At 45.7% G+C, this 144,179-nt stretch overlaps 1 protein-coding gene across 1 annotated transcript; it reads left to right on the top strand.

Annotated features, from left to right (window-relative positions):
* Positions 1 to 32,619: 32,619 nt before the first annotated feature.
* On the top strand, positions 32,620 to 97,069 carry LOC146833459 (extracellular serine/threonine protein kinase FAM20C-like). The gene is made up of 10 exons (XM_085601281.1): positions 32,620 to 33,347; positions 37,275 to 37,447; positions 41,269 to 41,347; positions 43,036 to 43,128; positions 43,917 to 44,032; positions 44,879 to 45,059; positions 55,484 to 55,593; positions 92,064 to 92,145; positions 94,325 to 94,384; positions 96,172 to 97,069. The coding sequence occupies exons 1-10, from the start codon at positions 32,908 to 32,910 to the stop codon at positions 96,413 to 96,415; spliced, it is 1,578 nt and encodes a 525-aa protein (XP_085457407.1). The 5' UTR covers positions 32,620 to 32,907; the 3' UTR covers positions 96,416 to 97,069.
* Positions 97,070 to 144,179: the final 47,110 nt, after the last annotated feature.

Below are 144,179 nucleotides of genomic sequence, written 5' to 3' on the forward strand. Positions count from 1 at the left end.
GGAAAAACAAGCCTATGAAGCCAGAGGTTGTCCTAAAACACATGCTGAGATTTGAAGTAGGTGGTGGAACTATCTGGGATTGGGCCCGCTGTAATGTGTGTCACAATGATTCTTCTGTGGACTGGTGATGGAATCACGATAAGTTTGGAATGATGTTGCCTTTTCTTTCAGTATCAACCATCAACAGGTGGATGAGGTGGGTGCTGCATTGCAATGGAAAAAAATGGTTATAAAAAAGAAAAGGAAGTCAAATACCAACATTCTGTTGGGACTTATTTGGATCCCCACTTTGACAACTACTCCCAGCCAGGACATGAGTAACAAAAGAAGAGGTTACTGATGGTCCATTACAGAGTGGTTCACTGCAACTCTGTACTCTTTCACTAAATACAATGAAAGATTTACAAACAAGGCTGAGGTTCAGCAAGTAGGACACCACACCTGCCACTATCACCAACCACTATTGCTTCAATTTTTATTAGGTGCACGGAGTCTAAGGAAGACAGCAATTACACCTCCTTCTTAGATGAGATTAATCTAAAAATGTGAAGCAATGTGACCCAGCACCCTATTTTGATTTATCGCAGGTTATTATCCTAGCACTCTAATACATACAGTCTAATATTAATAGGTGAAGAATTTGATCACATCCAAGAGTAAACTCAAGTCTCTAGAGGTGCCACAATGGTCCACAGTTTGGGTTAATGTATAATCCTTTACTGGAGGGTACGTTTTTCAAGCATAATTTCACTTGTAGCCAAAGGCAATGCTTTTGTTCACCAGAAACTTCTTCAAGGCTTAAGTTTCGTGATATCACATGAAGTACATTGTCTTTATAAGCCATATCCGCATTACATCAAACTTTGGATATCATCATCTCAAGTCCGTTTTCGAGTCCCAACAAGTTTCCACATTCGAGAGCACGCATCTACACACCTTGAAGATATATATATTGTCTAGGTACATATATGTGAAGTTAAGTGTAAAACTTTGCTTCCCCATAAAAACTTACCTTAACGATATTTTTATCCTTGATATTCTTGACATGATATTTTGTCCACACAATGTTTTTAAATTAGTATTTTGTCTAAACACCATAGGTGAGCTTCTTATGATGGAGAGCAGAATCCAAACAAATCTAACCTATTTGGTCAGGACAAATAGAAAAAAATAAATCGGGGAGGAACAGGAGCAGTCACCTAGGAACTACGCAGTAAACTTTCCTTGAGGCAGGTTTGACAACAGGGGTTTCCCCTCCCCTCCTCCCATGGGCCAAGTAGCTTTGGTACTTAGGGCTTAAACTTAGAAGCCATCTAATTGTGGAGAGTGACACTGATCACGCCCACACAGTGGTATTCTCTTGCCACCAGTTGGTAAGAACAGAGCCCCCTCTATATATTTAGGTCCTGATGAATGCCCTGGACCCACCTGGGCCAACACGGCAGAAACATGTCGACCTCCCACATAACGGTTAGGGGCATTAACTCCCCCACATACCGTCATCTGATTTTAATATCATATAGTTACCTTTCACATTAAAAAACACAACTAGGATAACTATAATGATTTTTAACCACACTCACTTGCACATGGGCCCCCACTTAGTTTGGAAGTGCATCCCTGTCGTCAGGTGTATGCCCGCCCTCTATCAAACCAAGGTTTTAGAGTGCGAGGACTGGTCAATGATGAAGCATGACACCAGGTGGTGTGTGAGACCAGTCCGTTACATTTTGTGAGATGTCTCCCCTCACAATATAACCCAAACCTCAAAGTGGTCACTACTTTAAGAGCAGCTTTTTGTGGTTAACAGGACAAATAGGAAACACATCGGAAAAGGCAGTAAAAACAGTAATGGCAGGGCACGATATGCTTCAGATATACAAGTGTGGTGTTCTACTGTTTAAGGACATTGGCAGATATATGTTGGTAGCAAAATGAAGGGAAGGGGGCTGTTGAGCGATGGGATTACTATATCCCTGAGACCACTTCATTACAGCTGAGGACGCACGAGAAAGCTTTGATGTTAGATATGGGAAATGTGTGCAATTTACTACATTTGCACCAGTGGCAAAGGGAATTTGGAACATCTTCTCTGACGAGAAACTCCTAAACCCACAAGAAGAATGGTCACAATGCCGAAAGTGGGGCCAGAAACAAAGTTAATATCGAATATATATACATCACCGATAAATAGAGTGGGTTTTTACAAACCAGACAGAGGAGGGAAGTGGACAATCTGGAACCTCTGACAGATAAATAATGCAAAAAGGAATTGTTACATGTAAAGGCTGCCTTGAGCAATGTCAAGATCAAACTGGTACAATTTATATACCGAATGGTACATATTGGACCTCTCTAAAGCTAGGTAGGATCTATTTGGACGAACAAAGCAACTACCCAAGGAGCAGGGCGAATGGTGCTAATTTCATCCTTATGAATTGGACATGTAGAATTATAGTTGATTACTTGGGAGAGGTCATGACTTGATTACACCGTGTAACAGAGAACATTTTGCAGCTGACTGTTAAAAAGTGTGTACCAGGGATAGTCCCTAAATACATGGACAGTAAAATGAGATGCAGGTTTCAGCCTTGAGAATACTTCTAGCTAGGTGCCTCATACCGACACACTGGCTTCATCCTCAACACCCAAGGAGTAAAACTTGGGAAAAAGGCCTTGCGGAATGGGAGTTAGCGGAGGAAGATCCCATTAGAGCCACAACATTGGACGAAAAGGTAGAGAAGGACCTGGGGAAACTGATAGTAGTGATTACAGAGCTTACAAGTCACCTGCATGGGAGGCCCCTGTGACAATCATTTTACTCTGCTACCTATGCTTGTGTGTATAAGTTAGGAGAGCGGGCACCACGGAAGAGTTAGGGGTCACTGAAATGGAAGCGGAAGCACATACCACAAATGAAAGGGGCTGCATTTCACATACCTCTGCCCAAAATGGCTGGTAGAGAACAAAGGTGCTAGTGGGCATGCAATAGCAGTGATTTAAAGTGCACAGCTAGGGAAACTGATGGGCAGGAGAGGTTTGTGGGAGCGAGAAATTGCAAAGATAAGATATGTAAAGACACTTCCGAGTACCGAGTCTGTATGTGATATTTCTGAGATCAATGTTTTGATTCAAGATGTATTACTGTGAATTTAACAATAGATTATCCAAAAACTGCCTGTCATGCCACAGAACAATACATAACATAACGTGTATTTGTAAAGCGCACGTTCACCTGTAGGCCTCTTGATGCTGAATAACAAATGTTTTTTGTTACCCAATTCAATGCTATTGATTTTATCAACCCATAAAGATGAAAGGCTGAGTAGACATGCCGGGATTTGAACTTGTACCATGAGGACAAATACAGACCCCTACAGAGGACGCATTAGCCCTCCAAGCCCCCAGACCCAGGACAGTAGTGTGAGGGATATTCTAGATGCTTTTATTCAGCCAGTTACTAATAGAGGTTCTCATGGGGCAACACTTCCAGGATACCACTTGAACAGGACACAAGATATAAACATAGGGGCTTCTTATCCATTTCCAGGAGGCATGAGCAGGTGCAGAACACCAACCATTGTTTGGATTTAGCCTGGTCTTGCTGAAGGTTTCCAGTGTTTGCCCTGATGGTCTGCTCAATCTGGAGGGAAGAAGTAAAGGTGTACAGATGTGCTGACTCTCCAGGACACAACTATGACAAAGGGCACTAGTGATTACCCTACAAGTGATGCAATCATAGAGGATGGTGATTGATTTAAGAATGCATAAAGCGCACATCCATACACATGCATCCTGGTGCTGGGAACAAGGTAAAAAGAAAAAGAAGCAGAAGTTGATACTAGCAAATAAAAAAGAGGTTTAAGGCTTTCCTAAATGAAACAGAGAAGACAGGGGCTTCATATGTAATGGTAAATTATTTCATAACAGTGGACCAAGACAGTGTAACGACCGTTCCCTCAAGTAAGAGGGTCGAGAATGCATTGTGATCGCAGAGTTTTTACTGGAAGATAATGAGTGAAACATGGAATATGGGGAGATTGCTCAAAGTGACTTAAAATCATGCATGAGACAGAGTTTTAGAAACAACTCCTTTCTTTATTAAGTGCCAGTAAAATTTCATTCCAGTTTGAGAAACAGTCAATTATCTGCAGTTTGCAAGGTACAGAATTTTGAATACTCTAAAGTTTAGCCAGGGAGGAATCATGAAGACCCAGGCAAAGGATGGTACAGTAATCTAGCCTGGAAATACATTTTTTTTAAATATCTTCCTTAAAGAAAGACTCTGGTCAGAAGGAAATCACTTTTTTGTGTACTCATATGTTCTACTGTTCTGATAGTTAACTATTTCGTGTGATAATCCACCAGTACTACCATGAATGTATCATTTGTTCCCGGTAACTCCCCAGGCCTTGTGAAATCAGCTGCTGATCTTTGCCAGAGCTCTTCTGGTACCCTCATACTATGTATTGAAGAGTGTCTTGTCTTCTTGGTCTTATCGCTCTTGGCATATGCATGCCAAATTATTCATCCTCCACGCTCTCATCCAAGTTTGACCCGCAGAATATCTGTATCAATCTCCTCTTCGTCCTAGGTCTACCTGGATTACTTTAATGCAAAGTCGTTATGATCCGCGTGTATAAAGGTAATGGAGGTACAATCTGGTTTTGCCACATTAATTTACCACCACGTATACTCAACTCCTCTTCTATGTGGTGATATTTTTTCAATTCAGCCTCCAATCCATTCCAATCAGTCCACTCCCTCTCAACTTGTTCTTTCTCCTTCTCCTGCAGTTGAACCTCCCTCTCAGCTGTATTCCACTCTTCCTGTAAGACCAGGTCTTTCATCTATCAATACCACTGCTTCCTCTTATTATTATTCTTATTCTCCTTCCTCATTACCTAGTGGTAGTCTTGATAGACAATCTGCAGCTATACCCTGTGACCTTTAACATGTTCCCTTTCAAAGTTATAATCCATAAACTGTCAACAGCCATCTTGAAATGCACGGTGTGACATTTTCTTCTAATCTTCTTCTGCGTTTATGACCGGTCCTGATACCAAAAAGTAAACCCTGAATTAAATGTTTCACAGTCCAAGAGCACACTAGTGCCTCCCTCCCTCCGACTGAATATGGGGAATCTGCTTCTCTTCATCGCCTCGATGCAAACCCTACAATTCTATCCTGCCTGTTGGTCTTTAACACCGCATCGAATCGGATTGTGCTTGCATATCTCCTTATATAGGTTTATTTCATATCAAATTGTCTTAGTGTGGTATATTCAATTTCACCTCAGCAAATACTTCTTCACATTCAACTCTGCACTCACATAGATTTTTCTTCATTAAGTTTCTCATCAGTTCTACTATTTCTGAAAACCTGTGTACCAATTTTGAACAATATTCTGCTAACCCTTAAAATGACATTAATGGCTCTTTATTTGCGCTTTAGGCGCTACTATCATTGCTTTCCCTGTACTTATGTTTGGTCTTATCCCTTCTTCTACAATCTTATTCCCCAACTATATAACTTTTTCCCTACTCTCAATTATCACTCCTCTTTCTTTATAGTGTAGTTTATAGGATCCTCCTGCCATGTCTGGTTACCAGGAGTCATCTGTACGTACAGATTGCCTCGCTTACGGTGGTGGGGCATGTGGTAATAGCGAGCTGAAGCGCACAGTAAATTGCAGGTTTAACAGTTGATTCCAATAACGGTTAATTAATTCTGTATTGTACTCACAATTTCGTTTTAGTTTTCTGCTCTCACTATTTTCTTTAATTTCTATTTTTCACCAGCTGATGTCTTTCATTTGAACCCTTCCTTTTTCTCCAGGGGTGGAGTTCATTGTTTCTCCCTGTCCTCTGCGTAGGTTATACTCATTGCTAATTAAGTATCGATGCAAAACATAAGCTTTGCTGATGAAGTATAAGAAAACGTGTTAATTGGAAATACATACAACCTCCAGCTAACAGCTGTCTCTGTCACCTGTCCTTCTCAGTACTTCCCCCCCTTGGTAGTATCCATGATGTAGAACCCTGGTACCAAGGTTCCACACACTCTCGACTATGACCCCACACACACCAGTCAAACGTATAATGTGAGTCCACCGCTATCCTTGGCATGGTGCCACATGTCTGGAAGGGTTTCCCTCATTCTAGGAGTTAACTAGCCATTGAATGCAAATTCTGGCTTAGAACCAGCTCACCATTGCTATGGGAAGGCTCTCCAGGAGGGCTTTCCATGCTGGGAGCCTGAGTTTACTATAATAACATATCAATTACTCCTCCGAATCACTCTTCTAATGATGGAGCACTCAACCATGTTGCGAGGTGCAAGTGGGTATATGATGTACATCCCTGCTCCATATCGGCCTAATTTTGGTGAGTGGCATGACCCATGGGAGGTCTCCATCTCATTAGTGAGTCATGAGCAGACATAAGGTTGACATCTGGTGACACTAGGCAGATGCCAGTTAGAAAAAAAACTAGATTTTTATTGGAAGAGCAGCAGAATGAGTAAGAAGCTGTGCCTTGCAAAAACACTTTTTAAAATCCTGTCAACTCATAAAAGAATACTGAAGGTTGGTGGGCAGCTAGGACAACTATAGAGATGGAGCAGAATATTCAGCTAGAGATAGTGAAAGGTGTACATGGTGCGACTTGTGGTTTTGTTGATGTTTCCACTGTACCTTTCTCTGTTTCTATGTAAAATCTAATTTTCATTAACTATTGTCATTTTTTTGATCCTTAGGAGTAAAAATATCATATGATCGGGCATGAAAAGCCACTCTTGATAAAACTGGATATCAATCCCTCAAATCTCAGCTGCTACAGACCCATCACTAACATAAAACTGAGTATCAATCTCTCAAACCTCAGCTGCTACAGGCCCATCACCAACATAAAACTGATTGATAGTCCTTCAAATCTCAGCTGGCACAGGCCCATCACCAACATAAACCTGATAGTCCTTCAAGTCTCAGCTGGTACAGGCCCATCACCAACATAAACCTGATAGTCCTTCAAGTCTCAGCTGGTACAGGTCCATCACCAACATAAAACTGTGTATCAATCTCTCAAATCTCAGCTACTAAAAACTGGTTATCAGTCCCTCAAATCTCAGCTGCTACAGACCCATCACCAATCAGTTTGCATCCAAACCACTTGAAAAAAACAACCTGTCTTTAAATAACCTGTTGGGTGACTTCCAATCAGATTTCAGATGATGTTGCACCCTAGAAACTTATATCCTTCACGTCGCAGATGCAGCCGTGGCCCGTGCAGGTAAGAGTGGTGGGGCTGGGTGGGGCCGGGGGATTTTGACAGACAACGACGACGAGGGAAGATTATTTTTTATTTAATTTTCCCTAGTGGTTGTCTGTCGAATCACCCCCCCCCCCCTCCTCCAACAACCTGGACCCACTGCCTCACCGCTCTTACCTGAACGGGCTGCGGATGCGCAGATGACAGCCTAAGCTTCTAATACCATGGTGATTTCTGTCTCCTTGTTCTACTACATCTTTCTTCTGCTTTCGCCACTGATGACCTTAACATGCTCCTTGACGTACTACAGAAGAGATCTGGTATTGAACAAACAGGGTAAAACTGATTTCCGTCATATCGCTCCAGCAAGAAAACACAAAGCAATGTGGACAGTCACCGCTCCCCTTCCGAACTACGCCATGCATCATGACCAAGGGATGATCCTCGCTGACAAGCATATACATGGAATCTCCGATTGATCACCTGAGTAAAATTAGTATTACTTGCCTCCAATATACCAACGAAACCCAGCTCTACCTCAGAATACACTCTTGAAATTGTGCCTTTTCTTCCAAATTGTCTAACACCAAATAAAATCGTAGTTGACACAAACAGTCTCAACACCAACAACGCTAAGTTTCTGCTGCCCTCCTTGACACAAAGCAAGGTTATGACTCTGATTCATCCTAGGAATCTCACAGTGTGGTTAAAAGTGATTCATTGCTTGTCGACCAAACCCGGGTACATTCATCGATCCAAACCCTAATTATAAGAGGGAAACTACGCAGGTGGAATTTCTGCAAAGAATCCAAATAAAAACTATGGCAAGAGAGCCAAGAAATATGTAGGAAGTGCAGACCTGAAACCGAAAGTATTCCACTTTAAGAGTGTTCTATACACTGGAGAAGTGTGGCTCAATGATTAGAGCGGCAGACCCTGATGCAGAGGTCTAGCCCGGGACCAGGGTTCAATTCCCCGCCTCGGTGGGTCTTGGGCTCAAAAATTCCATGGACCTGATAATTCTCACCTCAGTGCCTATTCCAATCATGGAGTGCAACTCTGGGCAATAGCTTGCTTAATCTCCACAACGGCCCCCACAATGCTAAGGATGCCTGGCCTCCACCTTGGGGGTGCCCAGGAGTGGACGCCTCACAGGGAAAGCCAGGATGGGTTCCACAGTGGTATTCGTACAAGCGCCTTGAGACCCTTGCGGGTGAGTAGTGCGCTATACAAGTATCAATTTACATTACATTACATTACATTTACATACACCGTATATGTTTTTTTATAATTAAATTGGACTACAACAGTGACATTCTATAAATAAGAAAAGAAAGAAAAAAGCCCAAAGGAATGAAAGATTAACCATAGGGCCATTCAGACCTTTAATAGGAGTCTCTCCTTTAGAAAATCGAAAGCTATTGGCCTAATGTATGGATGGTAGCTTGCCTAGATAAGAAGAGGTCCTGGTCATTTTGCAAGTCCCCCGTTTTTTAATAATAATAAGAGAGTCAAGAGTTGGATCTTGAAAAAGATGGAGATATAATTTACCCATCGAAACACGTTGACGCCTATCTAACTACACAATCTGCTAACACGGGCGATAGTTAACGAGTACAAAACACGAAAGTCCCGGGTTCTACGTCCTATGTACTGTTTTCACATATGTGTAATTTTCCTAATGACTTATTGTATTTGTCTGTATTAGTGACTCTCATTTGTTATGGTTTTTATTGATTGGTAATTTTTTTTAATTATGAATTTAGGTCTTTGGTTTTTATTTAAGATTATGGGGTACTAATGTTGAATAATTATGTTTATCAAATAACTCTTTTTTCTTGATTATATGTTGAATAACTAATAAATTAATCTGTGAAGCCAGATTTTTATAACTTTGTATTGTGTATTTTCTGACTATATGTATTTCAATCTTCCTCGGTATGGACGAATGAATGTGACAATAAGGACTGATTGAGGCTAGTTGTGGAAGAACTATTGTTTACATTTAACCTACTCTGTCCAAAGGATACCCTTCTCATTCACTTTACAGTGCCCTACTCCTTTGGCTTAGAAGGGGCCCCTCTTTTTCTTGATAAGTTAAAAGTGAGCTCCATGTTGACAACTGTACCAAAAACAAAGCGAGATAGACCAAATATCAGTTGATGATGATGAGATCAATGATACCATTTATTGTCTGGAACCACCTAAATCCAGTCACTAGTGCACTGATCCTCACCCAGATTGATTAAGGGAACCTACTTTTGACTCTTCACCCAAATCCAGATTGGCGCCTTCTTTCATATAGCTTCTCGTATTGCGGCCTTCACCACTCACAAGGATCACATCATTCCGGTGCAAAACATCCTCCAATGGCTACCACTATTAACAAGATGCCAGTTTAAAGGTTCTAACACAATAGCCAAGGCAGTGCTTTAAATGAGCAGGTACTATCAGGTACTGACTACCTGTACTTCTTTCCATTTGCTCTGGTGCAATACCTTTAGTGGAAGAGTACCAGCACTTCTCAGTAGCAAAGAAGTACTTTGGGATAGTGTGCACCTACACTTCTATAATTACTTTAAAGCACTGATGCATGGCACACCGCAAATTCATGCGCCAAGGCTTAAATAAAAGACCAATATGTCTGGTGACGTTCATACTTCCAGAAGCAAAAAGACCCGCACAAAACTCTATAATGAAGGACCCCATAGCACGTTTCCTCAGGAGCTGTCACAAAACTATGGAAATCACTGGCACTCTCTTTTAGTAAAACTCTTTTTAAGGCTGAGTTCAAAACCTTCTTTATTAACATGGCCCTACTCAGTATAAGCAGAAATGTGACTGCTGATTCGAAAATGCCTGTATGACATCCTCCATGCCAATCATTAGAGGCTGAGCCTCTCGTTGTTATTATCATATCATCATCCTCCCTACGTAGAAATTGTTTGATCATAGTAAAATCCAGAATGTCCTAATACTATCACTTACTCTGTTTTCTGTTGTACATCCTACATCATGTCGGGCATTGCAAAATGACTCCTGACCATCTGTATTGGAACCTTGGATGAACTGGCGTGTAAGATTAGACAAGATATATAGAAGCGAGAAATCGCCAAAACAACATCAGAATCCTGGGAATACCCGAAAGTACCAATACGGGCAAGATGGAGCTGTATGTTGAAAAAATGCTGTTGGTGGCGGTAGGGGCAGAATCCTTCTCTCCTCAATTTGTAGTGGAGAGAGCGCACCGCTCACTGGGCCCCAGACCTCCAGTGGGAGGCACTCCACGTCCTATCATAGCCCGTCTCCCTAACTATAGAGATCGAGACGTGGCCCTTCGGGTGGCGCGGGAAAAAAAACAGCTCCACTATGAAGGGGTACATTTCACTATCTACCCGGACTTCACTTCTGCGGTGCAGGAGGACAGGCGGAAATTCCTCCCAGTGAAACAGAAGCTGAGACAGGCCCAAATCTATTATGCCTTGCTCTACCCGGCCCGTCTTCGCATCACCTATCAAGGGAAATGTATCTGTACTAAGCCCCAGCAAGCCGAAGACTTTCTGAAGCACCTGAGAAGACGCAACAAAACGGCACAATCTATTGACGGCTCCCAGACGCCAACCACTTCGAATATAGACTGACCAAGAAGTTTTGGAGAGAAAAGATATTGGTGCAGCAAAGGAATGTGAGAGCCGAATCTTATTTCTAAACTGTGTATGATATTCCTAACGGAACAATTCATAGTTATGCGTACTATGTTTCACCTGGCATAGGAGAATATAAGTAATGCACACCAGACACCCTTGCTACCTCTACGGGGTACGGAATGAAATCTCGAGCCCCTGGGGAAGTAAGTGTTACTTGTGAGCCGCCTGGCGACAGTCCCCGCCCAGGAGAACCCTCTCTTCTTCTTGTTTACTTATACTAGAAAGGGCTTAGCAGCTCTGTTAGGTTGGGATAATTGGGGTAGGGATGGGGGAGGGACATTATTTTCTGGCATGTTTGGGATGCTTCAGTGGGGGGGGACGGTTGGTTGGAATATAGCAGTTAGGATTATGTTGCTTACAGACAGACAGCCAAGTAAACGTACAACTGATGATAGTGGGATAAGTGCAGGCTTACGAAAAGCTCATGCCATTGCCAATGGGGAGTGTGGGGAGTGTGGGTGAAGTGACACCTGATAATCGTATGGGGATTTTGTCCTGGAATGTTAGGGGGATGGGGGACCCTAGGAAGCGGAGACAGATAATCACATACTTGGATCGTCATAAAATCAGCATAGCGTTCTTACAGGAAACGCACTTTAATCCACAGCGGCATATCTCATTTGCAGGGAAATGGGCACCTAACAGGCTGTTCTCCGCATACTCTTCCTATGCGCGAGGCGTAGCCATCATTGTCAAAAGGCACGCGCCATTTATACTACAGGGTGAGATCGTAGATCCGCAGGGAAGGTATGCAATTGTATGGGGACGGATGGGGGCTGACACTGTTACGTTAGTAAGCTGCTATGGTCCGAATGTAGATGCGCCCGACTTCTTCACAATTCTGTGGGGTAAAATACTGGCACTGAGCACCACGCATATAATTTGGGGAGGGGACTGTAACGTGGCCTTCAACCCTAGCACTGACAGGTCTGCGGCGGCGCCACATCATTACACTAGATCGCAGGCAACGATGCGGGATATCCTGGAAGAGGGAGGGCTAATTGATACCTGGCGTCACATTCACCCAAAGTCCAAAGAAGGCAGCACTTTACGCCGAGCGCGGCATCCTGGGCCCGGATAGATTGCTGCTTAACACCGAGAGGATTGGGACCGTCTATCAGTGGGGTGACCCATTTGCCCCGTACATATTTTGATCACTCACCTGTGCAACTGCTGCTTGAATTGCTGGGGGGTAGAATGCCAAGATGCACATGGCGACTACAGGCCGCGGCCCTGCTGGACGCGGCGTTTCATGCTGAGCTGGGGGAGAAGATTCAGGGGTTCTTTCAGAGGAATAGGGGGTTAGTGAGTTCGGTGGAAGTCATATGGGAGGCCTTCAAGGTCACGATCAGGGGACTGTGTATATCTAAAAGTATTGTAGTGCTCCGAGATATCCGTGGAAGGCTTCAGAGGTTGGAAAGGGAATTGAAGGCACTAGAGGCGCGGATGACTGGGGGAGACAGGGGGCAGGCACCACTAGAATTTTGGGACAAATTATCGGAGGACATAGACACGGCGAATCGTGAATCCAAGTTTATGGGGAAATACTGGAAGGCCCGAAGATATGAGGAGGGGGAGCGTCCGGGGAGGGCGTTGGCGGAGGCCATACAGAAACCCAAATTCTCCAATTACATACTGGAAGTTATGGACCAGAGTGGGGAAATGTGTAGGGGTAACGCGGATAGACAGGCTGTATTCGTAGAACATTACTCCAAGCTGTATAAAACACAGCGCGGGGACCCTTTCGAGCTTGACACTTTCTTGGGCGATGTCACACTAGGGTGACTAGAAGATCACCATCATGAGTTCCTTTGTGCCCCGTTCGAACTGGACGAGGTGCGCGAAGCAATAATGCAGCAGAAGTCGGGTAGGACGCCGGGCCTAGACGGCATCCCTGCTGAACTTTATAAAACCTACATAGATATCCTGGCCCCTATACTAAAGGAACTATACGAGGAGTCCTTTGAATGTGGTTTGCTCCCTCCATCCATGAGAGAAGCCCTGATTACATCTATTCTGAAGCCCGGCAAGGAGCCTCAGTCCTGCGCCTCCAATAGGCCGCTGTCACTCCTTAACAGTGACACCAAAATATTGGCAAAGCTCATAGCGAATCGAATTCTCCTCCTGATAGAGAAATTGGTGCTGCCGGACCAGGCATGCTTCATTCCTGGGAGGGCAACCTCACATAATCTCCATACGCTATTTTCAATTGTGCAGAACGTGTCGCCTGATCTCCCTTTGGCTGCGATATTCTTAGACGCCACTAAAGCGTTTGACTCAGTCGAACGGGACTACCTTTTTTGAATTCTGCTCCGTATGGGCTTTCCCCCGCGGTTGGTGTCTTGGGTGCAGCTGCTGTATCAACGACCCACTGCTAGGGTGCTTGTCAATGGCCGGATCTCGCCCGCTTTCCCCATCACAAGGGGGACTAGACCGGGCTGCCCGCTGTCCCCTCTCTTGTTCGTCCTTGCGATCGAGCCACTGGCGTGCAGGCTGCGTCAGCATCATAGAGATAGAGCGCTCCGGTGTCCCTTGCGGCAAATACTGATCTCGTTATATGCAGATGATATGACACTGTATGTCCGAGATCCCCAAAATAACTTGAACCCCGTACTGCGTGAATTTATAGTCTTTGGGAAGCTTTCTGGAGTTCACATTAACTGGGAAAAATCGCAACTCTTCCCCCTTACAACGGCGGTGGTTAAATTCTCTCTGGATTACCCGCTTGCATGGTGTGACACAGATTTGCGGTATTTAGGGGTCCAGATTTCCGGGGACAGAGACGAAATGATTCGCCTTAACTATGGAACTGCCATAAGTCGTCTTACTGCTAATGTCACACGATGGATATCTCTACCTCTGTCAATGGCAGGCAGAGCTTCATTGATTAAGATGGTGATACTACCACAGTTCTTATATCTCTTCCTGAACCTTCCTTATCACCCGGGGCGTTTTTTCTTTAAAACGCTTCGGTCCGAGCTTAAGCGCTTATTCTGGGGCGGTAGGCAGCCACGGGTACAGTGGGCGGTGCTTACGAGGCCTGCAGCACAGGGGGGATTTGATATTCCGGACTGTGAACTATACCACGCCTGCGCCCAAGCCCACTATGCCTACTTTTGGATACACCCACCAGCATGCATGCCGCAAGTTGCGGCGGAACACTGGCTAGCGGACCCGATTCCACTAGATGGAATGATACAAGCACCTTCTCGTTCTCGAGACACTGAGCCAACCACAATCACGGGCACAGTGGACGCATGGCAGTATATCATGAAGGCCCTGGGGGTATCGGCTCCTTACTCCTCGGCCTTACCCTTGACCTACCACCCACGACTTTCACTGCTGCAGGAGGAGGGCTTCTGACAATTATGCACTCGAGTGCGCAGACAAACATGGGGGGATTTATTTTGCAACGGAATTTTTTGTACGCCCGATCAATTTATTGGCGATGTACGCCCCACCCCCTTGGAAACGTTCCTATACGTGTGCTTGCGACAGGGCATTCGGGCCATTCTCCCGAGTTTTCCGCAGGAGCCAGCAAAACTTAAGCCACTGCACCAGATGTTACAGAATGCGAGCCCTAGACACCTGGTGTCCAACCTGTACCGAGCGATCAGGGCAGAGCGCGAGCATCCTCACAGTGCTCCATGGGCGCACTGGACGGCTGACCTGGGCAGTGAAATCACGAATGAACAGTGGCACTACTGCTGTTTACAAACTGCGGAAATATCAGCTAGCGCCAGGTTACGTATAATCCATTATACGTTTTTGCAGCGCATGTATTATACCCCGGCTAAACTGTGCCGCTTTGGGCTGCGAGACACAGACCACTGCGACAGATGTGGTGGCCCGGGAGCTGGGTTTCTGCACCTGGCCTGGGAGTGCCCGAGGGTGATGGAATATTGGGGTCAGATATTTGAAGCATTCTCTGAAATGACGACCCTAACGATGGAATGCGACCCCTTGATTGCACTCCTAGGATACACGAAGCAGATTCCCAAAACATACCGACGCTACGTCACACTTTCACTATTATTAGCGAAGCGCAGAGTGGCATGCAGATGGGGTAGAGGGGGGGCCAAACCTACATTTTTTTAGGTTTGGCTGGGGGACATGGTGTACTGTCAGGACCAGCTTGCAAGTTATGCAGAGACGCTACCCCGCACCTCGAGACCAAAAGATATCTGGGGTCCTCTTACGCAATACTTGCTGGCCCGAACTGCGTACTCTCCTCCGGGCAGTCCTGTAGGAGCAGGAAACGATAGCAGACCCCCCTGCAGTGCCGTCCCAGGAGATAGGGGAGAGATGACGACCTACCATCTTGCTGAGGTGGGAGGGATGTGAGTGCGTTAGTAGATCGATCCAAGCAACATGAGTTGAGTTGAATACCTCCTGGCAACATTATTGCACATCTGGAACCTCTGTGCAGCTTTGGACTACACTGTGATATGTATTGCAGTTGATATATGAGACCAGTTGGGACTGATGATGAGACCCCCTCTGGATGTGCCCATCAATACCATTGGACAATTGTGAAAGGAACCCACCACTACAGGCAAGACCTACTTCATATATGTTTCTGTAAGTCTGTAAACGCTATTCTGTCTATTAACTGAACATGTTGTTTCTATGTGGAAAATAATAAATAAAGAACTTTAAAAAAAAAAAAGAAAAAAAGATTAGACAAGATACTTTAATATAGCCTTAGAGCCCACCGTAGAGGCTACTATCGACCATTAAAGGCCTGCTTCAGCTTTAAAGGCCCGAGTCGAAGGCGAGGACCTTTAACAAGGGAGCAGGCCTTTAATGGCCGGTAGAGCCCGCAACGGAAGTCTCTAAGGCTATTAGAACAATCCGCCCCAGAGGGCAGAATGTTCTAATTTGTATAACAAAGGCCTCAAGGAGACCGAGGGGGTTGAAATCTCTGCGGGCTGCGTGGTGCCTTTGTTCACAGCAACTGCTGTGAACAAACATTGGAATGTTGATACTCCGGGCTTCTTTGACCATCAGAAGCCTGGAGCACTCCATTGTTGTCAATGGAGGTCCCAACATTCCAATGTTCTAATATTGAGTATGCCCTCCTTTGTCCTAGACTTGTGACTGTTATGTGTTTTGAGGTTTGATGGCAGTTGGACCTCAGGGAGAGTGCACTATCCGTAAAGAATAAGATATAGACCTGCGCGGTGTAGTAGGGCCACAACTGCTTTTGAATCTGATTAATATGATGGGTGGTTATTATTCTCCCATTGTGGTCATTTTCAGTGTTCATGCTGTTCTGTGGATTTGGTACAAAAGACAATGCTCCAAGACCTTTTCTTTTAAACGATATGTATCAAATCTGCACTTATTGTTAGAAAACAATTTCTTGAGCATGCACAATGCTAGCTCGCAATAATAAATCCAATAAGAGACTGAAATGCAACAACCAAGGGATATTTGATCAAGGATTTATTCCAAAAACGAAAGATGGGCAGTAGATTACTTACTGAACCAAACAAGGTGAAAATAAGGGGAAGAGAAGTTTGCTCCAATGGAACGTGCGGAAAAAAGAAAGTGCTCTAGTGTAGAAGCGGTGAAAAACAATTTCAGGAAGTGTAGTAGGGGAAACTTAAAGACATTTATATGCTGGACTGATAGACAAATCTCAGTCTTCGATAGCCTGGCCACATTTAAACAATAAAGGTTCCTTTATATTTAATTTCAAATACACATATGTATCCTTGTGGCACGTTAGATTCGGGGCTTGTGATCCAGGCTGGTTGTGTGGGCGTCGACGTTTCGACCCGACTTGGGGCTCAGAGGGCGATTTGGGGCCTTGGCGGGTGATTCCTCACTGTCTAATTAAACACGGTGTGCGTTCTCATCTCCAATCAAAAGCGCAAAAAAGTGAAATGCCGCATTTTACAACACTGCAGCCGCATACGAAGCAAAGTACAGGGTGCACCTTTAGTTGACAATTTCACTACCTTTGGACACACCAGATAGTCTTAAATGATGGGTAATAGAGAAGGTCAAACCCAACCCCAGAGGAGGAGATTTCACGAATATACTGAATACAAGTGAATGTAGGTGGACGCATCTATTTGACACCATAGCACGGGGCCTCAACGAGTACAAGGGAATCAGCAGACAAGTGGCGGTACTGAATAATGGTTAATAATACCACCTAACCATCCACTAGAACAACAGATTCTGCCACAATACACCTCCAGTTGAAGGTGCCCCCCAGACCAATCACTTAATGTGTGCATTGATCTATAAGCTATGTCATTTTTAAATTATTTCAAATCAGGTACACCAACAATGTTGTAATTTTGCCCAATATGTTAATTGTATATATCACAAATATCCCCTTTATATTCATTTTTCAATTGGTTATTCTTCAATTGGTTGATAGGGAGTATCTGACTGATAACGCACCATGCACACTCAAGTGCCATTTTTGTTTCTCATTAGTGCTGTTCTATGTTCATTTTTATCATTTACGCACACCGCATGGATCTTGCGCTAATGCCTAATGTAGAGCCAACTGCCTTCGTCCCCACAAGGGGTCTCTACTCGATACCGGTCTCGATGCAATTGTAGCACTGGATCTGCCACTGTAGATAATTTCAACCACTGCCATTAATATAGTTGTTGATGCTATCAGCAATTAATGTCACTGTATATATTCATCTGTATGCTTTTTTCAATTGATCAATAGGAAATATCTGTCTGACAACGCGCCACAAGCGCTCATGCACCAATTCTGCATACACAAGTGGTTCTATTCATGTTGCTTCATCATTATTGCACACCTCATGTATCTAGTGCTTAAGCCCATAGTAGAGCCCACCCACTCTGGTCACGATGCATTTTTCAAGCCACTGTAAATATTTACTTCCACTGTTATTCAATTCAATGTCAATGCGGTAAGCTTTTTATGCAACTGTATGTATATATATATATATATATATATAAATTTCTGATCCAACTAGCCACTGTGCCCCTTGTAATCACGTTAACCTTGCCCAATGTAAATATCCCTTTACACAACGACCGCAGGTAGTCTGTCTTCCCTTGCGAGCGCACACGCCACCAGCGTGATGCTCACGCTAGCGGGGCCTTTAAATAGCGTCCTCGCGGCAGCCACGGCAGCTCCCTGCAACTGATGCGGACCGCAGACGCCCTTTTGTGAAATCCTAAGGTAACTAATACCTGGATGCCTGCCACATCCTTCATGCTAGAAAGTCCTTATCCCCCAACAGTAGGCGACATTCCTAACCCCAACTTTTTTAATATCCGCAGCTCCAGCATTTACTGCCTTAAATACAAGCGGGTGCACCACCTCCCCTATCGCATATGGATTCTGTCCTTGCACATATGAGTTGACCATTATTAATTAGCGCTTTTGATTGCAGATGAGTACGCACACCGTGTTTAATTAGACGGTGAGGAATCCCCCACGCCTCGCAAGATCGTGCACCCCAAAAACCTCAATCAGTTTCTTTATGCACAACCCTGATCCCCTGCGCCCCCTCCCCTTTTGGTAATCCCATAGGTGTGCAACACAGACATCACACCTAGCAAGGTTGCCCCACACAGTCCTGAGGAAGACCCACAGGCCAAGGCCCCAAATCGCCCTCTGAGCCCCAAGTCGGATCGAAACGTCGACGCCCACACAACCAGCCTGGATCACAAGCCCCGAATCTAACGTGCCACAAGGATACATATGTGTATTTGAAATTAAATATAAAGGAGCCTTTATTGTTTAAATGTGGCCAGGCTATCGAAGACTGAGATATGTCTATCAGTCCAGCATATAAATGTCTATAAGTTTCCCCTACTATACTTCCTGAAATTCTTTTTCACCGCTTCTACACTAGAGCACTTTCTTTTTTCCACACGTTCCATTGGACCACCCTTCTCTTCCCCTTCCTTTCCCCTTGTTTGGTTCAGTAAGTAATCTACTGCCCATCTTTCGTTTTTGGAATAAATCCTTCATCAAATATCCCTTGGTTGTTGCATTTCAGTCTATCTTATTGTATTTATTACTGCGAGCGAACATTGTGCATGCTCAAGAAATTGTTTTCTAACAATAAGTGCAGATTTGATACATATCGTTTAAAAGAAAAGGTCTCGGACCATTGTCTTTTGTACCACATTGAACCCAGGTCCACGACCAACATTGGGTAACCCCATTTTTGTAATGGTTCTGTGGATTTGAGCTTGACTCCTAAATGACTAATGTAACATCTTTGTACTGTGCTGTGGTACTCTTATGGGCTAATCTGCAGCGACCCAACAAATGTGAAATTATCAACTGTAATGTACCTTAGGAAATTGCATTTACTGGCATTATCACCATACTGTGGAAGGAAAGTAGCTACAAGCCTGCTTGCTTAGCATGTTTATTAGGCAAAACAAGTCAAAATAGCGATATTGCAGTACTCAGAGACACAGCTTCTCCTCCCCAAGCAGTCTAGCATATAATGCTACTTCCTCCCGAAATTGTCCCCAACTTTTGTACATTTTCTTCACATAGAGGAAGGATACACCTGAGAAGAATTATGCACCGGATTTACCAATTTCTCATGCAGTGCAGTGGGAAGGAGAGAGCAGGAGAGCGTCAAATGTACTGAAATATGGCACTCTGCTCCCCTCTCCCTAGCGCTGGTGTGGATATTAGCTTCTGTGCGCCATGGAGACACCTTTGCGCCAGGGTGCAAGGGTGTCTTCATGAGTCAAGCATAGATTTTGTACTGGAAGGGATCCCTTCCAGTACAAAACCTATGCTAGACGATCCCTTCCAGTACAAAATACTATGCTGAGACTAATTGTAAACATTTTCCCACTTTGTATGTGTGCTGCATAGTGCAGCACACATGCGAAGTCAGAAAATAAAGAAGAAAAAAAGCATTTCTCCTTCATAGCGCCTGGTTGAAGGGTGCCCTATTTTCTGATGCTAAACCACTTTATTTAATGAATTGGGTGTGTGCATGGAAACGCCCATGCACCACCCATGGTACGCTCCCTTGGTGCTAAATAATGCAAAGCAGTGCATTAATTTCTCGTTACTTGTTTAGCGCAGGAAAGAAAATCTGACAAAAAGATTTCGCGCCGATTTGCATGACTTATGTGACGCAAACACAGCTTAAAATCTTAGTAAATCTACCCCAGAAAGTTTAGGTAGTGTTATCAGCAGGCACAGGGCTTTCTCAGGAGAAGAGTGCAAAACATCTTATGGAGAGGTACAAAAATGAAGTGCTCAAGCACTGAGCTAATTTAATTGAGAATTCGGCTTTGCGGTACCAGGCATGAAAACGTCAAAAGCGAGAGAACCCAAACTTCTTGATTTAACATGGGCATGCAAAATGGCTGCAGATGAAACAACATGACGTTAGGTATTTGCAATATAGTTCAGCATAAATTGCATGACGATACAACATAACCCCCTGCTGTTTTTATCATGGTATTTCTCTCCAGACCTGGGGCCTTATCAGAAGCTTGGACTAAACTGAATTTCGTTGTGGTACCACCACTTTTGGGGTTTACATATTTAAAATGAAGGCTCCAAAGAAGCCGCACCCTAATGACAGGTTCACTTAAAAAAAAGACTGTAGCCATAGACACAGTTGTCAAAGTTGTCCCCTGCTCAGGAATACAAAAGAAACGTGTCTACTATCATATGAACTTTTCCCAGTTATATCCAACACCTCATTTGGAATCTGATTCCTGAAAATCCACTCCCAGTGATTTCCTATGTGTACCCAACCTACTACCCAGAGACAGGTGTGCTGTGTCAAGGCAGCCATTGCTGAAGTCAAAATTTTCACACAAAATCTCTCTGGACTTGTTATCTCTGTTTTAAGACACTGATTCAAACTACTCTGCTTTCATCCAGGGCACAGCCATCTTTCTTTTTTATCTAAAAAACATGCAGATTTTGGTGTTTACTGTACCAAAAACCACACATCACTGTAAACACCATACTGTTCCCACTATTAAATTCCGATGGGTTTGACCTGCTGAAATTTAACGAAAGATGAGGACTTTTTGCAACCGGTTATTACCGGTTGCAGTAAATTCCATACATTTCAGAATTTTTAGCCGTCTACATACTGGGGTTTTCGCAGCGGTCAGACAACGCCGACCCAATCAGAATCAGGGTTATGGCCCTCAGTGTGACTGGCCAAGTAACTGTTGTGATATTTATCGCACCTGAAAGAATCCGCCTCTGCTGCATCGGAATTTATCAAGTGTGATAAATATTATTTAATTACGAGTTTTTGGGGAATAATTTGAATGTTTGAGCTTACCACACCAAAATATGCATGTTCCATTTACTACCGGAATTTTCCCCAGTATATAAAGGAAGGTATGACCTTTCAATATTTATCAAAAAACTCATGTGTATCATAACATCAATTACCGTATATATCGCAAGTAACCGGACAGCTCATAATGGGTTCCGGAGTAGCGTGCTACTCGCCAAAAAGCGCTTTAACACCCCATTGGGGTAACAAGAGCTATATAAATGCAAACCTTCTTCCCTCTTCTATCCCTCTGCTATCCTTATCAATAAAAATAACTGACTAATATCCACCATTCAAATTACTTTCATAAGACGAAGGTAGTAATATTTGGGAAGTATGCCAACAAACTTAAACAACTATGGAGAATGGGCAACTTGTAAATAGCAACAACAATGAATTATAACTACTTGGGGGCTCGGCTCATGAGTAACGGGAAGTCCACAGCACACACTGCTTCCATCGAAACAAAAGCTAAGGCAGTGACGTATGCCCTATGTAAATTGAACTCTAAACTAAACAACCCGATAACCGAACCCATTAGAAAGGTTATAACTGCTAAGCTACTCCCCTCAGTCACATACAGCCAATTAGCATTTTCCACAGCATTAATTAATATCATGGAACACAACCAATTGTCGAGCATTTAAGCAGATCTTCCAGATTCCAGCCCATGCCCGGAATGCTTTGGTACGACTGGATTTTGGCTAAACAAACAAAATTATGGACACTGGGCATCGATCGTTCAGTACTACCGAGGGGTTTGTGCGGCCCCTCCGTAAACAATGAAAGCAATTCTGAAAGTAATTTTTATGAAAGGCAATAACTAGTGGACCAACGGCCTGCACACTGCCTGCACTGAATTGCACCTTGACATGACCAAGTGTCAGGATTTTATTCATCAACCTGGCACTTTAAAATCTATTCTAAAAAACAAGTCAGATTACTATCCAAGGAAGATGACATGAAGGAACTGGATTTCTTCAGCAGTAATATTAGGATTCTAGCGAGCTCCTACACAGATCGACTAAGACAGCCATACCTTGATGCCGCTCTAAACAAGACAATCTTAAAGCGAATCTTATCAGTGAGACTTATGGCCTTGCCCATAAAAGATATCAACACGCGCTGGAAAACTTTAGAGGCGGTTAAAACTTGCAGACTGTGTCATCAGTATGAGGAATCTATGGTTCACCTGGTTTGCACATGTCATTGTTTGATCCACGCACGTCGCACTTTACTGAAACCTCTGTTTTTAAAATATGGAACACGTACTTACACAGATGCCATGAAACTTCTTTTTAACTTGGAGATCCCAATGGAACTGGCCAGATTAGAGAAATGTGCACACAAGGTGAAAGAACTTTTAGGCAAAGCCTCAGTCATGGACTAGAACCAGTTTACTGGTTTAACATATGTTTTACACCGATTTTATCTGTTTCGCACCTCCTAAGTGCTCCGCGTTTAGATCTATCTTTCTATGTTTTAGTCATGAATATTAGATCTGTTAATCATGTATCAATTAGATTGAAGAAAGTGAGTGGTGGAGACACTGCTTGATCTCTTTTGTAACAATTTTTATTAATTGACACAATAATATCTATGTTAGACCTGTCAGCCCTTTGGGTGGTCCCTCCTCATCATTATTTATTTTGTCCCACTTTTGCCTCAAACCCTGTTAGTATTTTTCCTTTTTGGGAACCACCAGACTTTTTCGTATTGATGCAGATTCAGGGAGCCATTTTATCTACCCCTGGAACTTCTGTCTGAGGGCCTGGAGCACAAAATGGTGGCCACCTGTGACATCATCAGAACCCACTGGAACCTACTAGAACCTTCTGCAACATTCTGGAACCCTGTGACAGTTGGAGGCGGTTTAGAATGTTGGGAAGCTAAGTCAGAGTTGACAGTTGGAGCTGGCAGTTGGCAGTTGGCACCTGACTGGTGAAGAGAGAGCAGCAGAAACCTGAAGGAGGAAGGAGTGAGGCAGCAGGGGTGGAAACTTGTGCCTGGAGTGGGGTCCATAAACCCACCCTTGATACTAGTCCCTACTGACTGAGCCCAGCCTGGAGCCCTGTGTGGGAGAAAGCAAGAAAAACCATCTTAAGGACCTGGACAGCAGGAACAGGCCTTAAAAGTCAAGAACAGCAAGTACCTGACCTGGTTACTGGTAACTACCTGAAGACCGACGTCGAGAAGCCTAGAGACCTGGAGCCCGAGGTGGAGAAGCGGCGCTGACTGGAAAGCAGACGTCGTACCCGGAGCCGCCAGAGGTCGAGAGAGGGCGCCGACGGAGGTCATAGAGAGTACCAGAGGTCGAGGAGGAAGTCACCTGAGGTTGAGTGTGCGGCGTCGACGGGGGAGTGAAGTCCGCCCTCCGGAGTCGCCGGAGACCGAGGTGAAGCGTGCCGGAGGTCGGGAGTGGAGATCGCACTCAGGAGTCGCCGGAACCTGAAGAGAATCGTGCCGGAGGTCGGGAGTGGAGGTCGCACTCCGGAGTCGCCGGAACCCGAGGAAAGGAGCACCGGAGGTCGGGAGTGGAGATCGCACTCCGGAGCCGACGGAAGTCGACATCGAACCAAGGCCGGCCGACGTCATTGAACTGGAGCCGCCCGAAGTCGACATCGAGCCAAGACTGCCCGACGTCATCGAACCGGAGGTCGACATCGAGCCGAGGCCGCCGACATCGAACCGGAACCGCCTACCGGCGTCGTCACGAACTGTCATTGCGCCGAGGCCGCCGACATCGAACCGGAACCGCCTCACGGCGTCGACACGACTCCAGCGGCGTCGGAGCTTCATAAAAAGGGCAGTAAGTGGAATAGAGGGCGCCTAAGGCCCTGTGGAACTCTAAGAGACCATCCTAGGGGATAAAGAGGTGTTAGGACCAGCCTGGAAGTGCCAGGGGTGGACTGAGACTGATACAGTGACCTGTGTGAGGGGTTGTGTAGTTTGGGAGAGCCAGATTCCTAGATTACCCTTGATCTACCTCAGTTTAGCCTCAGCCTTACCCAAGCTAGGTGAGACACCCTCAGGCCAACCACCTAACCACAAGCTGTGACTGGGCCAAATCAGCCCATGGTATTTTAAATGTGATCTGATTTTACAAATGCCATTGTTGGCTGATATTATTTATTGAGGGTACTGTATTTATTGTATTTATCTAAGTTATTCCTGTAATGTATTTATTGTCCGGAGCTAACTTATTCCTGCACAGTATTTATTCCCTCACAGTATTTATTTGACCTGATCCTATTTATTGCACCTGTAAAGTGTTATTATTTATTTGACCTGCACTTTCTAAGGAGAAGCTTGTGTACTGTGATTGTATTATTATTTATTTAATCAGTAACTAAGAGAAAAGAAGATAAACACAGAGATATTTTCATAATTTTTAAGGTGTAGTGTCGTTTTTGGAACGGATGCACGCATGGTTATTGTGTGGGTATGACGTATGCTTAACACGGTGCCTTCCTTACCGCTCGAGCCAAGCTACCACAGCGTGTCTGGAAGAACACCACCACCACCCTTCCGGTGTGGGAGTGGGTTTGTTTACTAACATGATTGGTGTTCAGCGGCGGGATTGAGCTGTGCCTACGTATACTCGACAATAACTGTGGGTAGTCCATAGGCCTACACCTGGAGTTTTCTCAAAGCGGCCTTCCTAATTGTGAGTTTTGTTTTTCCAAATTTACTCTGGTGGTGGGAGGAGGTATTATATAAGGTACCCCCCTGCATTGCTTCTGTCAAAACCTGTCTTCTGTTCTGAGTGGGCATAATGGAATTTGTCTTAGAAAATGTGGAAAGTTATACTGTGGCCCAACTCAGAGAGTTCTGTCAGAGAGAGGGAGTGTACTGTCCCCCAGGTGCCAAGAAGGCTGAACTCCAAACCAGCTTAAGGGCTTGGGGGGAGGCACGACGAGAAAGCAAGGCTGAGGAGGAGGACAGGGATAGAGAGCCCGACAGTGAGGGAGCTGGTTTGTACCAACCTGAGGTGGGGAACCTAGTAGCGGGGCCCAGAACCATTTCCAGGAAGGGCAGCACTGTCTCTAGCGGTGGCTTATCTGAAGTGGAGTTAACTGACCGGAGGTAGAAAAGACAGCTCACATGGGACTTAGCAAGGCTGGAGAAAGAGAAGGAGGAACAGAGGATGGCTCATGAGTTAAGGCTGAAAGAGATAGATCTTCATATCCTAAGAGTCGGGGCACAAACTGTTCCTAATGGTGGCAGCAAAGACCAAGAGTTCACTAGGGAACCCAAACCCTACTTGCCGAAGGACATAGTAGCTAGCTATGGGGCGGGTGACGATATCGCCAAGTGGCTAGCGGCCTATGAGGTCTCGTTAAGGGCCCATGGGGTTCCAGAGAAGTACTGGGGAGGGGGATTGTACAAGTACATGCCTCCAGCTGGTAGGGATGCATTATTGGCCCTAGAGGAGGATGAGCAGACTCACTACCCCACCATGAAACTGGCGCTCATAAGAAAGTTTGGACTAACACCCGAAAAGTACAGACAGAAGTTCCGGGGTAGTCACAAACTGGGCACACAGAATTGGGTGGACTTCCTGGACTATGCAAAGAAGGCATTAGAGGGTTGGATTCAGGGCAGTGAAGTGAGGAACTACGAGGGGTTGTTTGATTTAGTACTGAAGGAACACCTGCTCGAAAAATGTTTCCCTGAACTGCGTCAACACCTGGTGGATAGCAAGCTGACCAATCCCCGGAAGCTTGCTGAGGAGGCGGACATTTGGGCTAGTACCCGGGTGTCCACAAGGGGGACTGGAGGGGATACTCAAAAGGCCGGACAGGGCGCCCCCCAGAAGAAAGAGGGAGGGGAAAAGAAAAAGGAGTTCTCCAAAGGCCCCCAAAATAATTTCCAAGGAAAGGGAACAGGATTCACCCCTAGGGCTAACCCACCCAGAAACCCTAATCCTGGCCAGAGTCAGCAGCCAAGGGTTGTCCATTGCTACGAGTGCGGTGGCGTTGGACACTATAAGGGAGATGCGAAGTGCCCAAAACGACCACCCCCTCCCATTGGAGGAAAGACCCCCGGAGTAGCTAGTGCAGTGCTCGGGGAGGAGATGCCCTTAACTAAGGGAAGGGAGTGGGCGGGTGTCACTTTAGTGTCCCTGGGAGAACGGGAGATGGTTCCTAAGATCCAGGTGCCCGCAAATACCGTAAAGTATGGGCAGTGGGTCACCATCAACGGCCAAAGAGGGGAGGCTCTGAGAGACACAGGAGCCAGTATGACTATGGTACGTAGCCAACTGGTGTCTCCAGAGCAGGTAATTCCTGATGTACTCCACCCAGCCGCGATGGCTGACGGCAGAACAGGCCACTATCCAGTGGCCGAGGTTCCCTTTGAATGGGAGGGGGTTGCAGGTTCACTTCGAGTTGCCGTAAGCCCTGCCGTGCCGGTTGATTGTCTGCTGGGGAATGACATGGAGCACAATGCTTGGAAGGAGGTGGAATACCGGACTCATGCTGAGATGCTGGGTACACCTGACTGGGCCTGTGTGAGCACAGGGTCCGCGACTACCCGGAGAGGGAGTTCGTTTCAGCTGGAGCCTGGAACAAAGGCCCAGCCAGCTGCCAGTCAAGGGAAGAACCGAGGACAGGAGGAGCCTGCCTCGGTGTCCACACCCCGTAGGACGGATAGGCCACCGGAGGTGGTGGGCCAGGAGTCTGCGGTGGGGGATGTTACCGAACTGGAGGACCTACCCATCCCGGCCGAGTGGCACGTGGAGGGAGGCCCGTCCAGGGAGGAATTCTGCCAGGGCCAGAGGGAGTGCCCTACCCTTGAGGGGCTGAGGCGTCAGGCCAAAGCCCAGGCAGCAGGGAACGTTGAAGGGAACTACAGTGTTTACTGGGAGGATGGCCTCCTCTACAGTGAACCCAAGGCACCCCTACATGGATCATCACGAGCCTTGGTAGTCCCTCAACGTTATCGAGCCTTCCTTCTGGAGTTGGCTCACGAGATCCCATTTGCAGGACACCTGGGGCAAGACAAGACCTTCGCCCGTCTTGTCCCACACTTTTATTGGCCTCAAATGAAAGTGTCGTCCGATACCTACTGCCGGACATGTGTGTCTTGCCAAGCCAGTGGGAAAACAGGGGTGAAGCTGAAAGCTCCCCTGGAACCACTTCCTGTCGTTAGCACCCCCTTTGAAAGGGTGGGCATCGACATTGTGGGTCCGTTAGATCCGCCAACGTCAGCTGGTCACAGTTTTATCCTGGTCCTGGTGGATCATGCCACACGGTACCCAGAGGCAATACCTCTGAGGACCATAACAGCACCTGTTGTGGCTAGGGCCCTGATGGGAATCTTTACCCGAGTGGGTTTTCCCAAGGAAGTTGTGTCCGACAGGGGGACCAACTTCATGTCAGCGTACATGCGGGCGATGTGGAAGGAGTGTGGAGTGACCTACCGGTTCACAACTCCTTACCACCCCCAGACCAATGGTCTGGTGGAGAGGTTTAACAAAACCTTGAAAGGCATGATCAGAAGTCTGCCTGAAAGCCTGCGGAGGAAATGGGACGTCCTCCTACCCTGTCTACTCTTTTCTTACAGGGAAGTGCCACAGAAGGGAGTGGGCTTCAGCCCCTTCGAGCTTCTGTATGGGCACCCTGTACGTGGACCTCTCAACCTGGTGAGAGACGGATGGGAAAGAACTCCCAGAAAGCTTCCCCAGGATGTGGTGAGCTACATGCTGGCCTTCCGGAGCCAAATGGCTAAGTTGTGGAAGCAAGCTTCTGACAACTTGGAAGCCAGCCAAGCAGTGATGAAGGCGTGGTATGACCACAACGCTCACCCGGTGGAGTTGGAGCCTGGCCAGAAGGTGTGGGTGATCGAACCAAGAGAGCTTAGCGCCCTCCAGGATCGCTGGTCAGGACCCTTTGAGGTATTGGAGAAGAAGGGTAAGGCTACCTATTTGGTGGATCTTAAAACCCCTCGTCAGCCCCTACGGGTGCTGCACGCCAACCGCCTCAAACCCCACCACGAGAGGCCCGAAGTCATCTTGATGATGGTGACTGACGGAGGAGAGGACGTGGAAAGCGAGCCTCTCCCCGATTTGTTTGCATCTCAAGAGAAGGATGGGTCGGTGGAGGGAGTGATTCTCTCCCCATCTCTAACTCCTGAACAGCAGGAGGACTGCCGCCAGGTCCTGGGGCAGTACTCTTCATTGTTCTCCCTTGTCCCGGGTAGGACTCACCTGTGCGTCCATGACGTGGACACAGGAGACAGCCCACCTGTGAAGTCCAAGATCTACCGGATGTCAGACAAGGTGAAGGCCAGCATTCACAGTGAAGTCACTAAGATGCTGGAGCTAGGAGTGATCGAAACTTCTAGCAGCCCCTGGTCCAGTCCGGTGGTGTTAGTACCAAAAGCTGCACCACCGGGTGCCCAACCGGAACTGAGGTTCTGTGTGGACTACCGGGGACTGAATTCAGTAACCAAAACTGATGCTCATCCGATCCCTAGGGCGGATGAATTAATTGACCGGCTGGGAGCTGCCCAATATCTAAGTACCTTTGACCTTACCTCTGGGTACTGGCAGATCTCTTTGACTGATGGAGCAAGGGAAAGGTCAGCCTTCTCCACACCCAATGGCCACTACCAGTTCTGTGTGATGCCCTTTGGGCTCAAGAACGCACCTGCCACGTTTCAGCGCCTGGTAAACCAGATCCTCACCGGAATGGAGAGTTTCTCCGCTGCTTATCTGGATGACATAGCCGTCTTCAGTAACAGCTGGGAGGATCACTTGCGTCACCTGCAAGCTGTTCTCCAGGCCCTGAGACAAGCTGGATTAACGATCAAGGCCAGCAAGTGCCAGATCGGGCAGGGGTCGGTAGTGTACCTTGGACACTTGGTGGGTAGGGGAGCAGTGCAACCCCTCCAGGCGAAGATCGAGGCCATCATGGCCTGGGAACCCCCCAAGACACAGACTGAGGTCCGAGCTTTTCTGGGCCTCACGGGATATTACCGCCGCTTCGTGAAGGGGTACGGTACCATTGTAGCCCCCCTCACGGAGCTCACGTCCAAGAAACCACCTCGACGGGTAGTCTGGACGGAGGCTTGTCAGCAGGCCTTTGTGAGACTGAAGAAGGCCATGTGCGAGGACCCGGTCTTAAGGGCCCCAGACTTTTCCAAGGAGTTCATTGTCCAGACGGATGCATCAGAACATGGCATTGGGGCAGTATTATCGCAACTCAATGAAGAGGGTCTGGATCAACCCGTGGTCTTCCTATCCCGGAGACTACTTCCCAGGGAACAGAAGTGGAGTGCAATAGAGCGTGAAGCCTTTGCAGTGGTATGGGCTCTGAAGAAGTTGCGGCCATACCTGTTTGGCTCGCACTTCCTGGTTCAGACCGACCACAGACCCCTTCGTTGGCTGATGCAGATGAAGGGGGAGAATCCCAAGTTGTTGAGGTGGTCTATTTCCCTACAGGGAATGGACTTTCAGGTGGAACATCGGCCTGGAGTGGACCACGCCAATGCAGATGGTCTCTCAAGGTATTTCCGCCTTAGTGATGAGAACTCCCAAGGGGTTGGGTAGCTCTCCCCACTTTCAGCTGGGGGGGACGCGTGTTAGACCTGTCAGCCCTTTGGGTGGTCCCTCCTCATCATTATTTATTTTGTCCCACGTTTGCCTCAAACCCTGTTAGTATTTTTCCTTTTTGGGAACCACCAGACTTTTTCGTATTGATGCAGATTCAGGGAGCCATTTTATCTACCCCTGGAACTTCTGTCTGAGGGCCTGGAGCACAAAATGGTGGCCACCTGTGACATCATCAGAACCCACTGGAACCTACTAGAACCTTCTGCAACATTCTGGAACCCTGTGACAGTTGGAGGCGGTTTAGAATGTTGGGAAGCTAAGTCAGAGTTGACAGTTGGAGCTGGCAGTTGGCACCTGACTGGTGAAGAGAGAGCAGCAGAAACCTGAAGGAGGAAGGAGTGAGGCAGCAGGGGTGGAAACTTGTGCCTGGAGTGGGGTCCATAAACCCACCCTTGATACTAGTCCCTACTGACTGAGCCCAGCCTGGAGCCCTGTGTGGGAGAAAGCAAGAAAAACCATCTTAAGGACCTGGACAGCAGGAACAGGCCTTAAAAGTCAAGACCAGCAAGTACCTGACCTGGTTACTGGTAACTACCTGAAGACCGACGTCGAGAAGCCTAGAAACCTGGAGCCCGAGGTGGAGAAGCGGCGCTGACTGGAAAGCAGACGTCGTACCCGGAGCCGCCAGAGGTCGAGAGAGGGCGCCGACGGAGGTCGTAGAGAGTACCAGAGGTCGAGGAGGAAGTCACCTGAGGTCGAGTGTGCGGCGTCGACGAGGGAGTGAAGTCCGCCCTCCGGAGTCGCCGGAGACCGAGGTGAAGCGTGCCGGAGGTCGGGAGTGGAGATCGCACTCCGGAGTCGCCGGAACCTGAAGAGAATCGTGCCGGAGGTCGGGAGTGGAGGTCGCACTCCGGAGTCGCCGGAACCCGAGGAAAGGAGCACCGGAGGTCGGGAGTGGAGATCGCACTCCGGAGCCGACGGAAGTCGACATCGAACCAAGGCCGGCCGACGTCATTGAACTGGAGCCGCCCGAAGTCGACATCGAGCCAAGACTGCCTGACGTCATCGAACCGGAGGTCGACATCGAGCCGAGGCCGCCGACATCGAACCGGAACCGCCTACCGGCGTCGTCAAGAACTGTCATTGCGCCGAGGCCGCCGACATCGAACCGGAACCGCCTCACGGCGTCGACACGACTCCAGCGGCGTCGGAGCTTCATAAAAAGGGCAGTAAGTGGAATAGAGGGCGCCTAAGGCCCTGTGGAACTCTAAGAGACCATCCTAGGGGATAAAGAGGAGTTAGGACCAGCCTGGAAGTGCCAGGGGTGGACTGAGACTGATACAGTGACCTGTGTGAGGGGTTGTGTAGTTTGGGAGAGCCAGATTCCTAGATTACCCTTGATCTACCTCAGTTTAGCCTCAGCCTTACCCAAGCTAGGTGAGACACCCTCAGGCCAACCACCTAACCACAAGCTGTGACTGGGCCAAATCAGCCCATGGTATTTTAAATGTGATCTGATTTTACAAATGTCATTGTTGGCTGATATTATTTATTGAGGGTACTGTATTTATTGTATTTATCTAAGTTATTCCTGTAATGTATTTATTGTCCGGAGCTAACTTATTCCTGCACAGTATTTATTCCCTCACAGTATTTATTTGACCTGATCCTATTTATTGCACCTGTAAAGTGTTATTATTTATTTGACCTGCACTTTCTAAGGAGAAGCTTGTGTACTGTGATTGTATTATTATTTATTTAATCAGTAACTAAGAGAAAAGAAGATAAACACAGAGATATTTTCATAATTTTTAAGGTGTAGTGTCGTTTTTGGAACGGATGCACGCATGGTTATTGTGTGGGTATGACGTATGCTTAACACGGTGCCTTCCTTACCGCTCGAGCCAAGCTACCACAGCGTGTCTGGGAGAACACCACCACCACCCTTCCGGTGTGGGAGTGTTTTTTTTTTCTAACAATCTACCACTCAAATTACTTTCATATTTCACTATACTAATCCACCACTAATCCTTTATGGGTTCTGGAGTAGTGTGCTACTTACCGAAAAAAGCGCATAAACACTCCATCAGGGGTAACAAGCGCTATATAAATACAAACCTTTTTCCCTCTTCTATCCCTCCGCTATCCTTCTGAATCCAAATAACTGACTAACCTATCCACCACTCAAATTACTTTCATATTTCACTATACTAATTCACCACTAATCCTTTATGGGTTCAGGAGTAGCGTGCTACTTACCGAAAAAAGCGCATAAACACTCCATCAGGGGTAACAAGCGCTATATAAATACAAACCTTTTTCCCTCTTCTATCCCTCCGCTATCCTTCTGAATCCAAATAACTGACTAACCTATCCACCACTCAAATTACTTTCATATTTCACTATACTAATTCAACACTAATCCTTTATGGGTTCTGGAGTAGCGTGCTACTCCCCGAAAAAGCACTTTGACGCCTTGTCAGGGGTAGTAAGTGCTGTATAAATGCAATTACAATACAAAGCAATACAATGATGAGGGCCAAGTGGGCATTCCTTTTGATTTGGCGCCACCGTTTTCTGTCACAACCCACCGTCTCCTGTGTAGTGAGATCTTGCAAAAAAGTTGGTTTTGTTACACTCCTGGGGATGTTCCACTGCCCACTTCCTGAGCCCTGGCACCCATCCATAGATCAATAGCAGCTGGTGCACCTTAACCTCACCCTGGCAAGCTCTCTCCCATGGGTGATGACGTGCTGATAAGGGGTTTGAGTGGGACCCAGTGCTGGTCATGCCTTTCCAAAAAGTCTGGTGAACGGGACGGACGCTCGTGCGAGGGCTGGGCTGCCGAAGAGGACTGCAAGCCAACAAACCATGAAAACACCCGGGAAATTCCGAGAGTCCTCATAATTCAGATTCTGAGGAACATTTTTAAATTGCCAATTTTTTTTTCAAGCTATGTTTTGGAGTCAGAATTGGGATTTGACGCTCTAATTTCTAATTTTGTGTAACATATAATAATTATAATATTTTTACCATATTTTCTTATTTTATAAAGCCCGGCTCATATTTTTTCTGGAGAAATGATGCTGCGCCGCATGCAGACACTGGTCCAGCGCCGGTTTAAGGTGCTCGTGCTGGCGCTCCTCGCGCTCACCTTCGTCATGCACCTGCTACTGGACCTGACGCCCATTGTAAGCCACGTCCTGGGAGACAACTGTCCCTGCCCGTCCCAAGGTGGCGCCCGTGAGCAAACACCAGTCCGGTCCTCCAAGGGCCGGCCGAAAGCCCAGGTACTCCGGGCCCTGCAGGACTTCAGCGGCAGCAACGGCTCGAGGCAGAAGGGGTCGCGTGAGGGCGCTGGGCCGGGTGCCTCGAGGCGCTACCAGGGCTCCAAGCTGGCGGCCCTGTTCCAGCATTCGCTGTATCAGGGGCCACCGCCGCCCCTCGGGGAGGGCGACCGGCTCTTCATCGTGAACCCCAAGGAGAGGTTTAGCCTGAAGACCAGCGGAAGCGAGGAGTGGTAAGAAATGGGGTAACTTCCGGAATTGGATAACTTCAGGAACAGGACACTTTGTTAATGGGGTAAATGGGGAATATGGCAACTCCAGGAATAGGGGCAACTTCAGGAAAGAGTAAAACTTCGGCTATGGGGTAATGATTTAAGAAATGGGACAACTTCAGAAATGAAGTAACTACTAGAAATTGGCAACTTTAGGAATGAGGTAGCATGAGGAATGGGAGAGCTTAAGAAATGACAGGGCATCCAAGAATGACTCAACTTGAATATGGAGACAACTTTAAGAATGGGGCAATGTTAGGGATGACGTAATTTCAGCTCACAAAGTGCAGAGGGAATCAGTCCTGGTTGTTAATTGTAGGGGGGCACAGAGCTCTAGGCCTCCGGCCCTAGTATTAAAAATAGGGTAGCACCAAACAGCAGGTCCCTCGAGACAGGCTGGTCCAGACTGGCATTAACGATAGGGCGGACAGAGCTCCAAGTCACCAGAACTAGCTGGTTTAGTCCTGGAATTACAGGCAGGGGGAGCACCCAGCGCCAGGTCCCTAGGAGAGGCGGGCCTACTTCTAAGCACGCAAAAGGCATTATTAGACCCAAATGGGTCACCGTTAACCCTGGATGGCCCAGCACTGATCTTGGATTCGTCAGTATTTGCCCGGGCGGGTCGATTTTGACCATCTATGGATAAGTACGAGATGTGGATGAGTCACGATGGAACAGTATTAGCCCCTTATTGACGAGTGAGTATTAATCTGAGATCGGCTTGCTCTAGCCCTGCATATGTCATATTTAGATCCAATTTGGGCAGCAGTAGCCTTAGATGGGACTGTGTTCGCACACGATTGGGAATTAGTAGCCATAGATGGCTCAGCATTAGTGCTGGTTCAGTCAACAGCCAGGAATGGTTCAGTAATTCATCTAGTGCGGATTTGTTACCTTGCAGTAGCCCCCAGGACTTAGCAAGTCTTTGGGTGGTACAGGTTGAAGCGAGATCTTGGCCAAAGGATAGATTAAGCCATGGTAGCCAGAAGGGCCAGGGTCTCAGTTCTTTGGACGATGACTTGTAGAGAATGCAACGTTTGTTAGGGGAGGTTGCTATGGAGTGCCTGAGTGTTTGGCGGGGTGTGAGGTGGGCACCAATTGTGTATGTTTTGGGTCCTTTAGTTGCAAGGCAATGCAGCTGGAAGCCAGATGCCAAAGGGAAATTAGTGGGTTTGGTGAAGGGCTGATGCCAGGGTACAAATCAGTGATCTTGGTGTAGGCCGTGTTACGGGTAGGTGGTGGGGCATATCGGTGGTTTGGGTGCAGGGTTGATGGCAGGGAGCCACAATGGCGATCCTGGTGCAGGGGCAGGGCGGATGCTGAGGGGTGGGAGGGCAATTAAGTGGTTTGATGCAGCGGTGATGTGTGGAGTATGTTAGTGGTTTGATGCAGCGTCGTTGTCTTGAGTTTGTCAGTGGTTTGATGCATGGCTGGCACCAAGGGAGCACATGAGTGGGTTATGATACAAGATTAGTTCCCTTGGGGACATAGGTGGTCTTGGTGGAGGGCAGATACAGGGGGCCACATGGAAGGTTCTGATGCTTGGCTGATGCAATGAGACACATAGGCCCACCTAATTTACTCAATCACGCCGCATAATTTGGCCCTTCCCTGCCGCATAATTACCGTGGCCCTGGTTATGGTGCAGGATTAGTTCCCACAGAGACGTCGGTGGTCTTGGTGGAGGGCAGATACCAGGCGGCACATGGAAGGTTCTGACACTGGAATGATACGAGGAGACACATAGGCCCAGATTCTAAAAGGTGTGAGGCAACTCAGCACAGCACCCAAAGAGGCTGCGTTGCATGACAGGGAGGGAGCAGGAAAGTGAAAACACAAAGAACCCACGGGTCCAAGTAAGCAGTCAAGAGGAATGATGTGAACCACAATAACCAACAGTAGACAAGACAAAACTGGGAATATCCCTTTTAAAGGACAACTCCCCTCACACACCCGAAGGTGTCATGCTTCATCATAGGGGTGCCTCCTCGTGTCGGGACCTAGTCACGACACGGGCTACAACTTCCTCTCTACGAGGAGGGAGCTCAGGGATGTTTTATTTTGTGGCACAAGGGTTGTCCTAAAAACCCTATGTGAGCGTGGGGTGTGAAAAAATGTGGTGCAGTGCTGAATGAGTGAGTGAGTAAAACTGTCTACAGGGTAAGCAATAAACTTTATTGAGCTAGCCTGTGACAGGATTAAAAAGCTGTGAATGAGCCTATCGAAACTATAAAAGGCTTCATTAGCTAGATCATAAAAATATGTCTCTCTCCTCCCCTCTCACTAGTGCCGGTGCTGATTTCAGCTGCCGTGCGCCAGGCACACAGCTTAACGCCATAGGGTTAGGATGTGTGCCTGAGTCTAGCATAGGTTTTGTAGAAAAAGGGTGCCCTTTCAGTACAAAATACTATGCTTAGACAAGTGAAAAAGCGTATCCCACTTTGTATGTGTGCTGCACAGTGTAGAACGCATGCAAAGTCAGAAAAGCATGGAGAAATGCAAACATTTCTCCATTTAACGCCTGCTTTTCAGTGGCGTTAACTTTTGGCACTACACCCTTTCTACTGATGTTTGAGAATAGGGTTTAGCACCAAAAAGCTTGGGTAGTAGCATGAGTACACCCGTGTACCACCCATGTAACGCCCCCTTGACACAAAGTAATACAAAGTAGCATTTTGCACTGCTTTGCGTGAATTTCCATACATACCAACGCAAATACCAATTTGCGTTGGTTTGTGAATCCCAAAGAAGCTTTAGCACCTGTTTAGCATTACAAAAGTAAAGCTACATCAACAGTAAACCTTTGAGAGCCTGGGCCATAGTGGTCTCGGTGCTGCGCTGATGGGAAAGCGGGTGGGCGATCTGTGGTTTGGTACAGAGCTGGCACCAAGTGGGAAAAAGTAATACCAGGATGGCACGTCATTGGCTCCGTCCACGGCTGATGCCAAGGGGTGACGTCCATGTCTGGTGCAATGCTGATGCCATAGACACATCAGTGGATTAGTGCCTGGCACATGGGTGCTCTTGGTGTAGGGCTGATTTCAGGGGGCATGTGTTTGGTCTTGGTGCAGGATTGATGCCAAGGGTTATGTGGGTGGTCTTGGTGCAGGATTGATGCCAGGGGGTATGTGGGTGATCTTAGTGCTTGGTTGATTCCAGGGACATGTGAGTGGTCTTGGTGCAGGATTGATGCCAGGGATATGTGGGTGGTCCTATTGCAGGACTGAATCCAGAGGGAATGTGGGTGGTCCTGGTGCATGGTTGATGCCAGGGGGTATGTGGGTGGTCCTAGTGCTTGTTCCATTCCAGGGACATGTGGGTGGTCCTGGTGCAGGATTGATGCCAGGGGGTATGTGGGTGTTCCTGAAGCTGGATTGATGCCAGCGGGTATGTGGGTGGTCCTGGTGCAGGATTAATGCCAGGGGGTATGTAGTTGGTCCTAGTGCATGGTTAATGCCAGGGGGTGTGTAGGTGGTCCTAGTGCTTGGTCCATTCCAGGGACATGTGGATGTTCTTGGTGCAGGATTGAAGCGAGGACATCATTTGTTTGGTGCAGAGATACATAAGTTGCTTGCTGGAGGGCTGATGCCATGGGGGCGACCCATCAGGTTGTGGTACAGTATTGATGCCACGGTTACTTGAGTAGTTTTGTGCAGATTTAACGCCGAGGACACACGGGTGACCTTGGGGTCGGGCTGATGCTAGGACGTCACGCCAGTGGTTGACTGCTGCCTGCAGGGTGGACCCCAGGTGGGCACTTGGGTGGCTCTAGCACAGGCTGGCACAATGCAGGTTCATCAGTGGTTGTTGAAGGGCTCATGCCAAGCGAGCACGTGTGGTTGGTTTTTAGCGCAATGCTGATGCCGGGAGGCTCTCTTTCGGCTGCAGGGTCAGCGCCGGAGCTCAGTTCGTCCTTCCCACCGGAGACGCCGCCTCAGACACCTACCCCACCTGGCTCAAGTTTCACATCGGCATCAACAGGCACGAGCTGTACCCCCGACAGGACCCGCTGACCCCCTTGTTGCTGAAGGAGCTGGCCACCGAGAAGATCCTGGGCTCCGGTGAGGCCTTGTCTGCAGCCCTCTGCTACCCCAGTCTAACACTAGTCTGTCTTCGCTTTCTATCCCGGGGAATGCTCGTGTGCTTCAGTCTGTTGCTCTGTCTTCAGCCTTGGCCTGACTGTGTCCATCCGCTGCCTCTGTGGGCCCTCTGTCTGCGTCCTCCTGCTGCATCTGTCTGTCTCCTCTGTCCATCCTCAGCCTCTGTGTGCCTCCAGTCTGTGTCTGGCTTATCCCTGTTGCCAGCCAGTCTGTGTCTGTCTGACACTTTTGTGTCCAGTCTCAGCCTGTCCTCTGCCCCCGCTGTCTCTCTGCTGAGCCTCTCTGTTTTCTCTGTGCCTGCCCCCTGTCTGTGTCAGTCTGCCACTGCCAGATCTGTGTCCTTCCTCTGCTGCTGTTCTGGATCTAGGTCCTTCTGCTGCCTCAAAGTCTCGCTGCCTCCCCTTTGTGCCTGTCCAGACCGTGCTGCCTCTGTCCCAGGTTGGTATCCATCGTCCTCCACTCTGTCCGAGTTCCTCATACTCCTCCGGGTGCCAGTCACTGGCCTTTGGTCTGTCCAGGTCTGCCCCCAGCTGTCTCTGCCAGTCTGCTACCATTATCCGTCCCTGCTTCATACATTTCTAGCCTCTTGTTGCCAATGTCTTTGTCTGGGTCTCCCTCTCAGCTACTCGCCTCTATTTCTTCTCCCTACTCTCTCTCACACCACCTCTTTCTTTAACCTCTCTTCTTCTTCATTCCACTTTCTACCCCTTCATTCTCTCCAATCTCCTTCTGCCTTTAATGCGCCCTCTTCCCTCCCTCTTTTAGTTCTCTTTCTCACTCGACCCCTAGTGTTTCCACTCCTCTTCCTCATCCTTTGTTTCTCTATGGGTCCTCTGCTTCCAAGTGCTCCCTGCTTTCTTCTTCTTCCTCACCCGCTCACTTCTCACCTTCACTATTCACCTCACTCACTCTCTCGCTACCGCTTATGGGTATGAATTCACCCTCTGCTGGCTTGCAATCATTTACGGGGCATAGCTTCAGGGGGATTTTTGTGGTGTGACACCCCTCCACCCCCCCCCCCCAAATAAATGCCTTCTTGGCTTAAGAATCGGGTCTTGTATGCCTTTGTTGGTTTTTCTCGTCCTCGTTTGACTAAAAGGTCTTAACTTGTAATTATTTATTTTTTCAAAAGGGACTTAGACAGATGCCCACCTAATGCAAATAAGTATTTCACCTGTTCGTCATGGGAACAGTGTATCCCAAAAGTTGGTAATCCTTCCACCCTTTAGCATACTGTTTTTTAGTTGAGAAATTTGTAATTCACAACCCGACTCTCACTAACCTACGATCCTGCTCCCTCTAGTTCTCCGTCATCTTTCTTCTCCCCTGAACATAAATCCCCGCACTATCTCCTTCACTCCTCCCTCTTTTATAGTCTGCTTTCTCCTATTTTTGTCTTGTCCTCTACTTCCTGGGTACTTGCCTCTCTTTCTCCTTCCTTTGGACCCTGTCTTATTTCTCTACTGGACTTCTCCCTCGCCTTTCTCCTTTCTTTTCTCTCTGCTGTCCACTCCTTCTCGCCCACTTCTGTATGTTTTACATTCTGCAAATCCCTCTCTGTTCATTCTTCCATTGCTCCACATTTTCAAGATAACCACTGATTATGCATTTTCAAATAGACACACAGTCTGTAAAATTATCTTATGTGGCTATCTTGAAAATGTGGCATGGATCTATAAATCTCATATGTCTACAGCGTGACTCTAGCCAAAGAAAGAGGAGTGCTGTACATGGTCAAATCAAGCATACAGTAAACGAGTTATGGGCAAGGTTTCTGATTCGTGGACTTTTAATGCATCATGATGATGTAGTATTCTTTGAAGAGGTAATTCTTCAACACTTTCCTGAATTAGAGCAGGGTTTGGGGCTGTTCTCATGGATAGGAGATTGTTGTTCAACGTTCTAGGTTCATAGATGGAAAAGGCCTGTTGCCTTATGTTTTAGGTTTCGCCTAAGACAGCACATGCATGGATGACAAAATCTTAAAACAGTCTTAGAGCCCACCCATTACTTTCAATTATTCACCGTGGTTTGCTTCAACATCACTCTGTTTTACTTGCTTCTGATTGGTCACCACCTCCTGCTCACCTCCTACTTCCTCCTGTGGCTTCTGTGCGCTAGAGCATAGACCATATACAGCTTCCTGTCAGCAGCCAGTGTCCTTCCACTAGCCGCAGGCTCCTGCAGGTACTTTAAAAAAACTTTATTTTACATGCGCTCTCTAAGAGTCTTCAGGCCCTCTTTCCTCCCACCGTCCGTGCTCTTGCCCTCCACCTCACCCTCCTCCTGCTCTGCACTGTATTGCTGCTCCCTCCTCCCCCACACCTCCCTTGTGTTGCTTGCCCTCTGCATTACCCTCGCCCTCTGTTGTGTTGCTGCTCCCTCCCTGCTCCCCCACACTTCCTTCGTGGTGCTCGTCCCTCCACTCCTTCCCCTCTACGTTGTGTTGCTCCTCCCTCCTCCCCCACACCTCTCTCGCGTTGCTTACCTACGTGCACCCTCTGCCCTCCATTGGGTTGCTGCTCCCTTCCTCCTCCCCCACATCTCCCTTGTATTACTTGCCCCAACGCCCTCCGCCCAATGTCTTTGTATTGCTGTCCCCCCATCATTTCCCTTACTCCTTCCAATTGTACCTCCCCTCCATCACAAAAAAAACATCAAACAAAGCCAAATAGCTCATGCAGATGTGAGTGTCATTTGGTTTGTTTAATTTGTTTTTTAGAATTATTGCACAGATGCACTGGCTGTTATGTAAGAAGGCTTAAAGAAAAAAAAAGCATTGTAACGCTGTCAATGCTGGCAGAGTCATACTGCTTTTTTTTGTTTACATCAAGCCCTATTGTAAAGTAGCCCACGCCTCTGTGCTACAGGTCTAAAAAACATTGACAAAGCCAATTAATCTTGCATATGCGAAACCTATTGGCTTTGCCAATGCTTTTTTTTTGCACTGCTTTGTCTCCAGTCTGATGGTGTCTTTGATGTGGCTGTGCAGAGAACCACCAGAGATGCTGAACTTGCCAGCCAGGTAGGTGGAAGTGAAGGCAGTGATGGCTTTGTAAATGATACAGTTGATTTTGAAGATGGTGCAGGCTGGCAAGGGGAGCCAGTGGAGTTCGATCGAGTGTAACATGGGTGATGTGATCATATTTCCCCAGGACACGGATCAGACATGCTGCAGCATGTAAGATTCCCCTGAGGGGTGTCCATTCAGAGTTTGGAAGGCCATGGAGCAGGGCATTTCCACCATCCAGATACAAGAGTACAATGAGCGTGAACAGCAGTTCTGAAGTCACTTTCTGGAAGGAACCTTTTTCACTGTCTTCAATAGAGCATGCTGGTACCAAGCCATCTTTGTTTTCTTGGAGTGGTATTACTTAAGTGTAAGGTTGGTTTACAGGGTGAAAGCAAGGGACTTGACACAGAGTAAAAGATGGAGATCAAAGCCGTCAAGGCAACTTGTAGGACTTCTATTAAGATGGGGCCGTGCTACAGGTATGTGCTGGACATCCAGTTCTGGGTGAGGAGGAGGCAGTGCCTTAAGCATAGAAGAATTTCAAATAAAGTTGTGTATAATCCGCATACTGGTGAAATTTGATACTGTTACCAGGGAGTTGATGGATCCCACATTTAGGGACCATCTTGAATAAGTCTTCTACAACTACAACTGTCTCTCACCTCCTTCTTACTCACCTCCTCTGTCTCTCTCGGGCCATTACCTCTATAGCTAACTCTTCCCCTTTTGACCCACAGGATCTCTAACCTAGCTCTTTCCTCTCTTTCAGTCCAGAAGCAAGGAGGAACCCAGCTCAAACTGGTGATGACATTCCCCAACTATGGTCAAGCCCTCTTCAAGCCAATGAAGTGAGTATTAGGATCAGGAAGGCGGAGAGATTACAGAATCAAACTAGAACTTTGTCCTGTACATCAACCACTGAGTCTTCTGACAGGCCAGAAATATCTACTGCAAAACACATTGTGTGTTCTTAATGCTTTCTGCCAAAGTGACCTAAAAAGAATTGGCTGATCTCTCCAGTTACCCCCAGATAAAAATAAGCATTAGCAAAGTCGTATTATTTGGCATAGGCTTGGACAGTGCTTGTGCTGCCAACATAGGCAACCATTGGTTAACAATAAAGTATTTAGAAAGCATTCAGAGATGGGTGCTATCTGTTTTTTAAATAGTTTAACTGCGTTCCATGTTAAAAAATGACTGACGCATTGAAAACACCTTGATCATCATGGAATGGTAAAGTATTGAAAAACATTCAAGGATGTCTGCCTGTATATACACACACAAAAGGAGCCATCTTGGAAGGATTTTCGTTTTACTTATCACAAAACCATTCTAAGATGCTTGCCAGTGCATGAGGCCAAATGTGCGCGTGTGCACACACACACACTCTCACTCACTCATCTTTGAATGGTTATTACACACACCCACACTCTATCTCTCTCTCTCTCTCATCCTCTCTCGCTCCCTCTCTCATCTTTGAATGGTTATTGCATAATTAATTATTATTTTACTGTTCCAACATAGCCAATTATTTAATGTGGGGATGGCTAGATTGTGTCCAAGGAAAATGCTATTACTCACACAGGGGAGTGGTTGATGTCGGCTGACTTATTACCCCATGCTGTATTCTGTGGTAAACAGAAGTAAAGTGTGGTTGACAATTTAACAGATCAGTAGATGAAAACTGCTGAAAAAAGCCTCTTAGAACTCAGGCTACTTTCATTATCACTAGAATAGTCAGATCATTGTAGTTGGCATACCATTTAGGCATCAAGGGATGATGGACTCTGGGCCTGATTCACAGAGCTAACTTAAGACAAAATCCTAAACTTACTACCATTTTGGTATTCACAGAAGGCACTTACTCATTTTGGTATTCACAGAAGGCACTTACTCATTTCCGTATTCACAGAAGTTAGGAGTCCTAACTTTAGGACTCCTAAATGCCTTCTGTGAATACCGAAAGTCTTAAAGTTAGGATTTTTCTCAGTTTAGGAGTAGTAAAGTTAGGAGTCCTAACTTTACTACTCCTAAACTGAGAAAAATCCTAACTTTAAGACTTTCGGTATTCGCAGAAGGCATTTAGGAGTCCTAAAGTTAGGAGTCCTAACTTTACTACTCCTAAACTGAGAAAAATCCTAACTTTAAGACTTTCGGTATTCACAGAAGGCATTTAGGAGTCCTAAAGTTAGGACTCCTAACTTCTGTGAATACCGAAATGAATAAGTGCCTTCTGTGAATACCAAAATGAGTAAGTGCCTTCCGTGAATACCAAAATGGTAGTAAGTTTAGGATTTTGTCTTAAGTTAGTTCTGTGAATCGGAGCCACAGTCCCCAGCACTAATATCCTTTCAGGGAAATGTCTAGGTCTGTCCTTCCTTTACTATGATGGAGTTCCAGATTCCTGGCTGCAGTCTTAGTCCTTATTCCCCTCTAAACTGGCTTCTGGTCAGAAATGCTCTTTGAAAGGAGTCAGGTTTCATTGAATGTGGTCCCCAAGGTAGGCCCGAATTCACTCTGTGTTTATGGGTTCCAGGCAGACGAGGGATCAGGAGACGCCAGCTGATTTCTTCTACTTCTCCGACTTCGAACGGCACAATGCGGAGATTGCAGCCTTTCACCTGGACAGGTGAGTATCCCAGTGGGCCAGTGGCTGTCATTTCTGGTGTTTCAGTGGAAATACTTGGACGTAAAAACATGGACTCAAAATCATCTGCTTCCAATACGCAGAACTTTCATGAATATATCCTTACAAAAATGGTAACATGCTTTAAATTCCTAAATCCAACCAAACTTATATCCCACCTATTATAAGGCTATACTAGTTTACTATTCTAACTCCAGTCCTGCGACATTTGGGCATTTGCTTTTTATAGTGGGTTGAGGTGCATGTTGACATGTCTGTCTGAAGATATATTTTGGTAGTCACTGCTTTCCATCCAGGCAATTTGAGGTGCAGACTCTGAGATTCCTTTCTCTCGTGAGGCTGCTAAGCACCCAGCATTTCCACACTGCTCACCTTTGGGGTCAGCCTGGAGAGAGCTCCCTCACACTTGCCTGCACACACAGACACTCACATACACACACACTCCTCCCTATACTCCAATAATGGGACCATCCCCTGAAGAGATCTCCTTCACACACCCCCATATTCACTCCCTACCTCCGCCCCATTTCTCTATTACATCAAGAGGGCCCCCCATTCGTTAATGGTCCCCCCTCACACAGCGACACAGCTTAACCAATGTGGCAAAGCGGAAGAGTGAAATTCAGTCTCCAGATGTATTGAGTGCTTGACTTCTTTCACCACACACATCCACAGAGTTGCGCCAGGGGAACCTTCCCAGTCTAATACTGAGGGTGACCTACACTTGATTGGAAGATTACTAATATCTCTCTAAACTTCTGTTCGGGAAGGATCTTAGACTTCCGTAGGATTCCTCCTGTCGCTGGACGCCTTGTGAACATGACAATGGAGATCCGGGACATCACAACTGACAGGAGGCTGGCCAAGACTTTCTACATCTCCCCAGGTGAGTGCCCTACAGTGTCTCCAAGGTCTGTCTGTGTCTTTACAAATTAGTCATTTCCGTGGGCATGTTGTGCCACCTGGCGGAAAGTGCTATTATGTCTTAGCAGAAGTAGATAGACACAGGCCTAGAAGTGACCCCCAGTGGTCAGTTACAGCATGGCAATGGCTGCGGTCTTGGGAGAGAGACTGTGGTGCAGCAGTAACGCTAAGTGGTCAATCACAGTATTGCATTGGCTGATGTCCTGGACAGGGCACATTCTGATTCAGCAGTGCCTCCCAAAGATCAGTCACAGTATCACAGTAGTGACACTCTGTGCTCAGTCATAGTAGGGTACTGAGGTCATGGCGGGAGCAGACATCAATTCATCAGTGATACCCAGTGTTCAATCACAGTATGGCATTGACTGGTATACTGGGAGAAGCAGGCATCAGTGCAGTAGCAACACCCAGTGGCAAATAGTTATATGGTAATGGCTGACGTCTGAAGAGGATCAGATTTAGGCACAAAGGTGGCAGCCAGCGGCCAGTCCTAGCACAAATTCTAGGAGGCCCAGGAGAGGCATGACCACTTGACTGGACCTCCAGTTGCTGATTTATAGCAAGCCTTTCACTACATCCTGATTTAATGTGCTCCTAAAATGTTTACAGTGGAAATCTACCCATGCAGGAACTGCATTCTCTTCTTCAAATCTTTAACACTTTCATTCCACAATGCAAAATCATTGGTTATGGTTACCAGCCATCTACCCTAGATCACTTCCTGACAGTGGGGAGACTGTTAAATGGATGAGATGTTGTGTTTCCGAAATATTCATAATGTCACTGCATTTGCTTTTCATGTTTGCAGCCAACAATATTTGCTTCTATGGAGAATGCTCGTACTACTGTTCCACAGAGCACGCACTGTGCGGCCAGCCCGACCTCATCGAGGGTTCCATGGCAGCCTTCTTGCCCGATGATAGTCTGGCCAAGCGCCGCTCCTGGAGGAGTCCCTGGAGGCGGTCCTACCACAAGAGCAGGAAGGCAGAGTGAGTACTGGCGGGCAGCTGAGTGAAAATGTGCAGCCCATTGAGTGGATTCTGCCTCAAGATAAGGAAGATGGAAAGCCTTGGGATGATGTAGCAGAAGCATAGAGGTATGATGGAAATGTGTATGTGACAGAGTAATCCTTTGAAGCAGCCATGTAAGAAGTGCCAGATTATAAAATAGGCAAAGTAGGCACCGGCCTATGGGCCCCACTCCATTTAGGGGCCCGCGACAACGAATCAAAATAATATTGATTTGATCTTGAAAGATAAAAACTTTACATTAAAGACTATAGAAAGAGTACTGTTTTAATGTAATGTACCCATTAACAACTTAAAGTACATAAACCAGAGACATCAGATTCACATAACAGTTCGTCTCTTAAGAGCTCATCTTCTGGCAGCTGTCAGTTTGTAAAAAAAATCCGGGGCATTGGGTATTAAGAGATAATTTGAGAGGGGGCCCCGAAATTTCGACTGCCTAGGGACCTCCAAGGGGTTTAATCCGGCACTGCATGTAAGTAGCCATGTGTAGCCTAAACAAGGACAGCAGGGCCTGCACCAGGCTTATGTGCCTTCTTCACTGGAATATTCCAAATGAAAGAGGGCATTGGCTCCACTTCGGCAGAATAGGAAAAACTGAGACGGCGACAAACTGCGGGGAAACAATCCCATAATATGTTGGGAAACAGCCTGCCTTACTGAGCCACAATAACTGAGAGAAAAGAGCTGGGTTCTTGCCAATTTCTGCAACCAAATGCCTTATTTCTTTCAATTACTAATACCAAGAAAGAAAATGGCTTCAAGAAAACCCCTGTGGATCTTAGAGGCTAGTTGGCTTGCAACATCGCTGTCAAAGGACCACATATCATTATTGAAACTTCAAGCCAGTCGGCTTTGTTTGCCGAAAGCGTTCTGGGACCAAGATGAGTCCTGGAACACTCCCTATTCTCCAAAAAGGAAATTTGATTGGCCATTTGCAGTAATTGCATGCCACCATACATGGTGCCCTAACTGCCTTACCCTGCCTAATGGAAAATCGAAGTTACAATCCCCAGCTTCTGAGCTGCTGACTAAACATCTGGGACTAGACAAAGGCGTCCCTCATGATTTGAGACTATTTGATGGCTAGGTAGCAGGATACTGCACATGCGTGGAGCAAGAACTCTCTCCCAGCATGGGTGTGCAGAAGACACACATACTAGCTTTAGAGAGATGAATCTAGTAGAGAGTTTGACAAAGGAGTTAGAATTAAAGATATAGGTTTGTTTATATGCTAAAATAGAAGAAAGGGCGGGAAGCATCCAAAACCTTCATAAAACAACCCCACGGAGTGTAGGCAGGAATCACAGCAAAATATGCATTCCTGCCAGTGGGATTGAAAGCGGCTGTTATAACAGCAGTACGTCAAGTGGTTAGGTATTCCCGCCAGTGACACATGATTCTAGGACAGGCTAGGGCTGCAAGATCACTCCCAATTGGCAGGACACCATGTTTTCAATTTTAGGCTTGGGTTTGAGAAAGTGGTGCATTCTGGGAGTGGCAGTCTTGACTTGCTTCAGAGGAACCAATGGGACCAACAAACCTGGCAGTAAATATTTGTAAAAGGAAAGCCCAGGGCTGCGAAATGGTGTCCTGTTGACATGAAGCATTCTGGTAGCCATAAGAGAATCAAAAGTTGGACATATACAAGGTTAGGGCATTCCAGGTGGAAACAGAAAATAAACCTCATGTCCAAGATGTTAAGAGTGACTAAGTGGTTATACATATCAGAGGCCTCCAAGTGTGTAAAGTGGGCAGAGATTAAACATCAGTTTGTGTCTGAAGGACACGAGTACGGGGGCACAAACAAAAAGTACTACAAAATTAAAGGACTCGGCTGCTTGGTGTGCAAAGTACTTCGAGATACATTCTTCCCTAAGGGTAAAGTCCTTAAAGGTGGGTAATGAGCTTCTCTAGTGGCGATCTAACATGCCGCTTTGGTTGCACTGGTTATGTTCAAGGACAAATGTTGGTTATCTATAGCTTGATAGTTGTCAACCTCAGATAGTCATCGTCAACTGTGTTTGTGACTGCACCTTTGACTGGAGTTTTCTGGGATTGTAGACTTCAGTAGAAATACCTTGAGCTTATCGCTGTTAAACCCTTCACAATTAACCTAAAACCACCTTCACTGGATCACAGGGAGGCAGAAGGGGGATTTTTCTGGTGTTGAAAATATGATCTCTTCTAGGGAAACTGCAAATCATTTAATCTGAGCGATATGTAGCTGATATAGGATCTTCCCAGAAGTCCCCAGAACAGGGTATCACAAAGGCCCAACTGAGAAATAATGGCAGCTGCCATGACAGTGGCTTAGCATTTGTAACAAGAGAGTGAAAATCTTTTTATTATGTAAAAGAGGGTAAAAAACAGTTATTTCTAAAGCAAAAATATACAGCATTAGAAACATATATGTGTGCTTATTTAAGCCTTTGTGTTTCATTTGTAATTAACAATGCTCCCCACCACCCCCCAACAAACACTAAGCTGCGTTTTGAAAAGATAAGCTCTTTACAGCTGAAAAAGATATCCTTTAGTTCTTTCCCACATTTCACTGCAGCCAGCTGGAACGCATCCAAGCTTAGCCAATGTTCAAATTTCCCTGCAAATGCTTAAAGGAGCCAGGTTCTTACAGGGCTGTGTCAACAAATTTACATGCCAACAAATGTGCATGCGTGGTTGTATAAGTGGCCATCTATCAGTAACTCACAGAGTTGACAAACAGGCTTGCAAACATAAAAAATGACCAGCACTTTACAAGTCTGGTTGTCCTCAACCCACATGCACAAACCTTTGCAGGAAACCTCTCCAGAACTGATTTTCTGGCATCTGCTGGTCAGTAGCGATGAGTGCTGTTAAATGGCGGAGGAAGGGGAAAGTGCAACCAGAATCAGTTGTTCTAACCTAGGTTATTTGGGGAGAACTGGAACTATACCTCGCCTTCAGGATAACCACTTACTATGCAAATGATCTCCATCGAAATGCATTGAGTGCAAATGTATCCTGTGGGAATCTCCTGAGATTGTCAAGGATACAGACCTTCTGGGTCAACATAGGATTACCTAATATCAAATACTTACTTATGCCTACTACCCCTCCTGGAGTATAGGGCATCAAACAGGACTTCCCAGCCATCTGTATCTTGGGCTTTTCTTTCAATCTGGCTCCAGGTGTGGCTCATCTCCTTGCAGTTAGCCTTTAGGCCTCAGCGCCAGGTGTTTTTTAGCCTTCCTCTTTTCCATTTCCCTTGAAGGTTCCAGGTCAGGGTTGGCTGGTGGTGTTTGATATGGGCTTGCGGAAGGTGTGACCTATCCAGCCCGAGCCTCTTTTTAGGATTTCTTCATGAGCAAGGAGTTGGAAAGTCTGCTGCCATAGGTCGTTGCTGATGGTGTTTGGCTAGTGGATTTTGAGGGGCGTTTCCTCAGACAGGTGTTGAGGAAGGTCTGGATTTTGTTGTTGGTGGTCACGGTTGTCTTCCAAGTTTCTGCTCATACAGAAGGACCGATTTTATGTTGGTGTTAAAAAGCCTGATCTTGGTTTGCAGCAATAGTCCCTTGGAACGCAAGATTTTCTTAGCTAACTGAAGGCAGCCCATGGTTTGCCGATTCATGCCTTGACGTTGGTGCCTGTGCTGCCCTCCTTGTCCAGGTAGGTGAAGGCCTCCACCTCGCTGAATGCAGTTGTAATGACCATGTTAGCCTTCAGGATCTTGGTTTTCCCATGTGGATTTTGAGGTCAAGTTGTGCTGATATGGCTGCCACCTTTCGGTCTTCTCTTGCATCTACAGGTGGGTATGGCAGAGTAGGGTCAGGTCATCTGCAAAGTCCAGGTTGTCGAGCTGTATCCAAGGTGGCCACTGAATCCCTTTACTTCTCTTTGCTGTGGGTGTCTTCATGATCCAATCTATGGCCAGTAGGAAAGAGAAAAAGAAAGGGCAAACATCCCTGGGGACTCCATTTCTTACTTGGAAGGCTTCGGTGACTTGCCCTCCATGGACTATCTTTTTGGTCATTCCCTCGTAAGAGTTCCTGATCATTCATATGCGTTTATCTGGCACACTGTAGTGGTGGAGGAGTTTCCAAAGGATCTCTCTGTCCATGCTGTTGAATGCCTACTCATAGTTGATGAAGTTGGCATAAGTAGAATTTCATTCCATCGACTGCTCAATGATGATGCTCAGTGTTGCAGTCTGGTCTGTGCAGGATCTATCTTTGCAAAAATCCAGCTTGCTGGTCTAGCAACTGAGCATTAACTTTTTCCTTCATTCTATTCAGGATGACTTTGTTGATCACTTTGCCTGGAGATGATAGAAGAGTTATCCCTCTATGGTTCATGCAGTTACTAAGGTCACCTTTCTTGGATATCTTGATGATATATTCCTCCTTCCAATCTGATGGCACCCTTTTCTCTTCACAGATCCTTCCAAATATGAGGTAGAGTATGTCTACTTATGTTTCAATGTCTGCCTTCAGTGCTTCTGCAGGAATATTGTCAGGCCCTGCTGCCTTCCCACTTCTCAGATGTTTAACGGCTTGTCGTATTTCTTCCTTGGTTGGTCTGCTTCAGTCGATTGGCAAGTTCTTGTCAGCAGGCTATATGTCTGGTGGAGACTGCGGCACAGGCTGGTTCACTAGTTCTTCAAAGTGCTCCACCCATCTTTATTGTTGGCCATCTTTACCCATGATTGTCATCACAGCTTTGTCTTTAACAGACCATTCTGGCTTGCTGTATCTGCCAGAGAGTTTTCTTGTTATGTCGTGGAGTTCATTCAAGTTTCCATGGCTTGCTGCTTCCTGACCTTTTGTCACAAGACATTGATGAATTTTGCTTGTCTGCTTTTAAGCTTCTCTTTGCTTCATTGTTGGTTTTGGTGTATTCGCCTTGAGGTTTTGCCTTTTCTGCTTTTGTTCGGCTGGTTTTGATTGGAGCTTTCTTTTCCTTTCTCTCTTTGATTTTGCAGAGTCTTGATAGATATCCATTCTTTATGCTGGTGTTTCTTGGGACCCAGTACCTGCTGACAGGTTGATGGCACTGTTTCTTTGATCTTCTCCCACTGTCTTTCTGGTAGGTCTCTGTCGTTATCTAGTTCTTGTAGGACTTGAAACTTGTTACTGAGTATAACTGAATATTCACTCATTTTTCTGCATATTTGAGGATAGCGGTGTTATATCGTTGGATGTGGTTTGCCAGTTCCATCCATGTTTTCTTCAGCTTTTTCAGCCTAGCCACGACATGGTGTTGGTCTGATGGCACATCAGCTCCTCTCATCACTCTCACATCTTGCAGGGACCTCCAGAACTTCTTAGCAATGCAGACTTGGTCGACGTGATATTCTGTTAAATGGTCTGGGGACACCCACTTTGCCTTGTGTATCCTTTTGTGTGGGAATACACTGCTGTCTATCACCATACTGTTCAGGACACTGAGATCTACGAGCCTTTCACCATTCTCGTTCATGTCGCTATGGTCATGGTTGCCCATGACTTCTTTGTGCCAAGTGTTGTTGAATCCAATCTTGGTATTGAGGTCCCCCATCAGTATGGTGATGTTTCTCTCAAGCCATTTCTCCAGGAGGGACTGGAGTCTGTTGTAAAACTGTTCTTTATTTTCTTCTTTGCTGTCGTTTGTAGGTGTATAGCACTTGATATTCATGTTGATCCTCTTTTTCCTTGTGCAGAAGATCCCTGTGATGATTCTGGGACAATGAGCTTCCATCCAATCAGAGATCTGTTGGCATTAGCATCAGTGCTGCTCCCTGAGTGTGTGGGGTGGTCTCTTCCTTGTGTCCAGAATATAGCAGCTTTCCTCCTGGAGCCAGTCTTTTCTGTACGTACTGTGTCCATCTGGTCTCGCTGATGCAAAGAAGAGCAAGGTTGTATTTTTTCATCATCGTTGCCACTCTGGCTGTCTTGCCTGTCTCGTACATGGTCCTCACATTCCATGTCCCAATGGCAATGGTCTTGGTCGAAAGCAGGTGGATCGGCTTTGTGGGTTCCAGGGATCTTTGGCTTTCACTGCACGGCTGTATAGCTCTCAGTGATGGAGATTCCTCTTTGCCCAAGGCCGGGATTTCTTTTGGTATTTTGGCTCAAATTTCTGTAGCTTGGATTTTTTACATGGTGGGATAGCTAGCCCCAAGCATAACACTCCTCCTTTCGCACCTAGGATTGAGATTGGCTATGGCACAATTTTGGGCCAAATACTGAAGAGAATGTTCTAAAGGCCTGGAGGGTGCCTGGCACACATCATCTCCTCTCTGCAACGGACGTTAAATGGTGATGTTTTGACTATTAAAAAGTAAATGTGTCAGCCCGGTTTCCTGCAAATGGCTCCCCTTGATTAGCTATTAGGGAAATCATGCATCAAGTGGAAGCTACAAAGTGAGTTGAGACTGTTCTCTCAGTAGTAGGTGCACTGAGATATTGGTAGTTATGGTCAGCATGCTGGGATTAGGGAGGATGACTGTCATACTTAAGTCAGTGAAGTTTCTTGAAGTCCTTTCAAGGCAGAAGTCATCATTTTCCAATAGAGCACATCTATGGTTGAGAGGGCACTGGTATGACCAATGAGCGCAGGCAGTTCCTTTATCATCTATGAGAAATGTAGGCCTGATGGTTGTTATTGAGGTGTGGAGGCACTCGAAGCCCTTAAGGAGGAAGTTCTTCATGGTGTTGTTTCCACTTTACACATTGCCACAATGGATCATTTTGTGAGTCAGCCCATGTTATACTGGGGTGAGTTACAGGTATAGCGAAACCGCCTGCCAAGAGCACGGGGATCTGCATAGATTGACAATGTCCCTATGAGGGCATGCAGAGGGAAACTCTCTAACAAGGCAGACGTCTTTTATATTGGTTTCTTGCTTCTTGAGTGACTTTATGGCTTTAGGACACTACTGCATGCTTCCACTTTTAATAAGCATTCGCAAAGCCAATAGGTCTGGCTCTGGCAAGTGAGTTCAATAGCTATATTTTTTATTTTGTATAGCTAGCAAACGGCAGAAAAAGAAAAAAGAAAATACGCTGCTGCCTAAACGTGACTGCCATAGCTTGCAATGAAAATGTTCAATTAAAAAAAATACTAACCTACTGATATCATTTTAGTAGAACAGTATGAGTACTTCCCAGCAGGCAGGTGTACTTAGAGCAAATATAGAAATCATTTTTAGATGGAATGCATATCACAGTCAAATATTATCATTGGTGCAAAGAAAAGGTATTATTATCTTTGAAAACTTAAATTTGATGACATATTTTAAGCATATCAAGATAACTGAAAAAAACTCAAAAATAGAATGAAATACCAATGGTAACGTGAAGTTCTGGCACATCAGCCTTTACACAGAAGTGCACTTCTTTGTAAGACAAACATGCACATGCAATTAGGCAAAATGCAATTACTCACAGTTCAGTGAGCTGACCCATGCCCCCATGTTGTAGTGGGCAGAAGCAACATGTGAATGACAGCTAAACAGGCCAGTGGGTGAAGACGGGTAACCAAAAATCCTATATATCAATGCATAGGTGTATGTATTTTTTTTAATGATTTTCCGATTACAAATGGCGAGACAGCTAAAGCAGTAACTGGGCCACAGCGAAAAATGTAGGAAAAAAGCTTGATGAGTTTAATAAATGTTAAATAATTATTTGTTGATAAAATTAAGCTTTTTTGATATGACAAATATTTCTAGGTGTGCACTGTTTTCTCCAAGCCTTCAGGTAGAGGGCATGCCAACAGGAGAGTCAGGCTGGCATGAGGAGTGAAGGAGAAGAGTGTGGAGGAGACGGAGTTTGAGGAAAGGGGCAGGATAGGGCAAAATGTGTGGGTCGAGAATAATAGTGGAATGGAAATGGGTAATCGCTAACTGATCTATTTATTCACGTCTTTCAAGGTGAACGGCCCCCCGAGTCATGGTCCAATGCAAAAATTGTCGTCTTTTTGAAAAAAAATAAGGAGGCCCAAGAACTCGGATCGTATCGCCCTATCACCTTGATCAATGGCGACTCCAAAATATACTCAAAACTACTAGCTAGTCGCTTAGCTCCGATCATCAATAAGATTGTGTCTCTCCAACAGCATGGGTTTATACCCGGAAGATCCACCGTGGATCACATACAAAGAGTAATTACCTTGTTTGACATGACTGAGGTATCGGGAGACCCTATGGCGCTTATACTACTAGACGCTGAAAAGGCATTTGATAGGGTCTCCTGGACCTACCTCTGGTCAGTCATGTCAAGAGCTGGACTAGGGGCAACCTTTATCAAGGCAATCCAAATGATGTATATCAAACCTTATGGGGTAGTCATGGTAAATGGATCTGCCTCTGAAAAATTCAATATAACTAGAGGAACAAGACAGGGGTGCCCATGCTCTCCTTTACTATTCGCACTATTTATTGATCCATTTATCAATAGACTTGAAAATAATACTATAATTAACCCAATCAAGATACGAGATATAGAAACTAAAACACTTGTCTTTGCAGATGACATAGCGGTGGTAACGACAAACCCTACAGCTTCTATTCAGGCTATAGAAAGGGAGGCTGAAATGTTTGGCAAGATCTCGGGATATAAGCTGAACCAAAACAAAACACAGATAGTGCTTAACGATAATCTTAAAATAAATGACACTCGAGTAGTGGATAATGCCATATACCTAGGGGTTAATATTACAGCGAAACTAGACAATCTTATTCAAATTAATCTTGATCCACTAATACAACGAACAGACAAAGATTTAAGAAGATTAAATAATCTTCATCTATCTATTATAGGTAGGTGCAACATGATTAAAATGATTTATTTGCCCAAATTCTTATATCTATTTAGAACCATCTGTCTTGATTTTCAACCACAATGGTTTAAATGCATTGAAAATATATTTTCGCAATTTATCTGGGGATACAAGAGATCCCGTAGATCATCCAAATTTCTATCACTATCAAAGGACAGGGGGGGACTCTCCCTGCCAAATATTCAACTTTACTATTGGTCAACTATAATGACATACTGTAGAGAGCTACTATCCATTACCCAAGGAAATAGACCAATCAACGGAATCCCAACACCACAAGAACTAATATTAGGGGAAAAAACGAGAGGGTATCTCTGGTTACACCTATACGACAGTTACTATAAAAAAGTACGATTTAAAACCCTCCTAGGAATACATAAAGCATGGAGTAATATTCGTAAAATATTAGGGATCGGAAGGCTTTCCTACTATACACTATTATTAGATAACAATAACCTACCGGAGCTATTTAGAGACATATATATGAAAAGGTGGATAGAAGCAGGGATTACGCACCTGGGTTGTTTTTTTACATCTACAGGAATAAAATCCTTCGAAGAAATTAGAAAAGAATATATGATGAGCTATAGAGACTTTTTCAAATATCTTCAAATCAGGGACTTTATTTCAAGAAAAGGAGGTGGCAGATCGAAATTTGAAAAGATCCAATGTATAGAATTTGTGAATCAAGGAAAGTGGACTAAAATAGGAGAAATATACAATCACCTCCTGGGCCTATGTCCGGATGATATGGATAAATATTATCTAAAATGGCAAGAAACCTTAGATATGCCGGCCACCACAGTGATTAAATCATTTGAACTTTCTCAAATACTATTAATGTCCACCAGACTACAAGCACAGTACTATAAAACATTCTTTTTGTTATATTACACACCTAGTAGAATATCAAAATGGTGGACCGGAATGGGAACAAGATGCCCTAGATGCAATCTCTACAAAGCAGATATTATACATATATTTGCCACTTGTAACACCTTACAGGGGTTGATCAAAGATATTTCTGACTTTTTATCAGAAATCTTTTATACTAAAATTGAAATCTCTGTGGGGGAAATCTTGCTGGGCATTGATGATAACAATCGACCAAATGAAACAAAAGGGTTAATATTTATCTCAATGTCAATTCTAAGATTATGTATTGCCTCGGCATGGCTAGATCCAACACCACCAGTGTTTCAACAATGGCGATATCGAATGTTAGCGACACATAGTCTGGAATTAGCTATATATAGAAGAAAGGGCAAAAATAAAAGACTAAAAGGATTAGAAATATGGGATCCTTTAACCCAATGGACAAAACTGTAAATGACATCGAATTTTGTACCGAATCTATATATGTATATATACCACAATGAAATATTTTGTCTGAGAAGGGGTGGGGGGTGGGTTGGGGATGTCTTTGTTTTAAAAACAATAAAGAATTTTGAAAACAAAAAAAAAGAAATGGGTAATCGCTGGGTAGACTATAACAAAGGGATGGATACAGACTGTGTGGGATGGAAGGAAGGAAAGCGGCCTGTGCCCTTGTGACTTCTCATTCTTCATTCTTGACTTTCTCGAAGGTGGGAGGAGGACCCCAAATATTGTGAGCTTGTGAAGAAGACGCCCCCGTACAATAGCGGCACCCGCCTCCTGGACCTTATTGATATGACCATCCTGGACTTTCTGATGGGTGAGTCTATACCGGTGACTACAACATTGGGAGGCTGGGGAGGGGGCAAGTGAGGTAGGAAAATGGAGACAGGGTCAGCAGGAGCATTTGTAAGGAAACTAGGGCATTTTTGTATTTGCTTTTATTGTGAAATAGTTGCCCTGGCTTTAAGCATATGAACAGAGAAAAAATACAATCATTAATGAACAGTAGTTACAGGTAAACAATGGGTTCACGCCATCCCATTATACATAGGAACATTTTCAGTGCAGGGTTTTTCCCAATAGGACTTTGGTGAGACATAGAGATTCGAGAATAGTGATTTAAACAGTTGAGACGTGAGCAATGAGATTTATGCACTCTCCAGAGAGTAGTTACTTGTCAGTTGGGCTATCACCTGGCTAGTAATTGGCCAATATGACCTGTATTTGTAGATCAAGATGACTCTAAAATGGAGGAGGGAGGTCAACAAAAGCCTATATGTTTTCCCTTTCAAACATTCATGTAAACAAATCGCTTCAGAACTATTTGAGATTTATCTGAACTATTTATATATGATTATTAAAGAAAATGTAGGCAGAAGTGGCATGTTAAAAAGAGTATGCAGGACTGTAGATAACATCTTATTCAAGTGCTGCTTCCTGACTCTACGAGAAAAACCTCAACACATGAACATGTATGTGACTGGTATAATTTTTCTTAGAAAGATGGCAGGCAACACTAAAAGCTTCATCCCAAGTTGACCGGCGCCGCAGCCCCTATTTGGTCCCTGGTGCCTCGCGCCTCCTCCTGCAAAACTGCACCTGGTGAAACCCATGTGTGGGGCTTCGGGCAGGGGCGCCGCCCCTCCTAGGGCGCCTCACGCCTCCTCCTGCAAAATTGCACCTGGTAAAACCCATGCTTGGGGCTTCGGGCAGGGGCGCCGCCCCTCCAAGGGCGCCTCGCGCCGGCTCCTGCAAAACTGGACCTGGTAAAACCCATGCGTGGGGCTTCGGGCAGGGGCGCCGCCCCTCCTAGGGCGCTGTGATGGCCTCTAGGCCATGTGCACTCAATGGGTAACGCGCTGCGGTGGTTAATAAACTACTCGGACACTCGTTGCAGTCCCAGCGTGGTCCCGACTGCCGTTCGCAGGCCACGCCCCTTTATTTATACCGAGCGCCTGACGTCATGCGTCAGCGCTCGCGCAACACCTCCGACGCGGGTAGACTGCACCGCTACCCCGCGTCGGAGGACACTACATTCCTTCTAACCTTTATCAAAACAACAAACAAACATTGACCATATAGATCTGTTACCAGTCACTAGAATTCCAGTCCCAGGTCCGTCACACCAGGAAATCGGCCAGCTGGGAGGATGGTGCCGGATTTCTTCTCAGGCCGTATCCGGACTGCTGTCCCCGCACTGACGGTATTGTTGGGGCCATTCCTTGTGAGGCTACGCTCCCAGGGGACCTCACCGGAGAACTTGGCGACCCTCCGCCTGGTGTTCCTGGCAGCGAGGGCGCACTCTGGTCGGATCGATCATCGTCTTCGGTGGGGGTGGACCCTTGGTCCCCTTCTGGGCCTTCCTCCGCTGGCGGCTGACTTGGCCGGGCGCCCTGGTGTTCTGACAATTGCGGGTCCGGAGTCCCGGTGTACACCTTTTTGAAGAAAGATACGTTCTGTGTGACCTCCTCTGTTCCTCTTCTTGCGGTTATCATGGTGCCAGTTCGGCGGACAACTGTCCAGGGTCTGTGTTCAAATGGGAGCTGGAATTTGCTCCCGGGATACCTGTCCTTGATATAGACTCTGTCCATCACTTGAATGGCCGACGTCCGGGCTCGCCGGTCAGCACTGGCCTGGTCACTGGAGTTGGTCCTGTTGGCTAGGACCTTTCCGGCATCAATCTGAGGCGGGATCCAGCTTGGGTGATGCGGAATGGTGTCCCTCACTACTCGGCCCATGCTCGCCGGTCCTGGAGCTGCCTCTGTCGTGAGATGAGGCGTCAGCCGATATTCTCTCAGGAAGCTGTAGATGGCTCTCTCGAGTGGCAATCCATCGGCGTGCGCAATGCGTATTACTTTGTTGAGAGTCTGCATGAACCTTTCCGCTTCCCCATTATAGAGGACAGGGAAGACACAGTCAGGGCTTCTCCTGTGGCCTGTCCGTGTCAGGCCTCACCATAGGGACCTCCGCTCTCCAAGGTGCTGGGTACACTCCTCCACAGGCTCTGCCGGCCGGGTGTGGGGCAAACTCCCATTTGCAGGCACTCCCCGGGGTAGCAAGGCTGCTCTGGGCGTCCTTCGACCTGCTTGGGGCACACAGCAGGGTAGCTCAGGCCAGGCAAGACAGCAGGGATCCAGGGCCAAGGGCACAGCTCATCTTCATGTGGAAATGGCCTGTCAGCACCTCTGCATGGGGTCGTTTCTGTCCCTCGTCGCCAGTGTGATGGTCTCTTGGCCATGTGCGCTCATTGGTAACGCGCTGCGGTGGTTAATAAACTACTCGGACACTCATTGCAGTCCCAGCGTGGTCCCGACTGCCGTTCGCGGGCCACGCCCCTTTATTTATACCGAGCGCCTGACGTCATGCGTCAGCGCTCGCGCAACACCTCCGACGCGGGTAGACTGCACCGCTACCCCGCGGCGAAGGACACTTCAGGCGCCTCGCGCCTCCTCCTGCAAAACTGCACCTGGTGAAACCCATGCGTGGGGTTTCGGGCAGGGGCGCCTCGCGCCTCCTGCAAAACGGAAGGAGCGAGCAGCGCTCCCCAGAATAATATCCCCCCTGGCGTGCTGTGCCTCCGCGCGCGCCCCAGCCAGCAACGAACAGCTATTAAACGGCAGCGGTAAGGGGACGCGTAATTGGATGTGGCACTAGGAAAAATACCCCGTACTCCTATGTCCGCATGTTATTCCACATTCTAGCGCCAATAACTTATAATGCACATTTATTTGGTGCAGGGATTCCACCCAGACTCGGATATATATATATACACACACACACACACACACACGCACGCGCACACACACTCACACACACGCACACGCACACACACACACACATGGAAGGTCTCTCCTACAGGTAGGGGTGCAAGCATTTATTAAGGCGCCCCCTGCCTATTAACATATGAATCTCATTATGTAATGTAACTGATGCTCATGTAAAGCGCGCCGTTACCTTCTGGTCGGTTTCGCGCAATACAAAACTGCACACAAAAAAGATGCCAATCACTACTTACATGGATAACCGTAACTTAGAACATCGGGTACTTAACTCCTTAACAAACTGTCTGTTACTTCTCATACCTGAGACTGGAAAGAGCTGTTCACTCAAATGTGTCAGCTTATCTATTTAGCTTACCTACTTGGTAAATAGGCCTTGTCAATCACGTACCGGGTCATTGTTCTAGGGGAAACACTGATTTAAAAACAGAACATGCATAACTCCATGAGACAAGTAAGGTGGGTCAACACTGCCCCCTAGTGGCACTGAAAGCAACCGACACCATATCTGCATTTTAGATTTTGGTGTTGTTTGGAAATGAAGATCCTCCGATTAATTTCTGGAGGCAGTGGCAAATACAGAGGGGAATCGTCTGCTGGAATTTCCTTCATCAACAACACACTATGATGATGGTAATTCCACTATAGAGGTTCTCATCTGGGGTTAGGACGAACTTCAGAACCTGAAGTATTTTCTGTTATTAGACAAATCCAGGGTTGGATTGGGATCAAAAATCAACCCGGCCACACCAAAAAAAAGTGGGCCACAGTTGCGTATTGCCTTTCCGCAAAACACTGCTTCAGCGAAGTTTTATGAAAAGAAAGGGAGTGGGGGCATGTTTTATTAACTTCAATTCGATTAAAAAAATGCACAGATTAGTTCACACTTTTGAGCCACGCATGAATGCAAGTGAGACCTCTTCTGCTCAGGCCCCCTGACCCGCACAATCAGCATACATTAATGGGCCGGCACAGCGAGAGAAAGGGAGTGATACCTCCACCCATCTGCCTCTAGAATGGCCGCTCAGGCACCCACTTGGCCGCTGGCGGCATCCTAACAGCACAGACAGCCCCCAGGCTGCCCAAAAAAGCAGCCCATAGGCGGAACTCGGCTACCGATCCTTCGGATATTCCCCGAGTGCCCGCGTTACCAATCCGACCCTAGATAAATCATTCGGAAATGAAACGCTACATTGAACGTGCAGTGCTGAGTGTTCGGTCCTGCCCTTCCCAGCAGTCACTGGACACATGTTTGGCTTCTTTTCTACTCTGTTTGTGTACAGAACACATCCCCTTAAAACTTGCTCCTCGTCATCTGTTTCAACTCTCGAAGAAACTACAGAACTTTATGAAACCCTGAGAACCTAAGGGGGAAAGGAGAGGAGAGTGAAGCCAAACAGAGATTAAAAATACAGGGGAGAGACCACTGCAGCTTTTTTACTTGGTTCTTATGTGAATTCCTATTGGAAGCCTGAAAAATAACAGCCCTAGGCAACAATTAGTCAAGTGAGTGACGAGACCTATTCCAACATATGTATGATATTATAGACTCAGTGTACATAGAATTCATATTAAAAACTATAAAAACTTCATTTTATTGATAAACTCTCATATAATTATATTATAAAAGAATTGTTTGTCAAACATATAGAACTGAATGACAACAATGCAACATATTTTCCACAATAGAATGACACAGATGTATACAGTAAACACACATGTATAAGGTACAGAAATAGACAGTGGTTATAGATAAATGTAAACACTAAACAAACACATGTAAAAATGTATCACAATATGAGGTCCGGAACTGAGAAGAAGACTGCCGGTATTTTCAACGCTCCATACAGTCTTATGGCAACATAGGACCGCTCCACTGGGAAAATATAGTGACGGTAATCTGTTTATCTGAAATATTTGTCAGCCATCGTTTGAGAAGCTGTGCACACCTATCATCCGTAACCTCAGCATATGATCTTAAAGAACACAAGGTCCTTTCCAATTCTGGGAGTCTCTCTCTTGGCGACTTGGGCTCAAGTGCCATATATACATCGTGTCGTTTATGAAACAAGACTAAAAATAAATATTTGTTTATCGAAACTTTGAGAAGTTTAGGTCCGGCATCTTGGGATCAAGAACCGTGAAAGATTTGTGGAAAATGTATATATTTAATCCGTTGCAACTTTGGTATTTACACCATTTGGGTTCTTATCACCCACTCACGGAATCATTGTGGCATTCCTGAAGAAGGCGTTCAGCACGCCAAAACAGGCGTAGAAAAGAACATAAGAACATTTATCAATTAGCCACTGCTTTGTAAATTGTGATAAATTTTTACATGTGTTTGTTTAGTTCTTGGTTATAAATTTATTTATAACCACTGTCTATTTCTATACCTTAAGCAAAAACAACAGTTGATGGATAGAATGCAGAACAATGTCATACATTCACCCCAGTACCGAGATATGGGCCTAAATCCATTGTTTTTTTGCTCACCATGCCATTCCAGTTTGAACCCAGCCATACGCAAATCAGTCTTGACCCTGTGCCTCATGGGAACAGTCCAGCCCGAACTGCCAAGCCAGGTCCTCCCTGGACTGGAAACAAGCATCCTGGGGTGGCGGAGTGAGCTAAAGAATGATGATGGATTAAACCCAGATCAGTTGACTGGGGGTGAGTGCTTGCAATGTTAAACACTCCGTCCATCAACCCCTTTGGTTTTGCTTTGTTCGCCCTAAGTTGGCAGGGTATGCCCAGACGTGGGTCCCTTGCTCACTTTGCCGCTGGATTCAAGCTAGCCTGGCTGATGACGGCTGATTAGCCAGAAACCAGTACCAGGATGCTGGTTTCCAGTCCAGGGAAGACATGGCTTGGCAGTTCGGGCTGCACTGTTCCCATGAGGCACAGGGTCAGACTGATTTGCATATGGCCATGTCTGAACTGGGGTGGCGGAGTGAGCTAAAGAATGATGATGGATTAAACCCAGATCAGTTGACTGGGGGTGAGTGCTTGCAATGTTCAACACTCCGTCCATCATCCCCTTTGGTTTTGCTTTGTTTGCCCTAAGTTGGCAGGGTATGCCCAGACGTGGGTCCCTTGCTCACTTTGCCACTGGATTCAAGCTAGCCTGGCTGATGACGGCTGATTTACCAGAAACCGGTCACAGGATGCTTGTTTCCGGTCCAGGAAAGACATGGCTTGGCAGTTCGGGCTGCACTGTTCCCATGAGGCACAGGGTCAGACTGATTTGCATATGGCCATGGCTGAACTGGGGTGGCAGAGTGAGCTAAAGAATGATGATGGATTAAACCCAGAACAGTTGACTGGGGGTGAGTGCTTGCAATGTTCAACACTCCGTCCGTCATCCCCTTTGGTTTTGCTTTATATCTATACCTTATACATGTGTGTTTACTGTATACATCTGTTTCGTTCTTTTGTAGAAAATATGTTGTATTGTTGTCGTTCAGTTCTATATGTTTGCCAAACAATTCTTTTATAATTCTTTTATAATATCACTATATGAAAGTATATCAATAAAATTCAGCTTTTAATATGAATTCTATGTACACTGGGGCAGATTTATGAGCCCCTTGCACCACTTTTGCGTCACTTTTCCCATGTTAAAAGTGACGCAAAAGTGGCGCAAGGGGCTCATAAATCTGCCCCACTGAGTCTATAATATCATAAGTATGTTGGAATAGGTCTCATCACTCATTTGACCAATTGTTGCCTAGGAATGTTATTTTTCAGAATTGTATTTTCCCTGCCCTAGGAACTTCTTTTAGTAGCAGGGGGTCCTTTGTTTTTACATTAAATTCCTATTGGAAGTGACATTTTCTTTTTTATCTTTCCCACAGTGAAATCCCCAACACTCACCATTTATATTCAGTCTGGCATAGCCAAAAGATTCCTAGTGCTCTTAAACCTGTTTGGGTCAAGCTCCCTGAGACATTAGCTTATTTATAGTACCCATCTCCTTTTGGTTCAGCCTATCAGGGTGGTTTCTTTATTGGGGTGTGGGGGCGTTGCCCCTTTGTTTGTTTTCTGGCCTTCATCCCCATATTTAATGTTTTGATTCTATAATGTTTTTTCCTGGCAGCCACAGTGCAATGTATTTCTGCACAGGCGAGTTTACCTTTCTGCAGGAGTCAGGGTGGACTTGGGTGGGGGTGGGGCTGGCTTAATTGACACAGGTTCAGATGACAGCTGGGCCTTCAAGTTGGAGTGAAGTGCGCATGTCAGGTTGGACGGCTGCCTTGCTGTGACCAGCCCAACATGCACACTTGAATTTGCTCCTACCTGCAATGTTAGGAGCACAGGGGATTACAGTCACAGCTCCCAAGTCTCCTAAGGAGCGCTGGGTTTGCCTGACCTTGCCAACCCTCGCGTTGCTCTCATGTTGTTAACAGCTAGGAAGCAGTGTCTTGATTGGCTCAGGGCCCGCGGGGGTGGGGATGGGCCGAGCTATACAACAAAGCATGGTCACAAGGTTCCCGTTATGAACTCCCAGAGGCAGCTCATGAGTTCTGAACAAATGTTCAGGTAAGAATCGTGCTCTCTCCTAAGGAGTCAGGTTTAAATAAATTCCTTTACTTCTGAACATAATCACCACAAGCTGTGATCCGTGTTATTAGAATAATGACACTCAGTCTCCGCTTGTTTCCCTTGATGTTTTCAAGCCTGAATGAACCATGTCTAAGCGCCATGAATCTGCTGCATGTTTGCACATTTAAAAAAATTTCACATCGATTTGAAATGGGCATCTCTCTTGCACTTCAGCCTGTCGTGAATGTCTGTTTGTAAAATTCATGCTACACATTAGGAAACTGTGGCACTGGGGTCAGTTTTTGCATTAAAATACTCTCTTTCTGCATGACAGCAACTTTGCAAGCACATTTCCCTGCTCCAGTTGTTGCAGTACCCAGGAGACAGGCAGCACTCGCTATGCCTGTTGTCAGTGTATTTGAAGCATACAATAGGTATTTAGGCACAATTTAAATAATCAATCACCGCAGGCATAACATCTGCACCCATACCAACATTTGGAAAGCAGATGGAGGTAGATGAAGATTTTTTTTTTTTTTTACATAATAGAGATCATTTATTTTTCATACACTAACATGAGAGAGGGGGCCGAGGAGCTAGTTTGAGAGAGTAAGGGGAGGTCCTGTACCAACGCTCCTGAGACAATAAGTTATAACAAAATGGTAACAGTTCCTGGAGAGAAGAAAAGTGAAAAAGAAGGGAAGGGCTGACAGATGCTCAACAATCTGACTATGGTTGCGAGTCATATGTCACTGTCTCCAAAAAGACGGTTGAGTGTGCTGGAGGTGGGGGTATACCTTCTACTTTTCTTTTGTGCCCTCACACACTCTTGCGAGTGTAAAGCATCATCATTGGGCGGTGCTCCTCGTGGGGGTGGCGCTGCAGTCCCTCACGGGCCTTACAAGAGGGCTCTTTGTTGGAGATCTTTTTAAGGAGGTGCCGTATTTGTGCATGCACGAGGAGCACCGCCAATGATGATGCTTTACACTCGCAAGAGTGTGTGAGGGCACAAAAGAAAAGTAGGAGGTATACCCCCACCTCTAGCACACTCAACCGTCTTTTTGGAGACAGTAACATATGACTCACAACCATAGTCAGATTGTTGAGCATCTGTCAGCCCCCCCCCCCCTTCTTTTTCCCTTTTCTTCTCTCCAGGAACTGTTACCATTTTGTTATAAATCATTTATTTTTCCCCATTGGTTTGTATTGAGGTGGGAACAATTCCAGGCCATGGGAGAAAGTTAAATGAAAGCCATCTTTGGCGTTAAAAATTCAAACGTCTCCTACCTGGATCGGATCTGTGGCTGCCATGTATGCACCCCACAGCCATGCTCTGTTCTTGCAACTCACTACACGTGAAGGACTTGTAAATGGGGGTAATAACTCAAAACATATTTTATTGTTTATTTGTATTACCCTAGAAAGCGTGGGCTAACCAGTCCCATCCTAGTTTGAAAAAAGACATTCTTTGTCCTTGAAAGAAGAAGGAAACACCAAAATCCCCTAGACTTGTGAGAGAGGCCAGAAGTGAAAAATCATAACCCAATCTGGGAATCCCGAAGGGGTGTGAAATACTGCCCTCACTCACTCAATGTGTGGCATACTTCATCATAGGGCTACTGCGACTCCCTGGTGCAGACCAACATCCAGAGAGGAGTGCTGAGAAAAAAGAATATTGAAAATAAATAAATCTTAGAATAGGGATCCCTCACGCAGAGAAAAATTCTAAAACTGTGTAAGTGGGTATCTCCTATCTTTATTATGGATCCCACTTGGCAGGATTAAAAAACATTCAAATTAAGGGTTTATAGGAAAGTAAGGACCCCATTACTCTATCTGCCGTATCAACATGTTTATGCCGTAAGTAGCCGCCTGAAAGGGTTGATGGCATTTGTCAGGATACAGATCCCTACAAAAGGTTCAAGATACGTACCCTCCTAGTCTTGTCACTATCTGGTATGGTACTCATACGTGACTATACTCCCTTTTGGTAGACACACACCGTTTGTGTACCCGAGTCTCATCAATGATGTTCCTAACTCGAGGTCAGAGTGGGAACCCCGTCCTGTAGTCACACTTATTTCAAGGTACGGTAGTCTCCTATTCGGCCACTCTAGTCCCTCCGACGGTACCATGAGACTCTTCTCTGCTCTTCTCAACAAAAGCTCTCTTTTTCTTTATAGAATTGCAGTTTTAATATGTAGCACAAATTTGACCAGAAAACATTGGAGTGCTTTACAACAGCACCACTTACATTACACAAGGTCACATTCATGTTTTTTAGGTACAAGGAGATTAAGTGATTTTCCCAGAATGAATCCCCGGATGTTGTTGAACCAATGCCGAGACTTAAACCTGGTTCTCTAGTTCCCAAGGCAGCAGGTCTCTGTCTCTGCCCATTACCCCACATTCGCCCTTCTCTCCTCTGTACAAGCTCCAGCCGTCTGGAGGAAAGTGAGGGGCCAAAGGCCTGGACAGTGCACTTCCCCTTCTACAATTACCTTTTGGGTAGGATTTTCTACCTTTATTTCCTTACTCAGTTTAGTTTTCATGCCCCGGCCTTAACTTCCACTTTCACAAGAGATTCGTGTCTAAAACTGCGTGACAGTCGGCTGAAACAATCTTTAACAAATCTCAGTAATGCAGACTGGCATGTACGCGTGGCACTGCGGTGCCAAAACACAAGCTAGGAAAATAGGCCCCTATCAGCTGTCTTCTCAGTTCAAAAACACTTTTGCGGCGCTGAGGACCTTGGTGCCACATTTACTGTTGCACTGATGATATTTGCGTCTCTGTTACCACGTGGAGTAGTCAATCATGATTTGCTTGAAAATGCAACATTTGCTCACTCTTTTTACAAATTATTTCCTCGGAGAGAACGCCACCCCTCCTCCCCCCGAACCCTTCTTATGACGGTCGGACTCGCTCGCTCACCACAATGCACTCATCCCGAACTTTTATGCCCAACCACTTTCAAATGTCACCAACCACCACTGCAGTTCATGGCATTTTGCAGATATATACACTGAAAAGAGCACCACTCCAGAATCTCATTAGCTGGCAAACTCTCGCAGTACACTGAAGGGAAGCACTAGGTGCATGCACAGAGTATACTTGGTACCCAAATTCACAAAGTAATCACAAATGTCTCCCTCAGTCCCGTAACATTGGTTCATTGATATATAGTTAACTGCTAACATGCAGATGACTCGGGAAGACTATTTTCCCCCTTCTTGCCTGCCTCTAAGAACTCAGGTACACTGAATCGTGTCACTCAAAAACTGTGATACATGTACAAGATAGAAAAGGCCGGAAAGTGGGCGTCCAAGTACTAAGCACAAACACAAGATGATGGACGGTAGGGCTTTAAGTGGGGAAAAAAACTGGGGGGTGCTCTAAAAGGGGCGTGGCAAATGTCTTAAAGGGGTGTGGCCTGTCCAAGTAGGGGCGTGGTCTAAATCAAGATAACTAGCATTGAGTGCTTAAGAAAATCATGAAGTCGCATCCAGCAAAGGATAATAAAATAGGCAAAAATGTGCCCAAAATTTGTTGAGCTGGCTTTAAGTGAGCACTTGCAGTCCATCCTTTCCCATTTTTCTTTAATTATTCTCTTATTACACACTTAAGGGAAACTGTCTAATTTCAAGTAATTGTTATTTGGTATCCTAGTAGTAACTGAGCAATTTCGCTGAGACTGCATAGTTAACAAAGGCACTTGATGCTGACTAATAGTTTCCTTTAAGATGTTTGATGTCATTTTTCAAAAACATAAAATATGGTATAATTCAAGCATTCCACCCATCACTTTTCCCTCACAAGTGTAATGGATTTGTCAAATCACGAGTCGAAGCGAAGTTGCACATCAGCCTTATAACTGGTACCAGTCAGTGTGATTGTATATTCCCCATCTGTGTAGAGTGACTTAATTACATCAGTGTTAGTAAACATAGGAAGAGCAGAGCAATGTGAAAGTAGATGAAAATGAAACTCAGAGGGGTCCGTCTGGGTCGGCTTTACTATTGACTTGAGATATCTACTTACTTCTGAATTGTGCCTGAACATTTTCAATGCAGCCACAAGCAAAACTAAAATTCTCAATTGTAACACTATTTTCGAATTCTGGGGAACCAGTGGCACTCAATATTTGCCTTGATTTCCCTTTGGAGGGCTGTTCAATCTTTTCTACGCATACGCAGTGCTTTCTATGAGGGTGCTTTACCACCGCATATATAAATCAATAAACAGAACGAGTCAGCATTGGCAGTGAAAGTGTTTTGAAAAAGATGAATGGCACTTTGCGGCGTAATGAGAAAGCTGCGGGGAAGGGGATTAAAAAATGGCCGTTAAAATACTCACCTTGCGGGCTTGCAGGCTGGGAGGGCAAGTCTTGTGTGGCTTCAGAAGGATCCTGGCTGAGGCAGCTCTGATGCGGAGGTAGGGTCCTGACAGTGCTGGTAGGGCTGGGAAGGCGTCAAAAAGGTAAGTTTCCTTTTCACTGCTGCTGGATTCAGTTGTAGACCCTCGTCCCTCGCTTGCTTTAAGGCAGAGCAGGGCACACTGGTTGCTGGAGAAATCTTGCTGCAGGCCGTAAAAGAAGGGTCGTGCCAGTTCTAACCAGCTGTTGTTGTGCCGATGGCTGGCACGATGACGTAGGTGGCGCTGCTTGTTCAAAGAGAAGGGAAATCCCGAGTGAAAGTGTCTCTTTTCAAAGGATTTCCCTTCCTGCTACAATGACGTCACGCCTTAAGCAGTGCGCGCGCCTGCTCACCTGAAACACCAACAAAAACCGGGACGTCTGGTCACCATACCTTTGACCTTTGAGGCCCGAAAATAGAGCCCCCTAGAGACCCGTTTCGAGGCCTCCCCCAAAAAACAGTCGGTGCTCAGACCCCCACAGACCCCCCACCCCACTTAAAGCCCTGCTGGACGGAGTGTTGAAACCTTTCTACCACTCACTCCCAGTCTATACTGTCTTCTAATACAATCTCTCCCCCCCCTCATTAGGAAGATGCCAAACTCTCCCCCTCAATCGAATATAATCCATAGTGTGTCATGGACTGAGCATCAGGTAATAGAGGCTTCTTCGTCAATATTACTCTTTTTTAATTCCCAACTGTTTAAACTAGACCTCAATGACTTTTTAGATTAGGGTTTTTACAACGGTTTTAAACTTTACTATCAAAGCTAAGCACCTAGCAATGAATCTCTGTTTTTGTATACTGTTGGAAGGGTTTTTAACAAATCACGCAATAAAGGAATCTCAGTCAGGAAGAACAGATCTGCGGACCCCCCCCCCCCCCCCCTCAGCGCCTTGAGACCCTCACGGGTGAGTAGCACTCTTACAATTCCCTGATTTATTGATTGATTGAGTCACCCCTAGTCACAGATCTGGGTTTAATCAATCGTTCTTTTGCTCACTACGCCACCCCAATTTGGACCCAGTGAATGCAAATCAGTCTTGACCCTGTTCCTCATGGGAACAGTCCAGCCCGAAATGCCAGGCCAGGTTCTCCTTGGACCGGATCAAGCATCCTGGGATCGGTTTCGGTGTATTACCTCTCATCAGCCAGGCTAGCTTGAATCCAGTGGCACAGTAAGCAAGGGACCCATTTCTGAATATACCCTTGGCCATACAGAGTAGACGAAAAACACTTTATAACTACTAACAAGAGAATTACTGAGTTCAGTAATAATAACATTTAAGTTGCTACCAGATGATTTCTTTTGTTGTGGTGTGATGTGTAATTAGTTTTTGTTATTAATATAATTTTTGGCAGCTGACTTCCAGCTTGGCACTGTGACTGTCTTCTAGCCACCAAGCTTGCGTTTCTGAATCCTCTGGTTGGCAACTGTATTGGTCCTTTCAGGGGCGGTTCCTTTGCAATGGCGGAGGAGCATCTCCCCACTGGCTCACAGCCAACAGGTGAAAAATAAAATTATATTCTATGATCGCTTTATTTTTCACCTTCTAGCTGAGCCAGCACACATAGGGAGGGGGTGGACCAGGGCCATTGGAGGAAGGAGGAAGGAGGAGGACTGGTTGGTGCACATCTTTAAGTGTGCATGTGTGTTTGGCCAGCCGTCTTAGGTTTCTCCAACCCAGCTATATTGAACAGGAGAAACAGTACAGACTCCCTCTCCTGAGCGGAGCATCAAACCAGCCCGCTCAGGCCAATCCCTGCACAGCTTTCATAGCATGAGAGCAGCACCGGGATTGCACAGGGAGTCTGTGATGCTTTCCCAGTGTCTGCTGGGACCAGGAAGAACACAGAGGCACGATGCAGGAGGCGGCCGGCAGCTTCAGGTAAGTTCCTTTTTAAAAATTATTATTGACCCCCCCACCCGGAACCCCCGTGACCCCTCTACCTGCCCACCACTTATTGTTTGTGGCGGCTGCCACTGCTAAAGTTGGGCTACTGCAATTACGCCACGGATAAGGGCCAAATTACATGGCAGGGTTGACTACGTTTTGTGTAAAGAAAAAGCAAATTATGTGGCACAATTGGTGATAGTATTATTTAATTCTTGGTAATTTTTACACAAATTAACACTATTTTGGCAAAGGATCATGTCATCAGTATCATCTTACCACTCAAATACATCAATAAACAGCTTAAAGATGACCAGTCAACCTTTGTGAAGCGTCTTCAATTGGGCAGCAATATATGTAGTTGCGTTTTTAGTAACTTTTTATCTTTTTGAACAAGAAACTGTTTTTGTTAAACTCTGCAAGTTATACAGGCGATGATTGATTATGTGGAAAAAATTGCAAATCCATAATTATGTGGAAAACACCACAGCTGCAGAATCACATACTTCCAGTGGCCCGGCCTTGGTCTATGGTGAGCATGGAAATTTCCTATATATAGGTGTTATAAGCAGCAACGGTCAAAATGTATCTGTTCACCTTTGGGTCCCTGTATGCACAGTTCCACATGGCAGTGATGGCGTCAGGTCAGCCCGGAAGATGTTTAAGTGCACAAGCCAGAGCTTTTGAAACAGATGGAGGAGTTCTTCAACGCTGCTATTGCTGGGCCTGCACCTGGACACGGAGATGGGCAAATTGTTTGCACCATGCGCTGTGCACTAATCGCGCTTTAAAAATACTAACTGAGGACGCTGAACTTGCACTGTGTCACATGGTATGAAGCATTGATACGTCATGCCAACTACCTATACAAAATGCAATGCTGTGTACTCAAGAGTTCAGAAAGGTTGCTTTGTATAAGAAGTATTGACAAAGCTAGTAGACCTTGCCTTTGGGACATGTTCACTTTGCCAATAGTTTTCAGCAATGGTGTATGGCATTCCTGATGCTATGTAGCCCGACTAAAGCAGAGCCCTCCCATCCAGGCCAAACAAGAAGAAAAAGAAGGCGCCACTACTCTGTGGTCCGTGCCTTTTGTAGGTACACGCACATCCAAAGTGACATGGGCATTATTTTTTAATTTATCAATCCGAAGGGTGTGGGTGGAGGTAGCAGTACCAGGGAAAGGGGGCAGTAGCAACACAGAGTGCAGAGGTGTAAGCAACAACGGTGCTGGTTGGGGGTCTAAGAAATATGGAGAGCGGGAGTGAAAGCAACACAGAAGGCAGGGGAAGAAGTAAATGACACAGGAGATGAAGAGAGCAACATGGAGAATGGAGGGGAGGTAGAGGCACTTGGGAGAGAAAGTAACAAAGAAGAACCATACGATGGTGAGCATAACACGGAGAGGGTGAGGTAGAAGTACACAGGCCAGAGACAGCAACAGAGTGCGGTAGAGGGGAAAATACGTACATAATGGGGACAGCTGGAAACACATGTATCCTCATGAAGTGCAGCCTTAGCCCCCCCAAAAGGTAGTGCCTGGCAAGTAAGTAGTGGAAGTACACAAGAAGTAATGCTTCGGGGAGGCCTGTGTGATGGGAGTAGGAAGGGGAAGGGTGAGGCCTAGAAGAGGGTGGAGCCTTAAGAGGTGGTGTGACTTTGAATCCCTGGGATTGCCTGTGCTGCCACACTAACCTCTACTCCACAGCAAAGATGAAGTCATCTGGAGCCATCTCCCATGGTCTGGGGAGGTTTTAGAATCCTCAATGGGTTCCAGAAGCGCACCTAATTGGTGCAAGGGTTTCCAGCTTACCTTACAGTACTCAGAGTGATTGTGACTATTTGTCGGGTGGCCGTGTGATGAGTGCCAAACAGTGTGTCACACGGTGGGAGGTGTACACCCTTCCGGTCCGTACAGACGCAGTGGCATAACAAAACGGGAGGGGCCCTCCTGCAAAGTACATGGAGGGAGCTACCCCATGGTCCAGTCCCAGTCAGAAGCTCTTATGCCAGGGGCCCGCCGCCCATGCACAGTGCCAGAGGGGGCCCCCTGGAGCTCGAGCCCCCCCACACCGTTAGGCTGCAGGGGCTATTGTTACACCACTGTATAGCTGAGCCATCTTCCGACATTGCTGACTGGCGCCCAGTGAGATGTAGGCAGAAAATCCACTGACAAGAAAAGGTGCAGATGCTCATTCCAACTAACTGAACGAGACATTCATAAATCTGTGACCGTATATAAGTAGTTCACATGAATTCTTTGTTGCTGTGTTTTTCTTTTTTGTTTGTTAAGTTGTTACTGGTCGTACGTTCATGTGGGAAACTTGAAAAAAACAAATATATGTAGTTGAAAAAATAACTGGCTCATACATAGTGCAGTGTATATTGAAATAGTAGGCCTGGGTGTTGTCTAACAACACACATATATTAGACTAATGTTCGCAAAAATGTTTATAAAGCTCTTGCGTCTGGTTCCGCACGAAAGGAAGGGTGTAGTGATGAAATTCCGGAAGCAGGTAATAGTTGACTAAATTAAGTTTAATCCAGATAAGCCCTGACACCAAGTGTCGTCTGACAATCTACCATGAAGTAGTCAACTGTCCCTCTCAACCGTCACCCTCGCCCAAGGTTCCAGAATAGAACGGGGAGACGTCATGGAACCCTGGGCGAGGGCTCGTGGCGGAAGGTGGCGCTAGGCGAGTCGCGAGGACAGATCTAAGTAAACACAACACATCTCCTCATTTACAGAAAAATAAAAACAAGAGGAGCAGTAAACATAGAGTGAGCAACTGTAAAGACAATATGAATACAAGAATGCCATAAGTGCAAAGGATACAAAACAAAATATAATTAATCACATACAAAATCTTGTAACTTTTTTGGAGGAATTATTTCTCTCCCATGTCTACTAATGGTGGACTCTTTGACATTGGAAGCACCAACGTCGAGCTCATGAGGGGGGGAACCATCTTGAGACATGTCAGAAATTCCAACTTGGGGAGTATCGTCCGCACTGCGAGTAGTGAAGTCATATGACGTGCGAACAATGGTCTCCCCAGCGGAACTCTCAGAAATTCGTGCAAGACGGGGAGAGGCAGTTTGTAAACCTTTAGTGGTAAGGACTTTGACCAGGGGTTTATGGTCACTTCTCAGGGTAATGTTAAATCCCCAGACATACTGCCTAAAGTGCCCCAAACCCCATGCACACGCTAAAGCCTCACGCTCTATAACGGAGTATCTCTCCTCAGTGGGTGTAATGGAGCGTGAGGCAAAGGCAACAGTCCTTTCAATGCCCAAACTGTCAATTTGGCTCAAAACCGCCCCCAAACCTTTCCCGCTAGCATCAGTGGTAATGATGGAATGTAGGGAGGGATTAAAACCCTGCAAAGGTGGGGCTCTGCAAATGTCATCTTTTATGTTCCCAAAAGCTTTCTCACACTCATTAAACCACACGAATTCGCATCCTTGTTTAACAAGCTGTCTAAGAGGAAAGGTTTTAGAAGAAAAGTCTTGAACAAATTTTGCATAAAATTCAGACAACCCCAAAAAGGCCTTCACTTAGTCTTTGTTTTTTGGGGAAGGGGCATCTCTGATAGCTGACAACAACTCTCTTTTAGGTTTGATGCCTTCACCACAAATTTCATGACCCAAATAGGTAACACTGGTCTCAGCAAATTTACACTTCAGAATGTCAGCAGTAAGACCATACTGTAGGAGAGTAGGGTCTGCAATCCTATGATCACCCAGATTTTTTGCTTTTTGCTTCATTGGTTTACGACTTTCCCTGGCTGTGGGCCTGCCAATCAGACCCACAGCCTAGCTGTTCTCTCTCGAAATTAACACACATGTACATTAGGTGCATCCACTAATTGGAACTGGGCCGCCTTATCAGTCCCTGTATCAGCATACCACAGGTATCCAGGGCATCGGTGTACCCAGGGCCTACCAGGGGCTGCAGCATGTATTATGCCACCCCTGGATGGCCGCCCAAATCTGACACAACTGGCTGCACGACAGCTGGGGCAAGGTGGTGTAATCACCCGTTGCTGTAGGTGTAGTATTCCTATACCTAACCCTAAAATGGACACATGGATTCCTATCAGTCACTCCTATGGCAGGCCTTATCAATCCTGAAGGCAGAGTGCGGGGAATCATGTGGGATGGTGCTCTGGCGCGAGCTGAGCCCGTCGACGGCTTGCGGAACCAAGTCCTAATAGCCGTTCCATGGTGACGCGTGCCAACTACCTTAAAATGCATTATAATCCTCGCGGTTACTTGCTAACTCTGGCATCGCATCACCCACACATGTCGAGTAAGGTGTCATACGAATTGGAATACAAACCCCTCGCCAATTCTGGCGACGGGGTTAGCATTCCCCCCTTTTAGAGGGGCACGACATGGAAGTAACCTTGAACCCCGGTTAAAGTTGACTCAAGCCTCAGCATCACAAAATGGATGCTGCCACCAGACACAAGTCTGACCTCCTGCTGCTGGGAGACCTTCCAGCGAGGGGAGCTTGGACAAAGGGTTTCCTGTCGAGGGCGGTGTTAGCACCATCCCAGACAGGGTTTGTGTATCCCAGGTAGGCAGGGCTGAAAGGAAGGTGATTGCAAGTGGCACCCTGGTGCTCACTGTGCATAGCCCGGCTCAAACCAGTTTCGGGGGCAACCCTGCCCCTGAGCTGGGGCGAAGCCGGACAAAGGATAGGGGTGTAACCACCCCCCTCCTGGCCCCACCCATAGGTAGGACCTAGTCACGGGCCAGCCCCTTTTCCTAGAATAAAGGTAGGAGCGAGTCCCCTTCCCAAATTGGATAATTCTGAATCTTGAACTACTTTCCACGAAAGGAACTCTTGACTATTTCTGAAGACTCTCCCTTGTGGCTAAGGAGTAGCCACCCTGCACCAGCAGGCACCACCTAAGCGCTTGCGGTTTGCTGTACGTCTCTCCCACGGATCAAGACTGCCCAGCTCGACGAGACCCGGGTTCCCTGCCATCTCTGACCTCTACCTACATCGTCAGCCCAGCTGAGATTCGTAGGTGTGACGAGACTTGCGGGACCGGCCATCTTCAGAACCTGCACGACGCTTATCTAGCACGCCCACCGAGGGACCCTCGAGTGAGTGCACCTAGGGTTTGAGAAGCCCTAACCCTGAGCGGCTCCAGCACCGAAGTCTGCCTCCCCAGCATCCACGAGATCTGCGTGGGGGCCCTTCTGCTCCTTGTTGCTCACCGCGTTGTCCGACCACTCGCCGACCGGCTTGTGGCCCTCTTCACGACGCACCACGACAGTCTTTCATCACTGGTCTGGTTGCTCCAGACTGGCTCTTGCTCCCCTTCAACAGAGGAGTACCTCGGACCCTCCTGGTCCACTCCAGACGCCATCTTGACTCCACCGCGTGGGTTTGCCACTGCCAAGACCTGCTGCCCCACTCCTGGGCCCAGCATCATCGACAGCAGACACCTTCGTGGGACAGCTCGCCCTCCATCCTGGTCGCCGCCGCGCCTCCTGATCCGAGGAACAGCCGAGTCCGACGTCATCCACTCACCTGGTCGAGGTGACTTCATCCGGTACCTTCCTGGTACCCACACGATCGCTGGCTAGCGGTTGAGAACTGAGTCCCCTCTGCTTTCAGGTTTCCTTCATCACCGATCCAGGCTTGGATCTCGCTGAACATCGACACTGGTCGCCTGCCAGCAACTTCTTCTTTCAGGCTCCTGAGACTACAACGAGGACTCCCGACATCTTGCTGAACCCCACGCAGCCGCAGCCTCTGGGCTAGGTAACTCGAGCATCTCGGTGCTCCATCGTAGGTTCACTCTACAAGTGTCCAGTTCCTTTTTCGTTTAGTCCCACTGATCGGATTCCTCCGCAATCAGTAACTTTAAACTTTCTAACCTCTCCCATTCCACTTGCAGTGTAAATGGTTTCGTGCCCTTCGGGCATTTGTGGAAATTGTGCAACCAGAAGTATTTTCCTAAGAGTTTTGTATTGTGCTTAGCTCCCTGACTCATAAAGAGCCAGGGTAGTCTTGTTATAAATAAATATCCTTTATTTTCATAACAACTTGTGTGGTGTCCTTTCAGTTGGCGTTCAAGGGGTATATGTGATGGTAAACAGCTGGCTTAACACGCCCTCTAGAGTTTAGCCTGAAGACTGCTCTTGTCCACGCTACTAGGATAGCTGGTCTATAAGGTTGACTTACAACCAATCATCAATAAGGGTCGTTTGGAATGATACACAGTGATCACTAGAATAGTGAGCACTACATATCAGGCCAACTTCTCACATTGGTGAGCAGCGGTTGGGATTTGAGCTTGCTGTTGTTTTACCACACACGTATCCTAAGAACATCAAGTTGAAAGATCACATAAGTACCCAGGTACATATAACTTAACTTAGAATACTCTGAGTTCTACTGAACCAGCTGTTGTAGTGTAACAGGGCTTAGCACACCCGGACTACAACTCTTAGCAAGGAATCAGTAGGTAAACACATAGTGTAGGTAGGTGCATCACTTACACCTCACTAGAAAGCATGTCGGTCCACGGAGAGTCTGCAGAGACTCCCTTAGTGGTCATTGACCCTCCACAGGTCATGTCACGATATGCAGCTCTTAGCTTCACGGAGATGAGACAGCTGTGTGCCTCCAGGAAGCTAAACCAGGGTTCTAACCCTACCATCACATTTCTGATAGGTCTCTTAGAGACTTACGATGCTAGGAGGTCCTCTAACACAGGCCCCCCTAATGCTGATGGGAACATGCCTCCCTTAGAGGGAACCCTTGGTGACCCTGACCTCGACCTCCATGGTGAGGAGGAAGAGGAAGAAGAGTTAGCAGGAGACAAGGCAGACGGAGGTCCCGTAGTAGTCAGTAGGCTCACAAGGACCAACTTAAGCAGGCATGAGAATGGAACTGGGGGAGCCCCGGGCCCGCGCTCAAGCAGGCGTAACCTTGGGAACGGACGAGCTAGGTCTCTCTCGAGAGGCTCTAACAGATCTGTTCGAACACATGTTTCTCAGGCATCTTCTCAGAGAGGAATGACGTCCCCTGAGAGACGGGAGCACGAAGCGAAGATGAGGGAAGTCAATCTGAGGATCGAGCGGGAAGAACTTGCCCTCGCCAAAGAAAGACTTGCCTTGGCCCGAGAGCAGAAATTGAGTGGGTTAGATCCCACTGGTGGCAGCATTCTCATTAGAGAGAAAGACAGGGGTATAGATACTAGACACCTGAGTAAAATAGTGCCCCCCTTTAAACAAGGGGACGACATCCACAAGTGGATAACTGCTTTGGAGAGGGCTTGCACTGTCCAGTGCGTCCCCCCAAGTCAGTGGGCAGCTATACTGTGGCTCTCCTTTGAAGGTAAAGGACGAGACAAGCTCCTCACTACGAGAGCTGAGGATGCTAACAACTACCAAGTCCTGAAGAATACACTGATTGATGGGTTCGGCTTAACCACCGAGCAGTACCGGGTGCTGTTCAGGGACACCCAGAAAATTCAGTCTCAGGATTGGACTGACTTTGTCGATTGTGCCACTAAGGCTTTAGAAGGTTGGTTGCTGGGTAGCAAGGTTACTGATTACACAGGATTGTACAATCTTATCATGAGAGAACAGATTTTAAACAACTGTCAGAACCAATTGTTGCATCAGCACCTTGTCGACTCGGAGCTGACCTCTCCCCAAGAATTGGGAAAGAAGGCAGACAGATGGGTCAGAACAAGGGTCAAGCAGAACCAGACTCAGAACCAGGGTGGTCAGAAGAAAGCAGACCAAAAGGGTAGTAACAAGAATGAACAAAATGACCAGAAGTCTTCGACAGGCCCCCAACAAACCAAAGAGGGTGGGGGTCAGGCTTCACAGCAGAAAAAGAAGACTCCAGAAGGCCAGTCAAAAAGGTGGTGCCAATACTGTAAAAGTAAGACTCACTGGTTTAGTGAGTGCACCAAGAAAGGAGGGCAAACTCCTGCCACTGCAGCCCCTAAGGCACCTGCACCCCCTAGTACAGTCAGCAGTGGTAGTGCGCCTCCCAAGGCATTAGTTGGGTTAACCTTGGGAACTGAGGGGAGTGACGACTTAGTTGGCACGCTCACTCAGGCCGTCCTTGTCTGTACAGGGGATATGGATATGTCCCCTGATGCCAGTCCCAATACTTTGGGCAAATACAGGCAGACGCCTTTGATCAATGGAAAAGTGGCTCAGGCCTACAGGGACACTTGTGCCAGTGTCACCATGGTGACGCCTAACTTTGTGGACCCTGGACAGATCATGCTAGGTACCGATTACCTAGTGACCAATGCCAGCAATGTCACTACCAATCACAGTATGGCAGTTGTTGATTTCTCCTGGGGAGGGGTAAGTGGCCCGAAGAAAGTTTTGGTTAGTTCAGACCTCCCCGTAGAATATCTGTTGGGCAATGATTTGGAAACGTCACAATGGTCAGAAGTGGAGCAGAGGACTCACATGGAAATGTTAGGCTTGCCAGCACATGTCCTTGCTGTTACCAGGTCACAGGCTAAAAGATGCCCCACTGAACAGGTGCTGGATCCTGGAAGAACGGACCAGACACCATCCAAGAAAAGGAGCAGTAAGGGTAAGGCCTCGCCTTCCCCCTTGCCCCAGGTCGTGGATCAAGTCTCTGAGGAGGCTGACCTTAAAGAACTAAGGGAAACTGAGCCAAAAGAGCTTGAACCTGGTCAGGTTGAGTTTCTGGGCTCAGGGGGACCCTCTAGGGAAGACCTGGGAAAGGCACAGTTAGACTGCCCCTCACTTGAACCCCTCAGACAGCAGGCTGCTGCTGAGGCTGCAGGGAACGCCACAGGTACCCACAAAGTGTACTGGGACGATGGACTCCTGTACTCCGAGGCAAGAGACCCCAAGCCTGGCGCGACCAGGAGGCTGGTCGTCACCTTGTGTCTGAGAGGTTTCCTTCTTACCTTGGCCCACGAGATTCCCCTTGCAGGTCACTTAGGCCAGAATAAGACTTGGGACAGAATTGTTCCACACTTTCACTGGCCCCACATGTCCGAAGATACGAAGGAGTTTTGTCGCTCCTGTATCACTTGCCAAGCCAGTGGTAAGTCAGGTGGCACGACAAAGGCCCCCCTCATACCACTGCCGGTGGTGGGGGTACCCTTTGAACGGGTGGGGATCGACATTGTCGGACCAATGGAACCCCAGACAGCATCAGGGCACAAGTTTATACTGGTGGTGGTGGACCACGCCACCAGGTATCCTGAAGCTATTCCCCTTAGGACCACTACAGCACCTGTTGTGGCACGAGCCCTAGTTGGAGTGTTCTCCAGAGTGGGCTTCCCTAAGGAGGTTGTCTCTGACAGAGGTGCAAACTTCATGTCGGGATATCTGACTGCTATGTGGAAGGAGTGTGGTGTCAACTACAAATTCACCACACCCTATCACCCACAATGCAATGGGCTTGTTGAGAGATTCAACAGGACCCTAAAAGGGATGATTCATGGACTACCTGAAAAGCTTCGGCGGAGATGGGATGTCCTGATACCCTGCCTCTTGTTCGCCTACAGAGAGGTCCCGCAGAAGGGGGTTGGCTACAGCCCTTTTGAACTTCTGTTCGGACATCCTGTAAGGGGACCCCTTTGTTTGGTAAAGGAAGGATGGGAGAGACCTCTCAAAAAGCTGGCATCAAACATTGTGGACTATGTGCTCGGTCTCCGCTCGCGGATGGCTGAGTACATGGAAAAGGCATCTAAAAACCTTGAGGCGAGCCAAGAATTACAAAAAGCTTGGCACGACCAAAAGGCTGTCCTGACTATGTATCAGCCTGGACAGAAGGTGTGGGTGCTGGAGCCAGTGGCCCCAGCAGCACTCAAAGACAAATGGTCTGGGCCCCACACAATCATTGAGCAAAAGGGAGAGGTCACCTACTTGGTAGACCTGGGAACTCCCCGGAGCCCCCACCGGGTGCTCCATGTAAACAGGCTCAAGGCATATGTCGACAGGGAGGGCATGGGCTTGCTCATGGCCACAGATGAGAGACAGGAGGAGGAGAGTGACCCTCTCCCGGACCTGCTCTCTCAGAACCCTGACGATGGGTCAGTAGATGGTGTTGTCTTTTGTGGCAGCCTCTCTGGACATCAACAACAGGATTGTAAACAGGTTCTTCAATCCTTTCGACATATGTTCTCTCTGACACCAAGTCAGACCAATTGGTGTACCCATGAGGTCGACACTGGGGACAGTCTGCCCGTAAAGAGTAAAATCTATCGACAGCCTGATCATGTCAGAGACTGCATCAAGACAGAGGTGCAGAAAATGTTGGAGCTGGGAGTCATTGAGCCCTCGGACAGCCCCTGGGCTAGTCCAGTAGTTCTCGTGCCAAAACCTCACACCCAGGGCGGTAAGAAAGAGATGAGGTTTTGTGTGGACTACAGAGGCCTCAATGCAGTCACTAAGACTGACGCCCACCCGATACCAAGAGCAGATGAACTTATAGACCGGTTGGCTTCGGCCAACTACTTAAGTACATTTGACCTGACAGCTGGGTATTGGCAAATCAGGTTAGCTGAGGAGGCCAAGCCCAAAACAGCATTTTCTACCCCGGGTGGGCATTATCAGTTCGTGGTAATGCCCTTTGGTTTGAAAAATGCATCTGCCACCTTCCAAAGGCTGGTGAATCGAGTTCTCACTGGGTTGGACGACTTCTGTGCGGCGTATCTGGACGATATCGCTGTCTTTAGCTCCACCTGGGAGGATCACCTGGTCCACCTGAGGAAAGTGTTAGAGGCCCTGCAAAAGGCAGGCCTCACTATCAAGGCCACTAAGTGCCAGATAGGGCAGACACAGGTTGTATACCTGGGCCACCTTGTAGGTGGAGGCCAGGTTCAGCCATTGGAGAGCAAAATACAGGCCATCCAGGACTGGGCTCCTCCAACCACCCAGACTCAGGTTCGAGCTTTCTTGGGCCTGACTGGTTATTACCGGAAATTTGTCAGAAATTATGGATCCATTGTGACCCCGCTAAACGATCTGACAAGTAAAAAGATGCCAAAAAAAGTTCAGTGGACAGCAAGCTGTCAAAAGGCATTCGATGACCTAAAGCAGGCCATGTGCACAGCGCCTATCCTAAAGAGTCCAGACTACTCCAAAACATTCATTGTCCTAACAGACGCTTCGGAGTTGGGTGTGGGAGCTGTTCTATCTCAGCTGAATTTTGATGGTCATGACCAGCCCATAGCTTTTATTAGCAGGAGGCTGACCCCCAGAGAGAAGAATTGGTCAGCTATTGAGAGGGAGGCCTTTGCTGTGGTTTGGGCCCTGAAGAAGTTGAGGCCATACTTGTTTGGCACTCACTTCAAGATTCAGACCGACCATAAGCCCCTCTTGTGGCTAAATCAAATGAAGGGTGAAAACCCCAAACTACTTCGGTGGTCCATTTCCCTACAGGGGATGGACTTCACAGTGGAGCATAGACCTGGCACTGATCATGGCAATGCAGATGGGCTCTCCAGGTATTTCCACTTAGAGCAAGAAGACTCACCTGGTCAAGGTTAGCTTATTGTCCCAAAGTTTGGGGGGGGTCATGTAGGAGAGTAGGGTCTGCAATCCTATGATCACCCAGATTTTTTGCTTTTTGCTTCATTGGTTTACGACTTTCCCTGGCTGTGGGCCTGCCAATCAGACCCACAGCCTAGCTGTTCTCTCTCGAAATTAACACACATGTACATTAGGTGCATCCACTAATTGGAACTGGGCCGCCTTATCAGTCCCTGTATCAGCATACCACAGGTATCCAGGGCATCGGTGTACCCAGGCCTACCAGGGGCTGCAGCATGTATTATGCCACCCCTGGATGGCCGCCCAAATCTGACACAACTGGCTGCACGACAGCTGGGGCAAGGTGGTGTAATCACCCGTTGCTGTAGGTGTAGTATTCCTATACCTAACCCTAAAATGGACACATGGATTCCTATCAGTCACTCCTATGGCAGGCCTTATCAATCCTGAAGGCAGAGTGCGGGGAATCATGTGGGATGGTGCTCTGGCGCGAGCTGAGCCCGTTGACGGCTTGCGGAACCAAGTCCTAATAGCCGTTCCATGGTGACGCGTGCCAACTACCTTAAAATGCATTATAATCCTCGCGGTTACTTGCTAACTCTGGCATCGCATCACCCACACATGTCAAGTAAGGTGTCATACGAATTGGAATACGAACCCCTCGCCAATTCTGGCGACGGGGTTAGCATTCCCCCCTTTTAGAGGGGCACGACATGGAAGTAACCTTGAACCCCGGTTAAAGTTCACTCAAGCCTCAGCATCACAAAATGGATGCTGCCACCAGACACAAGTCTGACCTCCTGCTGCTGGGAGACCTTCCAGCGAGGGGAGCTTGGACAAACGGTTTCCTGTCGAGGGCGGTGTTAGCACCATCCCAGACAGGGTTTGTGTATCCCAGGTAGGCAGGGCTGAAAGGAAGGTGATTGCAAGTGGCACCCCGGTGCTCACTGTGCATAGCCCGGCTCAAACCAGTTTCGGGGGCAACCCTGCCCCTGAGCTGGGGCGAAGCCGGACAAAGGATAGGGGTGTAACCACCCCCCTCCTGGCCCCACCCATAGGTAGGACCTAGTCACGGGCCAGCCCCTTTTCCTAGAATAAAGGTAGGAGCGAGTCCCCTTCCCAAATTGGATAATTCTGAATCTTGAACTACTTTCCACGAAAGGAACTCTTGACTATTTCTGAAGACTCTCCCTTGTGGCTAAGGAGTAGCCACCCTGCACCAGCAGGCACCACCTAAGCGCTTGCGGTTTGCTGTACGTCTCTCCCACGGATCAAGACTGCCCAGCTCGACGAGACCCGGGTTCCCTGCCATCTCTGACCTCTACCTACATCGTCAGCCCAGCTGAGATTCGTAGGTGTGACGAGACTTGCGGGACCGGCCATCTTCAGAACCTGCACGACGCTTATCTAGCACGCCCACCGAGGGACCCTCGAGTGAGTGCACCTAGGGTTTGAGAAGCCCTAACCCTGAGCGGCTCCAGCACCGAAGTCTGCCTCCCCAGCATCCACGAGATCTGCGTGGGGGCCCTTCTGCTCCTTGTTGCTCACCGCGTTGTCCGACCACTCGCAGACCGGCTTGTGGCCCTCTTCACGACGCACCACGACAGTCTTTCATCACTGGTCTGGTTGCTCCAGACTGGCTCTTGCTCCCCTTCAACAGAGGAGTACCTCGGACCCTCCTGGTCCACTCCAGACGCCATCTTGACTCCACCGCGTGGGTTTGCCACTGCCAAGACCTGCTGCCCCACTCCTGGGCCCAGCATCATCGACAGCAGACACCTTCGTGGGACAGCTCGCCCTCCATCCTGGTCGCCGCCGCGCCTCCTGATCCGAGGAACAGCCGAGTCCGACGTCATCCACTCACCTGGTCGAGGTGACTTCATCCGGTACCTTCTTGGTACCCACACGATCGCTGGCTAGCGGTTGAGAACTGAGTCCCCTCTGCTTTCAGGTTTCCTTCATCACCGATCCAGGCTTGGATCTCGCTGAACATCGACACTGGTCGCCTGCCAGCAACTTCTTCTTTCAGGCTCCTGAGACTACAACGAGGACTCCCGACATCTTGCTGAACCCCACGCAGCCGCAGCCTCTGGGCTAGGTAACTCGAGCATCTCGGTGCTCCATCGTAGGTTCACTCTACAAGTGTCCCGTTCCTTTTTCATTTAGTCCCACTGATCGGATTCCTCCGGAATCAGTAACTTTAAACTTTCTAACCTCTCCCATTCCACTTGCAGTGTAAATGGTTTCGTGCCCTTCGGGCATTTGTGTAAATTGTGCAACCAGAAGTATTTTCCTAAGAGTTTTGTGTTGTGCTTAGCTCCCTGACTCATAAAGAGCCAGGGTAGTCTTGTTATAAATAAATATCCTTTTATTTTCATAACAACTTGTGTGGTGTCCTTTCACTTGGCGTTCAAGGGGTATATGTGATGGTAAACAGCTGGCTTAACACGCCCTCTAGAGTTTAGCCTGAAGACTGCTCTTGTCCACGCTACTAGGATAGCTGGTCTATAAGGTTGACTTACAACCAATCATCAATAAGGGTCGTTTGGAATGATACACAGTGATCACTAGAATAGTGAGCACTACATATCAGGCCAACTTCTCACACATACTCTTCCAAAGTCTTAAGAACCCTAAATAAATTTTCATCATGCTCCTCCCTGGTGGTTCCCATGATCATAATGTCATCCTGAAAAAGTAACAGGTTGGGCTCATCTTTAAATAGCATATGCATGAGTCTCTGAAACATAGATGCAGCAGAGGCAAGTCCAAAAGGGACTCTCTTAAACCTAAAACATCCAAATGGAGTCACAAATGTAGTGAGGCTTCTGCTGTCAGGATGTAACGCAACTTGGTGGTACGCTGCAGTAAGGTCGACAGTCGAAAACCACTTTATTCCATTTGTGCGAGAAAACATCTCACTGATTCTAGGCAAGGGGTATTGATCAATAAGGATATTCTTGTTAAGGTCCCTCAGGTCTACACATAAACGGAGCTTGCCGTTGGATGTTTTGAGGGCTCGTGGCGGAAGGTGGCGCGAGGCGAGTCGCGAGGACAGATCTAAGTAAACACAACAAAGGGCCACCTTTCTTCTGATAGGCTTGAGTCTTACTTTGGTTTTTGCCCCTGTCAGCAGCGAGAAGCTGTAAACCACAGAACCTGGTGCAGATGTCACATTATCATGAACGCGAATACTGCTGTCTGAAGCCCTAGTCTGAGAAATCTGTATAACTTGTGAGCCTCAAGAAATACAGGTTTGAGACAGTCTTGCTGCCTGAAGCCTGAACATATAACATGAATGTATTAACTCATCTGTCTGAGACCTGAATCTGTGAGGTCTGTGCAATGAGGAACAGCACTGCTTTCTGATGCCTGCATCTGTATTGTTTATGTAAAGAGAGGCATAGCTCGGCCTTGCAAGATTACTCTTCTGTGTAAGGCAGGAGACAGCTCTGCTGTGGGCTGGAAGTAGAGGTGCAGCAGGTGAAGCACAACCTCCAGTAATCCAGGGCAGAGGTCAAAGCCACAAAACTATGGACAGCAAAGAGGTTTGTTGTAGGTTTGATCTTTGAAGGATTTAGTGTTCTCAAAGACAAGGTAATGTTAGCAAGGCTTGGGGAAATTGTAATCTTAAAATCCACAGATTTTGTTTGTCAAAAATATCAATGTTTACATGATTTTTGTCTGAAATGCCAGGGCCTTATGCAATTTCTGGGTCCCGACACAGAGATATAAAACATTTACCAGCTGCCTTTCTAAAATATTACAATATTTCAAAGCATTTCCATCTTTGAAAGTAGAAATGATGAACATTTATACAAATATGAGAGGCAACTAAAAGACAAATCTTTAAGGCAAGGTAATAATAATGACCAATGTAAATAAGACAGAAAGGTCCTCTGTTGGAGTGTGTTCTCCTTTATTGTTTGCGCTTTATTTCACACGTATGCAAAGAAGGGCGCAGGCAACGCATTTTGCAAACATATGGATTCTTCAGGGCTGAAAACATGTCAAATAAACGTATAAGCACATAAAAGGTTGTGATTTACAAATAGTACCAATACAGAACATCACACAGTCATTTTTTTTAAACACAGAAGATAAAAACATTGGAACACATGACAATGATGTTGCAAGAATTATACAGTATCCCAACCGGAGCCTGCCCAGCTCCTTTGGAAAATCAGAGGAGGGGGGAACACTGGTACGCCTCGTGACAGCACACCCACAATTATGGGTGGGAAGGGAAATTGAGCCTTTTATTTATATAACCCTCACCCACTCTAGTAGTGTCATGCTTCATCTTCGGGTTCACCCTAACTACTAAAGTTTAGGGTGGACTCAACCATGTTCAGGGAGTACTTATGAAGATAGGGCGTGTGGAAGCGTAACTTTAAAGATAGAATTCCTCACCCACTCTAAAAGTATTCTTTATTAGTAGAGTGGGAGGTAAGAGTAAAAATATATATGTAGGGGTGTACATACACCCTATCTTCATAAGTGCTCCTTGGAACATGGTTGAGCCCACCCTGACCTTTAGGAGTTAGGGTGAACCCAATGATGAAGCATGACAATACTAGGGTGGCTGTCAAAGTCTGCTCAGTTCTAGATTAGAGGAACATTACCTTTTGGTGCTAAAGCGTGATGTGAAGAAAAGCAAACGATAAAATAAATGTAAGTTCCGTTGAGTGCTGTAAACAAGGCAATAACAAGTCTTATTTATTATTTTTTAGTATTATGTACTTTCTGCACTTACTACTGATACAACTGCAAACTCTCAAATTAATCTGCTTCATGACATCATGGACAGGAATTAGTCCCAAACAATTATACACTTTTACATCTTTTGTTTCTTTTAACTTCCTGATCTTTGACCTTCCTTCCATAGGTTCCGCGTATGCCAAGGTATGGTATGCTTTGAAGTCTAATTTGATAATGTAGCATGCAATGTTAAAGCAGCATACTTCAATCTGTGGTATTCATTTTTTAATCTTTTGGAGGTATGTGAAAACTGTGCAGTTGACACAGAAATTCACCAAATTACCCAAAAGTGAGCCTAGATATTTTAGAAGGGCCACCAGGTAAATAGGGCAAGTACATAATAGGGGAAGGGGTTTCGTAAATTGTGCTATTTAAGTTCCCAATGCCATTTCAACCTAGAGGTGTAAGAAAAACAAATATTTTTTCCAGTAGATAATCAAAATCTAAATGAAATAAAATAATAGTAATCAAAACCTAAAGAATGAAAGACAAAAGGTCCAGAAGTATACAGATAGCAAACATAGCTTGCCAATCTACCTAAATTACATACTTTCTGCACAAGAATATTTTGGATGTAATTTGCGTCCCACAGGCCGAACGTGTATGCTGGAAGTGGCTGCATATCGAGGCTTGTGGGGGGCATGGTCATACAAGTAATCTTAAGAGTGAGCCTGCAACCTATGCTTATAGTCCAGTATGTGCATCAAAGAATGAGTAATAACCAGTGGTGACTACGTACAAAATCTTTTGGGGGTCTGACCAAAGGTGCATCAAAGTGTAAGCCTGGCCCTGGGGTATATGCACAAAGAGGCCTAGGGGGGTCCTCCTACTGCACCCCAAAGGATGATCACATAAGTGGGTGTTGGTTCCACACAGAGACTGGTGAAGTTGTGTCTCACAAGAGTATCAAGTGTGAGCCTGTGCCTGGGAGGATGCACACCAGGGCCGAACAGGCCTTTTATTCCACCTGGTTTTTCCCCAGTAGACTGGAGCCCTTGGATGCAATGTTTGAAGGACCAGGGCTGCTCCAAGTGCCTCTGTCCCTATCCCCAGCTTCAAGAGGTTAATTGCAGCAGGCATTGGGAGGCTTCAAGAGAGCGAGAAAGGGATTGAGTGGGGCAAGCCAGAGAGGCAACATTGATAAAGGAGGGATAGAGAACGGGTGGATGAAAAGAGAGAGGTTGTTTGAGCAGAGTGAGGGACCAGGCCTGATATGAGCATTTTTGCCAGGGATGCTTTTAGTTCCCCAGTCCGGCCCTGAGGCACACTGGAGAGTTATAGTTGCATGTGTAGCAGTTACTATGTCTACAGCTTGCAGGTACATCTGGTGACACACAGACTAAGCCTGCATGTGTGGCAGGGAGTAAAGGTCAACTCAACAACCTCTTTGATTTCTTGTCATTTCTGAGTTCTCCTGCTTTCCTGTCACTATGAGTTCTGTACTTACAGTTATCACTTATTGACATGGTGACCCGCTGATCACCCAAGTTAAACAGAAGTGACCATGTTATTGTGACATGGCCACAACCACCCGAACAACATTTATACATGCCATACTAACAAATATTTTATTTTTATTCGGTTTATTAACTCTTACTTGAGAGAGCAGAAAATTGTGCGGCCTCACTCAGATCGCTGTTTAATATTAACACTCTGTTTTAGTAATCTCACTGAGTGCTATTATCCTGTTTCATGTGGCCACAAATTCACCTTTTCCACAAGCATGTTCTAGATGTGAGTTCAGGGTTTTTGTTGTTTATGCACTGATACATTTGTAAAATAATGACTGCCGGTGCCCTATCAGTGCGTAATTTGAGCCTGTGGTTTCGGCACCGGCACTTAATGGGTTTCTGGTGCTTGGCACTGGCACTTAATTATCATCCCCACACTTATGACACTCTGCCACATGGTGGCGCTGCTCATGTAATTAGAGATGAGCAGAACAACAGTTGTTCATAAATATAATATACATGAAAAAATACTAATAATTGCCTCCCAAGCCATTCCTTTAGCTTTGGTGACCATGAATAATCTAGACTGTCGCACTTGTGGGCGAGCGAGATGGTTAGTAGTTATTTTGGCAGCAATGATAGGGCAATGGGTGGGCAAGCTGCAGTGACCTCATGGTCAGAGCCCTGGCACTTATTTTTTTACAAATTAGCACTGCAAAAGCTCTATCAGAAGCCCGCGGTTGGCACAACTAAATGTTGGTGACCTGAATTCCCATGGCCACATAGTCCAGAATCCATGAACCCAGGCATCTTTGAGTCATTGCCAGACACTTGCTGCAGGAACTCTTGCGGGTTCCTGCTTTCTCCGTTTGTGAGGCTTTTTCTGTCTTACTCTTCCTCCCTCGTTCTCAGGGCCGGACTGGCCGTAGCAGGCACCGGGCAATCCCCCGGTGCGCCGCACGGGTGGGGGCCGGTTTTGGGCCCCTGGGTTCCGTTTTTGTTACAGGGCTGTTTTTGCAGCATAGCTGCAAAATCGGCCCTGTAACAAAATCGGCCGTAAACCGGCCCTAGGAAAGAGCCTGGCGGCACGCCCAACCCCCGGGGGTGAAGGGGGAGCCAGGGCCGATTTTGCTTCCCAGTCCGACCCTGCTCGTTTTGCTTCGTTTGTTTTTCCTCTGTTGAAACCGGGAAATGTCTGATGAGGAAAAATACTGTTCCTCAAAAATGAGCGCCAGTGGCCTCCACTGGCATCCACCAGCTAAATTAGGCACTGGGTTTATGCCAATGTATTGTTACCAAGGTGCTATTTTGTTTAGCATGTGCTCACTATAGATGGTCATAACAAAATTCACTCTTACATTTAGAATTACGTTCTTAGAAACAAACCATGAGTTCTACTTTTACAAAAAGGTCTTCCCTTTGAAGCTCTTTCTACACGCTCAGAAGGGGTTAGGCCTAGTTGTTGCACTTGCGTATTCAGTAACTTATTGATTTTTTTGTAAATCCTCCAAATGTTACCGAGCTGGTGCCACTTGCCAGCACCCCCACGCGTGTTCTAGGATGACTGCCGGTATGAAGCCTGCAATATCGGAGCAACCATTTGCTTCAGAAATAAAGCCTGCGCCTGCCATTTCGAATGTTTGTGTTGCAGTTCCCCCCTAGTCCTTTAGGAGGCAGTATAGGATAAACAAAGGACACACCTCAGTTTTTTTCTCGTGTGCGAATTTCGCGTACTGTTTGTTTGTAGGTCCGCTGGAAAAACGTGATATTTGGGCTGCTATGTTTTTCACATTATTATGGATTTGCGATATAAACTTTGTCCAGATAGTGTTACCACATCTGCAAATGCCATAATATTGAAGGAGTACTATCGTAAAATATGCCGCATTACGCCACATGATTTGCCTTATCTTTCCGCATAATTAAGTCAACCCTGCTGCAAAATGTGGCCCTCCCCTGTGCATATATGTTTGGGTCATCTCTGCAGAGTCCATCGCAGTGGACGTGTGAGTCTTAACCTCTGCCTAAACCTTAGTGAGACCTCGATGCAGAGCACTGGTCCGGGGAGAAGTGTGGCTCAATAGTCCGTCGCGGCAGGGTCTCGGGCTATAAATTTCGCGGACCGGATATTCTCGCCTCAGTGCCTATTCTAATCATGGGTCCCACGCTGCAACTCTGGGCAATAGCTTGCTTAATCTCCACAACGGCCCCACAGAGCTGGGATGCCTGGCTTCACCCTGGGGATGCCCAGGAGTGGACATTTCACAGGGAAAAAAAGCCAAGAAGGGTTCCCTAGCGGTATGAGTAGAGCGCCGGGAGACCCCCGGACCGGGGTAGCTGTGTGCTTTATAAGTACAAACACATTTTTACATTTGAAGTGTTTTTGTCTGTCACAAAGGCAGGGTTGGACTGGCCTACCAGGCAATCTTCAGTGCCCAATGGGCTGGTCTCACAGATGAGTGTATGGGCTGGTATTTTAGCATTTTGTGGGCCTGTTTTATGGCCTGTTGATTCCTTTGATATTACCACAAACGTTGCCAGCAGCAAGCACAATGCATGCAGTCTTCCAAAACTTGCAGAATATCTATACAGCATGACTTTACACGTTTGTAGAAAAGATACAGACTCTGAAAGAGCTTCAAGGGTTTATTTAAGTAGAATAATCAGTTTCACCTCATCCACCCACCAGGTCCAGGTTTGGGTTTCAACTGACAACGAGCGGAACCCAGGGTGATCAGGACATACTGACCACCACATTCCAATGTCCTAAGATCTAATCCCACGCAAGCTTCACACATCTCCCCCTTTTATAACAACATGTACACCCTAATTAACTTATCCAACTCTCAACAAAAGAAATTTACAGCAAAAAGTCCAAAGTGGACAGAAAGGTGGTGGATAAATCAGAATTTATACAGAAAACTTAAAAGCATAAAAATAACTTCATAATGAAGAAACAACAGATTCACATCTATGCCACCAAGGCCACATGTGCAAAAGTTATTATCAGTTGCAAACGGAAAATCGAGCTGTTTGCAACCACTAAATAGCTTGTTTTATATAGCTCGAAGTTGTGTGTGTGTGCAAAAGGTTTCCCCTAAGTACTTTTAGGTCTAAGAGGAGGGGAGAAAGACAAATGAAGAAAATGAACCTCTTATCTGACCTATCTTATTTGTACAGTTATAATCACTTTTACTTTACAAAAACCCCAGAATACAATATTATTTCAAAAGCATTTTCATTCTTTTTATTGTTTTCTTTTTTTATAAATATCAAAACATTCATATATTTTCTTTTAGCGTGTAATTTATATATAAATCATACATTTCTACAAAAATGTTTCCACTTTAGTTGAGTTACAAAAACACTTGTGAGTTTAGGAGACAAAACAGTTTAAAAGGACATGTGAGAAGAACCCCCAAAAAACAGGAAAAACCCTTTCACATTAGCATTCTCACCTATCAATCACTCTTACCTACCATCAAACATTCCACACAGAAAAAAGGGAAAATTAATTTTTTGTTAAAAAACGCAAACCAACTCTGGTATGAGATCCTACTTAGGTTATATTCCAAAAATTGGAATTTAAATAGTTCTTGCAGAGTCCTAGGATAATATGATCGGAACGTTGAAATTGGATTCTTCTATGGATCTCCCAGATGTGTGGTTGGTATTCTTGGTCTACGTACGTTTCTGAGACTGTATGCAATTTTCACGTCTCCTTCATCAGGACCAATATATTTTTTAGAAGTGTCTTTATCGTCTAATTTGAAATAATATTGTATTCTGGGGTTTTTGTAAAGTAAAAGTGATTATAACTGTACAAATAAGATAGGTCAGATAAGAGGTTCGTTTTCTTCATATAGCTCGAAGTTGACCAGAAGGACTCGGAGAACTTTGCATGAGCACCAGTTACATTACACAAGGTCAATACATCTTTACAGGCACAGAGAGATTACGTGATTGGTCCAGAATCACAGGATACTGAGCTGGCGCCAAGACTCAAACCTGGTTCCCCAACTACAAATTCAGCAGCTCTAAGGCCACAGCCTCACCATGCTCAGTGTTCCAGCTAACTGCACTTTGACACGCTGGTAACTGAAATCGGCATTTGTTCAAGAATATAAACTGCATATTAGAACATTGGAATGTGGAGCACTCCATTGAAGACAATGGAGTGCTCAGTGCTACTACGGGCCAGTAAATGCCCACAAAGCAACATTCCAATGTTGCTTTCACAAAGGCCTCTCGGAGCCCAAGGGGATTTAAAACCCCTTGAACTCTGGGAGGCCTTTGTTTAATTTGTTAGAACATTCTGCCCTTTAGTGGCAGAATTTTCTAATAGCCTGATAGCCCTTCGTAGCTGGGCTATATCGGCTATTAAAGTTCCGCTCCCTTGTTAAAGTCCTTCGCCTTCGGCTCGGGCCTTTAACGCTGGAGGGGGCCTTTAATAGCCGGTATAGCCCGTTACGGCGGGCTATACGGCTATGTTAAGTTTAGGGGAAATAATAAATTGAACTTGTTTGTACGTGTATAACTTAAAGTTAAAAAAAACAAAAAGCAGTACGACATGGTGCATCCACATCATATCGCTTTTTTTTTACTTTAAGCTATGTAGCACAGCAGCTCGCACCACTGTGCAACATAAAAAAAAAACATTGACAAAGCTAATAGATTTCGCATAGGCGAAACCTGTTGGCTTTGATATTGCTTGTTAATTCTTTCCACCATCGTTCCACATCAGCTAAGAAAGAGCTTCAGAGGAAACCACTCTTGAAGATAGGTTTATTGAAAAGCATGTACAGACTTCAAAATGCTTTTCAATATTCTTGTTAACTATGTGTGCTGTGCTCTGAATTTTGCCCTCTGTTGTGCCCGCAACTCATTCTTGTGTGTTTACCCTTTGCAGGCAACCTGGACAGGCATCACTATGAAACCTTCGAGAAGTTTGGGAACAACACCTTTCTGATTCATCTGGATAACGGACGGGGGTGAGTGGGGTGTCACAGGTAGGATCGGGGACAAAGATAGAGAGAAAGGGAGGATGAAGAAGACGGTAAGGAGAAAGGATCGAAAGGAAGGGCGTTCAAGATTAGAAAGAAGTTCAGAAAGAATGCAGGAGAATAAGAGGAACAGGACCAGGGTAAGCGGAAGAGGAAACAGAAGGGATAGAGAAAAAGGAAGAATTAGAGAGACAGGGAGTAGTGGCGGGTATGAGGTTATTGTTGAAATGGGCGAAGCAGAAGATATTTAGAAAAGGTGGGTGAGACGATTGGAGAGGATTGCAGTGCCATGAAACCTGCTTGGTGTACGCATGCTTTACAAATGCTGTGTAAAATAACACACCAGGAAGCAGTGCTTAACTTGAGCAACTGGTTTCTGGTGCCCGGTACCAGCACTTAATTGTCAACACTGGTGCGGCTGACAGTCTGCCACAAGGTGGTGATATCTGGCTAATTTAGAGATGAGCACAACAGTTTCTTATTATTTCAATATACATTAAAAATTATTATTACCTGTCGCCCAAGCCATTCTTATAGCTTTGGGGGCCCAAAATTGTCTGAATTGTCACACTTCCTGGACTGTGAAGGTTAGTAGTTGTGTTGTTGCTATCATTGGCAGCATGGCACGGGCAATGTTTGGTGCAAGCTGCAGTGGCCTCCTGACGAGAGCCCTGGCACTTATTTTTATTTTATTTTATTTTTTTACAAATTAGGCACTGAGAGGAAGAAATTGAAGAAAGGGGAACTAAGCTAAGATAGAGAGGAAGAAAGACTGAATTAGAGAGAAGTTATGTGAGGGATGAAGACAAATGTGAAATAGAAGAAAGAGCCCACAAAGAGAAATGAGAGAGGTTGAGATTATGATTTAGGTAGAAGTTGGAAACAGGAAGGGAGAGAAGGGGAGCAAAGGGAAATATAGAGAAAGAGAATTCAAGGCGGAGGAAGGAGGTTGAATGAAGGATAAGGGAGAAAGGTAAAGAATGGTGCAAAAGGAAGGAGATAGGGGCTTAGAAAGAAGAGATAAGATGGAGAAAGGGGAACAAATGAAGGAAGTGGAGGAGAGGAATGGGAGGCAATATGTGGGAAAAGAGAAAGGCTAGAGGAGTGAGAGAAGAATGGAGATAGGTTAAGATGAGGTAACACGGGGAGGCAGTGGAGCACAGGAGAAGGGGAGAAATGGATCAAGTGAAAACGATGAAGGAAGAGAGATTAGGAGGGGAAGAGGGAAAATGGAAGAAAGATGGGGCACAGAGAATGGATGAGAAATGGAATATGAGAGAGGTAGAAAAGGGGGGAAAGGGAGGTCACAGAGGAAGCGCAGTAGGTTAGCTGAAACAAAGGGAAGACAGAGGCAGAGTGGAGAGATGAAAAGAAATGTGAGGAACCAACGGGAATGGATGGACGGAGCTCAGAGAGAGAAGGGGAGGAAATATGCAATGAAACGGATGAGCGATTGGGGGAAAATTGATGAACCAGCACATAAGCAACTTAGAGAAGGGAGGTTAGGAGGAAAGGAGAATGCAAAAGAAACCAACAGCAGATGAAGGGTGGAACTTACAGAGAATAGTGAAGTGGGGACCTTAAGTAAATTGATTGAAGGACCTCAGAGAGAAAGAAGGAAAAAAAGGGTGGGAGACATGGAGACGAGAGGGTTGCTAGAAGATGATAAAAATAGAAGAGCGGCTGGGGAATAAACGGGGCAAGATTGAGGAAGAAACGTGGAGAGAGGGGGTAGAGATAAATAGTAGGGAGTGGGTAAGAGTTATTGAAGTAAAAAAAAGTATGCAAGCAAGAGAGCGCAACTGATAGAGGAAAAGAATGCTACAGACTTGTTAATAGACAAAAGATAGGAATGGAATAAGGCAAGAGAGACTGTAGAGGAAATTGGGTAGAAAACGAGTAGGTCATTGGATGAAAAGAGTTAGGAGAGTTAGAGGAAAAAAGACGGGGTTGATTGATAAAGAGGTAAAGAATTGAAAGGAGGTGTGATGTAAGATAATGAAATGGAAATAATAATAAAAATAACATGATTTTAACGTAGTGCTTCACACCAACAGATGTTACTGCTGTCCAGAGTATGATACTCAGTTAGGAAGAGTGTTGAGAGATAACAAGAAGGAGAAATGAAGATGTGCTGTAAAATAATAACTGTCTCTCCCATGTTTAGATTTGGCCGCTATTCCCACGATGAGGTGTCCATTCTGGCCCCTGTGCAGCAGTGCTGCAGGTAAATGCAGGAAAGCGAGCCCACCCTCAGGCTGTCACCTGTGCACAAGTGTGCTGCTGTCCCTCAGAGCTCATGTTTCTTACACCTAGCCTGCTTTTCCTCTGCCTTTCTCTCGTCTCCGGGGTTTTGTAGCAGCTCTGGGTCTGCAGCATCCTCCTTTTTCAGAGCAACAAGCACTGAAACCTGGAAAAATACTATTTCTTACTAAAAATACAAAAACTTCCCAGAAACTCCCATGTCAGACATAGGAAAATGATTCTGTTAAAGGGCACAAAAATAAACATTTCAGATGTTGTCTGATCTAGGCTCCAATTTCATTTTGAGAGACATAGGAGAAGGCCCATTGCTAAAAGCTGACCTTCTGTCAGTCTCTTATCCATGTTGTTCTAGTATTTGAGGTGATCTACTTTCTTGCCTTGTGCACTGGGAAGCAATATTACTCTATCAGAAAGAGAGTGTGAAAACATCCTCTCTGACCCCGTAAAGAGGTTCTTTAGAGAGTTGACGCATGTCTGCCCCCGTCCATGTATGTTACAGGACTCAAGGTGATCAGGAGTGTGATTTTTTTATGTGGAACTTTGGGACAATAATTAGTTTGTGACCAGGCTGCTAAGATAATTAGAAGTTTGACAGATTTTTTATCCATTTTGTTCCTTCTTTAGGTTAATCATACAGACAGAACAGGCTATCTGGTAGCAAAAGACCTATTGTCAGCTTACCAAGAACTTACAGACCACCCATTGCTTGCTATCGGTGGATTCTATCACTCATTTGCTTGCTTCTAATTCGATGTCTTTCATTATCCCAGCTTTTCCATCTTGTATTTGCCCCTCCCTTGGATCATAGTCCTTTACCATTTCTCTGAATGGCTGGTTTCTATCTTTCTTTGTCTGCTCAATTTTAGGGAACTTTTTTACTTTTTGGTTAAGCACGCTTTGTATTTCCAGCTGTCTCCTTCTCTTCCTCAGGACCTCCTCCCAAATTCCATATTGTTCTTACCCTTGTTTTTTCTCACCCACTGTATGTGTTCCTTTCACTTTTGTGTGCTCCTCGCTCACTTGTGTGCTTCTACATGCTCTGTGTTGTTTTAACTACAGCCCCTTTGCTCTGTGTTCTTCTCGCCATGTATGCTTCTCCCCCACACCGTTTTGTTGTCTCATAAAATGCTTTCTCTTCCTCAGCCCTACAACTCCACCATTCGCTTTTGCTGTCTTTTTTATGTTTACTACATTTCGGGGAAAAAACAACACTTTATTTAGCGATCAAAGTTTCGTCAACTAGTTTGAATCAGTAAATAAAAAATGGTGCCCACGTCAATCCACTGGTGCAAGCCTGATGCAAGCATGCTCCAGTGGCATTGGCAAACCAATAGTTCCCTAAGTCAAGACCTGTTGGCTTTGCCAATGCTTGTTTAAATTAACAGGGTCCCCCCCATTTCGTCTGCTGGGGAAGAAATACTCCTATAGTCTTATATTTCCCAGATATTTATGTAGCATTTGCCATAACCTTTGTGGTGTCTAAAGTGCATAAAGTACGTGTCAGAAGTGGGTTTCTCCCATTTTGTTTGCACCCCACCTCCATCATTCATCAGAGCTGTCATTTACTTCATCCAGGAGATGAAAATCAGTTTCTCTTCCCAGTCGCTTTGCCCCCCTCGTCTTGCTCAGTACACTCCTTGCTTTCACCACATTTCACTCTCTTTGTTTGATTTTCTTCAGCTCGCCTTCTAATTTTCCATTTTACTGATTTCATTGTTTATTTTATTTTTTTACGCTCCTTCCTGAAAGGATAAAGAAGTCAACATATCTACGCCTGCAACTTCTGGCCTCGGAACCTTATCGCCTCAGCGATGTCATGCGCGAATCCCTGTCCTTTGACCAACTCACCCCTGTGCTGGCTGAGCCACACCTGGTTGCACTGGACCGCCGCCTGCGCACTGTGCTGCGCATCCTGCGCGACTGTGTGCATAAGGAGGGCTACAATGCGGTTGTGGAGAATGACACCCAGCGGCGCAGTGTCCAGACTGAGTAGCTGCCTGCTGAATATCAAGGGGGAATCGCTTTTATTCTGGATCTTAAAGTTTTATTTTAAAATTCTGAGCTTGGTGATGACGTTCTCACTCTTTGCGCTTGGTTACAGGAACATCTTTAAGAATACAACGCTGCAAGGAAGTCAATGCTGTATCATCATTGCATCAATGTCAGTGCTGCATCATTGTCACAGCAAGGACAAGGCTTCATGCTCATTGCATTGTCCATGCTGCATCAGTCGCTGCCATGAAGTCAACGCTGCATTGTCATTCCTTCGACATCAAGGTCGCATCCTCACTACATCATTATCAGTGTTGGGCAAGAATTTAATCAAGGACAAGGCTGCTTTGTCGTCAAATTAGTGTCAATGCTGGATTCATCGTTACACTAACACCACATCATCGCTATCATCATTCAAAGTTGAGTTGACACTGTAAGAACGTCAACGCAGAGATGACCATGGTGTTGCAAACAATGATAGCTTGTAACTTGCTAGGCGCCATAAAAACGAATAAATCTACTTTGGGAACAGTTTAAAAATTATTGTATTTCTACCAACTCTTTTACAAGCCTCTAGACTATGGGACTAGGAAACACGTTTCCATTGTAACCTTGAGTACAAGCATTTACGCAAAATAAACTTACGTTTACAATGGCTCATTGGCCATAGTCTTATTTAATGCTAGGATTAATAGTAGTGTTTAAGACTTATGGTGAAGTGGAAAATAATTACTTTCAGCGGCTGCATAGAGCTCATTCATAGATTTCATCTGTGGCCTGTTAATTTCCCACCAACTATGGAGGTTGGGGCAGAGATGACAGTCACTTCCTCTCTCGCCTGCAGGAGCGAAGCATATCGGTTCGGTTCACAAAACTTTATTCAGATAAACATAGAATCCATAAAAGTACGACAATGGTTAAAAATAACAGGGGAAAAAGTAACAATACATAATAGTTAGAATTATAGTTGTATAAACACAATATCATAAAATTCGGATGACAGAATAAAACAAGAGTCCTCAATAATAAATAAATCACTAATATATAAAACCAATCCAATCGATGGCTAAGAACTGTCCGTACATGAATAAAACTCAGTGATTAGACATTGTCTTACGCGCCCTGGTGGCAATTCTTAAAAATGTGCTTAGATGAAAAACCAGGTCTTCATTAGCCAAGGCAAGCATACATGAATAAGCAGAAACCTAACTAATAGGCCTGCTCTTATTAAAAAATGGGAAAAGAAGCCACTTGATATATTTCATGTAATATTTGCAGAAAAACAAAAATTGTTGAATTGATTGGCCACTCACCACTCACCCCGTCACATGGGCAAGGTAGTGAATCGAGTTTCAGATGATAACCCAATGGGAAACACAAAGCAAATTTAACTGTCCCAGCCCTCAGGCGGAATAAGAGGCTCCTTTCCCACCGACTCATAGGTAAGGTGAGATAATTTGGTAGGGGGTAGCAGTGCCGTTCGTAGGCCATATAACTGGAAACAGTAGGTTTATTTGATTCCGACACAGTTCTTACGGTGCTATATAATGAATAAAGAGCGCTTCTAAGTTCTCTTTTATTTACAGTTTCTGCTTCACTAGGATTTAAGAAAATGCAGCCCTTATTGACGCTGCATAAGCTTTGATACACTCCAGATAGCCAAGGAATATCCATCCCCTTCTCACACTTCAAACAGTCTGTTATGATGTTTTTAGTTAAGGTAGCTGCCTGATTCCTTCAGACTGATAGCCAGAAGAGAGCTGGGTGAGCGCGTATAAAATCAGATATATAATTCAAATTCAATTCCCTGTGGCAAATGTATTGTGGGGCGAGATTGGGATACTCAACAGCTTTCTACAAGCATATCACTTAGAGAGGACACAAGCGCTGCAGTGGCCACCTTCAGGAGAGCAGCATCTGAGAAAACAAATACTGAGCCCACCTGCTGGAAAGTAGCACATCCCGAGAGGAGACGATCACGGCGGTCCTCCACTATAAGAGAGATGCGCACCACTGAGTCAAGTCAATCTTTAGCCAACATCATCAAGTCAATCAACACGATCTCTATCAACCACATCCCACCATCACCAGAACATTTAGTTACGCAGCTAGTTAATCATGTGCTATGTTTTTACTCGCACCACATTCGTTATTCGCATTTCCCTATGTTGTGCATCAAATCATTCAAGCCTGTGTGCCCTCCTACACCCCATTCATAATATTTCTCCTCTTCCAGACCTTCCATTGATAGACCTTCTCAGCTTCTCACCCTTGCCGTGTGTACAACCACAGGCCTTTTTTACCCTCCTCCCATCTCTCTCGAGTGCTCTCATTCATTTCACCAGCAGCTGATTAAGTCTTTCCTATCTGCTTCTAGAGCTCCAGTAATCTAAAGTATTGGTCAGTTCAACGCACAATCTTATACCCTTTTGGCTTTTCACATCGTGCCCATCCTTCCACTCTGAGATTTTATCTCTCTGTGTACAGTCGATGTCCTCCCTTACCAATCTTTTATATTTAAATAGTTTGATTGGCTCTCCACTTTGACCTTCCTTTGTAAATAAAACCCTACTGCATGCTCTTCTCTGCTCCATTTGTCTGCATGATATGAGAAAGTTCAATCCTCCTCCAGAGATTCCTCCACTCACTGACTCTTCTCTTAATCTGTAATTTTCACTATTGCCAAATTGACTGAATATGCAAGGTGCCTTGAAAGTCAAAAGGCATAATTCGTGTTTCTACCAGTCTGCTTCACTCAAAATATACTCCAAAGTGCTCGTCTGCATCAATTTTAACTTTCGCAACAGCGCTTTACAAAACCCCACTGACTACTTGCCATTCAGTATAATTTGAACCATTGCCTTATATGGTAGCACCATACTCTCTTGTCTCACCCCTAATACATAGCAGACACTGCTCTTAACAAATTTAGACTCTTCTTCTGTTTAACCAACATAGCTTCCTGTTAGATGTTCTCCATCCCTGTTACTGCCAACCAGTGTCTACTGATATAAATTAGAGATGGTGTTGCATGCTGTTTGCTCCAGCCATGCTTAAAGCAAACAGTCCAATGTGGACAACTGTCTGCAGTTCTGTAACAATATGGCAGCCATCTTGGAAAGAAGTGAGCTTTGTATACAGCAACTGGAGCCTTGTCAGGAAAACTGTACCCTGAATTTTTCTTACACTGGCTCGATGATTTGTCTATAATTCTTAGCAATTAAGAATTCCACTTCTTTGGTGGCATGTGACAAACGAGTTTGATTTTACCTGCAAAAACAATACTTTGTAGGACTGAGGAATAAGGTAGAATGTCCAATTTGGTCTTTATTGACCCATTCATTCCTTCCCACCTGCAGCCAACATCATCAGATTAGGTCCTTAAAATTGTTATCTTGCATGGTATGAAGGTGCTTGCCTAAGGCGGCATCCATTGCCTGCCCGGTATTTAATATATACAGATCTTCTTTAGCATCTTTTGATAAGCAAGCAGTACCAGGTGCATCTTTAGACATACACCCAAATTCATTTCCAATTCGAAATTAATTCAGCGAACAAGCAAACTTCACCACATACCATATTCCACCTGATTAAAGAGAACTTCCTGTGCATGAATGGAGCCAAGAAGGAGATCCTGGTGCTAAAAAGAGCAAGATCTTACTGCCACATCATTGGCTTTGTAACCAGGGATAACAACTAGAGGGTTGGCAGTGACAAACCAGAGTCCTATTTGACCCTTGTCTTCTTATGGCTCCTCGAGATAAACCATGGACAATTGTATGAACCTATAACCCTCCCTAATTTGTAAATGTCTTTTTCTCCACCAAAATAGGCATATGATGGTGGTGACATGAGTTGTGATGGTTTGGTTAGCACTTTTGTAACATATGTTATAGAAGGCTTCTAAACAGACTACAAATGCTTGATCATTAGTTTGATGGAATTCACCTTACCTTGTTAAAGAGTGAAAACACAAACAATAGCACTAAAATTGCTCAACTTGCCCTCATTGTGGGCCAAGATGAAATCCAAAACTCTTTCCACCATTAGGCCTATTGGGCCTAATTTACAGAATATCTGTAGGAATTAACACCGTTCGTTGTGCCCATTAGGAGCTTGCACTCAGTGACTGCGCAACTGGTCGCCCAAAAAGTCTTTTAACAGATGAAGCATGAAGGCAAGTTCACGGCAGTCCAAGGCCCCAGGCTGTGAAACCCACTGAATCCATGACAAAGGGCGAAATTAAACTTCACATACTTCATATAAGTCCTCAAACTCAGCTATTCCAATTCACAACTTAACTCCACACACAAAAGGTCTGTGACTGATTGATATTGGATCTTGAGGTTCCCCTAAGTGACTGGATTCGACCTGATTGGACCTGCAGTAACCATTTGATAGACTAACTGAAATATGGTGTGGTGACAACTCAGTAGCCATCTTGATTGCCCTCCTCCCCTGTAAACTACCGCCGCCCCTTCCAACAGGTTATGACAACTAACTTTTAACCGATCTAGCTGAGCTCATTTTATACTTCCAATCGCTATCCCAGAAATGCCTTTTAACGAGAAACTAACTTCTACATGGATGACCCCAGCATCGAAATTGCTACAATGTGCATGTCTCAGGCTACTAAAACACATTAGTTTACCTAACTCACAAAGCTGGCTACACCGATGTCCTAGTTTTCACTGATTTACAATATCATCCTCTCCTCTGAACCATTCTTGCTCAGTGCTCACTTCAACTAGACAAATGAACAACATTAGCAAGAAAAAAAAACTTTGAGGAAACCTACAAATCTATCACGCCAAATAACCGTAGATCCTGAATCAACACTAAAACCTATTGATCACAATAGAACATCCACACTGGATGCACTGACACAAATTAGGTTGAGAAACAAAAATATGTCCAAACAACAAACCGTTCCACACAGAGCTAGCTGATTTTAAAAGAGTCAATCGTGCAGTGAAACATAAATTATTCTAATCCGGCTCAGATATAGACAAAACATTGTGCAAAATTCATAGAGAAGGGATATCTTAAAACCAGCTAAAGAACAAAAAAGTTTACTTTTCCAAATGCATAACCAAGGCAAAGGAAATCTTCAGAATTTTCAAATATTTAAGAGATCCAACTGGGTTTTTAAAAAAGTTTGCATCTTTGCAATGATCCCATTTTATTTTTCAAAACAAAAATAGTAAACCCAGAGGTCCCAGCACTTTGCTCCATCGTCCCACGCCAATACGGAAGCATGCCCTAGTTCTTCGATGCACTGGAGTGGGCAAGCTTCTGAACCCGGCTCCAAAAATAAAGGTGTCCAACCTCCCAAATAAACAGTGACTAGCATTGTGCAATGCAGTCTCTTGTTAACTGCAGATTTCATAAACCTAATGAACATGTTTGCAACGAGTAAGGTGCCAAGCGTAATGAAATGTAATCATGAGCCAGTGCTGAAAAAATCAACAGGAGACAATGATACATTTTCCAACTACAGACTAATATCTAACCTACCTTTTCCTTGTAAAACCTTTAAGAAAAGGTAACTAGACAATAACAGGAACACATCAAGCCAAATGCTATCCTTTATAAATCAACGATTGGGGTTAAAATTAAAGAGGTGTGCTGAAATTATCCTGGCCAATTTAAGAGAGTGAACCCTTACCACCATTGACAGGCTGCCCTCCTGCTCTTATATGTATGACACAGTAGGCCACACAATTCTTCTTAAAATACTAGGGTGGGCTTTTGTGACTGATGCTGCCTTAACTTGGATCCACCCCTTCCTACCAGACCAAGCTCAACGAGTACAGGCACCAAGGTCTCTCACCTCCTCTTGTCAACCTATATATGTACCCCCGACTAAAGTGCAGGGTAATTATCAGGTACTTTTCCAAATGTATGCAGGTGATACCTACATCCTCATCAATTTTGAAAACAATTTTGAAAACAATTCAGATAGTCAAATGTTAACAAATGTATTGTTCACATTCAACTACGCCTTAACAGATCAAAAAAAAGTACCACCAGACAGTACTAAGGAAATCAATTTTCTATCTCTTCCTCAAACTCAGCATACAGTTAGGGTAAAGAATACACCTTGGTAAAGGCTGAGATCAATTACTCTACATGATATACTTCCAAAGAGTCTTATAGATCATGCATGCAAACTTTCCTATTTAGGGAGGGATGCTCATAATTTTTTTTATTTATAAAAAAGTATGCTTTTGTAGCTTTTGTGTGATAAAACCCTTCTCCACTCCAGTGCTAGTTAATGGTCAAATGTTGGCCTCCATGTACAGGCATGCTACAGAGAGTTCAAATAAAGGCAGCAAAACGTATTATTATCAAGAAATTACATCATATGAAGCCAGTGCTGAAATCACTCCACTGGCCACAGGATTCATTGTAAATATTCAATTTAAAGTGTAATGCACCACCCACAAAGCCAATTGAGGGATAGGCCGAGCTAACTTCAAACACTGGCACTGCACCTCATACCTTCATGAGCCTTTTAGTAAGATTAATTCAACTTGATCAAACTAAAAGGGTTTAAATGACTAAAACCCAGTGGAAGTTCATTGGGTGTGTTAGGTCCCAATTTTACCCCCTGAAGGCCAAACACAACCATTTCCATTTTAGGAAACCGTTGAGTATGGAAATGTGTAAAATGACCCTCAACTAAGCTCACCTGCATGTTTAACAGTGGAAAAAATGTTGTATAGGGTCAGCCCACATCCTAGTAGACTTTAATGACCTCAACCGGCTTAGTTATTGAAATTGCCTTTCTGTGAGGTTGCCATCTGAAATGCATTTTACATTTACTGCCAATGTTAGTATTTCTATATCACGGCAAGTAAAAAAAAAGAGAAAAATGCAAAATCTGTTATTTTCTGCTTAGAAACAAATATTAAACCAACAAACACAAGAACAACAAGTTGCTGGCCTCCCTCTGATGTGCCCCTAAATGCTTACATACATTTCTTTAGGTTATTTCTTAGAAACCTTTAACTTCTATCAGAATTTGGGTGAATGTTATTGTAACTACTGTTGCAGATTTCCTCCCTCTTAAATTATTCCTACCATGCTATCATTGTTATTTTAACAGATTTACTTTTCACACACACGAAAACCAAACAATGTTATCGCCAATTACTCACTATTTAACCATTGACCAACTACTGATAAGGTCATGGAAGCACCATGTGCATGTTACAAGCACAGTGCATAGACCTTTTAAAAACAACTTTTGATTTCCAACAGCTTGACAAAAGCTCTGCAGCTTATTAGCTGGAGCGAAACACATGTCGGCTGAGTATTGTATTGAAATTTTGCATATGTAAAACATATAAACCTTACCCCATGACATTATAGGAAAAGGAAAAACAAAGGAAACGTGTCTACATGAATGGTATGTCAAATTTCAAAAATACATAGGGGGTAAAAAGAAATCATATACAAAATTACATTGATCTCTGTGAAATAGTCGAAGAAGACCATAGTAAAGTGTATGCACCCAAAAGTCTATAATAAGATCCGTTGAAAGAGCAAGGCATCACCTGTAAGGAATGCAGATAATACAATTAACGATTTACAAAACATATTGGGTTAAAAGGAGCAAAGCGAAAGGCATTATGTACAAGTAATACCTACAACAGTAAATACAGATCAAGGTTCACTGTTGTCGAACTGTCATAAGATCCCCTGGAAGAAGAGAGATGGATATCGTTGTGTGTTTATGGGGGTTTGGTAGTAGCAAAATAAGTGTCAAGCCTATTCCATAGTTGTCTATGTTGTGTTTTCCAGGAGGAGTGTTGTAAAGCAATTTTATCGGCTCCCCTAATATGTGTGATCAAGTTCAGCCAGGATTTAAAGGAGGTGGATGTAGTGTCTTTCCAATTTGAAAGGATAGATTTACAAGCTACTATTAATAGAATGTTTAACAGTAATGCGTCGGATCGGGACTTTAGGCGAAGTTTGAAAAAACCCATAAAGATCGACTGGAACTCATATTTAATCAAGAAACCAAATAATGAGGAGAGGAACCCAAAAACGTTGTCCTAGAATGAAACAACAGCACTGCAAGCAAAGAGTAAATGTGGTAAATCGACAATTTCTTTATTAAAATTTCAGCAAGTTGGCTCATCTGTCAAACCAACTTTATGAAGGCGAAAGGAGGTCCAAAAACTTCTATGAAGGAGCCAGAACTTGGTTTGAGAGAGTACAGGTATGATTTCATGAGAGACCACTGATTTCCAAATCAATTTCCAATGTTCTTGGGTCAGTGAGGTATTCAGGTCCCATTTCTCAAGTATGCCTCGGTTTAAACAAGAAGAGTTTGGTTGTAGTAGGTTATAGTATCTTGAGACTTGGTGACCCAGTCTATTGGCAACTACAATCAATTTAAGAAGCGAGGGCTCTTGGAAGAGTGGACTGGCCTTAGAATCCCAGGTTTTGAGTTTAAGGAAATCATAAAAGTCTATGTTGCCACGGTTAAATTGGATCTGCAATTCTCTGAAAGAGAGGGGGTAATTTTTCGGGAGCAATTACACTAAAATGTTGATCCCTTTAGAAGACCATGTTTCCCAATCAATTGGAGAACCTTGAATTTTGAATTGTGTGTTGTTCTCGAAGGACACCAAGTCAGAGGGCTTAATTGGAACCTGCAGGGTTTCGTCTAATTTCAACAAGGCCTATTTGGTGAGTTGGAAGATTGGTCTAGCTGGGAGGGAGAGTTTAAGTTTGGTGGAAAGTAGCATAATGGCATTATGATCATTGAGAAGTGCTCTTTTGACTAGAAACCAGGCAGGATTATACTCCTGAGGGGATGAAACCACATACAACCCTGTTTGGCCATAAATGTTGTTTGGTACAACCCGAAATTTGCAAGGTTTACTCCACCTAGGGAGGTAGGGAAGTGTTTTTTTTAATTTATATTCTTGGACGTTCATTCTACCAGATAAGGTGTTTAAGAGTCTATCCAGGCTGTGTTGGAAGTTGTCTGAAAGGGAGAGTGGGAGCATGAATATAAGGTAATTTACTCAATACACAAAAAAACAACAAAGCAGAAATGCCACTATACACATGCACATCCACCCCTTTTGTCCATCGGAAAGTAATTGCTCCAAATATAAGTAAACTGTAGTGCTCTCAGAGCATAAAGCCTCCCTCTGCTCATAGGAGGCTGAATCAACTCCCAAGATGGAAAATCCCTCTTGAGGTTTGACAATGAGCTACACAAATGTCGAGGCACAAAAAGAAGTCCGTTACAGTGCAATTGGCTTTAGCCACTCAAGTAAGCAAGAAGTCCATAAAGCGGTCCTGATTTTTCTTTGTATATCCTTTATTCCAAATCAAGTACGGTTTTCATATCATCCAAAACAGGCAGCCGACACGTGTTTCGTCCGAAAGGTCTTTCTCAAGGCTAAACACGATAGTAGACCATTATCTAATTTAGAGTTCTTTGTCCATGTCAAAGACGTGTACCGCCTGCTTAGAAGTTGTAACACCTGTAGCCTAGAGAGTCGAAAGTATCCTCTCTCACTACACTTCCGTACCCACTTGTAAGTCTTGATAAACCTGCAAGCATAAGCAGTCTCTAAATTAGATAATGGTCTACTATTGTGAAAGTCCTTTTGGAAGAAATACGTTGTCAGCTGCCTGTTTTGGATGATATGAAAACCGTACTTGATTTGGAATAAAAGATATACAAAGAAAAATCAAGACCGCTTTATGGACTTCTTGCTTACTTGAGTGGCTAAAGCCAATTGCACTGTAATGGACTTCTTTTTGTGCCTCGGCATTTGTGAAGCTCATAAGGTAATTTACTATCAAAGTAATCATCATTTTCATAGTTTCGATGCATCCCCAACAAGTGATGAATGTAGGGTTCCAGCTTTCAAGATGATTTTGAACCTTCTGCAGGATTGGCTTCTCATTGTGCTGCAAGTTATCCATTAGGTCTGTGCCAAATTCTTTACCAAATATTTCGAATAACCAGTCTGCCATGCCAGGTCAGATTCACCTGTAACTTCTTTAGAGCAGATGTTATTTAGACCTTTCACTTTGGATTTTTCTCTATTGAGACTATAATGCGCAACACAAGCATAATTCCCGATCATATTAATGAGTGCTTCAATGACGGGGCAAGCGATATCTGTCATAATCAAACATCTGCATTCACTGTTGTATCTGTGAAAGTGACATCCAATATGGAGTTGTTATTCTGAATAATGTGGAGGAGCGGTTCTAGGGTAAGGATAAACAAGTACAGTGAGAGAGGGCAGGGCGTCGCACCTCCCGCATTGTTCTCGACGTAAACACTTAAAAAAAAATTCTGCTCCTCACTAAAACTCAAAACATGAGCAAATGGCCGGTATGTTTTTTTCTGAGAAAGGTGGCAACCCTACCTCTCTGGATTGTACAATATTTTCTAACACATAAGTCCAGCACTCCAAATCGACCGCAAGGGAATGCTGTAGTGCTCTTTAACCCCTTGTGTGCCCCGCCCTTTCCACGCCCTGTGCCGGGCGTTGAATTAGCGGGCGGGGTTCATGACGAGATAGTCTCGTCATGGGCACAGCGCAACCGCGGCCCATGACGAGACCATCTCGTCATGGGCACTCAAGGGGTTAAAAGGCTGCAAATAAAAACAAGCATTGGCAAAGACAATATGTCTTGTGAACATGACCTATTGGCTTTGCCAATGTTTTTTCCCATTATGTAGAGCATTGCAGTGGCTATGCAGCATGGCTTGCTGGGGAGGGGGAAGGGGCACAATGACATAGGGGTTGCATAATATTGCAGGCAAGTGCATACATTCACACAGGCATGCACACACCTACAAAAGGGCACAAGCTTTTTTCTTTTTATTTACTAATCTAACATGAAGCAGTAAATAAACAAGCATTTACAATGCAACGGTCTCGGCATTGTTAAAGTTAGAGCTATTGGCATTGCTCATGACAATGCTGTTTCTTTAAATGTTTTAAAAACAAAAACATAAACAAAAATAATGTCATGAGCAATGCCAATAGCTCTAACTTTACCAATGCCGAGACCATTGCATTGTAAATGCTTGTTCCTTTTGTAACGGATCGTTTGCTACCTCTTGTATTTTATTTGCTCTTGATACTTGCACAATTGTCACTATTGCCTCATGTAACGTAACGTTTGTTTTTGTAACAGGCTCACTTGTAATTCTTCTCCTCTTGTATCTTTACTTTGCCTATTGTGAAGCGCTCTGACACCTTCGGGTAAAGTCCGCGCTATATAAAAACGCATTAAATAAATAAAAATAAATAAAAACACGACGGGGGGAGGGGGGGCTGAAGCCCTGTGAGTCCAGTGGGTGTTGCGCGCCTGCTCCGAGCCCTCTTCCACCACACCCCAGAGTGAAGGGGGTTCATCCCCCCCTCTGTGTCCAAACCTTCCCAGTACATACCTTCACTGTGGGGGTGGGGAAGGCGGGGGAGAGACGACACCGCTGGAAGTTAAAAGAGTGGGTCCCGAGAGAGAAAGAGGAGCGGTAGTGGAGGGGGCAGAGGGTGGTAAAACGAGATAAGAGCAGGGAGAGAACGAGACGCAGAAAGGGGGGCGGGGTGCGAGGAAAGGGTATGAGATGAGAGAAGATAAGAGAAAGTAAGATGAAGAGAGAGAGATTGGTGAGGGAAGTGTAACTGCTGGGGGCGGAAGGGGGGGCAGGCACGAAAGAAGAGGAAGCGCACGTGAAAGATAGGAGGGAGTTTGAGGGAAAGAGTGACCCAAAGGAAGAGAGAGGAGATAGCTGGGTGGTGGAAGAGAAATGTGTGAGGTGAAGGGCAGCAGGAGGAAGTGAGGGGTCACAAGGAAGGAGGGAGGGAGTGACACAGAGGGAGGAAGTGACACAGCAGGACTGGAGGGGCAGAGAGGAACTGATAAGGAGAGCGCAGAGCAAAGGAGATGCGAAAAGAAGAAATGTGGCGCCAAGGAGGGAGCTCGAGAGATGAACAGAGAGGGCGCGTGGCCGCGATGGGAGGGAAGAAAAGGGGGGGGGGAGTTGAGCTTGTGAGGGAAGGGGAACAGAGTGGAGGGAGAGAGGAGCTCAGAGCGCGGATGCTACCAGTTTCAGCCGCCCCCTTCTCCTGCTCTGACCGTACAAATAACACACCCTGAAGAGCTAATAACCTTTTAACCCACGGAGAGGTTACTTTAATTCAACCCACACGTCGGTTCAAAATGGAACATGGGCAGTCCCAATGCTCACTGCCATCCAGTTACCATCTAAATTGCCTGTGGTCAAGTGTGCTGCCTATCAAAGAATCACTGACAATGTTACCAGAGATAATAATTGTGGAGATGGTGTTGTGATGTTTTAGGCCTTCCATTTTTCTAATTAATAACAAGACCTTCCACCCCATAACCTAGTCTTCCCTACAGTGTCAGATAATTCTTGAAGGTTTCTGTCCACGGTAGTTGGAATGAAAAGTTATGGGCAAATTCAGGGGGAACATGGCGGCCGCTAGTCAGTAACTGTCGCAAGCTCTCCTATGCCGGTGGAGCGAATGATACTTCAGAAGCCTTAGTATTGTGCTTACCGCTTGGATCCTACGGAGTAAAGGTAGAGTGGGGGTGATGCGGGGCTGATTCCCTTCCCATTTTGTCACGTGTTCATGGTCGGTATTCCTGCCGAGAATCCTCGGAGCCGCGAATGGCAAGGTTGAGTCGGTGAGACGCTGGGAGGAGTGTGGGCGGAGGCAGCAGCACGGCTCAGTCGGAGCTGCCACCAGGACTTGCTTTCCACGGAGAGGCATCGATAGAACGCAGGTCCAAAGAGCCGCTTAAGATATTTCAAACGAAAAAAGCAGCGGGAAGTGCATCCTGGAAACTCCCCTTCTAAATCAGCGGGAGCAGGAACCGGAACCGGGACATGCCGCCAGAAGAACTCGGATGATTCCGGTAAGAAGGCGGGAGCGGGACTCATCGGAAGACGGGGATTTTGGAAAAGGGGCAGGAAAGGGGGCTGAGAATTCCAAGCACAACACAACCACAGCAAATAAGGAACAAGCCTGGGGATGCAATGATTTGCGAACGTGATGCCCTCGAGAACATCTCTTCGTTGCGGTGTCTCGCCACACTGAGCACGAGACTGTCTCTTCTTCCAAAATAGCACTCGAAAATATAAGCATGCTGCTGGAGCTTAACTCTTTAGGCCACCTCAAACAAGCAGAGCAAAAGGCAAGCACACCACTGCCTTTCTCCGAGGCGAAGCAGAAATGCCTCGGAGAAACGCAGTGTCGTTTTCGGATTCGGGGGCGTGTTTTGCTGTTATCTCCTCTTGCCATTGGCTGGAGGAGATAATTAGACTTTCTGCAAAAAACACGCCCCCCGATCCGAAAAGGACGGGGCCTGATCAGAGTGACGGGACCTCTTCTCCAATGGCTGGCTAGCATTGAAGAGGCCAGCCAATGGAGAACAGGGGAGAAGAGGGGCGGGTTCAAGCCCCTCTTCTCCAAGTCATTAAATCTCGCGAGCGAGACTGCGCAAGCGCAGCCTTCGCTAGCCGAGACCTAAAAAGGTAGTGCAAAAGCACGTTTTAAAAAATAACAAGAAATGGGGTGAGTGAGTTTGCGGGGGGTGAAGAAACACAGCAAATGGGGGGGAAGCAACACAGGAAGAAAACATGGAGACAAAGGCAGTAACATATGGGCAAAAGATAGCAAAGTGTAGCGCTGTGGGAGAAGCACACAGGGAAAAGAGCACAACATAAGTACAGGTGGGGGAGAGAAGCACAGGGGCTACAGAGAGCAAAGTGGAGGGGGAAGAAGCACACACGGGAGACAGCTGGAAAATACATTTATTCTCTTGGAGTGCTTAAACAAAAAGAAAACAGTAGTTCCTAAAAGCAAGCAGAGCAAGCATAGAAGCCAGCCAATCAAAGAGATGGTAAAGAGGTTGTGCTCCATGGCCAGGACAAACACAAGGTGGACAGGCTGAAACAAGTGAAGCCGTAAATTAGAAAGTAGGCAAATGAGGATAAACGAAAGCCAACCACAGCTCTGCCAAGCGCCACGCATCAAGGGTTAACCTCACGCATTTCTAACATTTCCGAGAATTACTGCAGGTAATACCGGCTCCCACTACTCCAGTCTCTCTCCCACAGCACCGAACCAATGACTACCTTTCCTCCAATTACAAACTCCCCTACACCAACTATGGAGCCTTCATGCCCTACAGCGCCGAGCTACCCCACTTCCCTTAGTTGGCGCCCCGGGCTCCAGCACGCCGCCTTCGCCCACCACCACCCGGCCTTCTACCTCTACGGCCATCACAAGCTCGGGGGTCCCTCCAGGCCCTAGATCACCATCTGTGAGTGCAACAGCATTCTGAAGGCTTGGCTGAACGAGCACCACAAAAACCCAGGCAATAGCGAGAAGATCATGCTTTGTAAATATGTAATATATATTTGTCCAACCATAATCGCTTCAACTTTTCTTAAAATGTAATCTTGAGTGAATTTGCAACTTGTATATATGTAACTCTAACCGCTAGTATCTGTAGTAGACATATGTACTTACTACCATTCTTATGTGAGTCTTAAGTTTATCTGTTTCGTATCTTTTATTTAACTCATGTACTCTGAAGTCCTTATGTAATGTAACTGGTTCTATTGTAAAGCGTTTTAACACCTTCGGGTAAAAGTTTGCGCAATATAAAAATGCACAAATAAATAAATGTACTCCACATTGTCACGCAGTTAAATTTGAGCACATGCCCGGTGCCAGCTTGCACGATCTATGCTTTTAATTCCCCAGGCAGTGACACACAGGAGAGATGCCTGGAGCTGTTCCCAGTATTACAGGTGGTGTCATGATTATAACTGCACTGCTCCCCTCTTTGCAACAAGGTGTTTTGGTTCTCACAGAGACGAGGGCTGGGTCTGTACCCTCGGTGCCTCCCTCAGACTGGTTTGACTCACAGGAGCCACACCCATCATGAATCTCAGAGTGTGACACAGCTCTAGTGTGAGGACGTGCTGCCTAAACCGGAACCGCTGGGGATGATTTGGGGTGCCCTTACTGGATCGATGAAGTCACCCATCAAAGACTCCTTCTGTAATATAGTTTCAGGATTCTGAAATGAGCTGTCCAGCTGCCATATGGCTTTCAGCATGTCAGAAACACTTATAACCTCTCTGTGCATGCAGCACTGACATTAAAGTGACATATAGCACAGTTAAATACCCACAGGGCACCAAAGACCAGTCGTGTGAGTAGCCAGTAGCACCAGCTCGGCTCAGCAATGCCAAGGCATACACAACCCTCAGCACAGATTATGACTGTCGTGCAATGATACAGATCTGGCTCTAATTCTATATTAGACCACACTTTAGAGTTTATGGGTGCGCTATGTAGTCACGGGCCTGTTTATTAGTGCCTAGAACCCACACAGGACCTCATTATATTAATAAACTCTGCAACAGCTGTAAGATAACTAACTGGGTTAGTGTAGCTGCCGCAGAGATGTGTGGCTCGAATCTCTAGTGCTGGCAGCCTGAAAACGTCTGTGCAGGTGAGACATCTAATAATTTATAGGTAGGAGGTGATGGATCATCTGCACACATTAGGTAAGAAAATAAATGACATCACATTATTGCGAAGGCGAGAACAAAAGCTTTAGAGGGTAATCAGACATGGCAACTGCTGCTGCAAGGAAATCACTCCTGATGAAAGTTTGAAAGTGAAAGGAAATAATGCAAGATGGTTTCTGGTCAGAGCTCACTTTCAAAGTGGATAGAGGCAACCACACATAAGTATATGGTTTATGACATGAAGTTATTAGGCGGTTTGACAAGTTGCTTTAGAACTGTTTGGACGTCAGGGAAAGCATACATCTTCCCCTGCAATATAATGTTCTTTATGCAAGTCTGAGAAGGTAAGTTTTGAGCATCCGAAGAGCAAGTAGGCTGGGATATCACCTTGGACAGCTACAGGTAGTTCATTTGTCATATTTTTTTATTGCATTCTGGTTCTTTTCATTTTGCTACGATGAAACAGAACTACAAATATCTAATTATAAAACTATGGACCTGCAGATTTTTGTTCAGTAGTTTATGGCATAATGCCACTCCCCAAGTCAAAAAGGAAGATCATCCCGGAGTCATTCTGAAGTCATCTGATGACTTCTGCTGGGCTATTCCTGTCATTATCTGGGGAAGTAATCCGAAGCCATCCTGAATTATGCCTACAGGGCAGAATATTTTAATGAGATGATTCTGGAGTCATCACAGAAACTACACCAGGATTAGTTCCTGATTACTTCAGTGGAAAACATGTGATGACCATTTACTACTGCAGGATGATCTCATGATGATTTTAAGATTAGGCTAGATTACTCCAGGATGGATTCCTGATTAGTTTGGTGGAAAACATGTGATGATCGGGGGCGGAGCTTGCCTGAGCTCAAGATGGCCGCTTAATCTGTGAGCTCCGTCGAGCCATCTAAACTATCCGCAAAATATCCTGCATTGAGGCGAGTTTGTCCTGGATAGACTGACAACCCGCACATCGGAGGAGGGGCTGCATGCCAGGGTGACTCCCGGTGCAGCTACGACAGCTCCGGAATGGAGTAAATCGATTCGGACGCGGAGTCCAGGAGCTGCATCACAGGACCCGGCCCTACTGAGATCGATCAGCAGCGACTGGAGCAGTGTGCTCTGAACTCTCGGCCTGCAGACGTGGAGCGGAGCCTGACTCGGGGCCTTGGCGGCGCCGGAAGATCCGTGTGGTTGTAAGATTCTGATCGAACGCCTGCTGTGAGTACTGCGGAGGACGTACAGACGCGGCGGGCCCTCCCGGGCCGAAATAACTACTCGAGCCCCCGACCCTGAACACAGCGATAAATAACTGGATGCACACGGGGGCGCGCACTGACGGAAGCGATCCCTCTGGGTGCATGAGACCTGCCTGACTGCGGATGCAAGCAAAGACCTCTGAGGAGCCCAGAAGCATAGGAACGAGCGACATACACGCTTCACTTTGGCCGGCTAGAACGGGCCTGCAGTGTGGCCATTTCGCTAAGTGGCACACGAAGAGTGAGCGCGAGATCGGCACGCGACCCTCTACCTCTCCTGGGGGCCCTTGGTGAGGAGACGCATTCCTGGACCTCTCCACGCTCTTCTGAGCCTGGGCACTGAATGGGAAAAAGGCGAGCTGCACACACTGTCTAAACTCCACTCTCTGCAGAATGATTTGCACAGACGTGGGTTCCTAGAACTGAGGGCACTGCAGAAAATAACTGCTTGGAGAGACCGGTGAGTGCGGAGGAGCTGCTGCTGACGGCCTGCCAGGTACAGACCCGGATCCCCTACCTACGAGGCCAGCTGCGGCCAGCATTGGATCGGGACGTGCGACGACGGCAGATACCTGCGGTGAGTTCCTCTAGGCCGCAGTGCACCTGCAAGCGAGTCTGTCCACGGGGAGTGTTATCACTGCTAGAGACCAGTTCAGAGCGTGGACACAGACCCCGACCACGTTTCTGAGAGCTAACACGGCCCAAGACTGTTGCACCAACATGGGCAAAGTTGATAAAAGCGCAACCCAAGATCTCCCTCGAGCAATGGAAGTCAAGGGTGCAAGATGACACCCCCGAGGCTCACCCAGGCGAGCAAGGGGAGACACCTGAGCAAGTGGATGGGGACATCCGGGTCATATTGGCAGCCATGCAAAAAAGTCTATCCACTATTGATACTAAATTGGACTCTTTGACGTACCGCAAGGACCACATGACGGAAAAAATGGATAAACTAGAAGAGCGGAACAACATGACGGAGTGCCAGGTCACGGAAGTTGAAGAAGCTCAAACAGATATGGACACTGACCGTAAGCGGATGGGAATAGCGCTACAAAACCTACAAGATAAAGCGGAGGGCCTTGAAGCGCGGTCTCGTAGAAGTAACATAAGAATTACGGGCCTTCCGGAGATGACTTCAATTGGGAACATGGAACTATTTGTGGAAAAGCTCTTGGTCACCCTGCTGGGCGCAGAAACCTTCTCAGCAATGTTTGTAGTAGAAAGAGCGCAACGCTCGTTGGGCCCGCGACCTAACCCTGGAGCTCTCCTGAGGCCTATAATAGCAAAACTACTTAACTACAGGGACAGAGGCGCTGCTTTGAAAGCAGCACAAGAGAAGCAGACACTACAATATGAGGGTTCTGCCATTTCCCTCTACCCGGACTTCACAATGTGAGTTCAAGAGGCACGCAGACAGTTCGCACCCCTTAAACGCCAATTGCATGAACAGAGACTCGACTATGCTATGCTGTACCCGGCGAGACTGCGAGTCAATAGACAGGGCAGATCCAAGATCTTCACGGACCCTAAACAGTTGCAGAAAGCACTGAAGGAGTGGTCTAAGGAGAAGCAACGCAGCCCTGAGCACCATGTTCCGGAGGGTGCGTCTGGAGGCGACCTCGATGAGCAGGACTAATGCTTGAGATGCACACATATGCAGATAAGAATACTGAACTCTTAAGGGGGTCATGATGCGTATGCAGGATACTCCTTTAGCTGTTGTGGGGAGAGAGAGTAGTGGTGGCCTGGGGCCGAGATGGGGAGCTGGGATAGATTGTATTATACTGTATGGGGAGTGGAAAGCGACTGGGAGTGCACCCTGAAAGGAAAACACTAGAAGGGGAATTTGGATCTCCTATTCATGATAGGTAGATCGCCTGATGCTCACGATGTGTACGATGGCAGAAGGACTGGGTCGATAACCCAACTAGGTTTAGTTAGAAGAAAGGGCTGGTAACAACCTTCCCACGCGTGTGACCCACAACCTGGGGTCCACCTTCTGTATTTTGTGATTAATACAGGTCAATATAAAGTTTGGTTATGATATATGGGACTTGTGTGGGGGAATTCGCCGTTGCAGAGTTGGGGGTTGCTTGGCGTGGGTGGGGTAGGGAGGATACAGAGACTAAAGAATTGTAAGATGTTTTGTTTGACAGCTGCGATGCAAGAGAAGAGTAGGCTCTACGGCACACACGAGGCAGGGCACAGACTGCAACAGCTAGGATGGCCCCCGTGATGTCGGACCATAACACTGAAGATACAAATACACGTGGTAGGATCAGAGCCATACCGTGGAAAGTTAGAGGCCTCAATGACCACAGAAAGTTGAGGATGGTCATGGCCTATATAGCAAGGCACAATATTGACATAGCGCTGCTACAAGAGTCGCACTTACCCATTACTAGCATTATGCTACGCAGTAGAGCACTGCAGGGCAATGTACATGCAGCGGGGTATACCACACATGCGGGTGGAGTTATTACTTGGGTGAACCCTAAATCAAATCTAAAACTAGACCCCCTAGAAACAGACCAGGAGGGCAGGTTTGTGATAGCTATATGTCGGGGGAAAGTGGTAGACCTGATAATAGTGAATATTTATGGCCCAAACTTCGACAATCCAAAATGTAATGCTTTACTACTAAACAAGATGAGAAGACATGAAGGGGGCAACCAACTTGGGGGGGACGGGACTTTAACTGTGTATTGAACCCACAACTAGATAGATCAGGAGGCCCAGAACGACACCTCACAGCATCAGCGCGTGCTATAGCAGATACCATGACCCAACTTGAATTATATGATGTTTGGCGGCAACGCCGGCCGAATGATGGTCGATATACGCACTTCTCGGCATTCTACTACTTACACACCCGGATAGATTACTGGCTTGCTGGCAGTAACATGTATAGCCGTATCTGGGAATGTGTTGTACTCTCCCGCACCTTATCAGACCACTCTGCAGTGTTATTGGTACTGGAAACCCCACAAAAACATATCCCGCCCTTCACATGGCGCTTTCCACCGTACTCGCTGCTGGACTTGGCCTTTAAGGCTGAAATGGCAGAAGCAATAGAAACCTTCTTTGCATGCAATGTAGGTTCAGTGGATAAATTAACAGTTGTATGGGTGGCATTTAAGGTATATATTCGGGGGATAGCCATGTCCAAGCATTCTGGTGTCCTTAGAGCAATCCGTGGGCGCCTGAGGAAATTAGAGAGCTCTCTCTAAGCACTAGAGCGACGACTCCGGATTAGGGCGGATGACAGTACATTGGAGGAAATTAAAACACTCCTTGCTGAGTACCATGAGGCAGCAGACTCAGAACTTAAGCACCTAGGCAAATATGCCACGGCCTGAGTCTACTGGGAAGGTGAACGCCCTGGCGCAGTCCTGGCCTCACTTTTAAGGAAGCGTAGAGAAGCTATGGTAGTATCAGAGATACACAGTGCAGAGGGAGAGGTGCTGACAGACGATGTGGATATAGCGGAACGGTTCAGGCAGTACTATTCGACCCTATACAGTTCGTAGAGTGTTGGTACTGAAGAGGAAATACTTGACTATCTGACATATATTAAACTGCCCTGGCTCACCAATGCACACCAGGAATATCTTATGAGACCATTGGAACTAGAGGAGATAACGGCGGCACTGGCAGGGATGAAAGCAGGCAGTGCGCCGGGAGTCGATGGTCTTACTGTCTAATTCTACAAAGAATTCAAAGACTTCCTGGTTCCGCACCTGGCTACACTGAGGAGATGTGTGAGGAAGGGATTATGCCGCAATTATAGTGGCCATTTTAAATCCCGATAAATCGCCCACTGAGTGCTCGTCGTATCGGCCACTGTCATTGCCTAATGTGGACACCAAAGTTTATGCTAATGTATTAGCGGCTCGTCTAGCCCCGCTGATTCCGCAGCTAGTGGCCCCCGAGCAGGCAGGATGTCTCCCCAGTAGAAACTTAACGTATAATTTAAGGATGGTATTTGGGGCAATGCAGCACACTAGGCCAGAAGTGCAGGCTGTGGCTGTATTCCTAGATATGGAAAAAGCGTTTGACTTGGTCGAACAGCTGTTCATGAAGCAGGTGCTGACTAGAATGGACCTCGGGTGCGTTTTCTTACATATGATAGGTATACTATATAATTCCCCCACAGCCCGAATCAAGGTGGGTGTCTTAGTCACGGCCCTCATACGCATATCTAGAGGTACAAGGCAGGGATGCCCATTATCCTCGCTACTATATGCTCTGGTGGCGGAACCGTTGGCCTGTGCACTTCGAGAGTATCATAGGCACAACGGAATACGATTTCCGGGATATGAGCTCATAGTCTCTACATATGCAGACGACACGTTACTTTATGTTAGAGATCCTGATAGTAACCTGTCCACAATACTGAGGGAAGTAGTGAAATTTGGCACGATTTTGGGTCTCAACGTCAACTGGACAAAATCCATAATATTCCCACTAACCCCGAATACGGAAAAGTTTATGCCAGATTATCCGCTTCCATGGACGACCGACCCTGTACGTTATCTAGGGGTCAAAGTGCATACAGATGCGGAACTGGTGTTTAGAGAGAATTATGGAGTTGCTATTAGTAAACTGGAGGATGACATAGATAAATGGATCAGGTTGCCGCTGTCATTAACAGGCAGGGTTGCGTTAATGAAAATGGTGATATTCCCCCGTTTCCAATTCCTCTTTGCATAAATACCAATAGTGCTGCCTGGAGTCTTCTTTTGCATGCTGACCTCACTACTGATTGAGCTAGTTTGGGCAGGGAAATATGCTCGAGTTTATTGTATGGGGGACTTGGGGCGTCTGACCTTGATTTGTACTATAGGGCGGCGCAATGCGCTTGTGTCCAACTTTGGATACATGGCACGCTCGATATACCCCACCTGCAGATAGAGCGTGCGGTGGCGGCCCCGCATCCACTACCAGCCCTGTTGTTTAAGCCGCCAGATCGACGAACGGGTATTAAGGACTCCATTAATGCGACCACGCAGGCTTGGCAGCATCTGCTGAAGCTTCAGGCTGTTTGTATTGTCAGACATATATGACAGAGAATTTATATCTGTAATTATGTTATGATTTGTCATTTAATGCATTTGGCAGGAAACTGTCTGGATAGTTGTTTATTAATTTATTGATGTGTATATATATGCGCACTACTGTCCTTCATCATAATCCCTCCCATGCACTTACCACCTCACTTTTCTGTGCACCTTTTTGCTAAAAAAATACCCACTGATGAATTGTATTCTACTGTATATAAACTGATTACCTTCAATGTTGTGATGAAATAAAATCCCCCTCACTTGGTTGTTAGATTGTATAGTGGTGCTTGACTATGTTCAGATACAACGGATTAACTCTTGTACACATCTATCTTTCTTAAATTGCTTTCCACTGGGACATTATCTTGTTGTACCGAAGCTTCAGGCTGGAGCCATATTATATTCACTGCTGACCTTAGTAGAATGGAGCCATTGGTTAACCCCATGTAGGGATAGAGGGGTTGTCCGTGCTCTCCAATATCTTAATGTGCAGACGATAGGTGATATGTTCGCAGAGGCCATAGTAAAGAACTGGGAAGAGATAACGGCCACAGCGGAAAACACCACACTGCTACATACATTCCAATATTACAGAACTAGACATGCTATGACGAATATCCTGGGTAGAGACCTTGCAGAACCCCCGAACTAGCTCCTCTTACATATGTGATTAAAACTGAATCCCCAGTTCGTATGGTGTCTAAGATTTACAAACTATCCCAGGATTACCAGAAAAACCATTCCACGAAGGCACGCCTCGCTTGGCAAGTAGACCTGGGTAGAGAGCTGGACGACCTAACGTGGAAATATTGTTGTGAGAGTACCAAACGGATTTCCCTGAATGGTAGACACAGGCTGATACACTTTAAGTTTTTGAATAGGGTGTATTATACCCCAGAACGACTATGCAGATATGGACTGCGCGACACAGCGGAATGTGAGCGATGTGGGGAATGCTTAGCGGATTTTATATACTTAGCCTGGTTATGTCCGGGAATCACTAATTTCTGGATTGGGGTATTCAAGGAGCTGGGAGAGATCACAGACACAACACTGACACCAGACCCCCAGTTGGCCCTGTTGGGGTATTCCAAACCCATAGCTAAGGCTATACGACGGCTTGTAGACATGGGACTGCTAATAGCTAGGCGCAGAGTAGCAATACGCTGGGCTAAGGGCCCTCCTCCCACGACTGCTGACTGAGCAAAAAATATGTTATATTGCAGCACCCAGTCCGAGCCATATTGCAAACTGCTTCCGCCGTGTAGCAGACCCAAAAACTTCTGAGCACTATACACAACATATCTTCAGACTACACACACAAGCAGAGGGGTAGGATGACCCCACGGGCGTAGCAGCGGGACAACAGAATAGAAGAGATGCGCATGCTGATGAGCTGCTTGATAAAGAAATTGAAGCAAGTGTGCCTGGAGGTTGAGGTCTACTATGAGAATATTTGGGGGTAGCGGGCAGGCATCGAGCGAGTACGCTGCAAATGCTTCTGATACAGACCTACGATAATGTATTACGGTGATGTGGAACAGAAAACATTAGCTGTGGATGTGCTGAAAATAAGCCTACCAGAATAACTGTCAATCTGTGACTTGTGAAAGTCTATTGCAGAACATTGTTATAGTATCGTAAGCAATGCTGTCTCTTTGTCTTACTGCAAATGTTAATTAAGAATTTTAATTAAAAAAATAAATTAATTAAAACATGTGGTGATTATCTTTTAATGCTGCAGGATGATCCCAGGATGATTTCAGGATTAGGCTGCATTATTACAAAATTACCTTATAAAGACATCAAAAAGAGGCTGTGCTACTCAAGGATCTCAGGATAACTTTAGAATAGGGTTGTATTATTTGATGACGACATGATCTGGCTGTGTTACTTCATGATTATTTAAAGATGGGAATGTATTATTCTAAGATACTCTCAAGTAGAAATTTGTAAACCTTCTTTGACATACTGAGGGAGTTAAGAATTTCCCTTTTTAATGTTTTTTGTCGGCAGAGCAGATCATGGCCACACAAAAAAAACACAGAAAACTACTTCATGGGCTTGCCCTAAATAAAACAAGCATTAGCAAAGCCAATAGGTCTCGCCTATGCAAGAGCTATTGGCATTGCCAAAATGTTTTAGCCATATTGCATGCCAGCGTGGCAGCTGTTCAGCATGGCTAAAATGTAGTGGGGTAAAGAAGAGAGGCATGGAGTGGAGTGTTGTGAAGAAGAGTGGAGTGTCGTGGAGTGGCGTCGAGTGACATGGAGGGAGTAGAGTGTCGTAGAGTTGAGTAACGTAGAGTGGCAGAGAGGAGTGGCATAGAGTACCATGAAATGGTGTAGAGTGTGTTGCACTGAGTTGAGTAGAGTGGTGTAGAGTAGATTGTCGTAGCGTGGAGTAGTGTAAGAGAGTGAAATGTGAGAGTGGAGTCGATTGTTAAAGAGCCGAGAGGCTTACAGTAGAATGGAGTGGCAGAGTGGAATGCCATAGAGAGAAAAGTGACATGGAGCGGCATAGAGGGAGTTGCATATAGAATTGTAGAGTGGAGTAGTGTTGTAGAGTGGTATTGAGTGGAGTAGAGTGTCGAAGTGGAGCAAAGTTTAACATAATAGAGCGTCGTGGAGTGGCCTAGAGTGAAGTGGCTTAAAGTACAGTGATGCAGAGTAGATTGGCAGAGTTCATTGGTTTTGAGTAAAGTGGTGAAGAGAGCAGTGGCATTGAGTAGATTATTTAAGAGTCGAGTGAAGGGGTGTAGAGTGGAGTGGTTCAGGGTAGAGTGCAGTGGCGTAGAGTAGTGTGGCATAGAGTGCAGGGGTGTGGATTCAGTGGTGCAAAATAGATTAGTGATGCAGAGTGTAGTAGCATAGAGTGCCGTAGATTTGAGAGGTGCAGAGTAGAGTGCAGTGGCATAGAGTGGTTCAGAGAGCAGTGGTGTAGAGTAGAATAGAGTGGCATAGAGTGCAGTGATGTAGAGCACAATGGTGTAGAGTCCAGTGGTGCAGAGTAGAGTGGTGTTGGGTTCAGTGGCGGAGAGTGCAGTCTTGCAGGGTAGAGTGCAGTGGCGCAGAGTAGAGTGATACAGAGTGGCGTAGAGCGCAGTGACAAGAGTGCAATGGTGAACAGTGGCATAGCGTGCAGTGACACAGAATAATGGTGCGCTGGGTTCAGTGGCGAGAGTCCAGTCTTGCAGAGTTGAGTGGCATAAAGTGCAGTGGCATAGAGTGGAGTGGTGCAGAGTAGAGGGGTGCAGAGTAGAGTGCAGTGGAGTAGAGTGCAGTGGAGTAGAGGAGATTGTTTCGGAGGAGAGTGAAGTGGCGTAGAGTGGAGTGTTTCTGGGTAGAGTGGAAAGGTGTAAAGTGGTGCAGAATGGACTAGAGTGGCATGGAGTGCTGCAGAGTGTTGTAGCATAGAGTGCAGTGGCATAGAGTAGTGTGGAAAAGAGAGCAGTAGCGCCAAGTAGAAAACAGTGGCATAGAGTGCAGTGATAGAGTGCAATGGTATAGCGTGGCTTAGCTTGCAGTGGCGTAGTGTGCAAGGTCAGAGTGCAGTAGCCAAAAGTGCAGTCTTGCAGAGTAGAGTGGGTAGAGTGCAGTGCCATGAAGTAGAAAAGAGTGATATAGCGTGCAGTGGCAGAGAGTGGATTAGTGTGGCTTAGAGTGCAGAGGCATAGAGTGCAGTGATGTAGAGTGGTATAGGTGCCTAAGAGTAGAGTGAAGTGGCCTAGGCTGAAGTGGTGCATGGTAGAGTGTAGTAGCATAGAGCAGGCATACTCTGAGCAGTTCATGGATCACCAAGGGATACTTTTAGTTGTTCGCTGTTATGTGTGTGCACAGAAAACGGAAGAAGAAACAGAAAAAAACAAATTGGCTTGTAATTTATTTCAGTTTAGCTCAGAAAATGTACCTAGCCTTACCTGTGAGGACTTCAGGACATGGTTAGGTTACTCCAAGGCAATTTCATGATTACTACTTTATGGGTGCTCTGTGATCAACTTAATAGCACGGGTGTGTTAAGCTATTAGACAAAGAAGAGATCCACTAATATTATTGCATTTCTTTTAATCCTTTCCCATCACTAATGTTTCAGTTTTATCTTTGTTCTCCAATCAAGTAATTTTGTTAGCAGAAGATGTACAACAATCACTGTAAGCATAGGGGTTAGCACCATTAGTGCAGGAGTGGTACTGAGTGAGTAACTGCATGCATGAGTGCTCAAGAAGTTGTGGTTGTGCCTTTTAGTAAGCCTTTAGTAGGCTTGTGAGTGGTCATGGGAGCACTGCTGTTTAGTGGAGGTGTGTGTTGGTCTTGTGGTTGTGAACTGTAGAAGTAACTGATTGTGGGTGGTTTGATCAAATGATGTGAGTGGCCATGGAATCTCTGAGTGAAAAAAGAAGTGCTTTGTGTGGTTTAGGGTCATTTTGAGTGGCTTTAGTTTGTAGTGTCATGGAGTTCTGATACCCGAAGAAGTCCTGGATGTGTGTGAAGGACAGCTTGGGTTCAAACAGGCTGAGAAGGATTATATGGCATATGTGGTTGAAGGAAAGCAATTTTTTGGTGGTCAGGTAGATCATATTATGTCCCCACTCTGAATCTGAGTTTTCTGAACCAACCTACCTCTACATAGGTCATCTTGGAAAATTATTTACTGGTCACAAAAATATTGGTTGCCATTCGCAACCAGTGTTTTGAGTGTTATATACTACATGCTGCCCCAACTAATTTAAATGGTAGGCTACTGCTTTTAATTTTCTTCTACTGCATACAGGTTTTACGCTTCCATCCAAAGCTTTTTTATGAGAACAGTGAAGGCCTTGCCAATCCCGCCACTCACACAGTTAAAAAATTGAACCAGAGCTTATCACAACCCAAATGTGAAGGCTACTTGAGACTGACAACAGTCTAACTAGTCAATCAGCAACTAAAACCGTTCGTCCAGCCAGGGCAGAGTTGGCATCTATCACCGCCTTCTCCTGAGCCCTGTGACCAGGTGAGATAGTCAACGAATGTGGCTACGGGCACTGGCGATTGAACCCAGGTAATTTGAAGCAGAGATTCTTGATGTGAAATTGAAAAAAGCATACATAAGTTATCAAAGAAAGTCAACAACCGTGCATGTCCTATGACTACATAACAGGGTATGGTGGCACTCTGGAGTTCTCGTTCACAGACATGGCCCAGCTGATTGGCACTTACCCTGTACAATGTTAATGACAAGGCAAAGGACGTCCTGAAGCCACCATGTAACTTGTGCTCTCCAACAGCCACCAGCCCCAGACTCTTCAGTCTCACACCGCAGCTGTGCATCTTTGAATGTTGCAATGGAAGGTTTCTCTTATTTTGAAATGTTGCGTCAACTTTGTATTGAAAAGTGTGGGAGGTGGAAATTATTTTTCATCAGAGATGGCAACAAATTCTACAAATTAGCCTTAGAACCCTCCAAAGGTTGTCACGAGTTCACTAATTACATATGCTTTCCTGCCACACACCTTTTATTCCTCTGCAAACCATCCCTCCTGCCTGCCACTTCCTTTTAGCCATCTCATCATCAATTACTGCCCTCTGCTGCTACTAATACTGCCCTGTTCACATTACCTACTCCAGTCCTGACTCAGTCTGTCCCTCTCCTGGTACCCAGCATAGTCTTTCTTCTGTCATGGCACCATCCCCCATCGCCATTGTTTGATCCTGTCTTGGCACCAAACCCACTCTACTTTAAAATTATTTGTCCCTTCATGCAAGCCATCAATTCCTGTACCTGCTTCTGTGTCACCCAACTCCACCTTCACCTGCCCTGTATCCACTCCTCCCACCTGCCCCTATTCTCAACCATCCCCATCATGCACCTCATGTCCGTTCTTGCCACCTGTACACTAAACCTCCCATCAGTCACATGTCTCCTTTCACCCTCCCTGTAAGGCATCAGCTATAACATGCCGTTTGCATCTATTCCCTGCTCCCACCTGTGTGGAGTGGCATGGAGTGGAGAGGCAGAGTGCTGCAGCATGTCATTGTGTGGAATGGCTTAGACTGAGTGAGGTGAGTTGGAGTAGCGTGGGGCAGAGTGGAGTGGGTTGATAGTAGTACTGCACAAAACATAGAAGCATTGGCAATGCCAATAGCTCTCGCCTATGTGAAAGCTATTGGTTTTGCCAATGTATTTCAGTCATGTTGTACAGTAGCTGCTGGTCAGCATGGTTAAAAGTTAGTGCGTGGCATATAGGAAAGTGATTTAGATTGAACTGGCTTAGAGTGGAGTGGCATAACGTGGCATACAGTGGAGTAGAGTTTAGTAGAGAGTGGAGTCGAGTGGCATGGAGTGCTGCATTGTGTGAAGTGGAGTTGTGTGGAGTGAAGTGACAGAGAGTGGGGTGGCATGGATTGATAGTAGTACTGCACAAAATGTAGGCGCATTGGATTTTTTTTTTATTTGATTAAAAACGTATAAAGCGCACGTGTGCCCATGGGCGTCTTGGCGCTGAACAGAGACAGTGACTACCTGAAGAAGATGTCAGTGGCCTAGATTACATGGACGAGAACATCCATGTTTTTACCTCCTTCCTGAATGACAGAATGGAGGGGCTGTTTTTAATTGCGATAGGAAGGAGATTCCAAGCCCTTGCTGCATGTAATAGGAAGCTTCTCCCTCCCCATCTAACCTGCTTGTATCTGACCGTTTGAATCAATTTTGATTGACTTGAGCGCAAGGTCCTAATGGGCTCGTATAGTTCCAGGTGGTCTCTCAGAAACTTAGATCCGACCCCTTGCAAGGCCTTGTAAGTTAGGCAGACAGATTTAAACTTTATTCTTTTCTCTATTGGTAGCCAATGTAAGGATCTCAGTTTATGTGTGATTGGCTCTGATCTGGGAACATCAAGGATCAATCTTGCTGCAGCGTTTTGTAGACGCTGCAGTTTGGCTAGATGTTGGGCCTGGATTCCAGCAAATAGGGCATTTCCATAATCGAGCCTTGATAGAGCAAGTGAGGTTACCACCGTTTTGCGGGCAGACATGGGGATGAAAGGCAAAAGTTTCCTAATTATTTTTAGGATATACCACATGGTGGATGCAAGTTTATTGGTATGTGCGTCAAAAGTCAACTTATTGTCCAGTATAAAGCCAAGATTTTTCACTTTGTTAACTGGACTTGGGCAATGACCTAAGTTGTTCGGCCACCATTCCGGGGACCAGATTTCCATGTCTGTACCTAGCAACATAATTTCACTTTTGTCTCCGTTCAGCTTTAGACAGTTCCTCTGCATCCATTGATTAACTTGTTTCATACAGTCTTTGAATTTAACTGCTGTTTCCCTGGTGTTATTTTTAATTGACACCACTATTTGGGTGTCATCGGCGTACGAAACTGGCAGAAATCCACAGTTTCTAATGATGGCAGATAGGGGCTTAACATAGAGATTAAAAAGAGTGGGGCTCAGAGAAGACCCCTGAGGCACTCCACATGGAGAGCTAAAAGATTGTGATTTTGCTTCCCCCAGCTCAACTGTGAATGTTCTGTTAGACAGATAGGAAGCAAGTAATGTTTTAGCTGATGAATGTATTCCGGCTTCTGTTAGGCGGGTGAGAAGAATGTCGTGATTGACCGTGTCGAAAAGCCAAAGCCAATAGTTCTTGCATGCGTGAAAGCTATTGGTTTTGCCAATATCTTTCAGCCATGTTGTACAGCAGCGTAGCTGCTGGTCAGCATGGTTAAAAGTTACAGCATGGCATATAGGATAGTGGCTTAGAGTGGAGTGGTGTAAAGTGGCATACAGTAGACTGGGAAGAGTAGAGTGGCACGGAGTGGCATGGAGTGCGAAGATTGCAACATTATGGCGTGGAGTGACAGAGTCACTCTAAGCAGGGAGCAGAGTGACGTCGCGTGGAGTTTGATAGAGCACCACAGTGTGGCACTGATTAGAGTGGCATAGGGTGGAGTAGAGTAGTACAGTATAAGTAACTAAATCGACAGTAGAGACAGATAGGGTGAAAGCAACATAAATAAGAAGCTAACTGCCTGTGCTAACAGTAGGAAAGCACATTGCACGTTCAGAAATAATACTGAAACATTTAGAAATTTAAAAAAAATTGTGCACTGCAAAAAGACGAGGAAGAACAAACACGAGGAAGAACACATGTATGTGGTCCATGCTTCAGGGAGGAGCCAACACAAGAAAGGACGGGAACCCTACAGGAGCTATGCAATCGAAAGATTGCAAATGAAAATGACAACGAAAACAACTAATGATATGCCCTGGGTAGGTTATAAGCCCACTGAATAGTTACAAATATGGTTGGCAGCATAGCGCTTGCACTGTGTAGGGACAACTAAAAAAAACATTCTCACATTGCATGAACCATTATTGCAATGTTGTACCAGGCCTGGACTGCAATGTGAAAACACTTTCTCAGGTGGAGCAGTAGGGAAGAACAGCAGAGAAGAAGGAAAGAAGCAGGAAGAGGTGGAAATCATGAAAGATAGGCGTGAGAAGGAAAAACAGATAAAAAAAAGAGAGTGAGGAAGGAAGAGAGATCAGGGAGGGATCCAAAGACAGACAAGGAATGAGAAGAGTGAAGAGAACTGGAGAAAGCAGAGATTGGAGTGCAACAAAGGATCATGATGAGAATAAAAAGTGGAAAGAGGGGAAAGTGGAAGGGAAGAAAAGTGGACCTGGAGAGGAGAGTGTAGAAGGGAAGAGAAAGTGGAAGGGAAAGACAAGAAAGTGAAAAATAGTTAGTAGCGAGCAAGAGTGGAGAGAAAGAAGAAAAGCAGGCAGAACATGAATGGAGAGCAGGAAAGGAATGAGGTGAGAAGGGGGTAAGAAAAGCAGATACTGAGGGAGAGCGAGAAAGTCTATACCTCTGCTTCATACAGTGATAAAATATGTAACGTTGAGTGATGATGACTATCATTTCTGGACCTGCCTCACCTAATGTACAGCTTTGCTGTCCAAGACACATAAAAGTGATTCTTTCTTCACGTTAGGGTTTCCTGCCATCAAAAGAAGTTTTCTTGGCATCACAATAGGTATTTCTGATAAGGGATAATAAAGCGTCAGTCACCCCATCAGGATTAGGTTTTGGTGGAGAATCACACTGACACTTCAAACAGTCACCTAACAAGATGAAGCTTTGAGACATAAATTCCCACTACCACCTCTTTCAAAATGAAGTCCCACATTTAACTGCATTCAGATAGGCTCTCACACAGACACTTTTACATTTATAAATCATGAGATTCAACGTAGCCTGCCCGATTTGTGTTGAGAAGCGAACTCATCATCACCCTCAATGGTAGCGGGGAGCCACTGACGCCCTGAGGCAAAGTGCTCTTGGAAGCCTGAACCCTAAATGAGCCGAACTTTCACAAGTGACTAGGTATTGTCTAGTGGTTAGAAATGCCAACCCTGGCACATGGGAAACCAGTAGTGGCATAGCCAATGTGTCATGGGTCCTAGTGTGGAAATGAGCCTTTTTAGGGGCCCACTGGTGCAGGGGTTCACCCTTATCTGTCCACTGGTTCTTAAACCAACAGAATAGAGATTGGCACGGAAGCTGGAATATCAAATAACAAGTTTATAAATGTCTCATGAGTGGGACTACATCAATACAGCACCCTCAGGCACTGTAGGAGGTAGTCCATAGAATACAGAAACCAAGGGTCTTATATACCCTGTTTACAGCTGAGTTAGCATGGAGACTCAAATGGGAGGTACAGACATACACAGGAATAGCTATTGACTAACATGGACAGATAGAAATCACTTAGTCAGCAGAGTGGGAGGGGAGACAGAACTGCTTACATCAGTTGGAACATCCTGACAGTTACACTCTAAGACAGGTGCATTCTAGCAGCTACAGGCCTTTCTGAGCTTATACATAGCTCTGACTCAGTACTGAAGGAGTTAACTACAGTTGATGACTCAAGCAGAACAGAAAGGCAAGCAACAGTGCAGGCGGGAGAATCACATGGCTAACAAAATGGACGCCACAACCAAAATGGCTTCAGCTTATGCTAACGACAATTTCTGCGATTTCCACAGACGGCCCTTTTAGCATTAGCTGAAGACATCGCTATGCAGTAGAAGGAACATGAAAGTTATCACGGATGTCGATTGATATTAGTTCTCTTATTTCTTGGTCAGTTACTAGCCGGGCATTTACATTCTTAGTATTTTGTTTAGCTGACATACATGAAGTACAGGTAAAAGCAGAAAGGGAACAGAGCAACGGGCCACATTGTATACATAAACAGCAGGGAAAAAAAGGATCGCAAAAAATATACATAGAGCTGATAATACTTTCCAGCCCCAAACAGAAAACAGTGTCCAAAGCCATCCAGTCCAAGTCCCTGAGTTCTGGAAATAATCTTTGTTTTGGGGGACCAGGAGAACCAAAAGGGGCCATGGGAATCAGGATGAGGAGCCACAAAGGGCAGCTCCTCCTCAAAAATGGGACTACCAAAGGGGTACATTGCTAACAAAAAAGTACTTGGGGAATTAAAGCCGCTGTACAACCAGGCAGAGGGGAGTCTTCTCCCTGTGTCCGTCTGAGCCTCACAGGCAGACTCTTATCGCTCATCAATGGAAGCAGTGTGGCGCCGCGTCAAGGGTGACTGACTCCGGAATCTGGGGATCACGGTTCGATCCCCGGCGGCAGATTAGCCCAGCACCATGTGACTCTGGGCAATAGCTTGCTTAATCTTCCCTACGGCCCCCAGCGCCTAGAGACCCTTACGGGTGATTGTTCGCACTTTACAAATGTGGATTATTATCAAGTGTTCACTTCTCCCACGGTGGAGCTGCACAACTTGTAACCCAGAAAAACAATCACGGCCCAGGCTAAGGAAAAAGTCTTTCTTTCAGGATAGGGCAATCACCTTCCAGGGCAAATACCCTCAATGATCCTGTCCAGTGTCTCAGGCAGTGCACCAGTATTCTTCACTCTAATCTAACAGGACCAGAGGCACAGCACCTGTACCCTGAACTCAAGTCCTTCCCTAACTCCTGTATTGCTCTGCTGGCGCACTGCTCTTTCGTCGGGGCTGCAGATTGTACCTATCACACCCGGATTCCTCCTGATCAACAAACAGAGGTGCAGACTTGCATTTCCTTGGGGACCGGGACTCAGAGGCCTGATGCTGGAGTATCTGAAGCAACCTTTGTTTCAGAGGGGGTCACCTCAAGCAAAGCCTCCTTGCCGTCCTTGTCGGTCTGTGCCTCTTTTAGCTGGGCATCAGGAAAAAGGAAACAAAGCAAGGAATCAGCTCTCCGTCCTGATTTGTGACCCCCGTCTTTTACCCAAGACAGTGGTAGGGGTACACGTTTCACGTCACTTTCATGGACCCAGTGCTTCCGGCCTTCTACCTTCATTGTGGTCCCAGTTGCCAGTACCACCTGTGCTGGTTTCCTTCACCTCAGCTCCAAGCTGAACTTGCGCTGAATCGCCAGGCTGGATCTGATGTCCGGGCCCCTCTGGCAATGATGGTAAGGCAGCAGATATCTGTTAGTTAACAGAACAGAAATCTTTAGACACAACATACAAATAATCAATCAAAAGAGGATATTCAATTTCAGAAACGCCCCTATATTATTCTTCTGAAGAACCTCAAAGAAAAAGGAATTTCAAAACAACTATTCTTTTAACAAACTTGGACTTATAAGTCATCACGATACAGCTTCTACTTAATGAACCTTCACTATTGTGCAAAGCTGCAGACTCCTCTAAAATTACTTTCCTTGCATAAGAACAACCATGTCTTGCTCTTATGACCATGCTCTCATATTATAGGTTTAGTGGAAAACTCTAAAACTGTAAATGTAACAGAGATCCACATTACATGAATAACTAATAAATTAAATATAACCTAATAGGTTCCAGCAGAACTTGTTTGTGGCAGACAAGAAAACAAGCAAAAGAAAATGTTCTTAAAAATGTGTGCTAATGGCATATGGGCATCTTTCCTAGCATTGTGAACCATATGCATCATACTTTTCACAATGTGGGCCATGTAATATCATATTCAGGGGAGAAATCTATTCACCAGCTCTAGCAAGGGCTATCAGCTTAATTACATAGACTAACTAATAAGGGACTCGTGATGCCTCTGCGACTTATGTAGTGCTGTAATAACATCAACAATAATGATGTAGCCACCTGGTAATTTGGAACAAAAACCACCAACATATAGTTCCCCTTAAAGGTAAAATAAGGGAACATCAGTCTATTCTACCCATCCTTTCATCCTTATCCAATGTCATTAGTTTACAGACAGGAGGGGCAGTAACATGGCGTATTTATTTATTCATTTGTTAATTCTAACAATTTGTTCAAACAGTATTACTTAATAGTCAATTAGACGTACACTGGTGAGGTGCTTTGTCTCTATTTATTCAAGAGAATATTCACGGCATCCTGTGAAATCAATGACTAAAGCGAGACCAACTGATTGTCTCATGGCCGTTCCTAGACAGCTTAGACAGGCTTGAGAGAGTGAGAGAGAGAGAGAGAAAAACCAAAAAAACAAAAACGTGTTACTTAATTTTGCTTACCCTTAATTTGTCCAGGAGCTAGTCTCCTACCCCCCTTCAACAGTAGGTAACCTAAGCAGGTGACCTCCTGTCGACAATCCTTTCCTCTTTTGGCAGCTGGGCACGGACAGACTTGTAGGAGGTAAATAAATAGGGGAAACCACACCAAGGAGGCCATGTCCAATACTATTGGACTGCAACACCTTGTAAATTTTGCTGCTATACAAGCACATTGAGCTAACTAGAAAACATTAATCCAATGACCAACTACCAATTCCTTTAGCTATTGTGCTGTTTAACATGATGGCGCATTAATGCAAACTTTATTTCATTGCCCCTCTCTGTGTGAGGAGCTACACATGGCCCACAGACGCTGCTGCCCCTCCTTCTCTCTTTACGCTCTGGCCCCCTCCTTCGAAACCCTCCTGTGTGGGAATTTTGCTTTCAACCGTGCTAGTTTGCTAAACACAGAACTTGACCTCTAACCCTTAAACATGTTGTCCCTTGTCTGAGCAAAGTTATCCCCATGTGGCCATCACAATTCAAAGTAAATTCTTCGAGAAGCATGACTGAAGGGCTTCCCTGCTCCGTGCCTGTATGCTGATATTCCAAAGGTAGGGTGTAACTTTTGCTCTTTAGTTTTTTTTATTCATGTGCACTGTGCTTTCTAGCACCTAAAAAACAGGCTCAAAATGTTAGTTTTCAGAATGCTATAATGCACCCAGAGCTATTGTGCATTAAGGCGTGCAATGCCATTCACATGTCTCTAGAGCTACTCTTTTTGTATAACTTTTAATTGGCATACTAGAAATCATATTTTAAGTTTGTCACTAAGATACAGTAATATTGTCATTGTTAAAGAAACCAATATTCACCTTTTTAATTTTGATGCACAATATATTTAACCATTTAGACATTGAAATCTTAATGCACACTTTGCACAGGGTAATTTTCTACATTGCGAAATATTATTGTATATTCACAGTAGTATTATTAGACATTATAAAGATCATAATAATGCAAAAACGATTTTAGTGCATTATTTTTTTTTCATGTAGTCATTTTTGAATAATGATCACTAACCCTTTTTGTTGTTTCTACATATGAAAAGCAAGCCTCATTCCTTTCCTTTTGTCTTTAAATGCATTTATTTATAACACTTACAAAACATCTTTTGAAACTAAGCACAGAAGCTTTACTGAAAAATAGAAAGTTTGTTCCACCCTTTAGAAAGTAGTAATTATTTACCATCAGATCCACAGATGTGCTTCTTAGGAAAGCAACAGGAAAGAAAGTCCTTATTTTTATCCTTTCTCTTTTATCCAAAATAATGAAGCTGTATTTCTAACTCTCAAAATTAGTAGTCTTTAATGCACGTGCTTTTATGCCATTTTGTACTAACTTAAAACCTAGTTGCCACAGTGTTTATTTGTAGCTTGTGCCTGGGTAAGGCCTGTCTTATTTATTTAGCTGTGTTTTATGATCGACAGGTGTTAGCTCCTACACTTTTCAGGAGAGAAGGCAGCAGCTGGTGCTGGCAATGAGGCTCAGTTCATTCTATTAAATACCAGGCATTCCAAACCAGTCAAAATCTATTGTATGCAGTGTGGTAAAAGGAGGACATTTTTATTTTAGCAGCAACCAATTACTCATATAATGTGAATGCCTTTTAATATTTAATATGATGCATCTAAGGCTAGTGCTGTAACATTTTGCACATTATAGTAACAATGGGGTAACCCAGTATCCCTCAGAACCTGGGCGATCATATATCAAACAAACAATGGTTCTGTCGGGTATGCACTATTTCTTAAAACATTGAATCAATCAAAGGTTAATTTCATGAAAGACAAATTCTCATAAGCAACACACATAGAGACCAAAAGAGGGGGTATATGAAAAGTTTTATAAATTACTTCATTTATAAATCCCCACATTCAATTTGTGTGGCTGTCACTATAAAAAGTAAACTGTAATTTGTGACAAAGTGAAGAGTGGTGCTCAGTGCTATAGTGAGGTGCGTAATATATACAAAGTGACTTTCGTGATAACGACGTTTTAAAAGGCCAGAGTACAACGGCTGTTTGAATAGGTCTGTAGACTGAATAAATGAGTCTTTATACAGAGTCTTTCAGCTGGTCCAGGGGATATGTCGACGTTTCAACCCAGGGGGGCATTACTGTCTTAGTCAATGCGGGTCTTCATCAGGACAAGGAAATGGGGGACAGCCTACTGGGGCCCGTGGTGATTCTGAGGGCTGGTGTGTATGCAGTAGCAAAGGGGTACTGCAGGTGTTCTTCCAAGGTGGGTATCCCAGTGAAGGGAATCGACCACTGTCTTCCGAATTCTAAAGACCTCGATGTGGTGGAAGGTTACAGGCAATCGTCCTGTCTCTTGTGATCACTCTATGATTCTCAATGAAAATGGTGCCATCTGCTCGGAGCTCGAGCAGATAGGACGTTAGCCTGCACCCATTGACCGGAATTAATTCATTTTTTCCTGGCACCATTTTCATTGAGAATCATAGAGTGATCACAAGAGACAGGACGATTGCCTGTAACCTTCCACCACATCGAGGTCTTTAGAATTCGGAAGACAGTGGTCGATTCCCTTCACTGGGATACCCACCTTGGAAGAACACCTGCAGTACCCCTTTGCTACTGCATACACACCAGCCCTCTGAATCACCACGGGCCCCAGTAGGCTGTCCCCCATTTCCTTGTCCTGATGAAGACCCGCATTGACTAAGACAGTAATGCCCCCCTGGGTTGAAACGTCGACATATCCCCTGGACCAGCTGAAAGACTCTGTATAAAGACTCATTTATTCAGTCTACAGACCTATTCAAACAGCCGTTGTACTCTGGCCTTTTAAAACGTCGTTATCACGAAAGTCACTTTGTATATATTACGCACCTCACTATAGCACTGAGCACCACTCTTCACTTTGTCACAAATTACAGTTTACTTTTTATAGTGACAGCCATACAAATTGAATGTGGGGATTTATAAATGAAGTAATTTATAAAACTTTTCATATACCCCCTCTTTTGGTCTCTATGTGTGTTGCTTATGAGAATTTGTCTTTCATGAAATTAACCTTTGATTGATTCAATGTTTTAAGAAATAGTGCATACCCGACAGAACCATTGTTTGTTTGATATGTAACATTTTGCACAGCTGATAGGCAGTACTAACAAAATGTTGGGCACCTATTTTTAATTTTATTAAGTTCTAGTTGTGTAAAACACACAAATTCGGTTTGCTCTGTGAGGCCCACTTTTTCCTATTGAGTTTTAATTCTAATTTTTTACCATTGTGGCAATATAATAATTGAATGTTCACACATCTATACTTTGTTACTGCTTTACATTTTTATAACAGCGTGCAGCTACTTAACATATTTTATATAATTCATTCTTTGAAATTTAAAGTGCAATTCTTCCAATGGCATCTGCAGAACACAATGACGACAACAAACCAAATTGAGCTCATTCCAAACATTTTCAAGAAGGGGCCACACACTCATAACACACAACACAGCTTGCTGAGGCAAGCCATCCTTACACAAAGAGCACTATCGCTACTCACTCAAACAAGTATTTCACAAGCATTACCACCGGTGTCAGTCCACAAACCTCATAGACACTCAAACACACAATCAACCCACAAATTAACACCAGGACAAAAACAAGAGGCAGCCCACAGACTGTACTCAAACCAATTGTAAATCATATTTGTAACAAAAGAGTTTTCAAAAAGCAGTCCACAGACTGCACCAAGACACGTAAACAGCCCAAAGACTGTTCCATATTCAAGAAGACAGGCTCTAGCCCCAGACCTTTTCCAAAATACGCCAAATTACCAGTTGGTCTGGCAGAGTGTTCGCAAACACTCTGTGTCTTTACCAAATCATACTTATTCCAGAAGGCATGCCTATTACAGTAGATCAGGATCCCTTTTCGTATATTGTTCCACAGTGTACTATACATTATGGAAGAAATACCATATTTAATATACATAAACCAATTAGATGTCCCCTCTAGGGGAGTTGGCTGACTACTTTCTAGATCCATATTGGTACCTCCAAGACAGCAACACATTCTGCGAAGTGTGCTAGGAGCAGGCATGCCAAAAATATAACAAAATATAATATTATAACTAAAGTAGTACTTATCCCAAATATAGTACTTATCCCAAATATATTAATATTAGAGACAAAACATCTCCTCATTACCTGCCTTTGTTTATTTCAATAATCAAACAAACGAAACCAGAATCTTGTCCAAGCAAATCCAAAACAAGAGTGTCGCTCCAGCGACCTTACCAAACCAAAGTCTCCAACCTCCACCTGCCAAGCTCTGGGTTGACCTAATGGTCACTTACGCCAAAGGAAATCTCAGTCGGGACTGGCCAACACCTGGAGGGTCAGATCGGGAAAACTGGAAAACACGTCGGTCTGCAAAAAACCCCACAGCAAGCCAAAGTGTAGATAAATCTGAACACTTAAGTAAATAAATTCAAATGTGGAGGGAGGGCTTGCTGTAAGCAAAAAAACTAGCACTCTAGGCAATGCCTATGCACAATTATACAGCCCAAACGTTTTCAAATAGCAAAATGGGCGTAATAGGGGCAAATACTGAGGCTGTGGGCTCTCGGCGCGAAGCGACCGCTCTGACAGGCGAGAAACACCTGTTTCAATCAACAAATATGGCCGCCACGCATGCGCGGTAACGGCCGCCCAGTATTTCGAAAGACGGAGCACTCGCAGCACAAGCGCGAGTCTCCGAGCCCCTGTCTCCCTCTCCACAAACCGAGACGCGGGCGCAAGGCGCCCGGCAACGGGAGGTGAACCACACGCTCCCCGCACATCAAAGTACACGCGCGGCGAGCGAAGCGGAAAGCAACAATGCGTGCAGAAAAAAAATCGTAACCATGGCAATAGAGCAACAATGAGCGTTACAATGCAATGAAACCTTGGCAGCGAAAGGTTACAGTATCAAACAGGTATACAATTCACTGTAAATGCATTAGAAAAGAACATAAGCACTTAACTGGCTGCGGAGCAGCAAAGAAAGAGGATGTTGTACTTGCCATAATACCTTATATACTGTGGACTCTATGGTTATACGTCATACCCTGGTGTTTATGGGTATTGTAGTTTTTTCATTTCATATACTGTGTTTTTATTGGCTGCTGAGCATTTCTAGTACAGAAATGAGAAAGCATAATCGGAGCCTCCTGTCCTGACATAGAATTGGTAAAGATCACAGTGGCGAGGCAGACTCATGCATCCACCTCTCCCAAACAAAGCAGCAGGTCCGAGGGCTGCATTTAAATGGCTGGCTCCCGCCTTTCTAACAAAGCACCGCACTTTCAAATAACCCCAAAGGGCAAGGAGAGGCGGGAAATCACACCCATACTTTTAGTCTCTCCCCATCCACAACCCCACAAAAAATACAGAACGAAATAGAACAATGATTTCTCCTTCTCGCTAGTGAATGCAGCACCAAATCCATGTACGGCCCGACGCAGTAGCACCTTCTCTTTCTCCTCGCCCGAACAAACAACTGTACTTCCGCTTCCACTCCGATGCAAAGGCCACAAGTTTGCATAAAAGAAACAGACAAAGGACTGCAGCAAATACACAGTATAATACTTGACCTTGCGGTCACTAAGCACTGGCGATGACAATACAAATGTCTTCATTTATATAACGTGCTACCTAAAACCTCTCTGCAGATGGGCGCACCATCTGCAGAAGCCTTTATGTTTTTTCATATTTAAACTAACTAAGGTAGAAGCAGGTGAGACACTGCTGACATGTTAATTTGTTTGAAAGTGAAGAATTTAACTGCAGTTGTATATAGCGCAAACTTTCCCCAATTGGCATCAGAGTGCTTTACACAAACAAGATATTTGTACTTTTGAGAGTCAATAACTGCACTTTTTTTTTTAGGTACAGGGATGTTCAGTTATTTACGCTGAATCACGGAATTTGGAGTAAAGGTCAAAACTCGAAGAAACAGTTGTTTCAAACCTTCACTTGGAATATTATTCTGTTAATATAATAGCCACTTCCTCCAAAAATCAAATGGGAGGGAGAAAGAAGGGCTTAGATCCACTCAGCTTCCTTGTCTCAATATATCAAAAAATCAGTCGTAGAGTGGATCACTGGTCCTGGGAAACCAGGGTATTGCATGGTTAGTACTTTGTACTATTTAAGAAACCCTCATTCACGTTTATGTTTCAGCCCTCGTCAGCCCCTAGGGGTCAAGTGGGCTTTCTTCAGGACCTGGTGCAAAACAGAGTAGCCCAAACTACGGGCACCCTTGTGGATGTGCGGGAAACTTATTTCCTTCTTGGATGCACATTCAATCTAAAACCATTGAGATGAAATATTTGTGGGGGGGAGGGGAAAGAAGAAAGAAGGAAAAAAACACAAAAATCATTGTGAATCCATTCAATATATGCAATCATAAAATGGCAAAACTTTTTTTGTGTGAGACCCCCAGGTGGGGAGACTCCTGGTATGGCAAAGTTCGTCCCTCCTTTACTTGCAAGAAACAGACCCTGTTCACAATCCATTTTGTCATATTCCCAAATGGGTGATAAACCGAATCTCCAAGCCACACCTCATTACCAACATACGAAGTGTATGCTCTGTACTCCCCTATAAGCAATTCAGGTTAAGGGGTCGAGAGAATAACACCTCTGGACGTTCCCTGAGGGTGACTGGGATCTTGGTCATCACTTGGGACCACATTGTAAATCAAAAATGAGTCTGGGCTCATTCGAAAGCTTGTCAATAAAGTATTTGGTCAATAAAGTTGTTCAGACAGACTACGCTAAGCGGTACGATAATACGGGCTCTAAGAGATAATAGCCCTCTAGTATGAATCAGAACCTTGAATATGAACTAATACAATGCGTTATTCTATTCATGTCAATGGCTTCTAGTCGCGAAAGTGAGTAAAATACAAGACAAGGTGAAAATGTCGTGGTTACCTGGTCTCCTTCGTTACAGGCCACAACGGGTACTCTAGGGGGGTCGCTTCACGCTCTCTTTGGCGTCGGTCTGTGACCAGTGCTGACTCTGCCTCCTAGGACCCGGTGAAGACAAAGGTTCCGGGTCGGCTAGTTCTTTTGAAGGCAGAGTGGTCATAGACATGGAGAAGAGACTTGGAAAGAAGACTCGCTCGTTTCATCACTAATTTGTAATGCACAACTCGATTTGAAAGTCGCCTAATTCTCACGTTCATTATTCGAGGATGGTACTTACAAGTTATTAAAAAGTTAGTTTTTGTATGTTTTGCCATGGATATTCAGTGTTTACTCTGTTACCCTGGTATATACGGTACCTGTTAGGCCCAGGTTTGTTGGTGTCACGTCTTGGAGCTGTAAAGCATCTAGTCGGTACAGAAGTCATTTGGGATCTCTTGACTGTGGTAAATGGACGGGGTGGCTGCATTGGTCAGAATTCTCTGAGCTGCAAAGCATCTAGTGGCTAAATGGGTCATTTGCACAACTATGTACTGTTGCAAGTGGACGGATAGGGCCGCATTGGTCAGTGCCCATATTTGCAATGTTATTCTCGTTTCTTCAGGCCCAAGTTTGTTGGTATGACGTCTCTGAGCGGCAAAGCATCTAGTCGGTAGACAAGTCATTTGCGATCTCTTTACTGTGGTAAATGAACGAAGTGGCTGCATTGGTCAGAGTTCTCTGAGCTGCAAAGCATCTAGTGGGAAAAATTCATTTGCACAACTATGTTCTGTGGCAAGTGGACGGATAGGGCCGCATTAGTCAGTGCCCATATTGACAATGTTTATCTCGTTTCTTGACAGAAAAGAAGGAATGTCGGTTTCGAAATGACGCTAGATTTCTCAGAATACTCCGCATTGACGGACGTTGATCTATCAATCATGTGTTCTTAAGGCTGAGCCATGGGATATTATCGTTCAGTCCTCGTCTGTGTGTCTGGAGACGATATACCCATCTTTGTTCCTTTTCGAACAGTGTCTTTTCGGCATTGGAGTTTCTATAGGCTAGAGTCTCTAAAATGACCCATTGCAGATCATCCACTGTATGTCCTTGCTCTATGAAGTGACAACTCATCTTTGTGGTCATTTTTTTGCATTTCACATTGCTTCTATGTTCACATAGTCTCGTTTTGGCTTTTCGTGTGGTCATGCCAATGTATCTTAGACTGCAAGGGCATGTAATCATGTAGATTACATGGGTGGTATTGCAGTTTGTATGTGATCTGATTGTCCATTTTAAATCAGGTAGTAGTTGCAATGTTTTGGTATCTTTAGTTAGGTGACATACTGAGCAGGTGCCACATGGGAAGTGTCCCAACACTTCCCATGTGGCACCTGCTCAGTATGTCACCTAACTAAAGATACCAAAACATTGCAACTACTACCTGATTTAAAATGGACAATCAGATCACATACAAACTGCAATACCACCCATGTAATCTACATGATTACATGCCCTTGCAGTCTAAGATACATTGGCATGACCACACGAAAAGCCAAAACGAGACTATGTGAACATAGAAGCAATGTGAAATGCAAAAAAATGACCACAAAGATGAGTTGTCACTTCATAGAGCAAGGACATACAGTGGATGATCTGCAATGGGTCATTTTAGAGACTCTAGCCTATAGAAACTCCAATGCCGAAAAGACACTGTTCGAAAAGGAACAAAGATGGGTATATCGTCTCCAGACACACAGACGAGGACTGAACGATAATATCCCATGGCTCAGCCTTAAGAACACATGATTGATAGATCAACGTCCGTCAATGCGGAGTATTCTGAGAAATCTAGCGTCATTTCGAAACCGACATTCCTTCTTTTCTGTCAAGAAACGAGATAAACATTGTCAATATGGGCACTGACTAATGCGGCCCTATCCGTCCACTTGCCACAGAACATAGTTGTGCAAATGAATTTTTCCCACTAGATGCTTTGCAGCTCAGAGAACTCTGACCAATGCAGCCACTTCGTTCATTTATCACAGTAAAGAGATCGCAAATGACTTGTCTACCGACTAGATGCTTTGCCGCTCAGAGACGTCATACCAACAAACTTGGGCCTGAAGAAACGAGAATAACATTGCAAATATGGGCACTGACCAATGCGGCCCTATCCGTCCACTTGCAACAGTACATAGTTGTGCAAATGACCCATTTAGCCACTTGATGCTTTGCAGCTCAGAGAATTCTGACCAATGCAGCCACCCCGTCCATTTACCACAGTCAAGAGATCGCAAATGACTTCTGTACCGACTAGATGCTTTACAGCTCCAAGACGTGACACCAACAAACCTGGGCCTAACAGGTACCGTATATACCAGGGTAACAGAGTAAACACTGAATATCCATGGCAAAACATACAAAAACTAACTTTTTAATAATTTGTAAGTACCATCCTCGAATAATGAACGTGAGAATTAGGCGACTTTCAAATCGAGTTGTGCATTACAAATTAGTGATGAAACGAGCGAGTCTTCTTTCCAAGTCTCTTCTCCATGTCTATGACCACTCTGCCTTCAAAAGAACTAGCCGACCCGGAACCTTTGTCTTCACCGGGTCCTAGGAGGCAGAGTCAGCACTGGTCACAGACCGACGCCAAAGAGAGCGTGAAGCGACCCCCCTAGAGTACCCGTTGTGGCCTGTAACGAAGGAGACCAGGTAACCACGACATTTTCACCTTGTCTTGTATTTTACTCACTTTCGCGACTAGAAGCCATTGACATGAATAGAATAACGCATTGTATTAGTTCATATTCAAGGTTCTGATTCATACTAGAGGGCTATTATCTCTTAGAGCCCGTATTATCGTACCGCTTAGCGTAGTCTGTCTGAACAACTTTATTGACCAAATACTTTATTGACAAGCTTTCGAATGAGCCCAGACTCATTTTTGATTTACAATGTGGTCCCAAGTGATGACCAAGATCCCAGTCACCCTCAGGGAACGTCCAGAGGTGTTATTCTCTCGACCCCTTAACCTGAATTGCTTATAGGGGAGTACAGAGCATACACTTCGTATGTTGGTAATGAGGTGTGGCTTGGAGATTCGGTTTATCACCCATTTGGGAATATGACAAAATTGTTTTTGAACAGGGTCTGTTTCTTGCAAGTAAAGGAGGGACGAACTTTGCCATACCAGGAGTCTCCCCACCTGGGGGTCTCACACAAAAAAAGTTTTGCCATTTTATGATTGCATATATTGAATGGATTCACAATGATTTTTGTGTTTTTTTCCTTCTTTCTTCTTTCCCCTCCCCCCCACAAATATTTCATCTCAATGGTTTTAGATTGAATGTGCATCCAAGAAGGAAATAAGTTTCCCGCACATCCACAAGGGTGCCCGTAGTTTGGGCTACTCTGTTTTGCACCAGGTCCTGAAGAAAGCCCACTTGACCCCTAGGGGCTGACGAGGGCTGAAACATGTCGACCTTTTTTGGACACAACTTTTAAAAAGTGCACTTGACCATAATAAGTCGGATACGTGCACAACTAGAATACTCTTTTTAAACTCATCCCGAATCCAGTACCAATAAAGAAATCTACTGGCTTTACGAGATTTTTAAACAACCTTTTTTCTTCACCACAATCACTTCACTCTTTTTGATTCACGATCACTACTGTGATTACCAGTGGTAAAAGCCTCCGGGTGGAGGAAGCATTGGATTAACCCAATGATTATGCGATCACGTTAAATACCACATCTAGCGGAGAATCAAGATATACCGCTAATCTCGATCCCTAACTAAACGTGAATGAGGGTTTCTTTTTTTTTTTTTTTTTTTTGAAACCGTTTATTACAGGTCTTAAAAGTATACAAGTATGGGCCCACAACCTTCCGGCCGGCCGCTAGCAATAGTAGGAACACACGACATATATACATGGAACACGTGGCATTACAGGAGGATCGTTTCTCAATAGATAACAATGTCGAAAAACCACATCATCCAGGCCCCATTATGCGGTTTCATTTTAAATTAAGAACAACAAGAAAACCACACCCACAAGGCAACCCACAATCGAAAATAGCAGCATGTGCTCCCCTAGAGGGGGGATCCCAACTATCCATAGAAGTCTAGAGAGGGGGAAGAGAGCAGAGCGAAGACTGGGGGAACCCGATGCCCGGCAGCAGGGGAACGAGTCGGCTAGGGGGATGGGGCTGGCGAGGTATCAGGCAGCAACGGTGGTGCACAGATACCCCCGCGGTAGGCGTTCCAGGGGCCCCATACTTTCACCCATGTCCCAGGCTTACCCCTCGCCACATACACCACTTTTTCGCGAAACATGCACCAGTCCATGTGTTCTTTCCAGGCCGAGACCGTCGGGGGCCTCTGGGATCCCCACAGTTGAGCAATATCACGCTTGGCTACCATATATCCCAGAGTCACCCACCACGTCTGCGGCGCTGAGTAATCAGTCGGTTCCCACACATTCAGCAGGCATCTCCTCGCTTCAGGCAACAGCGTCACATGCGTAACCAGACACAGCACCTCATGTACACCACGCCAGAACCCCTCTATCTCCGGGCACTCCCACAAAATATGCATAAAGGTCCCCAAAGCACCACACCCACGCTTACATAACCAATCTCCGGCATAGCCCATACGCAGAAGCTTCGGCCCCGTCATGTAGACCCGGTGGAGTATCTTGAGCTGGACGAAGCGAAGGCGAGCTGGTATGGCTACCTCCTTCGGGGAGGCCACCGCGGAGGTCCAGTCCTCGTCGTCCAACTCCAGCCCGTCAGCAACCCAAGCCGCACGAAGGGCAGTCAACAGGCCCGAGCGGTCGTTTATCAGCTTTTTATATATAAGTGAGATCGTGCTGTCCGGGACATGCCCATCCAGCACTCTATCTTCCAGGGGGGAATATTCCGGGATGGAGGCAACATCCGTGAAGACGGAACCCAGCGCATGACGGACCTGCAAATACCGTAAGTATTCACTGCCCTGCAACTGAAATTCCGTCTGCAGCATATCGAACGTTTTAAATCCTCCCCTCGTCCAAAGATCCCCCACTTTACTGATACCTATCATGTCCCACTTCTCAAAGCCCTTAGAGGTCCACAGGGAACCTAACCGCTCAGACGCGTATAGTGGTGATGCCCGGGTCAAACGGTCCTTCCACCCCATAACTGCATTGGCCGCGTGCCAGACTTGCACCATGACACGCGTGGGGCCCGTCAGACGAGCGTTGGGCGCGCTAGAGTAGAGCGCTCGATTGTAGTCGCCACCTGGCAGGAGCATCTTGTCCATTTCAAAGGCCGGGTTTAAGGCGGGCCCGTAGAGGCCATGGTTAATGGCAGCAAGCTGGGAGGCCCAGTAGTACCGTTTAATATCCGGGAGGGCAATCCCCCCGTCAAACCATGGGAGCGTCAGCTTAGCCAGAGCAATGCGCGGCCTCCCGTCCCAGAACAGGAGGCGCTGCAGACTCTCCACCTCACGGAAGTAGCGCGCCGGGACCAAGTCCATAGTGTTCTGCAAAGCGTACAGAAAACGCGGCAGAGACATCATCTTGAACAATGCCGCCCGGCCGAGCGGCGAAAGCGGCAGGCGCCGCCATCGTGCGACATCTACCCGCAGACGCTGGAGGGGGGGAAGCAGATTCCGTTCATACCGGGCCTCCGGGTCCAGAGTAATGAAGACACCCAGGTACCGAAATCCCTGCGGGGTGATCTGGATCGGACAGCCCCGCGGGAGAATAGGAGCCTCCCCAGAGAGAACATACACACACGATTTAGCCCAATTGATGACGAGACCGGAGTTACGACCAAACGAGTGTAAAACATCAACTAGGACTATAAGTGATTTGCGTGGGGAGGCTAGGTACAGAAGGATGTCATCAGCGTATAGGGATACGCGATCCTCATACTCGGGGGTCCAACGGAGACCACGGATGGAAGGCTCCCACCGCAGCCACTCCGCCAGGGGCTCCAAGGCAAGCGCAAAAAGAAGCGGCGACAGGGGACAGCCCTGCCGCGTGCCCCGGCCCAGCTCAAACGGGGCCGATATTCTTCCGTTCACGACCACCTGTGCCAATGGGCCCGCATACAGCAATTTGACCCAACTGATGAATCCTGGGCCGAACCCGAACTTAGCAAGCATCGCCCAGATGTATGGCCACTCAAGCATATCAAACGCCATGGTGGCGTCTAAGGACGCCAGAATGGCCGGTTCCCGTATGAACGGGACACGCGCAAGCACCCCATGCAAACGCCGAAGATTAAGGGCTGTATTGCGATCGGGAATGAAGCCAGACTGGTCCTGATGAACCAGATCTCCCACCACACCGACCAGCCGATTG

This window comes from Triturus cristatus, chromosome 4_2 (assembly GCF_964204655.1).
Source record: "Triturus cristatus chromosome 4_2, aTriCri1.1, whole genome shotgun sequence".
Taxonomy (NCBI): domain Eukaryota; kingdom Metazoa; phylum Chordata; class Amphibia; order Caudata; family Salamandridae; genus Triturus; species Triturus cristatus.

What these genes read in the sequence shown, in the direction of transcription:
- LOC146833459 (XM_085601281.1), top strand. Translation starts at nt 32,908, where the DNA reads ATGATGCTGCGCCGCATGCAGACACTGGTCCAGCGCCGGTTTAAGGTG. An exon ending in CGAGAAGATCCTGGGCTCCG is followed by an intron (nt 37,448 to 41,268) that starts GTGAGGCCTTGT and finishes CCTCTCTTTCAG; the next exon opens with TCCAGAAGCAAGGAGGAACC. An exon ending in CCTGTGCAGCAGTGCTGCAG is followed by an intron (nt 94,385 to 96,171) that starts GTAAATGCAGGA and finishes CCTTCCTGAAAG; the next exon opens with GATAAAGAAGTCAACATATC.